The sequence below is a fragment of the Cynocephalus volans genome, chromosome 1 (genome assembly GCF_027409185.1).
Source record: "Cynocephalus volans isolate mCynVol1 chromosome 1, mCynVol1.pri, whole genome shotgun sequence".
Classification (NCBI taxonomy): domain Eukaryota; kingdom Metazoa; phylum Chordata; class Mammalia; order Dermoptera; family Cynocephalidae; genus Cynocephalus; species Cynocephalus volans.
The window spans coordinates 158,034,705-158,178,883 of record NC_084460.1 but is presented as its reverse complement, the minus strand read 5'-3'; positions in this window follow the sequence as shown (position 1 = coordinate 158,178,883).

Below are 144,179 nucleotides of genomic sequence, written 5' to 3'. Positions count from 1 at the left end.
CCTGCCTTTCATCCACTTCTCCCCCTCCTCATAGTGAGTGTACACAAAGGAAACCCAAGTAGCTGCAATTACTCTCCCTTTCCCTCCCTGTCCTAGTACCTGAACATGCGGGGACTCCGTTGCAGGGAATTCAGTCCTTGACAGCCCACAGCATCTCTGTGCTTGCCTCAGGCCAAGGAACCCTGACTGCATTGTGAACCTGGTATGCTGTCTGTACTTCTTTTGTGTTTTCCTTTTGTGCATTAGTGTTGTCTTCCAACATTTTCTTTTTTACTTTCTATTTCATTATTTTGATATTACTTCATCTATTTACCCTCCTGCCGGAGTTATCTTTCTAACACCAAAATCTGACATATTTATTGCTTAAAAACCCTAAGAAATGTTCTACCACTCTGCATTTTCATTGTCTGTTTAGTTGTCAGCCTCTCCTAATGCACTGTGAACTTCCTCAGTCTTTTTATATCCAACACTTAGCATAATGGCAAGTCTTAATTATATGCTTGGTACAGTCATAAATGAATTATTTAAACAATCTGAATCTTGAACATTTTCTTTCTATAAATATGTGCAATAGTGTAGCTCAGTTATGATCTCCCTATGTGGGTGTGTAATACTGAAAAAAGCAATGATGGACAACGTTGTGAAAAATAATTATAGAGACCTAGTTTCTCCAATTTATGTGCTTCTGGAGTTTTAATCTCATTTACTGTTGTAACCCAGAGGCTTAAAGATAAAACTGATTTTCATGTAAGGGCTTACTAAGAATCTATGAAATCATTTTTTTGTTTGTTTCATAGTATAGCTGCTTAGCACTCTAATAAAGCATCATGTTTCCTAGCATAATCATTGAATAGGATTATTTCTTGAAGTCATGCTGAAGGCTGAAGATCTAAATTCTGGAAATAATCTATGACCTCTCCATGACTATCCAAATATATAGATTTAACTTCCAGTAGGTTGGGACAGCAGGACATATTTCACGCAGCAACTACTGAAGGAAATGTGGAAAACTGTGTCTGTGTCCCTCAGTCTAGACAATACCCATATGTTTGATGATGTCTTAAGACAACATCAGCTCTTCATATTACTGATGGACACACACACACACACACAAACAACTGAATAAAAATGAATTTCATAGGGACATTTTAAACTTAAATAGAAGTGTTTTGAAAATATCTTCACTTAACTAACACTATTGGCCTTTTTCCTCCTGTCATAAGCTATCATCAGTGTTATATACCAACATATAATCCAATATGTCCACATATACAAACTTACCACTCATTTATTCTTCAGTAAATATAAATATTAATTAACTTAATTGTTTGCATACAACTAGGAGGCAGATTTTAAAGTAGAAAACTTGTGTGATCATATAATCAGTGTTTTTAATAAACACTTGCTTAGTGCTGCTGCTTTGATGAACTCTCTATGACTGACCCCAAAATATAAGATTACAAATATTCATAACTTGACTGGGACAATACTAGTTCTTCCAGATACATACTTTCACAGTGCTCAGGTTTTTCTTCCATTCTAACACCATATCATGATCTTATAATTATTTGCTTATGTGTCTGACTTTGTCCAAAACTGTGAGATGCTCAGTGAGAAAGATGGTGGCCTGTTTATTGTTGTGTGTATCATAACTAAGGAAAACAGCAGGCAATCAACATGTGTTTACGGAATGAATGTAAAAGTAAATGAATGAATAAATAAATAAGTGAATGGAAGAATGAGCTAGACTTTAACTCATAAAATTATTTCAGGTATTTAATACTTTGAAAAGGGTTTCAAGCTATACATTGCCCTGAAAGTGCACACACTTCCACTTATATACGTGCGTGTGTTCACATGCACATGCACACACACACAGATATGAATTCCTACAAAATGTCAAGTTTATTGAACCTCACTTTGCATATGAGAGAAGTGACCCAGAGAGATTAGAAACTTACTCCTAGTCACTACCGGAAAAATGACTTGCCAGCTATGATTGTGTGATTTCTAGACCTATGATTTTTTATTACAGAATGATGTGAAAGTCTGATATTATCCACTAATATTATACAGTGATTAAAAAAAAAAAAAAACTTTCCCCAAGCCCCATCAGTGATAATTGAATCTGATAAGAGAGGAGACCAAAAAAACAATAGGTCAAAATTCAAGTGTCATAAAAGAGATCTGTAAAAATAGGCAGATAGAATCTTAACTTCTACGAGACTATGAATGTCCAAAAAATAATTAAATATAAATAAATGTGTCTCTATTTTATAATAAGAAGCAACCCTGAAATGATAAATCCTCTCCATAGAGACAATAGAGAAATTATAAAGATAATTGAGGCAGCAGAAAAGTCATTAATTTTTGTAAGGAAAATACAGAACCAAGGACATTGTAATAGCTGTTGAGGAGAAGGAAACGTTCATGCTAGATGTCTTATTTCCGAGTGATATCTGATATTTTGACTTTGGATTAAGGATGAACTGAATTGTATCACTGTGTAGTATCATCAACTATTAGTTGAGCACCTACTATGTAACAAAATTCAGCGGTAAAATAAAAATCAGTGTCCTTGTCCTAACAGGTTTTAGACATTATCATTAAAGACATACATTAAAGAAGTGACTACTCTAACTCATAATGAATAGTCTACTAGGAAATACACATGGTGTTATAGGAAATAAAAGTGGGAGGATAATATACTCTGGAAGATCAGGAAAACTTTCTCAGTGAAGAAAACATTCTAGCTGAATCTTGTATGACCTTCCAAGACTCACTTGTTATTAGATGTCACCCACAAATAACAGAACTGCTATTTACAGAAGTCTGATCTGTATTTCTATCAAAACCTAAAGTTAACCACTTAGGCAGCCTGTGGCATCTGTGCAGCACCAGTTTACTTATCTTCTAAGTGAGGAAGCATGTTCAAAGCAAAAATCACAAAGTAGAGAATTTCACAGTGTAGCCATCTCCCCGCTTGTCTTCTCCCAGTCTGTTTGTTCTTCCCTAGCTAAACTCTGATGGCTTCATTTCCTTTTCCCCATCAGAAAAGCATTGTTTGCTCTGAGCTGTAGAATCTCTCTACCTTTAAAGGAGATTCAACAAAGTTGGCCACTTTTTCTGTGCCCATGTATAAAGCAGAAAGGAGAAACCTTCCTCCTCTCCCATCCTCACAATATTTATGGATATCATCTATCTCTATATATACATGTATCTATATTTGTATCTATATCTTTATCTATACCTATATCTATATGTGTATAAATCCATAGATAAAGGTGGGAGATAGATTTAGTAGGACAGGAGGATGACAAAGAGACATGACAATAGAACATGTATTAGGACATGTATTGCTGAAAAATGGAGACTTGAGTCTCCCCTCAAGCTGCACAGGTATACAGATATGTCTGTTTTTTTCTTTTTAATCTATGACATTGTCTCTTTTTTTGAAACCATCATTGCTATCTACAACATAAATATATCCATCATCTCTAGAAGTTTCCGCGTGCACTCTCTGTCTAATGCTGTCATCTTCTGTGCTGCTTTCCAAGATCCAGTAACATTCTGTTCTATTGTCTACTATATTGCTTATCAAGGCAGGGCACTGTTAAAAGTCTGGATAAGCTTGGTTTATATAAATGTAAATGATTACACTTCTTGATTTCTTTCATTTTAATTCTCAGAGAACAGCCTCCTAAGTGTTCTACCTCAACTTATAAATAATTTTGTGAATCATGCATGTGAATCAAGAATTTAGTCCTTTTAAAAAATGAAATGCTAGGGTCAACACTAGCCATGACATCAGTGTAATGCAGTGATGATAGAAAGATAAGCAGGAAGGTTGTCCTAGGAAGAGAGACATGATCATATCCCAGACCCACATACCACAGATTCAACTTATGTTGTAAGTGCTATACTGTTTCAGACATATGGGTTTTTCTCATTTGCAGATATTGATGATGCAATGAACATCAGATAAACTGTGTTCATTTTAGTATGGTCAAGAGTGTTGATCACTAAATCCATACATCCTGAGGCTGAATACAAGTTATGGATTCCATTATTATAACAGTCCTTTTGTGCTACTCCTTGCTATCACTATTATTTCTCTCTGTATTCTTGACTCCTTGACACTTTTGTTGGTACATATCAGCAACTGGGAATTTTCATCACAACTGCCTTATACCTGGATAGGTATTTCTAATGATAGCACTATTAATTCATGTGAGCAAAACAGAGGAAATAAAGAAGCTGTGATCTCTACAGTGCTATGTTTATCTGAAATGCAGACAGAAAATGTAGACTTTTATCTTGCTTAAAAATTTTTACCATCTTAACACAAAAAATTAAATCTTAGGCAATGGCATTAAAGTTCTCATCCTCTAAATAATTTATGAAAAAACATCCTATGTAGGTACAGCCTTTGAATAAATATGTGGTATGAGAATTAATATATTATTTATTCTTCTTGCAATTCTACCACACAGAAACAAAGGGTATTATATTGGAGAATATACAAAAAAGTAAAAATATGAAAAGAGTAAACAAGTTAAGATAAATGCTCATAAGCTAGCTTGGGGTTCAGTCATTTATTTATGTTGTCATGTCTTAAATTCCGTATCAGGAATTTATCATCACCTCTGGATGGATTCCCATAATTTACTGACAGATAACACTGATTCTGTCTTTTCTCACTTCTGGCTGGAATACAAAGCCTTTTGCTTTCAAAACCACATGGTCCCCATATATGTTGTATATACAGTAGAAAATTAAATACATTGTTAAGTGAGCAAGGCCAAAACATTTATTTCTTTATCCATTTCTCCACATTCAGTGAATAATTATTAGATCACATTGTGTGCTGGACAATGTACAGGACATGGTTTAGGGTTCTAAATTATTTTAGTTTGGACATTAAATTTGTAACCAAATTTGGCTTGTTGATGAGCATTTATCAAAATGGTTCAGTGTGAATGTGAAAAGCTATAACTTTAACTCAGCTCTACTGCTTCTTATACTGAATTCAGTTAATCCATCAAAAAATAACTGCTGTGTATCCAATTCTGTAATTAGCACATATGCTGAACCTGGTTAGAAGGGAGGACAGTTGGACTAGATAGAGGAATTAGAGAAAGAGAGAGAGAGAGAGAGAAAGAAAGAAAGAGAAAGGAGGGAGAGAGGGAGGGAGGGAGGGAGGGAGGGAAGGAAGGAAGGAAGGAAGGAAGGAAGGAAGGAAGGAAACTATCTGGTACATGCCCTCAGATGTTTAAAATCTAGTCAGTTAACTAAGGGTGAAGTAGGCAAATGCTGAATCATATAAGTGAAGGGGTGCATGCAGTTCATCTATATTTCCTAGGTTCCCCACACAGGCTTAATCAATGTGAATTAACAACATAGCCCAGCTGAGGAAGCTCAGAGCAGCTCAGAGGTCGGGAGGAGTCACAGCAGCACTCAAGTACTTACCTACCAACACGTTAGGCAATTCTCCGCTAGGTCTCAGATATGCACTATGATGTTCTAGCATCATATTGCCAAGTCGTCCGAACTACTTCATCTCTTTGATCCTTCTTTATCCCATCAGCAAAACTGAAATCATATTATTTGCTTCTCAGGATTGCTTTGTGAGTTGAATAAAGGAGCATTTATAGCATCCGTGAAAGACCTAGCGCATGCGTGACCTATGGTAGATACTAAAGGAATGGTGGTGGATGATGATAATGGCAATATTGAAGAAGATGAAAATCAATAATAAACATGATGATGGCAGGGATTGAAGATGTTCAATAAACATTACTATACTTTCTTTTGAAAATATCATATTTGAGTTGTGAAGATTATAAAGTGTTACAAGTGGGAGCCATGCCTGAGGTTCATGGCAGAAGCATAATAAATATATTTTGAATTCACACAATGAAATAATACTATGGGGAGAAATATTAACTTTTGGATTTCATTGGAAAGAAATTCCATCCAAGTGGTGGAAAGGGGGGAGAGAGAGAGAGAGAGACAGAGAGAGAGAGAGAGAGAGAGACTCAATAAGTGGCGAAAGAAAGCATAATAAATTAATAAATAGGCAATCATATAAAGAACAGATCTACGTTGATTTGACTAATTCTCTTAGACAAGATTTTACTTTTGGCTTTGCCGCTTTTAAATGAAACAAACAGAAATTTGGGCTGGTCCAAGTGTAGTGGTGTTTACAACTAATTGATCAAGGCCAGGTACAGATTTCTTTGTTCTTTCTCCACTCTCTCAGCTTCGCTTGATTAGCCTTAAAAACAATAAAAAACAGAAATTTGTCTTGTAGAATGGACAGGTATCAATAATCACTCAGTTATACTGAAGAGAGATATACAAAAAATTATAATGATAATTTGATAATATTCAGTGGAATTGTCTTTAAGTGGTCTTGATGACATTTAATGATTTGTAAAATACACTTAAACCACTTAGCATGAATACTCCATAGTGTCTTCAAAAGAAGAATATCTTCATTTTCTGTCTTTATCTTCTAAGCTTTGAGGCTCTTTAAAAAAATGTTAGCTCTCATACCCAAGTTGTCTTTAAGACAGATTTGTTGTACTGTAAGAATAAGTTGCCCTAAAGGAATTGCCACAGGTCACATGCCATGATATTGAACAGCTTATTTCCTGAAAGGCTGGAGAGGGTATATAAGACGTTTGTGCCATTCTCTAAATAAACTAGGAGATGCTTGTTCTAATGCAGAAAATAAGTCTGACCTGCATTTCAGACTTGGGGAATATATTACTGCCACAATTCAATTGACTTCCTTACATTTTTGATATAATGCTGCCGATGCAACAGAATTTTGACTAAGAATTAATACTACTTGAGGGCCCATTGTTTTACCAGATATTGTTCTAGGAATAAAAAAGATAAAGGTTTAGGACATTAAAGTGTTTGTATGCTTAGGAGAAAAGAGAAATATTTCAGTGGATCAATTTTAACAGAACATTGTAAGATGTAATAATTAAACTGTGAATGTTATTCTGTGGGAACTCAAAAATTGTAATTATTTTTTTCTTCGGCATTGTGTTATTGTCAAACTAGGGCTTAGGATTCACAAACCCTTCAAGCCCGTTGTACAGACTGGGTCACAAGCCCTTCATATGCAGGTCCACGAGCAAGGTAATAGGAAAAACATCCTGGGAGCCATTGGTAAAAAATTAATATGCTTTATTCAAAGATAGGAGCAGCTGTCCTAGTGGCCTCCTAGAGCTTTCTGAGGGGGCAGCTTCATGTACCAGAGCTGTTAGTCCTTTATACTTAAGTCCATAACCCGGGACACCAGGGGGTCCATGCTTAATTACATTAGATAATAACCAAGGAACACCTGGGCGTACGTGGATATTTACATAAAATGCTCGGCAAGATTCTGAACATCTGAGGGGCCCTGACCATTTTCCTGTATTTTCCATACAGTTATATATTCTATTTCATAAATCTAAGACCATTTTAATTTTCACCATTTCTATAATATTCAATACTGACTGGTTTCTGATAGATAATCTTGCGTTTTGGAGGTTCTATGTAATTTTGGTGGTGAATGCTGGATTAACTTGAAAATAATTGAAAACTAACAGCGTATGTAACATTTACATTACATATAGTTATTATATTAAAGGGAATATTTTATCTATACATTTGTAAAGATTTATCTTTAAATGACATAAACACATTTAAGCAAAAATGTTACTGTTTTTATAACAGTGAAATCCATTCAAAATGAGAACATTGGAACAAATGGATGGAAATCAAAACACTGCAAATAATCTACAGGGTAAATGATTATGATTAAAATAAGGTAAAAATAATATCAATGTCAATATCTGACACAAAGTTTTAATTCTACTTATTGTTAATTTCTTTCTTTTTTAATTTAAAAAATTTATTTTTATTTTTTAATTGAAATATAATGGATTGTACATATCTGTAGGATATAGCATTGAATATGAATACCTGAGTGCAATATATAATGTTCAAATCAGGATAATTACTATATTCAACATTATACAATGTAATCTTATTTTGTGGCCCTTTCACAATTTCTCACTAACGCCCCTCTCTCTCCCCATTTCTCACCTCTGGTGGCCTCAGTTCTGTTCTCTCCTTTTTAAAATTCAAGGAATTATTCTGATTGGTGTATCTTTCTTTTTAAAAAAAAAAAATATTTATTTATTTTTTTTGTTCTCATTCATGAGTAGGGTATGTGATGCTTCTCTTTCTGTGCATGTCTTATTACACTTAACATAATTTTGTCTAAGTTTATCCATGTTGTTGAGAATGGCAGAATGTCCTTATTATTTATGGCAGAATTGCATTCCATTTTGTACATATACCACTTTTTCCTTATGCAGTCATTCACTGATGGACATTTAGGTTGGTTCCAACTCCTGGCTGTTGTTAATGGAGCTGTGATAAACATGGGAGTGCAGGTATCCCTTCAACATGATGATTTCCATTCCTTTGGGTATATACCTAGCAGTGGGATTGCTGGATTGTATGGCAGTTCTATCTGTAATCATTCGAGAAACCTCCATACTGTTTCCTTTAGTGTGTACACTAATTTACAGTCCCACTAACAGAGTAGAAGACTCCCCCTTTCTCAACATCCTCACCAGCATTTTTTCTTTTATGTCTTTTTGATAATAGCCAGCCTAACTAGTGTGAGATGATATCACAATGTGTTTTTGATTTGCATTTCCTTGATGCTTAGTGATGCTGAACATTGTTCATGTACCTGTTGGCCATTTGTATATCTTCCTTTGCGAAATGCCTATTTAGCTCCTTTCCACATTTTTAAATCAGGTTACTTGTTTTTTTTTAGTCTTAAGCTGTTTGAGTTCATTGTATATTCTGGATATTGATCCCTTGTTGGATGCATAGTGTGCAAATATATTCTTCCTTTCTGTAGGTTGACATTTTGCTCTGTTAATTGTTTCTTTTGCTGTCCAGAAGCTTTTTACTTTGATATAATCCCATTTATTTATTTTTTATTTTGTTGCCTGTGCTCATGGGGTCTTATTCATAAAGTGCTTGCCCGGTACTACTTCCTGAAGTATTTCCCCTGTGTTTTCTTTTAGGAGTTTTATAGATTCATGTCTTATATTTAAGTCTTCAATCCATTTTGAATTGATTTTGTATATAGTGAGAGGTATGGATCTAGTTTCATTCTTCTACATATGGATGTCCAATTTTCCCAGCATCATTTATTGAAAAGGCAGCCTTTCCCCCAATGTATGTTCTTGTTGCCTTTGTCAAGGATCAGTTGGCTATGAATATTGGGGTTGATTTCTGGGTTCTCTATTCTGTTCCACTTGTCCAAGTGTCTATTTTTATGCCAGTACCATGTTGTTTTGGTTACTGTAGCACTGTAGTATAATTTAAAATCAGGTACTGCAATGCTTCTGGCTTTTTTTTTTTTTTTCTCTCAGGATTGCTTTGGCTAATTTGGGGACTTTTGTTATTCTATATGATTTGGACTTTTTTTTTCTATTTCTGTGAAGAATGTCATTGGTATTTTGATGGGAATCGCATTGAATTTGTAGATCACTTTGGGTACTATGGACATTTTCATAGTGTTAATTCTTCCAATTCAAAAGCATGAAATGTCTTTCCATCTTTTCGTGTCCTCTTAAATTTCTTTCTGCAGTGATTTGTAGTTCTCATTGTAAATGTAGAGATCTTTCACCACCTTGGTTTAACTGATACCTAGGTATTTTATTTTTTTGGTGATTACTGTAAACGGGCTTCCTTTCTTGATTTCTTTTTTTGCTAGTTTGTTATTGGGGTATTAAAACACTACTGAGTTTTGTGGATTGATTTTGTATCCTTTAACTTTACTGTAATCATTTATCAGCAATAAGAGCTTTTTAAGTAGAATTTTTAGGTTTTCCTATACATAGGGTCATGTCATGTGCATACAGGGACAGTTTGACTTTGTGTGTTCCAATCTGGATATGCTTTATTTCTTTCTCTGGCCTGATTACTGTGGTAGTACTTCTCATATTTTGTTAAATAGGAGTGGTGGGGGTGGGTATCCTTGTCTTGTTCTGTTTCTGTTTTTAGCTTTTCCTTATTCAGGAGAATATTGTTCTTGGGTTTGTCATATATGACTTTAATTTTCTTGAGATACTTTCCTTCTATACCTAATTTGCCGAGAGTCTTTATCATGAAGTGATGTTGAATTTTGTCATATGCTTTTTCTGTATCAATTGAGATAATCATATAGTTTTTGTCCTTGGTTTTGCTGATGTGTTGTATCACATTTATTGACTTGTGTATGTTGAAATGTCTTTGTATCCCTGGGATGAATCCCACTTGATTATGGTGTATACTTTTTTTTGATGTGTTACTGTATTCTGATTGCTAATATTTTGTTGAGGATTTTATGTCTATGTTCATCAGAGACATTGACCTGTAAATTTCTTTTTTGTTGTTGTTGTATCTTTGTCTGGTTTTGGGTATCATGATGATGCTGGCCTCATTGAATGAGTTGGGATAATTGCTTCTGCTTAATTTTTTGAATTAGTTTGAAGCAAATTGGTATTAATTCCTCTTTAAAGGTTTGGTAACAGTATTTGCGGCAGTGACAGTAGTCCCCAGGGGCAATACTGCTTTCCATCAGGTGGAGGCTGCTTGCAGCTCCTGGTGACGTCCCCCAGCATGCTCATCTCTTTTTTTGAGTGAGGGACTGCTTGCAGGTCCTGCTCTACTGAAGATAGGAGCAGGCAGGGACTTGGGACATAAAGAAAGTCTCTTGCACAGAAAACAATTCCCTCAGCTCTTCTCAATCACCTTCACTCTTTTCACTCTGTCTCTCTGTTTCTCTTGTTAATTTTTGTTTTTGGCATTTTAAGAATTTTTGTCCAAATTTTAATTCAGTAAGCATGAATTTTTGCATTCCAAAATGCAAACTATCATGATAGGCATTGAGTAATATGATGAATAAAATATAACCTTGTCATCAAGGAATTCACAATAGAGTTGTACAGACTGTTAACCCACAGGCATAAGCATAGGATGGAGGAATTTTGGATAGAACAAATCCATTCTCAGTTGAGATCTGAGAGTCAGGACACTTTTCAGATGGAGGAACCATCAAAGATGAGTCCTGCAGGATACATAATAGTTAAGGAAGAAGAGCAGTGTTGGGGAGAGTAATCTATCTGCAGATCCAGAATGAAGGGAAAGTAAGAGATCACACTAGAATTAGATTTGTGTTAAAATTAAACAAAGATTTAAGTAAAGGCCATTTTTTGACATATTTGGAAGTTTATCTTGAAAGGAATGCAAAACCTCTGAAAGATTCCTACAAATAAGTGATAACCAGATTTATGTTTTAGAAAAGTCATCAGCAACAAATATGGTAGGCATTCATATGACATACGACTATTTGTTAGCAGCACTGGATTTCTTTGTTAGGTGTATATATTGCTTGCTAGATTTTTTGGAGGAAAATTGCCTTGAATTGTAGTGTTTTCTACACCCTAGTCAAATATAAGCTTACTGATGATGGAGGACATAACTTTCATCCCACATAGAGTAATTTTACATAATACTATATCAAAGACCATGCTTTGGAATTGATGGACTGCTTTGGCCTTGTTTAGGGATGCTAGATGCATAGCAGATTATGTAGAATATGGTTTCAATAGGAAATAATCTTTTCTTTGTGGATTCTGATACTCTTTTTCTTTAGCACAAATCAGTTTCACCGACTTCTATTTTAGCCTTTTTTTTTAAACTAGACAGATATTTGTTTTAGGCATCTCAATCAGATAACAATATGAATTGACTTTTTCTTCTTCTACATATCAATATCTCAATGGTAAAATAAAGTATTTTTCCCCTGGTCTCTTTTAAAGGGGATTATTTTATAGAAGTCCAATGCTACCAAGAAATTGATAATGTTTCTTGCTTGTCTCTAATGGAAATTACATTTTATGGAGAATTGAGATTGATTACTCTTATCTTGACAAGTGAAGATTGAGGGCATACACTATGGAATATTGTATAGTCTCAACAGGGAAATGTTTAACACTTTAGTTACTAGGTTTTTAAGCCCAAGATTATCAAGGGAGTCTATTTGATGCAATATTTCTAATTTTAAAAAAATTATTAGGATCTGTAAAGTGAATTATTATACTTGTACTAATTTGTTTCCCTAAAGACAACAAAAAGTTCCCACTTTACTGATTAAAAAATCTGATTTGGTCCTGTTATTTATCTATTGAGAAAATAAGAGAAGGAGGACAAACATGGGATGGATTAAGTTATGATTATTATGAGAAACTTAACCGTGTATCTTTCCAACATCACATGTAGGAAAGTAAGGAATTTATAATGATGTTGGTCTCTGTGAATACTTCTCAATCCTCACCTTCGACCCAAATTCCTGAAATTTAGCAATAAAAAAATACATTTTCTAATCATATGAAATATTACATTAGCTATATAGTTTCTATAAAATATACAATTCAGGCCCAATTACATTGTAATTTAGTTGTATCTATCAAGCTACCTATGAACATATTGGGCTACCTAGATGACTTGCCAAATGTGTTGTGTTCATTGGCTTAATGTCAACAACTAAAAAAATGCTTAAAAATTAATCAAAGCTTGAGAATTCTATCTTATTCTGAATTTAGAAGCCAGACTTTAAAAAATTATATAAGATTGCATAAATACATATTTCAGCATTGAGATACAATTGCTGAACTCATTAAATAGCCTCATTTCAATGTCAAGACACCTAAGGATTAAATATAATACTAAAATTGGAGAATATAAATTGGGATAATTTTGAATAGAATGAGTATACAGATCTTGTTATCTAGAGGCACAGAAAAAGGCTCACTTTTCTAAATATATTTTTATACTGTTTTATACTTGATATTTCACAGCTCAAGAGACATTTCTCTGAATTGATATTTGTATTCTAAAAAGTGTTTGTAGCTAGATCATAAATACCCTCAAAAGATGTAACCCCATAATTTCACAACCACTTAATAACTTCATCAATATCATTTAATGATCAACTTTTATTCCAGCTGACAATTAATATCTAAGATATAATAAGTTTTGATACGTGGTAAAGCAGTAAGCTTGAAGCATGAAACATGGCTCAAAGAGGGCCCCCATGGTTAGTCACTGTGCCTCCAAAATGCAGCAGCAAAGAGAGAGCCACCCAGGCGGAATGAAAACAAGGGTCAATGAGGTAGGTCAGGAAAGCTACAGGAGCATGCAAGCGGCACAGCGATTACCTGGACCTATTTCATGATTTTGCCTAAGGCAGGGCTTGACTTCAAGTAGCAGTAAGTATGTTTCCATCCTTGTTGAACTAGAAGTAAGCTATAAAATTCAGTTAATTTGCTTTACCTCCTGAACAAGACTGGTTCCTTAGTTATCATTGTGAACATAATAACTGAATGTATAATACATAGTGTCAGAGCAAACTGAACCTGTGGAAAATCATTTGGCTTAATGGCATTTTATCTAGGAGATCAATGTACAAATGTCTTTGAATTTAAACTATTGACAATCTTTATGTTATTAAATATTTATACATTGTCTGAAAGAAAATATTTTCTGACCATTAATACAATTCAAACTAGAGATAATTTATTATATAGTATGATATACATTAGGTTTTCAGATAGAATTTATGTGAAACGTATTTGTATTTTTGAAATAGAAAAAAATATGTTACCATTTTACTATACAATGGCAGTTTGAAATTTAATTTACTTAAGAATGTGTTACTGAATATATTGACTAATACGAAATTTTCAGTATTGAAAAGGAACAAAAATGAATGCTGTCTTTCACAGAACTTAAAATAGAATTTATCAAATACTATTGTTTTTTTCAATCACAGCTTATAAACAATTTTAAGTTGTAATGTTGATGACATAGTTTTCTATACATTAGCATACTTTAAGAAATGCAGGTGATGTATTTGTATATTGTGATAGGAAGTTGCAAAACTACATTTTGAAAGCAATAGTACATTTTTGAAGTTAACCTAGTACAAATGTGTTATTTCACATGTATAGAATGTACTCAGCAAATATTTGTTGAATGAAAGTATATAAATTACTAGTTAAAATATTTTATCTAGCTGTTGTTTCACATGAATATTAATATTAAATAATAACATTAAAGCAAACTAAAATTTAAATCATAAAATGAAAAGGTAATATGAATTTGACTATTATTGTTAGAATTTATGGAATTAGGCATTTCATCCTTCATTCTAGTTTCCAGCTCGGAGCCTGATAATTCCTTACTTTCATTTTATGAATCTGAATAAATGTAGTACTGACCCTGTAGCTATTGCATATTCGACTTTATCCATCACCACTGCTAATGATTATTTGGCTCTGAGGATTAAGTATATCCCCTTCAGTATGCCCTTTCCTGTGCTTTGTGAATGCATTAGCCCCTTTGACCTTCCCTTAGTGATCAGGGGACACAGTTGTAAGTTGCAGATTGGGAGCAATTCTTTATTTCTTTGATGTTTTCAAAGCGATTGAATAATTTCATGCTGAGTGTAAAGTAACTGGAGGGAGAGAGTGTTTCCAGATAGGAGAACTAAAAGATGTGAGATGGATGGCTAATATTGTTTCTTGTTAACAATGTACCTCTTTAGCTCCTATTTGCAAGTATTTCCATCCTAAGAAATTTTTTCAGTTAAAAGATTTCTGGAATTTTAAATAGAAATCCCAAATAAGATTTGTAATGAAAATTACGTGTTATACTTTGAATCACTATGCATATGCAGTATCAATATAGTGGCTAATCCTTTCTCAAATAGAAAGTTACACTGAAATTAACAATGAAAGGCAGCGTGCAAGATACAGATCCAAGTTCTGCTTTTCTTTTGGTCAGTTTGGGAAGATTATTTAATCTTTAAACTTCAGTGTCTTCCATACAATGAGAACAATCACACAAAAACTCACAAACTGTCATAAGGGTTAAATACCACAATATACACAGTGCCTGGCACATAGTACGTGATTATTGAATGGCTGCTCTCTCCCCCTACCCTTTTTCAATCAATACATACTTAAACCTAGTAAGTCAAAAAATGCTTAGTGTTTCAGAAATGTATCTTTAGATGTATCATTTTGTAGGTTTTCTTTCATTGGGGGACAGAGTATTTACTTTGAAATTAAAGTGAATATGCACTATCTTATTTCTGAGCTTGGATTCAAAAAGATTTCAAAACAAGAACTGCAATATGTGCCTCAGCTGTTGTAATAGATTCAAGAACTGACATTTTAAGAGGATTGTGAGATACTGACTTACAAAACTCAAACTCTATGGTTCCTTTTCTTTTTGCATCTTCCCCCAGATCTTGGGGGCTATAGCCTCAGCCATGGCCCCCCAACATCAGCAACTAGCCCAAAGGAGCTACATAGACATTTGTCAAAATAAGATATACAAATGGCCAACAGGTACATGAAAAAATGCTCAACATCACTAATCATCAGGGAAATGCAAATCAAAACCACATTGTGACATCATCTAACCCCAGTTAGACTGGCTATTTTCAAAAAGGCAGAAAACAGCAAATGCTGACGAGGATGTGGAGAAAGAGAAACCCTCCTACACTGTTGGTGGACCTTTAAATTAGTGCAGCCATTGTGGAAAACAGATTGAGGTTTCTCAAACAACTGTAGACAGAACTGCCATTCAGTCCAGTAATCCCAACTTCTGGGTATATACTCAAAGGAATGGAAATGGTCATATCAAAGGGATACCTTCACTCTCTATTTTATCACACCTCTAGGAGGCAAGAGTTGGAAACAACCTAAATGTCCATCAACAGATGACTGGATAAGGAAAATGTGGTATGTATGCTCAATGGAATACTGCTCTGCCATAAAAAGAATGAACTTCTGCCATTTGCAGCAACATGGATGAACCTAGAGAAAATTATGTTGAATGAAATAAGCCAGGCTCAGTAAGAGAAATATCACGTGACCTCATTTGTAAGTGGGAACTCAGAGAGAGAGAGAGAGAGAGAGAGAGAGAGAAAGAGAGAGAGAGATAAAGAGAAACAAAGAAACAATCAATGAAAGAAAGAAGGAAGGAAAGAGAAAAGATGAGAAAAGGAAGGAAGGAAGGAAGGAAGGAAGGAAGGAAGGAAGGAAGGAAGGAAGGAAGGAAGGAAAGAAAACATATTGAACTTTCTACATAGAAGAGAACAGAACTGTGGTTACTATTGGTGGGCATTGGGAGGGGGAGGGTGGTTAATGAGAAATTGGTTAAGGGTCATAAAAATTGATTATGTTTTGTAAGCATGAGTATACCAATTATCTCGATTTGTTCACCACATATTGTACCCAAGTATTGATATTCAAATCTGTACCTGATAAATATATATAATCAATTATGGTTAAGTAAAAAAACTGTCAAAAATTAAATTTAAAAAAATGATTAGGATAAGTTCGGAGAAATGGGTCTTTAGGTGATTTGGTCATTGTTTGAACATCATAGAGTGTACTCAGACAAACCTAGATGAAATAGCCTGCTACACATCTAGGCTACACAGTATAGCCTATTGCTCCTAGGATACACACATGTACACCATGTTACTTCACTGAATACTGTAGGAAATTTTAACACAATGGTATCTGTATATCTAAATATATCTAAAAATAGGAAAGGCACAGTAAAAATATGGTATAAAAGATAAAAATGGTACACCTGTATAGGGCACTTACCATGAATAGAGCTGGCAGGACTAAAGTTGCTCTGGATGAGTCAATGAGTGAGTGGTGAGTGAATGAAAAGGCTTAGGACATTACTGTGCACTACAGTGACCTTTATAAACACTGTACGCTATGCTACACTAAGTTTACATATATATAAAAAGTAATTGTGCAATCACTTTACTACAGCTATGATGTCACTAGGTTATAGAAATTTTTCAGCTCCATTATGATCTTATGGGACCACTGTCATAAATGGTGTCCATTGTTGACCAAAACATTTTTATATTCATATTTGGAGGTTAGGTGCTTTAGGAAAGAGATGGTGATTCCATGAAAAATGAATTAGAATTGTTAAAAGTATTAAAGGAAGACTTCATAGCCATTTCAAGCAAATAAGAAGATATTTTTTGGTGGCACCTCGAATTGTTTCCTACAGTCCTGAGAATTTAAATCATTTAAAAATAGTAATGATTCACTATCACAAGTTTAGATGAATGCTAATTATTTCATGGGTATTAAAACAATATAATTTAACTATTTTAGTTATATTGTGGATACAGAAAGTAAAATCAAATGTGCCCTCTAAAATAAAGTTTTACCCTTAGCTGTAAGATCAGAGTTTTCTTTCTTCCTTCACACTGGCTACACCATTTCTGCTCTTTAATGTGCACTACTTTCTTACTACTAATTTGCATTTACGTTTTGTAGTGAAATATACCCACTTAACTCCTTAAGAGTAGTTATTCAAGTTTGATTATATTTTATTTCCTAGTCACAATTTAAGTAATATTTCTTTAGAGATCTCCTTTGGTAAGTTTTTAAAATGCTCATGCAGTTTATAAAGTGCTTCTGTCAATGTATCCTCAAAATTTATTTCCCATATACATGTATCATGTGTACATTTATACATATGTCTGATCAAATTTAATTGTTCCAGTTGTACAAGTCAAAAAGAAAATCTGCCTAATTTATTTCTAACAGTACAAACAAACACACCAGATGTGGAAAAACATACTAGTTATAAAAATGAGATGTAGTTCTATAACTAGGTATCTGTTAAAGTTTTATTTCTGGAAGATATTGCCTTCATTTGAATACTTGGTGGCTTGGTCAAAAAGCAAAATCTTAATATCAAAGGAAATATTGTCTCAGAATTAAAAATGTCAAATTATGTCATAAGACTTTATAATTCTCATTTGTTTTATAAGTCTTAGAATTTTCTATATTCTGTCTGTATTTTCAAGCCAGCCTCACATAATAAACCAAACTGTCATTCAAATCTGACAAGTGAAAACTGTTCATTCTATTTTCAAACATAAATAATGCAATCTTTGGATGTGAAATTCATTTTTTATTTTTCCCTTTTTATTCTCAATTTTGAATAGTAGGTAAATTTCTGCACAACAGATGTAAACAATGCATCCTTAGGAGAATACATGGACATTTTAAGTTTTAGCTACAATTATATGTTGCTTACAAATTTACCTTTTGAAGAGTAAACTTGACAGTTTGTTATTCATCTATCTCTCTCTCCATTTATCTAATCTATCTGTCATTTATGGTTGTTAGTGAACCAATAAAAACACAATCTTTACCTCGTATTTTATTTCTGAATTGCAGATACAGCCACCTATTCAGCTGCCTGCCCTCAGAATCATTCTTATTTTTTTCTATCTCCCCAACCACCTACACAAAGCCAGAGGATGGATCCTTAGATATATAAGATACCTTAAAAATATCATCTTCATTCTATGCTTGCTAACATAACTTGGTTCCGACCATCATATATATTTGTCACAGCTATTACTGTAGCCTCCCAAATGCAACCTGTGTTTCTGGTTGCTTCTCATCTCCATATCAGTCTCCAATTTTTAATCAACAACCTTCAAATCTTCTTTAAAAAAAAGCCTATGTTGGACAACATTTGAATACAGGACAATATCTAGAATTCTAAGCACATCATGCAATTTAATTTATCTTCTGATTTTCCATTACTTGATGTAAGTTCTTCTGTCATCACAATATGTGTTTGTCTTTTCCAGCTACACGTTTTGTGTTCCCCTGGTCACACCATTCATCAGAAATGGCAGTATATTTTACTGCATTATATGCATATACAAACATATAACTTATATATATATATATATAATTTTATAATATATATAATTTCATGTTTTTACTTCTGTCTGGATGTTCTTCTAACTTTCTTTTCCTGAAATGTTCAACTAAGATTTTAAATTATGCCTCACATACTACCAGGTTCTATTAAATACTCACAGCCCATCTCACTCAATCTAGGCTAAATAATAATTATTTTGGATTCCCAAGGTGCTTTATACGTATATTATAACAGTTCTAGAATATCTATCAATTTATTTAAAGCTTTTCTCGACTCAACTGAGGTCTTAGCTCATCATTGACATCTTGGGAAGTTTCTTTTATGAAAGTATCTAAGAAATGTTAAATGAATAAATATAAAAGTGGCTAACAAACCGTTATAACCAACAAAATGATTTACAAAATGATAATGATTTTATAAAGAAGACACAAAATCAGTGAGTCATGAATTTTCTTTCTAATTTCCCTTAAGAAATAGCATAGAACAGTACTTACCCTTTAAATAATTAGAGTCAGAGTCAAAACTTCATTAAATAATTACTTAGATTAAAATGAGAAGATAGCCCTAATAGCCCTAAGCTTTTAATTTTGGAGTTCATAAGAGGGTAATTAATTAACTAAGAATATCCCAAGTATGTCTGTGTAATTATGTGTCTCCTAACTATCAAAGTAACAAACTCATAATCCTTGTTAAAATGTGAAAAGTTATAACCATTTGGGAAAGAAATCTTCCATAATTCTGTCACCCACATTTAACAGTTACTATATTTCATTTAGTTGTTTTTCTATGTATTTTAACTTATTTAATATAATTTTAAGCAGTTGCTTTGATTTAAGAAATTATATTAATAAATACACTAAGTGACCAAGGTCATAAAATGTATGTACATGGCAAAGACAACTGTTTAATCAGTAAATCAATTTCCCTCCCCCTGAGCAAAGAGCTAGACCCCGTGAGGTATACTGCTGAATGTCAGTCTGTGGGATGTGGGTAGAAAATGCTGCTTTGCTAGTCCCTGCTGACTGTATTACAGGAGAGAAAGAAAGAAATGTAATGTTCTTTAAGCCCAAGAATTTTGAGAGTCTGTCTGTTAATGAAGCCTAGAAAATCCTAACTAATACAATCAGGTGATTATAGTTACACCAGCAATAATAGTAATCTCTGACATCTAATTCTGCCATTAGCAAAATATTAAGATTTTGCACACAGCATTTTACTTACTCCAATAACACTCTGAGGTAAATATCATTATCTCCAGATGAGAATTAGCATAAAGAACTGGCACAAATCCTTTGCTTAATAAGTGAAATATAAGATTCTAATTCCTAACAGGACTTCTGTCTTCTAAACTTTTTATTGATATAAATACAATAAATATAAATAGTTTTCTACGTATCTCATTACTACTTTAGGATTTAATCTTTGCAATAGAATTACTAGGTCAAGGATAAGGAGGCTTTATAAAGCTTTAGGAATGCATCAAATTAATTTCTAGGAAGGTTATACGAATTTATACTTTTCCAGCAATATTTTAGAATCTATACTTTTTTGCAACAAGCATCATAACACTTAAAAATTTTTACTTATTTAGATAATATGTATGTTAACTTTTACTTATTTATGACTATATCTATACCTATATCTCTCTCTATAGATAGGTAGATATTTTTATTCTTCTCCCACTCCTATTCCAGTTCTAAGTCCTGCTCCTAACAACTCCATTCAACATTGATGGGCAGACAGCTTTGATACGCCAAGCACTGTTTTAAGGATTTAACTTGGATATATCATCTAATTGTAGCACCACATCACTACTTTAGAAAGAAGAAACTGAAAGAGTTCTCTTTAAGTTTGAACATTTTCATGATGTATTTATCCTTTATTTTTTCACTTTGTGCTTGGGTTGAATGTTCCCCCACCCTCTCCAGACTTAATTCTCTCTATAACAGTCCAGGGAGGGAAATCCTATTATTGTAATTGAAAGGTGGGACCTTGCAGAGGTGATTAGATTGTAGGACCATGCCATAGTGAATGGATTAAAAATGGTCATCATACATAGGCGTGGTTTGGAGGGCTTTAAAAAGAGAATGAATGAGGAGGTTAGTCTCTCTCTCTGCTCCACCATTTTGCAGTGTGACACCCTGCTGTCACTGACACCACTACCAAAGCCTTTACCAGGTGTGTTCCCTGGACTTTGGGCTTCCTAGCCTCTGAAAGTGTAAGCAACAAATTTCATTTTCTTTTAAGTCACGCGGTTCTAGGTATTTTGTTATAAGCAACAGAAACAGACTAATACAGAAAATTGGTACTAGAGAGTTGGGCGTTGCTTATAACAAATACTGAAAATGTGGAAGCAACTTTGGAACTGGGTATTAGGCAAAGGTTGGAGAGGTTTGGATGACTCAGAGGAAGACAAAAAGATGAGGGAAAGTTTGGGATGTCTTAGAGACAGTTTACGTGGTGGCAAGCAGAATGCTGATAGAAATATAGACAGTAAAGTCTATTCTGAGAAGATCTCAGATGTAAATAAGAATGAGTTTACTGGAAACTGGGGCAAAGATCACCTTTGTTATGAACTGGCAAGGAATTTGGCTGTCTTCTCTCCATGCCCTAGGACTTCATGGAAGATGGAACTTAAGAATTGTGAAAAAGAGTATTTGGTAGAAGAAATTCTAAGCAGCAAAGCATTAAGGAAGCTACAATGGCTACTTGTAACAGGCTACATTGAGTTATGGCACCAAAGGCATAATGTAAAGCCAGAATTTAAAAGGAAAGCAGATCATAAAGATTTGCAAAATTTGCAGCCTGGCTATGTGGTAGAGAAGCAGAAAGAATTTTCAGAAGAAAAATGCAATGGTACTAAGAAGATTATACAAAAGAAAGGGATTATTAAGAGAAGGGGAAAAAGGCCCTTGAAGGTACTGAAGAAGCCTCTGTGACCAACCCCTCCATTTCAGGCCCAGAGGCCTAGGGAGACAAAATGGTCTTGGGGAACAGGCCTGGGGCACTATCTGTGGGCTTATTGCCCAGGACCACCTCAAGATGCTGCTTCCCACACCAGCACCCCAGCTGCTTTGGCTGCTCCTACTATGGCTAAATTGGCCCCACGTGTGGCTGGACCTGCAGCTTTGGAAAACACAAGCAGGAAAACTTGGCGGCATTGCATAGTGTTAGGTCTGCAGGCTCATAGACTGCCAGAGCTGGGAAGGCTTTGGAGCCACCATCCCGAGTTCAAAGGATGTACGGAGAGTCTGGGTGCCCAGGAAGAGATGTGTCCCAGGAGCAGATTCACCACATACAGCTTCGCTAGAACAATGTGGAGCGGAAACGTGGGGTCGGAGTTGCAGCACAGGAACCCCAGCAGTGCCATGCCGAGAGGAACCATGAGAGCAGGACTGCCATGGAGACCCAGACCGGTGGAGCTACCAGAGTGGAACACCAGCCTGGGACAGCTAAAGTGTGGCCTGACACCAGGAACACCACAGGAACAGAGCTGCCTGAGGATGTGGGGACCCAACCCCCGCACCAGTGTGCAAAGAACATGGAACATGGAGTCAGGGTACATGATTTGCCAGCTGTAAGATTTAGTGCCTGTCCTGCTGGGTTTTGGATTTGTTTGGAACCTAATATACCTTTCTTTTTTTTTTTTTTTTTTTCAAGAGTTTTTTTTTTTTTTTTTTTTTTTAAATTTTATTTTGTCGATATACATTGTAGCTGATTAATGCTCCCCATCACCAAAACCTCCCTCCCTTCTCCCTCCCCCCTCCCCCCCAACAATGTCCTTTCTGTTTGCTTGTTGTATCAACTTCAAATAATTGTTGTTGTTATATCTTCTTCCCCCCCACCCCCCGGTTTGTGTGTGTGTGTGTGTATGTGTGTGTGTGTGAATTTATATATTAATTTTTAGCTCCCTCCAATAAGTGAGAACATGTGGTATTTCTCTTTCTGTGCCTGACTTGTTTCACTTAATATAATTCTCTCAAGGTCCATCCATGTTGTTGCAAATGGCAGTATTTCATTCGTTTTTATAGCTGAGTAGTATTCCATTGTGTAGATGTACCACATTTTCCGTATCCACTCATCTGATGATGGGCATTTGGGCTGGTTCCAACTCTTGGCTATTGTAAAGAGTGCTGCGATGAACATTGGGGAACAGGTATACCTTCGACTTGATGATTTCCATTCCTCTGGGTATATTCCCAGCAGTGGGATGGCTGGGTCGTATGGTAGATCTATTTGCAATTGTTTAAGGAACCTCCATACCATTTTCCATAGAGGCTGCACCATTTTGCAGTCCCACCAACAATGTATGAGAGTTCCTTTTTCTCCGCAGCCTCGCCAGCATTTATCGTTCATAGTCTTTTGGATTTTAGCCATCCTAACTGGGGTTAGATGGTATCTCAATGTGGTTTTTATTTGCATTTCCCGGATGCTGAGTGATGTTGAGCATCTTTTCATATGTCTGTTGGCCATTTGGATATCTTCCTTAGAGAAATGCCTACTTAGCTCTTTTGCCCATTTTTTAATTGGGTTGCTTGTTTTCTTCTTGTAAAGTTGTTTGAGTTCCTTATATATTCTGGATATTAATCCTTTGTCAGATGTATATTTTGCAAATATTTTCTCCCACTCTGTTGGTTGTCTTTTAACTCTTTTAATTGTTTCTTTTGCTGTGCAGAAGCTTTTTAGTTTGATATAATCCCATTTGTTTATTTTTCCTTTGGTTGCCCGTGCTTTTGGGGTCGTATTCATGAAGTCTGTGCCCAGTCCTATTTCCTGAAGTGTTTCCCCTATGTTTTCTTTAAGAAGTTTTATTGTCTCAGGGTGTATATTTAAATCCTTAATCCATTTTGAGTTGATTTTAGTATACGGTGAGAGGTATGGATCTAGTTTCATTCTCCTGCATATCGATATCCAGTTTTCCCAGCACCACTTGCTGAAGAGGCAGTCCCTTCCCCAGTGAATAGGCTTGGTGCCTTTGTCAAAGATCAGATGGCAGTAAGTGTGAGGGTTGATTTCTGGATTCTCTATTCTATTCCATTGGTCAGTGTGTCTGTTTTTATGCCAGTACCATACTGTTTTGGTTATTATAGCTTTGTAGTATAGCTTAAAGTCAGGTAGTGTTATGCCTCCAGCTTTATTTTTTTTGCTGAGCATTGCTTTGGCTATTCGTGGTCTTTTATTGTTCCATATAAATGTCTGAATAGTTTTTTCCATTTCTGAGAAAAATGTCTTTGGAATTTTGATGGGGATTGCATTGAATTTGTATATCACTTTGGGTAGTATGGACATTTTCACTATGTTGATTCTTCCAATCCAAGAGCATGGAATATCTTTCCATCTTCTTGTATCCTCTCTAATTTCTCTCAGCAGTGGTTTGTAGTTCTCATTATAGAGATTTTTCACCTCCTTGGTTAACTCAATTCCTAAGTATTTTATTTTTTTGGTGGCTATTGTAAATGGGCAGGCTTTCTTGATTTCTCCTTCTGCATGTTCACTATTGGAGAAAAGAAATGCTACTGATTTTTGTGTGTTGATTTTGTATCCTGCTACTGTGCTGAAATCATTTATCAATTCCAACAGTTTTTTTGTAGAGGTTTTAGGCTGTTCGATATATAGGATCATGTCATCTGCAAACAGGGACAGTTTGACTTCATCTTTTCCAATCTGGATGCCCTTTATTTCCTTCTCTTCTCTGATTGCTCTGGCTAGTACTTCCAACACTATGTTGAATAGGAGTGGTGAGTTTTCAAGATGGCGGCGGCTGCGGCGGCTGGCGCGGAGTAGCTGAGGTGTAAAACGCGGCCACTGGGCCTCAGGCAGCCGGGAAACTTGTGGACCTTCCTCTCGCCATCTCTTAAGGGAGGACTGCTGCTGCTGACCGGTCGTGGGGGGTGACTGCCACTTTGCCCCCCGGCAGGAGAGGCTGCCTCATCTACAGGCAACAGCTTTGAAGTGTGGAGCAGGAAAAGAACTGTTTCTTAGCTGCAAAAGCGAGTCTCGAAACAGGGAACACGGCGCCAGGGCTGCTGTGGATGCAGCCAGGATCCCGGAGGCCGGGGCCGCGCTGAAGGCGGCCAGCTGCCCTATTCAGGATTCGAGGTTTCAGGCCGGCATTAAAGAAGATTCCTGGGAGTACCCGAGCCGTGCCGCGACTGAACAGCCCGAGGCGGCAGCGGCCGAGAACTGGGAAAGGCGGCAAACCAGAGACAGAGAGCGAGCACCTGACCTGGCACAGCACTGTGAGTGATCCCTGGCATAGCCCTGTTCGGGGGGGTGCATGCCCACGCGGCTCCCGCCTGCACCACCAGGCCACTCACCACCCGGTGCTGCCTCCATTTTCCCAGGTGCGGGCAGCTCCGCCCTGCTCGGCCATCACTGAGCCCTCCCACTTGCTTGGCCTTGCGCCGGGCTTTCCGGAGCCTGCGGACCGGCCTCGGCTCCAACTCCCTCCGCGGTTCTCTGGCAGGGCTGGTGGCAGGGGTGTCCTGGGCCAGTGTCGGGAGGGCAAGGAAGTACCCATCACTCCACCATACCCTGGACTCTGGCCCCAGGTAAACTCCCTGTTACTGGGAGGCAGACACCATCTCTGCGGCCACCAGTTTGGAAAAAAGCCTAACGAATTTCTGGTTGGGAATAGTGTGGTAGGAGAGTTCCCAGGTCCGCTTGAACTGGCCGGAGACCAGGCTGCAGGTGGGCGCTAGACTCGGTTTATACTGGGGTGATACAAAGGTGAACAAGACCCGAGAAAGATCTACATAGTGCTACAAAGGCACCCAGAGAGACCGGTCGTCTGTGCCCAGCAGAAACCTGGTAGACTTCCTGGGCGAGGCGGTGCCGAGCAGGGTCTTGAAGGCCCAGCTGATAGACGAGGGGTGCAGAAGACACGCCCCAGCCCAGCACAGTGTGCACAGAGTGGGGAGACGTGCGGCCAGGGAGGCGGAGACTTGACAGAAACCACACACCGGGTGGGGTCACCACTGCACGATCTAACAGCCTGGGCCAGAGCACACGGAACAGGGAGAAGTCCTGTACGGGAAGTGAAAGCTCAACAGAGATCACACACCCTGTGGTACGTGATCCACCAGCCCAGCAGAGTCCAAGCTGACCAGAAAGGTGGCTCCCCGGAGAAGCCCAAGACCCGAGGCAACCACACACACAAGGCACTAGAGGCCAACTGAGCAGTCACGGAGGGAGCCATACGAAATTGGCAACCACAGCAACATCCTAGTTAGTCACTAGTCTTAAACCGGTGAACTGTGAAACCCCCGGCCACAATGAATAAACACCAAAAAAAAGATACCAGAAATACAAAAAATCAAGAAAGTACACCACCAAAAGTTAATAAATCTCAAACTCTAGATCCTATAGAACAAGAAGCCCTTGAAATGACTGACAAGGAATTTCGAGTGATAATTCTAAGGAAACTGAATGAGATACAAGAAAACTCAGCTAGACATCATGATGAAATGAGGAAAAGTATACAGGATCTGAAAGAGGAAATGTACAAGGAAATCAATGTCCTGAAAAAAAATGTAGCAGAACTTGCTGAACTGAAGAAGTTATTCAACGAAATAAAAAACACAACGGAGAGTTTAACCAGCAGGCTTGTCGAAGTTGAAGAGAGAACCTCTGAACTTGAAGATGGGCTGTTTGAAATAACACAAGCAGACAAAAAGAAAGAAAAAAGAATCAAGGACATTGAAGAAAATCTGAGAGAGATATCAGACAACCATAAGCGATCAAATATCCGAGTCATGGGTATTCCAGAAGGGGAGGAAAATGGAGATTCCATTGAAAACATATTCAACAAAATAGTGGCGGAAAACTTCCCAGGTATAGGAAAAATCACAGATCTTCAGATCCAGGAAGCTCAACGATCTCCAAATGTATTCAACCCAAAAAGACCTTCTCCAAGACATGTCATAGTCAAATTGGCAAAACTCAGAGATAAAGAGAGAATCTTAAAAGCTGCAAGAGAGAAGCATCAAATCACCTATAAGGGAGCCCCAATCAGGTTAACATCAGACTTTTCATCACAAACCCTAAAAGCTAGAAAGGAATGGGATGATATTTTCAAAATACTAAAAGACAAAGATTGCCAGCCAAGAATACTCTACCCTGCAAGGCTATCCTTCCGAAATGAGGGGCAAATAGTATATTTCTCAGACAAACAAAAACTGCGGGAGTTCACTACCACAAGACCACCCTTACAAGAAATCCTCAAGGGAGTACTGGGTTTGGTTCCTGAAAAATAACTACCACTGCCATAAAAACCCAAGAAAAATCTAAACCCGCTAGTACAATAAAAATGGCATTCATGAAGAGAAAACATGCTAACAAAAACACTATCTACAACCTAAGGAACCAACAAACACAGAAAACAAACAGTAAATCAGAAATCAAGGAACAAAAGACACCTAAGACAACCAAACAACCAATAAAATGCTAGGAATAAATCAACACCTTTCAATAACAACTCTTAATGTAAAAGGCTTAAATTCCCCAATTAAAAGACACAGACTGGCTGACTGGATCAAAAAGCAGGACCCAACTATATGCTGCCTACAAGAGACCCACCTCACCCATAAAGATTCACACAGACTAAGAGTGAAAGGATGGAAAAAGATTTACCATGCAAACAGAAAAGAAAAACGAGCTGGAGTGGCTATTCTTATATCTGACAAAATAGACTTTAAACTAAAAACCATAAAAAGAGACAATGAGGGACACTACTTAATGATAAAAGGACTGATCCATCAAGAAGACATAACAATCATAAATATGTATGCACCCAATGTTGGAGCAGCCAGATTTATAAAACAAACTCTATTAGACCTAAAGAAGGAAATAGACACTAATACCATAATAGCAGGGGACCTGAACACCCCACTATCAATATTAGACAGATCATCTAGGCAAAGAATCAGTAGAGAAACACAAGATCTAAACAAGACTCTAGACCAATTGGAATTGGCAGATATCTACAGAACATTCCACCCAACAACCTCAGAATATTCATTCTTCTCAGCAGCACATGGATCATTCTCCAGGATAGATCACATATTAGGTCACAAATCAAGTCTCAATAAATTCAAAAAAATTGCAATTATCCCATGTATCTTCTCAGACCACAATGGATTAAAACTAGAAATTAATAACAAACAAAACTCTGGAAAATATACAAACACATGGAAATTAAATAGCATTCTACTTAATGACATATGGGTCCAAGAAGAAATCAAGCAGGAAATCAAAAAGTTTATTGAAACTAATGAAAACAATGATACATCATACCAAAACCAGTGGGATACTGCAAAAGCAGTATTGAGGGGAAAATTTATCGCATTAAACGCTCACTTCAGAAGAATGGAAAGATGGCAAGTGAACAACCTAACACTTCACCTTAAAGAACTAGAAAAACAAGAACAATCCAAACCTAAAGTTAGCAGACGGAAAGAAATCATTAAGATCAGAGCAGAACTGAATGAAATTGAAAACCAAAAAACAATTCAAAAGATCAACGAATCAAAAAGTTGGTTTTTTGAAAAGATAAATAAAATTGACAAACCATTAGCATGGCTAACAAAAAAAAGAAGAGAGAAGACTCAAATAACAAAAATTAGAAATGAAAAAGGTGATATTACAACTGATTCATCTGAAATACAAGGAATCATTCGAGACTACTATAAACAACTATACGCCAACAAAACTGAAAATCTGGAGGAAATGGATAAATTTCTGGACACACACAAGCTCCCAAAACTGAACCGTGAAGACGTAGAAAATTTGAACAGACCAATAACAATAAAGGAGATTGAAGCTGTTATCAGTAGGCTCCCAACAAAGAAAAGCCCAGGACCAGATGGATTCACAGCAGAATTTTACCAAACATTCAAACAGGAATTGACACCGATTCTTTACAAACTATTCCAAAAGATTGAAACGGACGCAAATCTCCCAAACTCATTCTATGAAGCAAACATCATCCTGATACCAAAACCAGGTAAAGATATAACCAAAAAAGAAAACTACAGGCCAATATCCTTGATGAATATAGATGCAAAAATCCTCACTAAATTACTAGCAAACAGAATACAGCAACACATACGTAAAATTATTCATCACGATCAAGTGGGATTCATCCCAGGGATGATGCAAGGTTGGTTCAACATACGCAAATCAATAAATGTGATACACCATATTAATAAACTCAAACACAAGGACCATATGATCATCTCTATAGATGCTGAAAAAGCATTTGATAAAGTTCAGCACTCATTCATGACAAAATCCCTCTATAAGTTAGGTATAGAGGGAAAGTATCTCAACATAATTAAAGCCATATATGCCAAACCCACAGCCAATATCATCCTGAATGGGGAAAAGCTGAAAGCTTTTCCTTTAAGAACAGGAACTAGACAAGGATGCCCACTCTCACCACTCTTATTCAACATAGTGTTGGAAGTACTAGCCAGAGCAATCAGAGAAGAGAAGGAAATAAAGGGCATCCAGATTGGAAAAGATGAAGTCAAACTGTCCCTGTTTGCAGATGACATGATCCTATATATCGAACAGCCTAAAACCTCTACAAAAAAACTGCTGGAATTGATAAATGATTTCAGCACAGTAGCAGGATACAAAATCAACACACAAAAATCAGTAGCATTTCTTTTCTACAATAGTGAACATGCAGAAAGAGAAGTCAAGAAAGCCTGCCCATTTACAATAGCCACCAAAAAAATAAAATACTTAGGAATTGAGTTAACCAAGGAGGTGAAAAATCTCTATAATGAGAACTACAAACCACTGCTGAGAGAAATTAGAGAGGATACAAGAAGATGGAAAGATATCCCATGCTCTTGGATTGGAAGAATCAACATAGTGAAAATGTCCATACTACCCAAAGTGATATACAAATTCAATGCAATCCCCATCAAAATTCCAAAGACATTTTTCTCAGAAATGGAAAAAACTATCCAGACATTTATATGGAACAATAAAAGACCACGCATAGCCAAAGCAATGCTGAGCAAAAAAAATAAAGCTGGAGGCATAACACTACCTGACTTTAAGCTATACTACAAAGCTATAATAACCAAAACAGTATGGTACTGGCATAAAAACAGACACACTGACCAATGGAATAGAATAGAGAATCCAGAAATCAACCCACACACTTACTGTCAGCTGATCTTTGACAAAGGCACCAAGCCTATTCAGTGGCGATGGGACTGCCTCTTCAGCAAATGGTGCTGGGATAACTGGATATCCATATGCAGGAGAATGAAACTAGATTCATACCTCTCGCCGTATACTAAAATCAACTCAAAATGGATTAAGGATTTAAATATACACCCTGAAACAATAAAACTTCTTAAAGAAAACATAGGAGAAACACTTCAGGAAATAGGACTGGGCACAGACTTCATGAATACGACCCCCAAAGCACGGGCAACCAAAGGAAAAATAAACAAATGGGATTATATCAAACTAAAAAGCTTCTGCACAGCAAAAGAAACAATTAAAAGAGTTAAAAGACAACCAACAGAGTGGGAGAAAATATTTGCAAAATATATATCTGACAAAGGATTAATATCCAGAATATATAAGGAACTCAAACAACTGTACAAGAAGAAAACAAGCAACCCAATTAAAAAATGGGCAAAAGAGCTAAGTAGGCATTTCTCTAAGGAAGATATACAAATGGTCAACAGACATATGAAAAAATGCTCAACATCACTCAGCATCCGGGAAATGCAAATCAAAACCACATTGAGATACCATCTAACCCCAGTTAGGATGGCTAAAATCCAAAAGACTGTGAACGATAAATGCTGACGAGGCTGCGGAGAAAAAGGAACTCTCATACATTGTTGGTGGGACTGCAAAATGGTGCCGCCTCTATGGAAAATGGTATGGAGGTTCCTCAAACAATTGCAGATAGATCTACCATACGACCCAGCTATCCCACTATTGGGTATATACCCAGAGGAATGGAAATCATCAAGTCGAAGGTATACCTGTTTCCCAATGTTTATCGCAGCACTCTTTACAATAGCCAAGAGTTGGAACCAGCCCAAATGCCCATCATTGGATGAGTGGATACGGAAAATGTGTTACATCTACACAATGGAATACTACTCAGCTATAAAAACGAATGAAATACTGCCATTTGCAACAACATGGATGGACCTTGAGAGTATTATATTAAGTGAAACAAGTCAGGCACAGAAAGAGAAATACCACATGTTCTCACTTATTGGTGGGAGCTAAAAATTAATATATAAATTCACACACACACACACACACACACACACACACACACAAACCGCGGGGGGGGGGGAGAAGATATAAGAACCACAATTATTTGAAGTTGATACGACAAGCAAACAGAAAGGACATTGTTGGGGGGGAGGGGGGGAGGGAGAAGGGAGGGAGGTTTTGGTGATGGGGAGCAATAATCAGCCACAATGTATATCGACAAAATAAAATTAAAAAAAAAAAAATTATTCAAAAAAAAAAAAAAAAAAAAAAAAAAAAAAAAAATGAATAGGAGTGGTGAGAGTGGGCATCCTTGTCTAGTGCCTGTTCTTAAAGGAAAAGCTTTCAGCTTTTCCCCATTCAGGATGATATTGGCAGTGGGTTTGGCATATATGGCTTTAATTATGTTGAGATACTTTCCCTCTATACCTAACTTATAGAGGGTCTTTGTCATGAATGAGTGCTGAACTTTATCAAATGCTTTTTCAGCGTCTATAGAGATGATCATATGGTCCTTGTGTTTGAGTTTATTAATATGGTGTATCACATTTATTGATTTGCGTATGTTGAACCAACCTTGCATCCCTGGGATGAATCCCACTTGATCGTGATGAATAATTTTTCGTATGTGTTGCTGTATTCTGTTTGCTAGTATTTTAGTGAGGATTTTTGCATCTATATTCATCAAGGATATCGGCCTGTAGTTTTCTTTTTTGGTTATATCTTTACCTGGTTTTGGTATCAGGATGATGTTTGCTTCATAGAATGAGTTTGGGAGATTTGCGTCCGTTTCAATCTTTTGGAATAGTTTGTAAAGAATCGGTGTCAATTCCTCTTTGAATGTTTGGTAAAATTCTGCTGTGAATCCATCTGGTCCTGGGCTTTTCTTTGTTGGGAGCCTTCTGATAACAGCTTCAATCTCCTTTATTGTTATTGGTCTGTTCAAATTTTCTACGTCTTCACGGTTCAGTTTTGGGAGCTTGTGTGTGTCCAGAAATTTATCCATTTCCTCCAGATTTTCAAATTTGTTGGCGTATAGTTGTTTATAGTAGTCTCGAATGATTCCTTGTATTTCAGATGAATCAGTTGTAATATCGCCTTTTTCATTTCTAATTTTTGTTATTTGAGTCTTCTCTCTTCTTTTTTTTGTTAGCCATGCTAATGGTTTGTCAATTTTATTTATCTTTTCAAAAAACCAACTTTTTGATTCGTTGATCTTTTGAATTGTTTTTTGGTTTTCAATTTCATTCAGTTCTGCTCTGATCTTAATGATTTCTTTCCGTCTGCTAACTTTAGGATTGGATTGTTCTTGTTTTTCTAGTTCTTTAAGGTGAAGTGTTAGGTTGTTCACTTGCCATCTTTCCATTCTTCTGAAGTGAGCATTTAATGCAATAAATTTTCCCCTCAATACTGCTTTTGCAGTATCCCACAGGTTTTGGTATGATGTATCATTGTTTTCATTAGTTTCAATAAACTTTTTGATTTCCTGCTTGATTTCTTCTTGGACCCATATGTCATTAAGTAGAATGCTGTTTAATTTCCATGTGTTTGTATAATTTCCAGAGTTTCGTTTGTTATTAATTTCTAGTTTTAATCCATTGTGGTCTGAGAAGATACATGGGATAATTCCAATTTTTTTGAATTTATTGAGACTTGATTTGTGACCTAATATGTGATCTATCCTGGAGAATGATCCATGTGCTGATGAGAAGAATGAATATTCTGAGGTTGTTGGGTGGAATGTTCTGTAGATATCTGCCAATTCCAATTGGTCTAGAGTCTTGTTTAGATCTTGTGTTTCTCTACTGATTCTTTGCCTAGATGATCTGTCTAATATTGACAGTGGAGTGTTCAGGTCCCCTGCTATTATGGTATTAGTGTCTATTTCCTTCTTTAGGTCTAATAGAGTTTGTTTTATAAATCTGGCTGCTCCAACATTGGGTGCATACATATTTATGATTGTTATGTCTTCTTGATGGATCAGTCCTTTTATCATTAAGTAGTGTCCCTCATTGTCTCTTTTTATGGTTTTTAGTTTAAAGTCTATTTTGTCAGATATAAGAATAGCCACTCCGGCTCGTTTTTCTTTTCTGTTTGCATGGTAAATCTTTTTCCATCCTTTCACTCTTAGTCTGTGTGAATCTTTATGGGTGAGGTGGGTCTCTTGTAGGCAGCATATAGTTGGGTCCTGCTTTTTGATCCAGTCAGCCAGTCTGTGTCTTTTAATTGGGGAATTTAAGCCTTTAACATTAAGAGTTGTTATTGAAAGGTGTTGATTTATTCCTAGCATTTTATTGGTTGTTTGGTTGTCTTAGGTGTCTTTTGTTCCTTGCTTTCTGATTTACTGTTTGGTTTCTTTGTTTGTTGGTTCCTTAGGTTGTAGATAGTGTTTTTGTTAGCTTGTTTTCTCTTCATGAATGCCATTTTTATTGTACTATCGGGTTTTGATTTTTCTTGGGTTTTTATGGCAGTGGTAGTTATTTTTCAGGAACCAAACCCAGTACTCCCTTGAGGATTTCTTGTAAGGGTGGTCTTGTGGTAGTGAACTCCCGCAGTTTTTGTTTGTCTGAGAAATATACTATTTGCCCCTCATTTCGGAAGGATAGCCTTGCAGGGTAGAGTATTCTTGGCTGGCAATCTTTGTCTTTTAGTATTTTGAAAATATCATCCCATTCCTTTCTAGCTTTTAGGGTTTGTGATGAAAAGTCTGATGTTAACCTGATTGGGGCTCCCTTATAGGTGATTTGACGCTTCTCTCTTGCAGCTTTTAAGATTCTCTCTTTGTCTCTGAGTTTTGCCAATTTGACTATGACATGTCTTGGAGAAGGCCTTTTTGGGTTGAATACGTTTGGAGATCGTTGAGCTTCCTGGATCTGAAGATCAGTGATTTTTCCTATACCTGGGAAGTTTTCTGCCACTATTTTGTTGAATATGTTTTCAATGGAATCTCCATTTTCCTCCCCTTCTGGAATACCCATGACTCGGATATTTGAGCGCTTGAGGTTGTCTGATATCTCTCTCAGATTTTCTTCCATGTCCTTGATTCTTTTCTCTTTCTTTTTGTCTGCTTGTGTTATTTCAAACAGCCCATCTTCAAGTTCAGAGGTTCTCTCTTCAACTTCGACAAGCCTGCTGGTTAAACTCTCCGTTGTGTTTTTTATTTCGCTGAATAATTTCTTCAGTTCAGCAAGTTCTGCTACATTTTTTTTCAGGAAATTGATTTCCTTGTATATTTCCTCTTTCAGATCCTGTATACTTTTCCTCATTTCATCATGATGTCTAGCTGAGTTTTCTTGTATCTCATTCAGTTTCCTTAGAATTATCACTCGAAATTCCTTGTCAGTTATTTCAAGGGCTTCTTGTTCTATAGGATCTAGAGTATGAGATTTATTAACTTTTGGTGGTGTACTTTCTTGATTTTTTGTATTTCTGGTGTCTTTTTTTTGGTGTTTATTCATTGTGGCAGGGGGTTTCACAGTCCACCGGTTTAAGACTAATGACTAACTAGGATGTTGCTGTGGTTGCCAATTTGGTATGGCTCCCGCCGTGACTGCTCAGTTGGCCTCTAGTGTCTTGTGTGTGTGGTTGCCTCGGGTCTTGGGCTTCTCCGGGGAGCCACCTTTCTGGTCAGCTTGTACTCTGCTGGGCTGGTGGATCACGTACCACAGGGTGTGTGATCTCTGTTGAGCTTTCACTTTCTGTACAGGACTTCTCCCCGTTCCGTGTGCTCTGGCCCAGGCTGTTAGATCGTGCAGTGGCGACCCCACTGGGTGTGTGGTTCCTGTCGAGTCTCCGCCTCCCTGGCCGCACGTCTCCCCCCTCTGTGCACACTGTGCTGGGCTGGGGCGTGTCTTCTGCACCCCTCGTCTATCAGCTGGGCCTTCAAGACCCTGCTCAGCACCGCCTCGCCCAGGAAGTCTACCAGGTTTCTGCTAGGCACAGACGACCGGTCTCTCTGGGTGCCTTTGTAGCACTGTGTAGATCTTTTTCAGGTCTTGTTCACCTTTGTATCCCCCCGGTATAAACCGAGTCTAGTGCCCGCCTGCAGCCTGCTCTCCGGCAGGTTCAAGCGGGCCTGGGAACTCTCCTACCACACTATTCCCAACCAGAAATTCGTTAGGCTTTTTTCCAAACTGGTGGTCGCAGAGATGGTATCTGCCTCCCAGTAACAGGAAGTTTACCGGGGCGGAGTCCAGGGTGTGGTGGAGTGACAGTCGGCCCGCCCGTACTTCCTAGCCCTCCCAAAACTGGTCGGGACGCCCCACACCCACAGCCCTGCCAGAGAACCGCGGAGGGAGTGGGAGAGGAGGTCGGCCCGCAGGGTCCGGAAAGCCCCGCGCCAGGCCAAGCAAATGGGCTCAGTGATGGCCGAGCAGGGCGGAGCTGCCCGCACCTGGGAAAATGGAGGCAGCACCGGGGCAATGAGTGGCCTGGTGGTGCAGGCGGAAGCCGCGTGGGCATCCACCCCCCCGAACAGAGCTGTGCCAGGGATCACTCACAGTGCTGTGCCAGGTCGGGCGCTCGCTCTGTCTCTGGTTTGTTGCCTTCCGTGTTCTCGGCGCTGCCGCCTCGGGCTGTTCAGTCGCGGCGCCGCTCGGGCGCTCCCAGGAATCTTCTTTAATGCCGGCCTGAAACCTCGAATCCTGAATAGGGCAGCTGGCCGCCTTCTTCAGCGCGGCCCCGGTCTCCGGGATCCTGGCTGCATCCACAGCAGCCCTGGCGCCGTGTTCCCTGTTTCAAGACTCACTTTTGCAGCTAAGAATCAGTTCTTTTCCTGCTCCACACTTCAAAGCTGTTGCCTGTAAATGAGGCAGCCTCTCCTGCCGGGGGCAAAGTGGCGTTGAGCCCCCACGACCGGCCAGCAGCAGCAGTCCTCCCTTAAGAGATGGCCAGGGGAAGGTCCACAAGTTTCCCGGCTGCCTGAGGCCCAGTGGCCACCTTTTCCACCTCAGCTACTCCGCGCCAGCCGCCGCAGCCGCCGCCATCTTGAAACCCCCTAATATACCTTTCTTTTTGCCAATTTCTCCCTTTTGGAACAGCATTATGAACCCTAAGCTTGTCCCACCATTGTATCTTGGCAGTAGATAACTTGCTTTGTTTTAAAATTTACTATATTTACCATTCTCAAGTGTAGATTTCAGTAGTGTTAAGTATATTTACATAGATAAAAATGTGGCATATACGTACACTGACATTATTATTTGTCCTTAAAAAGGAAGGCAATCATGTAACATGCCATGACATAGATTAACCTCTAGGACATCAATTTATTTTTAAATGATTTAACCTTTGGTCTTTTTGTTGATTACAAACACCTTTTTCTTAATTTGGTGATTTGCTTTTAACTTAATTTATGCCATTTTGATGTGCTCATTTTTCAATTTTGTATATTAAATTATATCAGCCTTCCCCGTTATAACACATTTTTCTAAATTTAAGAGCAGAAATACTTCTTCATTCAAATGTTAAATATTTTCTTATTTTATTGCTGTGATTTTATAGTTTGGATTTTTTACATCATGCTGGACAATTTTACCGGAATTTTACTTTGTTGAATTTTTTCACATTATGACTTAAAGGGTTAAACATAGCCACACCTTGTATCTCTAGAAAGATAGAGGCACTATGTATCATCTTCTTTCTCATATGGAAATTTAATGCCAACTCCATTACTGTATATTTCAAAACTATATTATTAACATGTTAGATAATTATGATTACCTATTTTATATTGAATAAATAATTTTTACTGCTTTCCTCATATCTTGATTTAGTTTTCTTGTTACTAGTGTTACATTTTTAACATTATAGTGGAAGAAATGAGAACTACCTGATTTCCTCTTTTTAGGAATAGCTCAATTGGGATGGCTTTGAAAGCTGTAAGGATGTCAGGACCCTCAGAATGATTAATCACCTCATCAATATTAGACCACCTAAAATTCTGGCTCCCACCAGCCTATACTTTAATCATGAATTTGGGCTATTTGTTAACCAGGACTTGGGAAGTTTGACTTCAAGGAGAGAGAGCAAATAGTTCTCTAATATTTATCATAACTATGTTTATGTCTTAGGTGTATATTCATGTGTAAATTTTGAAATATTTAGAGGGATGAAAATTCTGTAAAAGTAGCTATGTAGTTTTATACAAAGGCCATTTTACAAATATTTTTCTCGAGTAACTTCTTAATCAGACCTTCTCCACCTCATCTTTGCCTAGCTCATGAGTTCTGACAGGTAAATAACTCACTATACTATTTTTCTGGCTAATGATATTGGTATGTATAGGTCATTTTGGTTTACAAGTCCGAATGAATTTCAGTTCCCCAATGAATAAGAATCTTTATAAATGATATACTTTCTCAAATATTGTTATTTACACCTTGCTGGAATGAGAAAAAAGACATTGCTATTTTTATGGATTCATTAAACCAGTGAGGGGTTGCTATATTGTTCATATCTTTCTATTAAAATATAGTCTATGTAAAAATTAATTTTTAAAAAAGCTAAAATTCTCTTTATAACTTTATTTAATCAGACATGAAATTGGAAGAAGTTACCCCTCAAGGTCCATGTTATAGCCTAATATTTGCTCCAGAAAGCAGAGCAAAAAAAAACTATCAGAGCAGAACAAAAAATGGGTTAGGGGGTCAGCAATAGATCTGAAAACAAAAAAGAAAAATTTCAATGCTATTACTGAGGACTAGAATTATTTTGTTGCTTATTGTGATTAAGAAAATAATAACTTTAAAGCTCATGTTACATATCTAAAACTGAGAAACATTTAGCAATTATGCTAATTTGTAATAAAGAAGGAAAAAAAAATGACTAGAGGCCAAATGTGACAAATCAAATAATTGTATAATATACAGCAACTTAGAGGGAATAGAGTTAAAGTATGTTCTCCCTTCAAATTTCGATAGTCACGAATATATTTCATCTACAGAGATAAATTTGTTTTTGCCTCTTTAAATTTATTTGAATTAGCTTAACTTATGACAAATTGTAATTTATTATAAATGTGACTTCTCATTTTTCCTCAAAGAATTGATTTCATGTCAGATTACTGATGAAAGTAAAATTATAATGTTCTTCATTCTTAAAAATTTATAAAAGATATTACTCTAAAACAGTAGTAGTTATTTATGGTGAAACACATAATTCAACACATATATATACTAATGCAGAAAGTTTGGAAAATTAGGCCCTTATTTTAATAGTATGAATTTAGCTGAAAAAAATTTTGGACTTGGTGTTAGAGTATGTTTGTTATGAAAAAATGTTGCATTCAAGTTAAGGCACCAAAAAACCTCAAATTGTTTATCAGGATATTTTATGTTACAAATGACACAAAGTTAATGTAAATGGAGTTAATAGCAAGTAAAATCTGCTGGTTCGATCCATGTGTGGTCAGGAGAGCTATCTTCATTTGACCTCTACACAGTGGCTCAAAGGATGTCTGCCTTCTTCTGTTCAGCCTTATTCTCAGGTTCCATGTTACCCAGCTCAGGACTCTCCTGTGTGGTAGCTAAGTGGCTACAGCAGTTTTATACTCCACATTCTTCCATGTCATCAACAAACTGGAGGGAGGAGCTGGGTCTCACTGCAACACGTGTGGAATATAGCTTTCTCTCCTGGCAACTCCACTCACAAATCTTCTCTGTATTTCAATGACCAGAGATATGTGATCTGCTGATTGGCTTAAGCCAGTCATGGCACATTCTTGGAACTGAAAACAGATTTTAACACTAATAATAGGTGAGGATGGGGGAGGGGCAAATCTCCCAAAGAAGAGTCAGGTCATATGGATGGGAGAAGAGGGAAAGGGAGAGAAAAGGAGTACTTGTTCATGACAAATTATATTATAAATATGAGTGGAATTGGTAGATTTGAGCAAGTGTAACTAGTGAGACATAGTAAAAACGCAACTTTAATTTTGTCTCCCATACCCTTCAATTATAGAAACATTTTTCTTTTGCCAGGAAATGACAATTCTTGCAAGCCTCATGATTTTTCTGTCACTTTCAAAGATGGAGTCTCTTTGCTCTAAATTGCACATCTTATTTGTTAAGATGGATTTATGTTGAACAATTTACACTCTTAAATTCTCCTTGGAGGCTGAAGCTATTAGAGGGAAGAGTTTCCTGGAGAGAATATGGGAAATGACTCCTGCCCCACTGCTGAGTGAGTTCAAGGCACATGTGTGGATGGAGAACCCACCCCAGTAGCAACGCACTGCACCCATACTTCTCCATGATACAAAGCTTCGTTTGGTTAGTGATAAAAAAACATAATTGAAAAACTTCATCATAGGAAGTTAAAATTCTAAGTGCATGCCAGCCTTATCATTTGAAAGGGTTCAGTGGCTGGAACTTCACAATGATAAAACATATGTCAAGTAACATGAGTCTTTCTTGTTCTCCTTGCACATGAGTTGCAATTAGGGTCATGTCATGTCAAATTCTGCACACAGTGATTGTTGTACGCTGATGTTGCACTAAGTACCATATCATTCATCCTAGATGACTCCCTTGAAAATTGCTTCTAAAACTTTGTGCCAAAAATGCTTATGAAGTGAACAATTTACTATCCTTTAGCTATTAAAATACTGAAAACTGTCACTTCGGGAAATTGGATACTGTACCCTGTAAAACATGTTCTGAAGCTTTGCTTCAACAATTACTACCTATCATCCGTCAGCTTGTGAGTAAGTATTGTGTTTAGTCAGTTGTTAAATTTAAGACTATAATAACTTTCAAATGTCAGGAAAGAAGTTCTGAAAGCTGAATGCAGTGTTTTGAATCTGAATGAACTGAAGGTGTTCATATCTGTGTTATTACTGTTTGCTTTTTGTGCTTTCCTAATTGAGCTATCCAGAAAGTCAAGTTTCTGAGAACTTGCAGGTTTGTTCTTATATTTTTAATTATAGTTACTTCATTGACTTCAGTAGACACTGTATTGGCCATCACTTGCAGGCAATATCAAGTACTGAGGACTAAGATTTTTATTTCAATTCTTTTCTAACAGCATCAATTGCTATTTATAGAATTACTATGGTATAGGGTTGGCTGGTTGGCTCAGTTGGTCAGAGCACAGTGTTGTAACACCAAGGTCAATGGTTCAGACCCCATACTGGCCAAGAAAAATAATAATATATGTTTTATGATATAAACTTTTAATCTAGAGTGGACTAAATTTGTTTATTTTTAAATGGCAAGAATCTTATAACAAGTAAACTCTCTCTCTCTCTCTCTCTATATATATATCAGTTACAATAATTGTAAGGTTAAATTATAATTCAAATACATGTTCACCTTTCAAATCTCAGTTTAAGCTCCTATTTCAGCATGAAACTGCTCCAGACTTTTTCATTCTGCAGTGATTTCTCTCTTTTCTAAAATCACAGCTTACCCTTCCATCTGTCAATTAATCAGGTGCTGCAACTTGACATCTTTTGAAGTATGATATTGTCACTTAACATGTGTTACTACTTCATATTTTAAACCTCACAGCAATGAACATAATAAACTTATAGTTTGTTCAAACTGTTCTGAAAAATGGAGTTAGAGTGATAAATCCTAGTTCTGGTACTGAATGAGTCACATAAAGTCTTTCTAACTTACAGATTTATTTACTTTTTAAAATTAAGCTATAATTTACCTACAATAAAATACATAAATATTAAGTGTTCAGTGAATTTTGGAAATTTTATACACCTTTGTAGCCATCACTGTGACATTTCCATAATCCAGAGAAGTTTCCTCATATCCCTTTTCAATTCCTACCAACATCCCACCATCTGGGACAAACACTCTCTGATTTATATGACCACAGATTAATTTTTTCTTGACTTTGACTTCATATAAATGGACTCACCCATGATGTATTCCTTCATGCCTGTCTTCTTTTGTTTAACATAACATCTTTGAGATTCATTCATATTGCTTCATGTGTCTATAATCTATTTGTTGTTTGTGCTGGGCGTTGATCCGTTGATATGAATAGAACACAATTTTTTTCATTCCCTGTTCTTGGATGTTGGGGTTGTTTTAAGTTTTTGGCAATTATGGTTCTATGTTTTAACTAAACTTGAGTTACCTAAATAAGTATGTATAATAAGTCTAAACTAAAATGTGTATGCATAATAAGTCTTGAGTAAATCTTCTAAGTTAGTATTAAGAACTACAAATATACTTGTAAATTGTCATTATCGCCTTGCTAAATTACCTTGTTATGATAATTTTCTTGGTAGATTCCTTCAGATTTTCTAAGTAGACAGTCATTTTATGTATTAATAGAGACTGCTATAAATTTTATATTCTAATCTTTATGTAATTAAACTTTGGTTCTTGCATTACTCACTGTCTAGTACTTTTTGTACAATGTTGAACAGGAGTGAGAGAGAGCAAACATCTTTACCTTATGATGATATTGCATCATTAACGATGATATTAGCTGTAGGTTTCTGCAGGTATTTTTTAACTAATTAGGGAAGGTATATTTTGAGTTTGCTCAGTTTTTGTCATGAAAACTGGTGAGTGTTGTCATTCATTTTTTTCTGCATTATTAAGGTGATTTTTATCCTTTATTCTCTTAAAGTGATGAATTTCACAATTGATTTTCAAATAGTAAACTGATCTTGAATTCCTGGGATAAAACCCACTTGGTCATGAGTCAATCTCTCTCCCATCCTCCCACCCCTCCTTGAACCCTGTCCCCATAATATCTTATTTCTCTGTCATTCTGCCATATCAGGGTTCAACCAACCTTCATAAACTCTATGTTTTTTAAAAGCATTTTTCAAGAATTGGTATTATTTCTTTCATAAGTATTTGGGAAATTTTACTGAAGAATCCATCAGGGCTTCAAAATTTTTTTTTTGTGGCAATGATTTTGAATAGGAATTAAATTTCTTCAGTAGTTAGAGATAGTAAATTAAGAAATAGCTAATATTAATATGGCATATTAAAATTAAAATTAAAATTTTCTAGATCTATGTTTGTTAAGTGTGTGCAGCAGGCTATCATTATTGTTTTCCCCAATTCTATTTTCAAAAAAATAAAATTGTATGTTCTCTTTTGTTGTCTCAGACTGAAACAACTTATCTTGAACATAAATATGTTCTTGGTAGTCTTTGCCTGGTAGATTTTAACACAGTCTCAATAAATATCAAAGAATCAGTGTTTTATAAAACACAGTTTGTGACCATAATTCAATTAAGTTATAGAGCAAAAAAAAATTAAATAAAAATTAAACAAACAAATGAAAGTACTTCTGTAGACTTGAAGAACAAATAATAATTGAAAAGAGATAACTGCACCCACATGTTTTCTGCAGCACTATTCACAATAGCCAAAATATGGAATTAACCCAGGTGTTCATCTACAGAGGAATGGATAAAGAAAATGTAGTATATATACATAATGGAATAATATTACTCATCCACAAAATTAATGCAATCCATTTGTGACAACATGGATGAGCCTGGAAGACATTATGTTAAGTGAAATAAGTCAGGCATAGAATGATCAATACCACATGTTCTCACTCACATGGGAGCTAAGAAAAACACTGAGCTTTTAAGCAGAAAGTAGAATTGTAGTTACTAGAGGCTGGGAAGGAGAGGGGTAGTAACAGATAAGGAGAGGTCGCTTAACAAATAGAAACTTATAGCTAGATAGGAAAAATAAGTTCTAGTGGTCTACAGTAGTGCTAGGCATCTATAATTATCAATAAGTTATTGTATGTTCTCAGATGGTTAAAAGAAAGGAGCTCAAATGTTCACATCACAAAGAAATGATTAAATTTTTGTGATGATAAAAATGCTAGTTACCTTGATTCGATCTTCACACATTGTATACATATATTGAAATATAATTGTACCACATAAATATGTACAATCAATATGTGTCAATTAAAAAATAAATAAGTTGAAAAAAATTTTCTTAGAAATAAGTGATGGCTTCTTGTCAAGCTGGTGGAATACATGTTCCCCAGTATCACTCTCTCGCACATATCAACGAGTTTACGACTATGAGAAAGCAATGACAGCCAAACTGAGGCTGCCAGAGCTCAAGGAAGAGGAGAAACATATGGGGTTCATGAGGGCAGGAGAAGACATGATGAGAGAAAGAAAGGATCACTCCCACCATTTTGAGCCCTGGCCGCTTCAAGGCTGGAGCTGGTGAGTACACAGAGCAAGAGCTAGTAAAAGTCACAGCCATGCCCTTCATATGAAGTTACTTGGAGGCTGCAGGGGAAAAGAGGGCCTTGCTGTTCCCCAGGCAAGCAAGATCACTAACAGGGTTCCTGTGAACCTACACAGGAATGAGGGGCCACAGAAAGCTAAAAAAAGGAGCTACTCAGAGGCCAGTGAGTCATCACAAGAGGCATGGCCTGTCCCATGGGAAATGTTTGGAGTGTGGGAGGTGGGGGAGATGGGCCACCAGGGAACATTGGGGCATAGCATGGACAGCCGATCTGCCCTGCAATCAGCACAGAATCACACAATGGAGACTGGTCAGGAATGTAGAACCACAGGGGTGTAGTTTGCTGAAAAGACTCAGGCCAAGACCAGAGTTTCCACATAACCCAGGTGTACTGGAGCTCATGGGACCCAGAAGTATATACAAGGTCAACAATTAAAACCTGAGCTGCACAAAAAACCTTCCCAAGGGAATCAACAGCAAAACAGCAATTTAGATCAACCATAGGGCTCAAGTGCTGTTCCCCACAGGAAGTTCCCCCATTTTAGAAGTAAACAAAGGACAACAAATTAGTTCCAGGGCAGAGTTTAAGTGGTGAGAATAGCAAATAATCCAGCACAGAACTGAAAGAAAAAATATCCACAGATTAGAGACAAAGTTTGATATTAACTAGTAAAGGTCAAACACTACCAAAGAACACCTAGAAGGACTGGAAGACCCCAAGCCAGGGGCTCCCAAGCCAGGGACGGGGAGTGCCACGGGCCTTGGCCATGCCCCCCTGACAACCATATCCATCCCAGCAATGACCACCAGCTGCCACCAGAAGCACCGTGAGGTCCCAAGCCAGAGTGGTAGAGAGCTCATAGCTTCAACCACACCCCCCTGACATCCACAACTATCCCAGCGATAACCACCAAGCCACCACAGTAAGTGCCCCTGGCTTGGGAGCCTGGGCCTATGACCTCAGCCATGGCTCCCCAACATCAGCAACTAGCCCAGCAAGGACCACCAAACCACTGCAGGAAGTACTCTGGGCTCCCAACCTGGTGTGATGGGGGCCGAGGCCCTCAGCCACACCCCCTTGACATCTGTCTCCAGCCCAGCAATGACCAAGCTGATGCTGAAAGCCCCCTGGTCTCCCCTACCAGAATGAGGGGGGTGCCACAGGCCTCAAACATGCCCCCCTTCTTCCACCTCTCACCTTCCCTCCCCTTTCCCTCCTCCTCCTCCCCCAACTGCTTCTCAACAGCATCATAGAATAAAAATAATAATAATAACAATAAATTTAAAATAAAAAATATATAAAAAAGAAATAAGTGACACTAAAACTAACATTTTAGAACTTGTTGAATGCAGACAAAAGGGCTGTTAGATGGAATTTCCTAGTATTTAATGCTCATCTCATCCAGTTCACTTTTTTCAATATTTAGGTACTTTGTTAGAAGCAAGATATTAATTGTGATCAAAACAGTTATGGATTTTGATTTCTAGGAGCTTGGAGTTAATTATATCTTATTTATTCATTAATCATTCACTGATCACTCACACATTTATCCATCAAATTAAGTCCTTAAATGTGAAAGTTGATACAGTGATAAATAGATTATCTGGAACCTATTTCCTAGACACTTGTATCTGATTGGAGAGGACACACCATATATAACTAGACATATTCTATTATATGTATTACTATATAGTCATGCATTACCCAACAGCAGGGATACATTTTGAAAATGCGTCATTAGGCGATTTTGTCCCCTTATGTGAACATCTTAGATTCTTCTTACACACACCTAGATGATATAACCTACCACACACCTGAGCTATATGGTATGGCCTATTGCCCCTACCCCTACATACATATGGTCTATCATTGCCTGATACATTGTGATGCCACCCATGACTGTATATTGAAAATATATAATAAATAATGATAATGAAAATGATGTAATAATTGGTAATAATGAAACGATATGCATAAAACAGATACAGATAGAAGGTATTACATGAGATCAAAGCAGAGAAAATTTGTCCTGTTTGAGTAATTTGCCAGGATGACACAAACTGTAGAGAATTAAAAAGAGAGTATGAAAGAGTGTGTACAGTAGTAATAATTATACTATTTTATTTAGCATGTATAAAATATTTTCAAAATTATTTGTCATTACTTAATGTTGTAAAAAACAAGAACTTTTGGGGGGTTACATTGCATGAGAATAAACTCAGATATGGAATCTGGACAGAGTGATATCTGTTACAGAATCCAAAGTGCTTCTGTCTTCAAGCAGGGAAGGGCTATGGCAAGATGTTTTGAAGGGCCAGGGCAAGGAGTGTTTTTAGGAAGATGAGCTGCCATACATAGACCTCTCAAATTTCTGCATTTCTTGCGAGGAGAAGGACTGATGGCCTTTGTTCTGGACGATCTTTTCAAGGATGTTTGTAGTGCCAGCATTTGGAACAAACACCAGGTATGTTTATTACCCAGTATAAAAAAGATAATGTCTCCCTCCAGGGCATAGGACAAGCAGGCATACATTCCTTATAAAATATTTATTTTCCCTAAGTTTAAGGTTCCATAACAATGACACAAACCCACTCTGTGTACAGCGTCTACCTAAATTCCTCCACATTTGCCAAGGAGACATGTGGATCAAGGGAAACAAACACAAACATGAAGCTTATTGTGCTGTGAATAATAGGTCCTTTGTCTCTGATCCAGGAATGCTGTGTCTTCTAACAGCATTCGCAAACTGTGCCACACTAACTTGTTAGCTGGCAAGTAGAGAAAAATCACAGATACTTCACAAAGTTTAGATCATTGGAGAAAGAGGAAAAGAAACTGAACAAGCTGAATTAGGCAAGAATATTGAATTGACTCAAACAGGAGAAACTGTACTTGCATTGGAGAAGTGTGGTTATGTAGGCTGAAGAAGGTTCCAAACTACTGAGGGGTTGAGGACTCCAGTAACGTTGGGTTTAATCACTGCCTCCAATTTCTTAACATGTGAGGGCTCTAGCTGGGTGGAATACCAGGCATGACTGTTGTATAATGGACTCTTTTGAACATTCTTCAAAACTTGGCGTTCATGCTTGCTCAAGTAATTAGGAGGTTGCTTGTACCACTTTCCTTCCCTTGTGCTAGGGATGGGCATTTTCCTGTTATTAGTTTAAGAAAGAAAGTGGGCATTCTGATCTGGTCATATTAAACTATTGATGTCATTTTGGCTGCACCTAAACTAAATTGTGATGTCATAGAAATGCTCTACCGTGAAATGTGAATTACCTACCATTTGGAAACATGAGTTTTAGCCAAAGATCTGGGAATATAGCAATGTGAGTTTTACAGATGGGTTCCCACTGAAAATACTGTGATAAGACAGTGGATGAAAAATATTGGGTATGCCAATACTGTGGGTTCAAGAATTTGAAAAGTAGTTAAATAGCTATAGAAATGGAAGACAGACAACTGATCAAAAGAGCAGAGGTGGTAAATAAATCTGACAGGCAGCCTTTTTATCCAAATTGCCTTGGGCAGGTAGAAAACTAATGATGTAATCATTGTTGAATGTTAGTAAATAGTACTATTGTGGAGAGCTCAGACCAGTGCCAAGGGAAGAGAAGTTTGAAATTTTAATTGAGTAAAGAAACATGTGACAAGATAGGAATATCTTGGACATTGAACAACACAGGAGTGACATAAAATTGGAAGGAACTTGACTTTGAAGTGGTAATGGGCTGGAATTCCAGACTGCATCACTCCTGTGTCAGACCAATTTTTAATTCTCTAGTTTCCCTAAATGACTTGATATAAATAATTTTATCAAGGGAGGAGAAAGCTGAAGCTATCTGTAAATTAAAAGATGCAAAAAGAACGACCTGGATGGAGACAATAAAGTAACATCTTTTTGAGTGAAGAGAAGTAGACTTCAGGTCAGACTAGAAAAAGCTAGTAAGGAAATGAAATCTAAGACTTATCCTTGGGGTACCTGGGGCTCTTTAGTAAAAGCATCACGTATTTTGATATGTGGAAAGAATTGTGAACTGCATCTTCCTTAAGACGCTCTTCTAAGTGTTAGAAGAGGATGCAAGTGTAGGTGCTGGAGTCTAAGAGGTAGGGAACCGTATTGCTCCTGCTCCCCTCCTGACCTCCCTGATCCCTGGTGAATGTTGTGACCACACTTAACTCCTCTTATTCAGTCACTGCTTCAGATAGCCTTGTGTCCTTATGATGACACTGAAATTTCCAGAGAAATGTGTGGTGTTGTCAGACATAATGGTTACATGTGTTATGTGTCCAGCCTCAGGGAAACAACTGTAACTATTTTCAGTTTTGCATTTGCTGCTTCACCACAATAGAATTACTATTGTTCAACTATTCTTTTCATTTATGTTTGGGTGTGTAAAATATAAACTGGGAAGAGAAGAGAGCTGGATCTGGTAGGCCGCAGCTGACATGTTTCTGAGTTCAGACAGCATTCATTTCACTGATATCCAGCAACCAAGGAAAGGATAAAGGGAGAAGCAAAAGGAAGCCCCCAGGTAGGGAGAATTGTTCCCCCCAGTGGAAGGGAGCTTCATTGTGTGTTAGAACAGTAGCATATTGTAAAGCTAAAGAACAAGGTCGACGAGCCACATGTGCTGTACCACACGGGAGGGCAGCATAGCAGCGAAAAGGAACTAGAGTTCCCTGTTGTGGCACAATAGACAGCAGACAGAGAGTGGGTCTCCCTGTGCAATTGTGCATTCCTGTCAGGTGTGCATCAGATATCACCACTATGCTTAACAATCTATGAAGGGCAGTCAGAGACCTTGATTAGCACTGTAGATGCGGCACACTGCAGCTGTCGTCTACCAAAGGATGCCACCTCACAGCTCCAGAATCTCTACTCACTATAGAGTTCATATGGTGTGAATTAGTGTTATGATTTAAAATGAAGTATTTTTCAGATTTTTCTAGAGCATTGATTCTCAACAGCAAAGATAACACCCCCTCCTTTGGAAATTTGTGGGGATGGTTTTCTTGTCACAGTGACTGGGCAGAGAGGTGTCAGGGGCTACAGGCTTTTAATGAGCAGAGGCTAGGAATGTAAAAGATTCTGATATGTCTGGAATGATCTTTCATAATGAAGAATTACTCTACATTTCACAAAATTTAAAATTTCCCCTCAGCTAATAAATTATGTGAAAGGCCTGTTTAGACCTCATATACAGAAAGGTTTGTATTGAAAAATAAGGTATTTTTTTATGGTTTTTAATATGTACTAAAATTTTCATGGCAGTATATTACAATATACATTGAAAGAAGAACATTTTTTGATGTCGTTTTTCAGAACGACAGATTTAGTGTTAGTTTTGAAAAAAATTACATAATTGATATCAATAACAATCATAGTACCCGAGTTCTCAGCACAACATTCCTGTGTCACCTTCAATTTGTAGCTGGGTTTTATCATGATTATAAATGTGTGTGTTGTAAATAGGTGTGTGTATGTATGGAAATGCATGTGTGTGCCTGTGTGTATGTGTTTGTGTGTGTGCGTGTGTGTGCATCATTCACCAGCTCTTCTAGAAGTCATGCTTGAGCATTTACAATTAAAACTATTTTATTATAAATTACATTATCTTTTTTCTCCCTCATATTAAAGTTAGTATATAATATTTTTATTTATGTGTGCAATAAATAAGATGTTGCTAAATATTTGGTATTAAAAAGGGGGCTTTTGTTCTGAGATACTTGAGACCCGTTTTTCTAGACTATGCATATATTTGGCCAAGCAATATGGTCAACTCTGCTACTATCCTCAATGCTCTCCCCATCACTGTGCGACCCTCCAGAAGAAGCACACACCTGAGTTGCTAGCTGGACTTGGACTACTAAGCCTTCTGGAAGTTGTAGCAAAGACATTCCGTGAGATGTTATTTTAACTCAGCTCATGCTGTTGACAGGCAGGATGATTCTCTGTTTTTCTCAAGCCTGAATATTATCTCTTTCCTCAACCATTCTTCCATATTCTTTTCATTGAATTCTCTAGTTATGTTTTCTAGCTTCTTAATTAATATTGACAACTAACTAAATTCTTTTGTCTTTCATTGATGGTTCACATTTAATTAGAAAATTATTAAATGCCCACTTTCATTTTTGCTAATATTTCATGATTAAATGGAAATTGATAAAATTGATATAAAGACTCAAGTAAAATGAGAAAGTAGATGAAGCCAGCTCTAGAAGAGATATAATAATCCCTGGTTATCATTATCATGTTTAATATTACATGAATTACTTCCTTTAGTGTTTCTGTGGGAAGCTCTGTTTTTATTCCTGACAGAATCAGTAATATATTGCCTCATGCAATAGGTTTATGTAGGACCACAGATGTGTCTGGACCACTTTGTGTAATTTTTAATAGTGGGCTATATAAAAATCTTTTAGATACATGCTCTAAAGATAAGACAGATCTGATAGCATTCTTTTCATCTTTCTCTTTCTTTCTCTCTTTTGTAATTTGAAAGTTGGCCGATTTTAAAACAGTTTTGTTAATGCAACAGTAGTTTCGAAACACTGTATTAAAAGAAACCACTTTAAAGGAGCCACTCAAGAAATCATTAGCAGTTTATATAAAAAGAAAATAGCATATAAGCTACACTTTTATGGCTGAGATCTGATATTCACGACTGAGAGAAAAGGGGAGAGAGTCTTTCTTCATTAGCAGCATGGCCAAAGCACTTAGGGATTTCACTCCTTCACATCCATTATTTCATCTATTGTCCTAATTTAATTTTCCACGATTTTCCTGACAGTGAAGGTTGGCAACTCTTAAGTACAGTACAAAGGGTTTGCAGCACTCATGTTAATAATTACACAAGCTGTTGAAGCTTTTTGCTGAAAGGTGCATTGTCAAAAATATCAAATTTAGACAAAAGCAGAAGCTACAGATGTGAGTGGAACTGGAATCCCTGAGAGCCTTTGTTTTACATCCACAGAAAGAAGCCACCTCATGAGGTCTAAATGTTAATAAAGTATTCATACCATTTGGAGCCTTTGGAAAGATTTAAACAGAAAAACAAGATCTTTGGAGAACTGCCATCAAATTGTTGCTGCTATTGTCTCTGCTGTCACTTACTAGGGTCCTTCTGACAATACAAAAACTATTATTTCTACATTCTTTCTTAGTCAAATCAATTCATTTTCTAACAATATGTACTGGCCAGCTTTAAAACACCTGATCCAAAGATGTGGCTTTTTAATCATGAAAAAATGTAATCTCGAGTCCACCATCCTTCCACCATTTCCTTAAGGAAGCAATTACTTACTTGCTTTTATTTCATCATTTGTTTGTCACAGGAGGACAAATTTTCTACAGCATGAAAATATCTGCATCACCCAGATCTGAACATCGCCAATTTACCTTACCCTAGAACCAAACACTGAGCAAATGTGCTGGCCATGGGTTATTATGAGGACTCACCCAATATCTGTGTTCATCAAATATAGACCATAGACTGAATTAATAACATCTCATTCATAAGACACTTTCAACCATAAGTAGAAGCTTTTGAGAATAATAATATACAAATATATTTAAAAGGGATACCTAATATTAATAGTATTTCAGAGCTATTTGAGTTATAAAACCAATTTTTACACTCATAATACTGCCTTTTCTCCACCCATGAGATAAATGTCATTGTAAGCCTAGTGTAGGCTAGAACTATAAGCAGAGAATTGCTCATCTTCAAATTTTAATTAAAAATTTTTAGGCAATGGAGAAATAATAGGTTTTTTTTTTTCTGAAAAAGGCTGTTTAGGGAGATAAATGTTTTTTTTTTTAAATTTCAAAATCTTCAAGAACAAAGCACTGTGAGTCATTATTTGAAGAATATCAATATAAGGAATATTTTCTCCCCACAGGAAGTTTTTACAGTACCTAAAAAGTAAGCCCAAATGACAGGTTTGGAAGAGATGATACCATTTGGAGATTCTGCCTGAATCCCTTTGAAGGGTCCTATCACCAGCCAATACCCCCACCCCCTGTACCAGCAGCATTCCAGATAAATTGAAGGGGAAAGTCTAAACCACAGAAAGATTTTGTCACACTTACTCTTTGGAGTTCATACAGGATAAGAAGGTAGCTGCATTAGGACAGAAGTGATGGCAAGATATGCTTAGGCAGGAACAGGATCAGAGACAAAGGTCCTATTTCCAAACAGACTGGATGTGGCATGGAATAGACTTGCACATTCTTGTGTCACCTTTAAGTAGCTGAGAATTGAGTGTGTAGTTCTGCTCAGGGTTCAGCTGAAGGCTGGGGAGAAGTGTCCCTGCAACAGAGATACCTGTTTGAGGGCTAGGCAGATCTGAGTCATAGTCAGAGAAAGAACACAGTGATGTCTCTAGTTTTAGCAGCACCAGAGGGTTGTGAAAAAGATCAGAGGGGCACCATAGCAAAGTGTTAACTGCACGGACTCAAGAGAGTGACTGCTTGAGTTTAAATCCACTCGTGACTCTTACTAGCTGTGTGTCTTTGGGCAAGTTACTTAACCTCATTGGACCTCTATTCCATCATCTACGTAAGATTATTAATAGCGCTGTTTTTTAAAGGTTGTTATTGAACTAAATTAATTATAAATTTAACATAGTTAGAACTGGACCTGGTACCTAGGAAGCACTATATGTGTTCTCGTTAAATAAGTAGAGCCACCAGGGATTAATGGCCAAACTCCATCATTGTGTGTTGCTATTTCTGAGAGAACCACAGACATTTTCTCAGTGGATGCATATAGGATAGAGGCCAATGTCCAAAGCAAGGTGGGATGAGAGATTTTGTCACCACTGATTATCAAGGGGAGACAGCAAGTAAGAACATGTAGACCAGGTACCTCTTTAATACCATAAACTTGCATAACTTCTCACTGTAATGACTATAACATGATACCACCCAAGGGGGAGGGGAGAGAAGAAAGCTGTTAGTCATAAATCACTAAAGATTGAGTGAGCATTTATTTTCAAATAATAATAACAACTTTCCCCCCCTTTTTTTACCTCACCGGGGCATTTGTGCCATCAGTTATGAAAAAACAAAACAAAACAAACAAACAAAAAACTTAAAAAAATTTTATACTTTCATTCAATTATATATGGTACACTTGAGTCAGTGGATTAAATTCATACCCCAGAACAACAGCTCTTTGCTTTTCTGACCTTTTTTAAAATCAATGAATATTAAAAGTAAAACTAGCATCATGAATCATATCACTACAAAGATTTTTGGGTTTTATTTTTATTTTTTTATTCTGAGTAAAGCGTGGCTTTGTTTCTTGAGATGTTTGAGAATCACGCTTCGAACCTGTTGCTTTACTGCAGGCCTCACCTCTATCAACAAGTGGACCTAAATCCATTTCATGACTCCTCACTTTAATTTCAAAGTGAATACTGAATCACCAGTAGTTAAAATTTCAGAAGTTGTAAAGAAAATATTTTAGGGAAGAGATGAGATATTGCATAAGTAATAATTAAATTCCATCATGAGTGTTATTTACCTACACTGTTTTTACATTTTCAGATCAATTAGCCAAACTGAAGTCACCTTTGTCCATACTCAGCTCTTTGATAATTTGAATCAATATTTATGAAATAGTTAATATGATACTACATAAGTTTTCCTAGAATATGTTCCACCAATATAAAATGTGGAACATGAGTTTTGATTTTATAATGTCTAGATTCATAATGCTTTAAATAGAAGCTTTAAAATGCTTCTATTTAGAGTAATTTATTAATTAAACATAATTATGAATCTTCAAAAATTATTTCAATGAAATATAGTTTTTGTATCTGCTTAAACAGAGAAATTCATATGAAACTGAAACTTTTAATGTTAGTAAAAACGTAAATTAATTAAACTCATATTTATATTATTGATGATGTCAATCGTGTTTTGTTTTTTTGAAGTTACTTATTCATTACAGTCACTCATGTTAAGAAGAACGGAATATTATTATGAGTTTTAAATCCATAATGTGTCTGAATCTCCACCCATTTCAATAAGCTAAGCAAAAGGACTTACTGAAAACAAGCAAATGAACAATCTTCACAAAAGAGAAGTACCTTCTTTTAAAATTATCTTTGCATAATGTATTATAATTTTCATGGCATTTACACATACATGACTTGCTTTTAGCTGCAACTCTTTGAAATAGGTACTGCAGATAATAAGAGAACATGATTGGTACAGAGTGATTAACTAACTTGTCCAAGGTCATCCAGATAATTAATGATAGACACTAGAATAGAACAAAAATCTTTGGACTAATGTAAAATACATGTAATTAGCTAGAAGACAGTTAAACAAGAAAAATAATGAGAAAGAAAGCAGAGAGCTTTTAACCCCACCTTACGCAGCTGGGGCATTTGATAGTGAATCTCAGGAATGAACCAAAAGGACAAAAGCAGACTGCAAGATCATATTTACCTACTTAAAACAGGTTGATTTTTCCCTCTTTTCATTGCATCAGTAGCAGGCATTCTCAGGAGATAAAGTCTTTTTGTTTAAGAAATTTTGTAGAAAGCATTAGTGGAGAATACTCACATTCAAAGAGAACACCTAGAGAGCTTCACTTCCAACATTTAATGATAGAAAATAGGATAATGAACACCTAGAAAGAAGAAAATGTAGTTTCTGAAGTTTATATAATAATAAGTTCTCTATGCTAAAACACATCATTTAGACCTATTTCAAGATAATTCCACAGTACCAGTGGTCTGCAGGGTTAAGGTATGTGGTCCCGTGGAGATGGCAGCCCTCTTGTAGGCCATGTTCTGAGTATGTGGAATTCCAAAACCTCTACCTATATGGCCCTGAGTCCACTTTCAGGGCTTGTGCTGGCCTCCTTCCCAAAGATGACCAAAAGGGGTATTTTTCTAGGAAGTGGGGCTTAGCTGAAGCTTAGCCGTCCACATGTGAAAGTTTGAGGGCTTTCACCATGTAGAATAGAGTCAAAGGTAGGAAGGGATCTCTTTGAGTTGCAGGTTCCAGCATGGAACTTCAAAGTCTACAAGAATTTCAATTTTAAACCTTATCTTTTAGGTAATTATGAAGAGATATTATCAAGGTAGAAGGCTAGATATATTGTATCCAATGATTTTATACCTTGATTTAAAACTTTAAAATAATTACACATGGGGCATACAGACTTCCCTTTGTACTATCGACTCAGGCTCCATGAATACAGGGGTGGGTAGGTCTTTAGAGTTACAGTTATTGTCCATATAATTACAGATTTATGTCAATTCTTCCTTTATAATATCTCGAAGACTTCTGCTACTATAAATTCCCAATGCCACCGCCTTACTACAAACCCTGATTATTTCCTACTTGGACTATGGCAACTGCTTAGACTGTGATCACCCCATACTCATCTCATCCTTCATTCAACTTAGGCTTCCACTTTGCTGGCTAAGTACATTAATAAAATTAATTAACATAAAATCCAACAGTAGCATTCTGTAACTGAAAATAACAGTATAATTTCCCTTGATTAGAGGGTTACATTTAAACTTTTTAATGTGGCGCAAAAAGGCAAATTTCTAAGTCTCATATTCACCCACTCTCCATGGTCTTTCACCTTCCATAACCTTTGAAGGTATTGCTTCATCTACCTGGAAGCTCTTTGATTTTCTTAGCCTGAGTAACTCCTACTCACTTTCAAGATTCAAGTCATGTCTTATCTCCTCTGTGAAGCTTTCTCTATGTCCCCCAGACTGAGGCAGGTGCCCCTTCTTTGAGCTCCTACTCGTACATACATATAACAGCTCTCACTGCTGTTATTAATTTCCTTGCCTGTCAGCTCCAGAGTGTAACAATTTGAGATTAGTGGTTATGCTATTTCACTCTGTTTGTAAAATCATTCTATAAACATTGATTCAGATCTACTCCAATCCATATACTGTGAAAGATACTAGCCATGTAAGGATAAATACACAGGTCTTGTCATTGAGGATGCAACAATAAAGCATGGTTACAGTCACTAGATACTGTGATGTGGTTTCAGAGGGGGTCAAGTATGGATCAACACAGCAACTCAGAGAAGTCCACCCAATTCCATTTTCCTGGAGGAGAAGGTGTCTAGGCTAAGATCTGTGTAGGATGAATGTCTGGTAAGCCGATGCCTGTCATGTAACATGCACGTAAGATACCCATTGTAACTGGTACATTTGCAACAATCCAAGAACGTGACAAATCTTTTGTGTCCTGGTGTGGACTGCAGAAGTTATAGAAACAAAAATGTTGATCCAGAGAGATGAAAGAAGAGGTTCTGATGAAAATTAGGACAAAACCACTCTCCAGCCACTCTAAACTAGGGAAGTATAGTCAAGAGAGTCAAAGCAGTTTATTGAGAAAACATATAGACCATCTGCCTTAGCATATTATACTCCTCTCTCTCTCTCTCTCTCTATATATATATATATATATATATATATTCTATAGTGTATATTAGACAATTCACAACCCATATTAGTTTTAAAAAAGTAAGATTCATTTCAACATTTTGGTTAATAGGAATGGCAGTTCATCCTTGACTCTAGATTATAATAAAAAATGATGCTAGAAAAGAATACCTTAAAAAGACAGTAATTGCAATTAGCAATGTTGCTTTAATCAGCTACACACTGGAATAAATTAGCAATTCCTAATGTCTATCTACACACACAGATTTATGATAACTGCTTAGGACTATTTAAATTCACTTTAAAACTTAGGTTTTTACAACTATTTCTTGATTATGTTTATACTACCAATTTAAAAATATCAGCTCTTGTTAAGAGATGGATATTTAGTAGTTAAAACTAACATAAATTTGCAGTTAGTTTTTTTTTTTTTTTTTTTTTTTTTTTTTAGGATAAGGAGATCAATAAATATGACCTTTGTACTGAAATAAGCAAAAAATGTGACTATTTCATGTTAAGTGTTAACATGCTTAACGTGGCCTCCTCCTTTCCTGAGAAAACTACTATTTGAAGATTTATAAAACTACCTCCTGGCAAATCCTTGAGCAAATATAATTGGATCTGTAATAAATCATACCACGAGAATAAGGCTTTGTCTACGTGACCACTGCTGATTTCGGTAATGTCATTTCCCAAAGCAATCTTAGTAGTAGTTATATTAGTTGATCATACTGAATACAGGAGATTTAATGAGTTCAAACCAGGCCACATCATGCTACAGAATAGGCCTAAGTCAAACATTTTGCTGATGTAATTTACTAAAGACACCTGGCATAAAGATCATTTTTCAGTCTATTTAATAAACTTTTCTGAGTGCATGCTGTAAGGAAAGAAATCTTAAATTTGTTCCAAAAATAATCTAAAATTCTTGAAATTTTATCAAATATTAATCATATTAAACAAAGTGCACTGAAGATCTCTGCTCAGGGCCGAGCCCGTGGCGCACTCGGGAGAGTGTGGTGCTGGGAGCTCGGCGACGCTCCCGCCGCGGGTTCGGATCCTATATGGGAATGGCTAGTGCACTCACTGGCTGAGTGCCGGTCACGAAAAAGACAAAAAACAAACAAACAAAAAAAGATCTCTGCTCAAATAAGAGTAGACATGCAAAAGTTATGGAAAATGTATGTTTGATTGTTACCTTGTAATCCCTTTATTGTCAGCCTGACTCTCACCAAAAACCTCAAAAATAACAAACTTTTATAGCAAGAAACTTATCTAGAGAGCTTTAGTACATAATAAACTGGACATTTGAATTACACATTTTTTTCTTTAACAAATAAATTGCAATTAAAAACAGAAAGAGATGAAACCAGAATCTTAACATAAAAGAGATAGGAGACATACCAACGAGTCACAAGTGTGATTTTATTTGAATCTTGAATCAAACAAGTAATCTATATGAAATCCAACATCCTTTTCTAATAAAATCTCTCAACAAATTAGGTGTGGAAGGAATGTTTCTTAACATAATAGAGGCCTAATATGACAAGCTCATAGCTAACATCATACTCAGTGATGAAAACTGAAGACTTTTCCTCTAAAATCAGCAGCAAGACAAGTGTGTCCACTCTTACCACTTCTATTCAACATAGCACTGAAAGCACTTTTCAGAGCAACTAGGCAAGAAAAAGAAATAAAAACCATCCAAATCAGAAAGGAAGTTAAATTGTCTCTGTTTTCAGACAACATGGTCTTATATATAGAATACCCTAAAGAATCCACCAAAAAACTTAAAGCTAATAAATCAGTAAAGTTGCACGATACAATATCAACATACAAAAAATGGGTTGTGTTTTTCTACACTAACAATGAAATATCCAAGAAAAAGTCAAGAAAACAATTCCATTTACAATAGCATAAGAAATAATAAAACACCCAGAAATAAATTTAACCAAAGAGATGAAAGATATTTACATTGAAAACTGTGAGACAATGATGAAAAAAAAATGGAAGAAACCACAAATTGATGAAAAGATACTGTACATTCATAAATTAGATGAGTTAATATTATTAAAATGTCCATACTAACCAAAGCAATCTACAGATTCAGTGCAATCAAAATCTCAATGGAATTTTTTACAGAAATAGAAGAAAAAATCTTAAACTTTTTATGGATCTATGAATAGCCAAAGTAATTTTGTGCCAAAAACCAAAAAAATAACAAAAAATAAAAAAACAAAGCTGAAGCCATTAGGCTTCCTGATTTCACACTGTATTACAAAGCTTTAGTAATCAAAACAATATTGTTCTAGCATAAAAACAGACACATAGACCAATAGGACAAAACAGAGAGCACAGATATTCAGTCAGCTAATCTTTGACAAGGACACTGAGAATGCACAGAAAAGGGTAGCCCTTCAGTGAATAGTGTTGAGAAAGCTATATATCCACATGCAAAAGAATGAAGTGAGATCTTTATCTTACCCCGTATACAAAAATTAACTTGAAATAAGTTAGACTTAAATGTAAGAACTGAAACCATAAAACTCCTAGAAGAAAACATAGGGAAAATGCTCCTTGATATTGGCTTTGGCAATGATTTTTTAGATAAGATGCCATAAGTCCAGGCAATAGAAGCAAAAATAAACAAATGAGACTACATCAGACTAAATAGCTGCTGCACTGAAAAAGAAATGATTGACACAGTAAAAAAGGCAGTATAAGGAATGGGAGAAAATATTTGCAAAAAATGTACGGGGTTAAGATCCAAAATGTATAAGGAGCTCATACAACTCAATAGGAAAAAAATCCAAATAACCTGATTAAAAAATGGACAAAGGACCTGAATAGACATTTTTCAAAACGAGATATAGAAATGGCCAAAAGGTATATGAAAAGGTACTCAACATCACTAATCATCAGGGAAATGTAAATTAAAACCCCAATGAGGTATTTCCTACGCATGGTAGGATGGCTATGATAAAAAAGATGAGATAACAAGTGCTGGGAAGGGTGTGGAGAAAAGAGAACTCTGTACACTGTTGGTAGAAATGTAAATTTGTACAGCTGTTATGTAAAACAGTATAGAGGTTCTTCAAAAAATTAAAAACAAAACTACCATATGATCCAGTAATCCCACTACTGGGTATATACTCAAAGGAAATAGAACCAGTATCTCAAAGAGATATTTGCACCCCTTTGTTCCTTGCAGCATTGTTCAAAATAGCCAAAATATGATAGCAACCTAAGTGTCCTTTAACAGATGAATGCATAAAGAAAATGAAATATTATTCATCTGTGTAAAAGAAGGTAATCCTGCCATTTGAGACATCATGGATAAACCCGGAGAAGCTCATGCTAAGTGAAATAAGCTAGATGGTGAAAGACAAATACTGTATAATCTCACTTATATGTAAAATCTAAAAAAGTCAAACTTAGTGAAAGAAAATAGAAGCAAGTTTTCCAGGTACTGGAAATAGATGTCTTTCAGATATCTGAAATTTAAAAAAATGATATTTAAACTAAATATGTTAATATTTAAGCTATTATATGCAATATTTTCTTAAATCTATGTTTCAAATTCTACATATTTTTCTTTCAGTTGAGAAAAATTCTTATTTTTTTGCATGTGGAAGTCTGCATAGTTTGAATTATTGTTTCATTATTTTATGCAATAGGCAAATTGAACTTGGCTTTCTAATTGTGATTTGTACAGCTCTCTGCCATGTGCTCATGCTCAAATTTTATAACTACTCTATTTTACAACCTACTGTGTAAGTCCTAAATTAATGTATTTTCATAGCAATGTTCAAAAAGAGATTTAATATGGGCTCTAAAATATACACAGATATTAACAGTTTAGTGGTATCTTAATGTCTGTGTGTAAATATTAGTTTATTGAAACAATAATAAATTCGTGGTAACATAAATTACTAGAGTTTTTAATGGGAATTGTAAAAATGAAAGTGTCTTGGTCTTTGTTCAGTTGTGACACATTTTACAAGTCCAATGTCTCAAAATTAAAGAATACAGTTTATGAAATGTGTTTTTTTTCAAAATAATTAACCTATCAGAAACAAAAAAGCTGTTAATAAGCATCAAGCTGACCTCTTTAAAATGTTTTAAAAAATAATCCTGTGGTTCAGCAACTGCTCTTGCATATTGCTGTAAATAAGAGTTGTATCTCCAGCATGATTTGAATTGAATTTCTGCTTAGCTCTATAGACATTTTTAAACACACATTTGAATACTTCTTTATTAGCAGCTGCCCTTTTTGTTTTGTACATGGGAAATAAGAGAAAATGATAAGTACATCGATTTTTTATATCTGCGTTTGTTTTGAGTAAAATCATTCCATCAGTTAGTAAGAGTTGTTCATTTAATTCATTTAATTATGTAGATAGGTTGGAAATGAGTCACATAGAGGATTCACACATGTAAAACTTTTCTGGGAAGCCTGAAACTATTTCTTGTATAGCTAACAAAAAAATCCTTCAAGATAAATTTGTTTTCCTTGCATTAATTGTGTTTCTCCACCTAGCCACTCATATTTCATTTTAATATGTTCAATTTAAATATGAGCATATAAAACTTCATTAATAAACAGTATATTATTTAATATAAAACAATGTTTAATTTTTCTTGCATTTCTAAACATTCAGCAATGAGTAATAGATAACCCACGTAACACAGGTTTTACAAACTTAATGAAATGAAGATTAATTTGCATTTCCTAAGTTATCAGACCCAGTGTGATTCCTAGTTACTACAGAGAGTGAGCTCTTGGTAAACACCTGCAGGCTCATTCTTGCCCACAGTATGAAGATATGGAAGTATTAAGTCATCAGGATCATTGAGACAGCCTCTTGCATGAGTCCTGTGCCATCTTCCATTTTATGCCCTGTCGTGCTGCATGATCTCCTATAACATAAATTTGATCATGTCATATTCTGTCTTAATAAATCATTAATTTGGGGTTAACATTCTAAATTTGAGGAGCATACAAAGACAAATTAGTCTGCCAGGTTCCTACTCTGCCCCTTGCCACACGTTTGCGCAGGTCTCTGCTATTTTACACATTATGCTCCCTGTATCTCCATTCTGCTTGGCTCTTGCGCATCCTTCAACACTTGGCTCAGATGTTACTTTGTCTGGGAAGTCTCCCAACCCTCCTCCAGACAGAGTTCTTTGCCCCTTCTCTGTGTGCACAGAAAAACCCGGTGGGGGTTGAGGTGAGAAAATAGTGTGCCAGAGAAATCTTGTTTTGAGAAAATATTCATAAGGTTTCAAGGCTGTCTTTGTATTTTCTGAGCATTTCAATTTCTCAGAATAGCCCTAAAGGAACAATTTTTTCTCATGGGTAAGATCTCTCTCACGTGATTTCAGGGGCTTTGCTTCAATCGGCATCTCATAGAAAACATGATCTAATCTCCAGAGTCATTCTCGCTGTGGCTGATAGAAGAGGTGAGGTTGAATCTGAAGTTAGCCAAGCCAACGAGTCCCTTCATAAATTGGGAATTGGGATACCAACAAAATTTAGGATCAGTGTGCTGTTTTTGTTTGTTTTTATTTTTTAATTTTTTGTTATGAATATTCATGAGATACAAAGCTGATTGTCACCCCTTGTGCCCATGATGTGAGGGCCAGATTCATACTGGCAACATGCCCATTACCACAAATTGCATTTCTACCCTGTTTCTTTTGTTTGTTTCTTTTTTCTCTGGCCTGTTCCTGTAACCTATGAACTCAAGAGATTTTGACTTTTTTTTTAGAGCAAAGTATATATTTATAGAATTTTCTATATTAACTCTATTTACCAAGTCTGGTTGTTTTTATTTTTACTGTGAATTTGAGTGACTATCTATGTCATTTCCTTATTTCAATAGTGTTGATTTCATCAAACTGTGTTGTGTCATTATTGTCAAATATATTACATTTCTATATGTTATAGGCTCAACAATACAATTATATGCATATTGTTTTAAAATAAATTGAAAAAAGAAAGAAAAAATATGGATTTGTACTGTCTTTAATAATTACATAGTTATTTTATTGGTGCTGTTTTTTTTTATGTGCATATGTGAGTTTTTCTGGGGTGACTTGCTTTCAGGTAGAAAAGCTTTAGTATTTCTTATAAGGTAGGTTGGCTAGCAGGACATTCTCTCAGCTTTTGCTTACCTGAGAATGTCTTTATTTTGACTTCACTTTTGAAACAGAGTTTTGATGAGTATAAGATTCTCCAATGACAGTTTCTTTTTTTCTTTCAGAACTTTTAATATACCATCTCTCTGCCTTCTTGCCTCTATTGTTTCTGATAAGAAATCAGCAGATATCTTATTAGGGATTCCTTTCATATGATCAGTTCTTTTTCTCTTGCTACTTTCAAAAGTTTCTATTTGTCTTTTGGCTTTCTGCATTTTTAATATGATGTGTCTGAGTGTTGTGTATCTCTTGTTTACCGTATTGGAGACTGATGTGTTTCTTGGTTGTACAGAAGGTTTTTCATCAAATTTGGATAGCTCTCAGCCATGAATTCTTGAATTGTTTTACCCCTCTCTTTCACTCTTCTCCTTATGATATGCACATTACACACATGTTGTCATGATCAATGATGTCCAACATTTTTCTAAGGATCTGTTCAGTTTTATTATTTTTTCCTCTGTTTTACAGATTGCATAATCTTTAGTAATCTATCTTCAAGTTCACTGGTTTTTCACTTGTGCCAGTTCAAATCTATTGTTGAGACTCTCTAGTGAAATTTTCATTTCAATTAGTGAACTTTTCAACCCCAGAATTATATGGTTCTTTACTATAATTTCTATCTCTCCATTAATATTCCTTGTTTGATGAGAAATTGTCATAGTTTCTTTAAACATCATCTACTTTAGTTCTACATTTATAATAGCTGCTTTGAAATTTTTGTTAAACCCACTGTCTGTGATCTCTCACAGGCAGTTTATGTCGCCTGTTTTATTTTTTCTGTATTTGAGTAGCTCTTTGCTGTTTTTTTCCATGTCTCATACTTTTTTTTTGAAAATTGAACATTTCAGGTAATAAATTATAGCAACTTTGGATAATGATTTTCTTCCCCATTCTCTGTGTCTTGTTTTGTCACTGTTCACTTGTTTATTTGTTTAGTGACTTGGATGGACTATTTAAAGTCAGTTCCCCCTGCAATGTGAAACCTCTGATATCATTGTTAAGGTGGTACAGCCTTGGGCATGCACACACTCACCCTAGGATGACAGTGGTTTTATAAGGCTCCCCCCCCCCCCCGCCATCTACCTTAAGCTCTCTGCTTCCTTAGTATCACCCTGAGCTGTTAAGCTTAATGAATTGCTGGCTAATTCCTTTATCATTTTTAATAATGCACAAGGAAATAAAATGTTCCACAGTCTGATCCAGTGATATTTGAGCAGAAGTAATTTTTGAGCCGGTCTTTGAGGTTTGTTCTGACCTCAGCAGGGCTCTTCTCGGATATCTTTCCAAGTTTTTTTCTGATAAACTATCAGGCTGATGGTTTAATTTGTTGCTCTCATAGAGTTATCAGCTCCTCTTAATTGCTTACTTTCAAAATCTCCATTGTTTTCATAAGTGTCCTTAGGCCTGAACTTCTGTCACTCTATTTCAAATATAGTTAGTTTCTTTGGAAAGAACTTTAGAACTCTCCATTCTTATAAATTCCTCTCACATGGGCATAATCTCTATGTCACTGCTCCTGGTACTGGAGTGGGTAGCCACTGATTTTCTCAGCTTTCCTCTCACAGTGTGGAAGCTTTGCCCTACCAGCTTATTCATTATTAGTGGCCTGCCATGCCTGTGGTAGAGCCTGGGTGGAAAAAGGGAGTCCCTGTCTTCTTGCTTGCACTCCCCAGGAATTTACCCTCTGAAACTTAATGTTGGAATGGATTATACAAGCTGGAGGTCTGCCCCTCCCAATGAAATACCGTATCCTTCGATTGAGAGCTGGGTTAAAGGGGAGAAAGAAACCCATCTTGGCAACACTCACTCAAAGTAGTACTCCTATCAGATTGAGCTGGGGTGAGGAGAAGGAAAGGATGAGTTGTGTCTCAAATGCCCTAGACTCTTGATGTTCTTACTGAGATTTAGTACATTTTCTTGAATAAATGTTTATTTGCTATATGTACTTATGACTACTTTCAGAGATTTTAAATTGTTGTTGTTGTTATCATTTTCACCAAGCATGGCTTTTTCACATAGAAATAGGTTCATGGGTCTTCTCACAAACACAGTCAGGATGTTGACATTTGGCCATTATTGCTTTAATTATGGGTGTGAAAGAAGTAGAAAAGATCTATAAACATAAAAGAGGAGCAGACACATAGAAAGAAGAAAAAATCATAAACAAATACAAACATCTTTCTGGAGTTCCTATGACTTTTCAGTTCCTGGTTTTAGTCTTGGAGACCCAGTTCCATTATTGCTACTGTGTTCTGTGAGGTATTAATACAACCTTAGAACATACCCTCTTTTGCAGGGATTAATGCTATTTGTAGGAAACCAAAGGAATTCTAACCAAGTGTATGAATCAGTGTTCCTCAGAGAAACACATATGTATACTTGAGCCAATTCCTAAAATATTAGAATTGGCTCAAGTAATTACGGAGACCAAGTAGTCCCATGATCTTTCATCTGCAAGCTGGAGAATAAGGAAACATCATAGTTTAATTTAGTCCAAGTTGAAGGCCTGAGAATCAGAGGACTAATTGTATAATTGTATAATTGTATAATTACCAGAAGCACAAATGTCTAATGGCAGGACAAGATGATGTCACAGCTCAAGCAAAGAGAATTCTCCTATACTCTGCCTTTTTGTCCTATTCAAGTTCTAATGAATTGAATGATTCCAACCCAGATTGAGGAGGACAATCTGCTTTACTCAGTTCACCAATTTAAATGCCAATCTTCTCCAGAAACACCATCACAGACATACCCCAAAATAATGCTTTAGCACTTATCTGGGCATCCCTTAGCACAATCAAGTTGACACATGACATTAACCATCACAAGTCCATTTCTTGTCACCTATACCTCCTCAAATCATACTTAATCTCCAAATAAAGTCAATAATAAGGTTATAATTCCACCTACCATTATACAACTATCAAAAATGCACTAATCCCATCCCAAGAAGAGAAGGTATAATCCTTGAGTGATGTTTGTTCTTCTTCTAATATCTTGTGACTCAAATACTATGAAATAAAATTAACAATACATAAATACTAATTTAGAGTCAATATATTTTATGTTACATAGTAAGAGCATATGAGAGGAAATAAAATAAAGACACTTGCTTCATATATGTTTATATACCAGCAAATGCATATGTAACAAAATAAAGAGGGAACAGTTACAGTCCTAGTCACATGATCATAACTGGTATTTATAAGTACCTTCTTCAGCTACCCATTCTGTATCCCTTTTGTCTTCATCAAGAACCTCAGCTATTTGTGGTTCTTTACCTGTTGAGGTGGCCCAAATCTTCATTCCTGAAGGATGTGGACAATTTGTAGTCCTACCTGCATTGATTGTTGTATTTTTCTATTGACCTGATCACAGGGCATGGTAATACTAAGAAATGAATGAAGAGATATCTTGTATTCTATATACTGTCTTTTTTACCTTCATTGTGGAGTAGTCATCCAGTTTCCCCTTGGTAGGCTGGATCAATCATCCTAGCCAACACTTAACTCCCTTCTTTGCCTATTGAGTAAGAAGCGTAAGGAGCCCAAGGTGGTGGGGTGGGAGTCTTAACTTCCAGTTTGATGGAATCATTGTGGCTCCTGGTGGAAGCATTCCTCCCTCCCCCCCAGAACCAAGACATTCAGGCCAGCAAGGCATAAAGTGATAGGAAAGTAAACAAAAGTTTTGCTAGTGGGCCACTAGTGGTAATAGTGAGTGATACCACTCACATTTCCACCCATGAATTCTGGCTATTGAAGAAACATCACTATCTCTTGAGAACTGATTCTGAGCATATACATCCTTCCAGAGAACCTTGCCCCAGCCCTGCAAGGTACTGCCACCAATCTGGAGCAACAAATGAGCCTTCAAACATCCATTCTACTTTTCTATCAAGCCAGCTGCTTCAGGATGGTGAGAAACAGGGAAACACCAGTAAATTCTATGAGCATGGGCTCATTGCCACACTTTTTTTTTTTTTTTTTTTTTACTGTGAAGTGAGCACCTTGATCAGAGGCAATGCTGTATGGAATACCATGATGGTTGGTTAGATATTCTGTAATTCCACAGATGGTAGTTTTGGAAGAAGCATTTTGTGCAGGGAGGGTAAATGCATATCCAGAGTTAGTGTCTATTCCAATAAGGATGAAATGCTGCCCCTTCTATGATGGAAGCAGTTTGATATTATCACCCTGTCATCAGATAGCTGGTTGATCACCCTAGGGGATGGGGGCATATCAGGAGCTCAGTGTTAATCTCTGCTGCTAGCAGTTCCGGCACTTAGCAGTGGTCATAGCCAGGTTGGCCTTTGTGAGTAAAAGTACTCATAGTTCTCTAGTTTCCTCCACTTTCTTTCTGTGTCCTGACTAAAAATCAAAGTGTTTCTTGATCCCTCTGTGACCAAGGTAGCTGCAGGTTTCTCCTAGAAGCCTCAAAACAAAACCAAAGCCTTGAACATTCCCAGGCACTGATAAAGGTATTTATGTTGTTGCCCACAACACTGAAAGAAACTGTCCCTGACCCTGTATCATACCAACTCCATACTCTGACCCCTCACTTCAGACATTCCTAGGTATAGAACATTACTTTTCTCTTGCTGTTTATTGCAAGGATACACTGCAACATGCTGTAAGTTCCCCTAATGAATGCATTGTGTTTAGTGTTTCTTTCTTTGGAATCCCAACTGGCCCCATCCAGATAAACCATTAGCTACAGCCCATGAATCAGTAAAAGATGACATTTCTGGCCGTTTCTCTTTCAAATCAAAGTGCACACCAGGTATGCTTCCTGAACTTCTGGACTACTGGGAAGATTTCCCTTCATGACTGTCCTTCAGGGATGACCTAGAAAGGGGCCATAGTGCTTCAGATTTCCATTTGAGGTTGGTACCTACATATCATGCAGAAACTCCTGTAAACCAGGCTCGAGTCTTCTTTTCCTCTGTCAACTAATTATAGGGAACTCTCCATGAGGCTAAGTTGCAGGCTGGGAGGGAGAAAGCAGTATAGCAAGAATGGGAACCATGAATATTAGGCCCCCTTCTTATATGACATCCCCGTGCCTTTAGGGCCTGCTTGGTATATACCACTTTCATTTGATGGTGGAGTTATTGTCATTCATTCCCAGCTTTATAAGTTAAACCACAGGAGTTTTCAAAGTGAATTAGTAGCCGGTATAGATTTTAGGATGGACTGCCAACAGAAATCTATTTATGAAATTCTCTGTACAACATTATAAACTATCTAGAATTCCAACAGAACTCTGTTAAGAATGGTTGCTCACTAGGTGTATGACTTTGGAGGTCTTCGTGCCTCAATTTTCCTATTTGGAATGTAGATATAATATTACTGCCCACCTCAGGGAGCTGGAGCTATCATGAGGGTGAAAAGAGCTAAGGCATGTAAAGAGCTTATAACAGTGCCTAGACTAGTAAGCACTCAATTTGAGCCTAAAATTCTTTCAGCAAAAATTTTGGGGATGATTTCCTTAGAACTTGGAATAGTTATAATATAAAACAATGTGCAACCGGAATAATACACTGATAATGTATATATACATCTTAAGTTTTTATTTATAGTGATTAAATCGTGATGAATTTAATTCTACTAAACTGGATTCCAGGCAGGGCCTTTATTACCCATTGTGTTTGTTACTAAACACGGGCTCCCATGTAAAATTTTCATGCCAATTGCATTTATCTAAAAAATTGCTACTATTTATTTTCTAATTATAGTAAAATAGAAAAATTGGTTTTTATACCCTTTTAACTATATTGACTCATATTCAGTCATATCATTTCAGTGTTTACTGAAGCATAACTTAAAAAGATACAGCCACATGGGCAAATCACAGTCTATTCTGGCAAAGTGGGACAGTGGTTAAGTTAGCAAGAAAAAATATCATCTTTCTAGATGATACCAGTGCACAGTTATACTGGGGGCAAATTATTGTTATTCTGAACATAGACAGTTATAACATCAGACAAGTTGTGCAGTGACATCAGCGAAGGACATATGGGTTTTATTACTTTCTTGCTAATATGTCTCTTACTGAGTCATAAAAGCAAGAATGTGCTATGTGAATAAAATACAAAAAAGCTGAAGAAATCTTTGTTCTTTATAGTATGGTGTTATATATACAAAAGTATTTTCTATCATAGAAAACTGTAAAATCTTTACCCATAATGGTAAATGTAGAATGAGGGGTTCTTTTGTTGGTTTTTTTTTAGAATTTCTATTAATAAGGTGACAATGCGAAAAGGCTGAAAAGTGCAGCAAAATGCAAATAGTTTCTTTTAGTAATCTTCAGTATTTAATTTATGTTTATCATTGTACTGATTTTCTCTACAATTTTGAAGAGAATTAAAAAATTATTAAAATTAAAAATAATGCTCTTAAATTTTTATCTCATTTTTAACATAAAAGTTATGGAAAAATGTTTAATTCTAGCTCAATGTAAGGTGTAGAATGCATAAAAATATGTTGAGAATAGATAATGCCTTTTTGCTTACCCTACCAGGATGTTATAAATATAGGCATGTATGAAGAGCGTAGATTAAAGACAAAGCACAATGTAAACTTCATGATTTCAGAGATATCAAGTTATCCAAATGAGCATCAAATCCTGACACTTCCATAATGCAAACAAGTCATTTCCCTTAATATTTTTTTGTCTCTATATCATCTATGATCCCCCTCAGAGAACAGAGGAAACAGATTATAAATCAAGCAAGTAACTTTTGCATGATAGATTATGAAAAACATTTGATCTTTTGATTTCATGAAACTACACAGCCCAAATGCTTTTATTTCCTGGCATGAGTCCCAGACTCTAAGTGTCATTCAAAGGAAACATTTCCATGATATAGTGTTTGATATTTTACATTTTTTTTATAAGTCTCTATATTTTTACTATTCCTTTTTTTTTTACAAGCTTTTTTACAAATAGCTTCAGAATTTGTTATCAAAAAGGAAATTATGAACCTAATTAAAACATGATTTATTCTGGATATCTTACTATAAGAATAGCTCAGACATTGTAAAGGGGCGAGGAATAGCAAGAGAGTGAGTAAGAGAGAGAGAGAACTAAAATCAAACATGTAACAAAATCACTCACCTTTACTGATAGCCATGCACAAAGTTTTATGCCCAGTCCCTGAACACAATGCCAGTCCACCATGTCTGTGAACATCATGAATACTCAATAAACCTACAGCAACAAAACCGGAATAAAAACTGTGCTAATGTTTGCACAAGCAGATCTGCCCAAGAATTTTAACTATCCCAGGGCTAAGAAAAGAAAATAGAACATGTTTCCTTTTCTTTATGACTTCTGAAACTTTCATTAACTTTTACCCTCAAAAAATGAAATATTAAAAATATTTTAATTATTGTCAGTTCATTTATTGATATTGTAAATGGCATTTGTTCACACTGTAATGTATAACATGATAAGGATCTTAAGTGGCATATTAGCAACTATGTTAAGCAAGGTTTAATAAGTATATTTCTTCTAGGCACTGGACAAACTTACTTTATAACATTATAAAATGTAAACAGTCAACATGGAGTACTCAGTAAGTATAGTTTGAGCAAGCATGTTAGTTCTTTCATGCATAATATTTGGTATGTTATATTTAAAATATGTGTATAGGGGAATTTTTTACTTATACAATATTACCTGCTTAATTGATACATTACATAAACTTTGCTCACATTAAGTTATAAAACATTCAAACAAAACATTTAAAAAAAGTTTTGGTGAGAAAATCAATTTATAACTTAAATTCTTTTGAATTTTAGAGTAACACACACTAGTTAATTTGCTGTCAGTTAAGATATGTATTTTTCATAGAGAGTTTTATAGAATAAGAACTTGATATATATAAAATCTAGTCCCAATTTTCTATCTACCTAATGGAGTATCAAACTAATTTGCCTCTGCGGTCTCAGTTTCTTTATTGGATAATGTACAAACTGTATGCCTTCTAAAGGGGAGGAGAGAGGGGGAGAGAGAGGGAGGCTGGTGAGGAATCGGTCAATGGGCACAAGAAATGATTGTGTATTGTAATGATGAATAAGCTAAGTATACTGATCTAACCACCACACATTCTACACAATTATTGAAAATCAATGTTGTATCCCACATGTATGTATAATAATAATTTAAAAAAACCTGAATCCTTCTACCTGTATAAGAAAATGCTACCGTAGTCACATCCTCTTGTCAAGTTTAATCTACAGGACTACTTTCTCTGTGAAACCATCATTGTCAAGGGTTATTCTAGACCTCTAGCAATGTTTGAAGCAGTTAAGTTTTATCATAAGATATGATGAGGTAGACAAGCTAAAATTCTGTGACCTAGCTGAGAAAACTGAAAGCTAACGAAGAAGAAAAACTCATAGATTGGTGAATTGTACCTTTTGACTTTTCTGGAATAGGTGTAAAATGCTACTTGCTAGAGAAATTATACTTTGTGAGGAAGGAGTCAATCAATATCTCTCAGTGAGAAGAAATTTTGAGTGTTTTTGCCATTTGTAGGCACCTGGGAAATCAGAAACAGGTCATAGAGCAGAAAGTAAAGAATGCCATGGACACTAAAATTCAGAACAGGAGACTGAGAGGATTCATAGAAATAATTAGTAGATTACACACAGACAGGGTAGAAGAGGTAAGTTATTCAACCAGTTGGCACAGGCATTCAGGGACTATCAGCAGCAGGAAACCACTCATAGGACTGAAGGGGCAAGGAAAGAAAACTGTCACTAGAGGTAGGTGAAAGCCAGATCACAGAAATGGAGTAGTTAGACGGAGCTTTAGCCCAACTAAAATGGATACAACCATTGCTATAACAAACAGGGAGGAAATGGAGAAGGGGAAGCAGGAAGAGAATGGACATGAAATATCTGAACTCTGTCCTTAAACCCTCAGATCTTCTGTCCAAGACCCTGCTTGGTCAAATCCAATTGGAAGCAAAAGGGCAAGAGAGCCTAGGTGGTGCAGTTTGTAGATATCAGCCTTTTAGAGGCACAGAGCAGGGCAGAGATGACAAAGAATGGGAGTGTGTGGGGAAGGATAGGGCAGGGGCAGGATGAGAGGTTGGGGGCATGGGGCCTAAAGGTAAGAGTAAAGGCATTCAGTCCAACTAGAGTAATCTTTTAGAACTATTAAGTACTAGTGCCATTAAACTTCCTAATTAATATATGATGAACAGTGTTATACTGACTTCCATTATGCTGCTTTAAAATTTAGCAAAATTCTAAAAAGTTTAGAATTAAATGTAAATTTTACTGTAAGTATGATATGTATTATTCGTATATAATATCTTAAGAATTAAATGTATATGAGGGTAATTCCAATAGTTCATGGAAAGATTCTTATTATCTTTTAATTCTGTTTTTCCATGAACTTTTTGTAGTACCCTTATATATATCCCAATTTAACTATTGGTTTATAATGTATATTTATATGAAATATATTTATATTCTCTATATAATATCCCTTAAATTAAATTTTCTCAAATCTATATGTGTGTATATATAAATATATGATTTTTGTTTAAACTATAAAATTCTAGTGACTACTGTCTTCATCATATTCCATTCCCTGTGCAAGTCTCTTAGAAAAAATAGACTTCATTGAAATTGACTTCTCATGTCAAATGTCTTTGAATCTTGTATAAGGTCAAATGTGTTATCTAATGTAAGCATTAACACAGGACCAAGAGAGCATCTATTAGTAGATGAAATGGTTTCAAAGTGTCCAAAAGGTGGGATCAAGGACTAGTGATTCATTCTGCTGAAGATTGACGATGTTTGTAAAGCAAAATAAATTTATTGACTTACTTATTGATTTGATTTATTGGTTTGGAATGATTTCTTACCCAAGAAGCATTCGTGAATGTGCCACAAACACAATCAAAGAAAATGCAGCGTCTGCATCTTGGTGGAGAGTGAAGCTCAGCAGGCAGCTGCAAGGGAAGATGATTTAACGAAGAAGAATGATTTTTTGCAGCAGAGATATTACACAGCACAGCACTGTTCTTAGTCAATAATGATGACTAACCAAGATGAGATGAGAATTCGAGTAGCTAACAATGTCTGTGGAGTGAATATTACAAGAGAGAATAAAAGACACACTGTAATTATACCTGCTTTATTTTTTATTTTCCTTCTAACTATGAGTATTATGGAATAAAAATTGGTGAATAGAAAGCAAAATTAATAATGCATTTCAATTTGAATAAATATCCAGATAACATATTCTTACATTATAAATGAATAAAGCAAAGTAAGTTAAAATTGATATAAAATGTTTAGGCCCCAACTGATGACTCAGAGTTTATTGTAAGAATTCATAGTAGCAAAGAAAAGAAACTCATTCTATATAATTGATCCTAGAAAAGAAATTCATGAGAAAGATATTGGGTAGCTCCTAGGATCTCCAGAGATCCAGAGAACCAGATTTGGAAGCCACACAGCCAGATGCAATGCCCAGATCATGCTGCATCTAATAGGTCATCTGGTCAACCAAAGACACAGCTTCCTCTGGCAACCAGTTGATGCCTGTTTGTACCATGGAAACTGCTGAGTCTGTGTCATAGAAACTTCCTCTACTAATGTAGCCACTGCTGATACTGGCCTCTAGATTTAACTACAGTCACTGTAGCCACCTGACACTAAATAGAAAGCATCTTGTTATGTCCCTTCTTCAGGTCACTAGTTTCAAAGTCAGTGTGTAATCCACAGACGCTTAGTCATGTGTTTGTGCTTTAGCTGTAAGGAGCTAGGAAAGTCGGGTTCCAGTACATTTGGCTTCTAAGAAGGAGACCAGGTATACCTCATTATTTGGGGGATTCTTCAAACACAGAATGGAGATTCAGATGCTAGGTAGACAAAAAAGAATGTCAAATGGCCTTTTAAGCAAATAAATAAAAGGAACTAAAGTACCCTGAGACATGACTATTCTTTATGCAACAGGTTTTATAAGTGAAGAAGCTCTGTGTTATGAAAATCACCAGTATTCTATGGCTCTCCTTGTCATCGAATGTATATAACTAAATATAATTACTATTGCAATCTCAATATTTTAAGCAGATTAAACCTGGATTAATGGCCTCGTAAGTGACCTAATCAACCATAATTTTTAAAACATGTATTAAGTAGAGTAAATAATCAACAATAATTTTTTAGACATGTATTAATTAAAGTGTAATGACAGTTGTTGCATTACTTATTACCTGATTTGTTTATTCTGGTCAAGTCATATTCTATTCAAAATAAAAGCCACATCAGCTAATTTTTGCAATTTACAATTGCATTTTTAATTCTTGCTCTCCCATGGTTACTTTTTTTCTGATCACAAGTTCATATCCATCTTGTAACTTCATAATTCTTCCTACAACCTCGAGCTACCATTGTACAACGCTCTAGTCAATAAATTTTTTAAATGTGTGTGTACTGTTTGTCTCTGTTTCTTGTCATTCAACTAGATAACTTCTGAACACCTTGGAAGTTGGCTTTTTCTCTTCTCACTTTGAATATGCTTTCAAGGTGGGTGTAACTAATGACTGTCGTGATTGTGAATCCACTGGCCTTCTCTCAGTCTTCAACCTCCGTGGTTGTAGTTGTGCTTGTTTATGTTGTTTCTTCCCTTGGCTTCTGTGTTACCTCATATTGTTTCTCTTCTTACCTCTGTGGCCACTAATTCTTGGGTCTCTTTCCTCTGCTCACCCTCTAATGTTTGCAAATATCTTTCCAAATTTTAAGTTTTTCCTCTTCTTCATGTCACACAGCCACCTTTGGTTACTCATTCTGTAGAGTTTGTAGAGTCAGTAACAGTCCTATCTAAGAGAGTGATTGCCCCATATACTTTTTTATTCTCAATCCCTCTTCCCAAATCCTCTTCCAGTTACATAAGTGTTGCAAGCTAAGTATTTTCAAGGCTAGTTCATCATATTTTCTCCCCAGCTTCTACCCCTGTGGACTTACTATCAGATATACCTTAAGGCTTGAGAGAAAGCTAGTTGCAAATCATGTGGTCCAATTACCTGTCTATTGAATCTCAATCTCACAGGCCAGAGCCAAGGAATGTGGATTTGCGTAAGCACTGTATTTAATTGTTATGTATATTAGATTTTCCATGGATGCTAACTCTTCAAATGCCTGGAAGAGGACGCAGAATAATAACAATCTGAGAAATGGAAGGGCTATTAGGCCCATTATCTATCATCAAAACCACAGCATTTTATGTTTTATATTTATTTACAAAATATATATTTATATATTAAAACTATAATCTACATGGTCCTTTTAATGAGCTTTTCCATGAACCAAGTAGTAAAATTGGTACTCTCTCTTTAAAGTAATTGCAGTTATAAAAATTGAAAGTTTCCAAATGCAAATGTCACATCCAAGAGAGTTTTTCTTGCTGGTTAGTGTTTTACAGTAGTCTATTCTGATTCTAGTAAAATCCCCTGATGTTCCCCTAGTGACAGTTTCTCTTCATCCTGTGTTTATCTGCACCTGCTCACTCACATGCACACACAAACACTGCTGCCTTAGGCTTTTTTGCTGAACACTATAATTTTGTTTGTTTTCTGACCAAAGAACTGAGCATAATACTCTATATGCATTAATTCTACCAAGTGATTTGCAATCCTAGACATCTACAATATTTTAGAGGATTTTATAGGTTAAATTAACTAAAGTATAACATTTCACATATGACATAAATTTTTTAAAGCTAGAGCTGTCTAAAATAAGCAAAAGCTAGTGTTCAAGCCCAAGTTTAATTAAGATGCTGATCAAGTTCTGTTTTAATAATTACATAAACCAATAAATAAGATTCAAATATTTTATTTTTTAAACTTCTGGGATTTTTTAAACTTCTCACTAACTACTCTCTCAAAGCCCAGTACTGAGATGAAACATTAAAAATGGTAATTTGTGAAAATGAATAATGTGTCATTTTATTCCCACTTGTATGATAAATTTTAGATAGGCAAAGATTGTAAAGTGTATTTTCTTAACAATGAATATGAGAACAATGTCATTGTTGCTAATATTTCAAAGCTGAGATTGTCAGTTACTGATTAATAGTCATGTATAATTTATTAGACAAAAAGATTGCTGACACACATGCACAAGAATAAGTGTTATGTGTTAGATCAATTCTGTTAGATTTTTACGTTGAGAAGGTCATATGCCTCTAACAGCTAAAACATAGGATCTCCAGTGGGATCTGAATCCTAGTTGAAGATAAAAAACTCATTCAGCAGGAAGATGATCTAATGAATATGTTTTCATTTCTTTTCTATTTAGTTTCCTTGGCATAAAAAAAGAATCATTGGGTTCTGGGTAGATTTATTTTTTTCCTTGCAAGAGAAATTCAGTTTTGTACATTTAAACTTATGAGTAGGAAGCAGTGCCATTGGAAAAAAACTTGAAGAGGTTATTTTTCTCTTATTTTATTACTTATTTTTTGCTATGAAGAATAAAATTACTTTTAACATTAATGTAAAAGTGTTTGTTAGCCATATGCATACATTGATTATGGTTTTTAGAATCTTAATAATACAAAAGGCATAAAATACACAATAAATGTTCATGCTCCATCCAACTCAATTTCCACCCTGCTCCCTGCCACATATACTAAAGTGACTTTACACGTTTCTATTTTTAGGCCTTCTGTAGTCATTTCATAATTTCAGAGAATGGCATACAACTCTCTATTTAGGTATATTATCTAAAATATTGACTCTCCTCTGTAAAATATTGGGAATTTACACTCATATTATTCCCAACTACTCATCCAGTTCTTCCTCCAAATTTCACAAATTTTATTTTCCTTTAAGCTTTTCTATTGCATAGTTTATGACTTTAAATATAATTACACCTTCATTTCTTCATCCAGGAACTTTAAACAGAACCTCTAGTTAAGGAGGAACAAACTAGAATGCAAAATTTCTTCTAACTCTTTTCCCATCCATCTATCATTGTTTCTGGAACCTTGGGTATATTACCTTATATGACAAGAGTGGATATTACCTTACACAGCAAAAGATGTGATTAAGAAAGAATCTTGAGAGAAGTTTATACTGGATTATCTGGGTGGGTTTAAATGAAATCATATGTATCCTTTAAAAAAAAAAAGTAATATGTATGTATCCTCATAAAAGAGATCCAGAGGGAGATTAGGCAGACACTCACAGAGGAAATCGCTATGTGAAGATGGAAGAAGAGAGCGCAGTGATAGAGCCATAAGCCAAGGAAGCTGGAGAGGGCAAGGAAGAATTCTCCCCTGGAGCCTGCGACAGGGAGTGTGGCTCTGTCAGCATCTTGATTTTAGACTCCTGACTCCCGTCACTGTAACATAATACATGTTTTGTTTTAAGTCATCAAGTTAATGATAATTTGTTACAAGCAACCAGAGGAAATTTACGTAGTGAGCCATACTTTTGCTTCTGCACTGTCAAGGCTAATGGTATCCTGCTCTTAAGAGTAACGAAGGCCTTTTTGTTTGTTTTGCTAGTTTCCATAAGTTAAACTTATAAATATAAATTAGAGAGCATTTCAAGTATTATCTACATAAAGATGATATACAAGAGAGCCAATACTGTGACCAGACTCATAAAAAGAAAAAAAAAAACCCAGTAAATTTAGGGCACTTGAAAAAATGTTTGAAAAATAGATTTTTTTTTTCGTATACTCCACCAATTACTCAAAATCACTTTATATTTTGATTTGTCTTATATTTGGGCCACAACTTTATTGTATAGCTATATCCTAGTCTCCTTTTAGATCATTTTTCTCTCTTTCCATTCACTAAGTAAGCACTGCCTTTAACACATTAATCATACAATTTGGGTAATAAAATACATTTTACTGTCTTTTTTTTTTTTTTTGAGAGCAATTTTTTATTTATTTTTATTTTTTTTAAATTTTATTTTGTCGATATACATTGTGGCTGATTATTGCTCCCCATCACCAAAACCTCCCTCCCTTCTCCCTCCCCCACTCTCCCCTAACAATGTCCTTTCTGTTTGCTTGTCGTATCAACTTCAAGTAATTGTGGTTATTATATCTTCTTCCCCCCCTCCACCGGTTTTTGTGTGTGTGTGTGTGTGTGTGTGTGTGTGTGTGTGTGTGTGTGTGAATTTATATATTAATTTTTAGCTCCCACCAATAAGTGAGAACATGTGGTATTTCTCTTTCTGTGCCTGACTTGTTTCACTTAATATAATTCTCTCAAGGTCCATCCATGTTGTTGCAAATGGCAGTATTTCATTCGTTTTTATAGCTGAGTAGTATTCCATTGTGTAGATGTACCACATTTTCCGTATCCACTCATCTGATGATGGACATTTGGGCTGGTTCCAACTCTTGGCTATTGTAAAGAGTGCTGCGATGAACATTGGGGAACAGGTGTACCTTCGACTTGATGATTTCCATTCCTCTGGGTATATTCCCAACAGTGGGATAGCTGGGTCGTATGGTAGGTCTATCTGCAATTGTTTAAGGAACCTCCATACCATTTTCCATAGAGGCTGCACCATTTTGCAGTCCCACCAACAATGTATGAGAGTTCCTTTTTCTCCGCAGCCTCGCCAGCATTTATCGTTCATAGTCTTTTGGATTTTAGCCATCCTAACTGGGGTGAGATGGTATCTCAATGTGGTTTTGATTTGCATTTCCCGGATGCTGAGTGATGTTGAGCATTTTTTCATATGTCTGTTGGCCATTTGGATATCTTCCTTAGAGAAATGCCTACTTAGCTCTTTTGCCCATTTTTTAATTGGGTTGCTTGTTTTCTTCTTGTAAAGTTGTTTGAGTTCCTTATATATTCTGGATATTAATCCTTTGTCAGATGTATATTTTGCAAATATTTTCTCCCACTCTGTTGGTTGTCTTTTAACTCTGTTAATTGTTTCTTTTGCTGTGCAGAAGCTTTTTAGTTTGATATAATCCCATTTGTTTATTTTTCCTTTGGTTGCCCGTGCTTTTGGGGTCGTATTCATGAAGTCTGTGCCCAGTCCTATTTCCTGAAGTGTTTCTCCTATGTTTTCTTTAAGAAGTTTTATTGTTTCAGGGTGTATATTTAAATCCTTAATCCATTTTGAGTTGATTTTAGTATACGGTGAGAGGTATGGATCTAGTTTCATTCTCCTGCATATGAATATCCAGTTATCCCATCACCATTTGCTGAAGAGGCAGTCCCTTCCCCAGTGAATAGGCTTGGTGCCTTTGTCAAAGATCAGATGGAAGTAAGTGTGTGGGTTGATTTCTGGATTCTCTATTCTATTCCATTGGTCAGTGTGTCTGTTTTTATGCCAGTACCATACTGTTTTGGTTATTATAGCTTTGTAGTATAGCTTAAAGTCAGGTAGTGTTATGCCTCCAGCTTTATGTTTTTTGCTCAGCATTGCTTTGGCTTAACCACACAAATTATAAATACGCATCAGAGGGCTTACTGTTGAGCTACAGTGTCTGAGACTCCCAGCTGATTTTGAAAAAATGACTTCTTTATTATCTGGAGTTTCTAATAAAAATAGTTTAGAATGTATCTAATCAATATTGAATTCAGTAATATATTGCAAAAGTAAATGTTTTGGGATTCTTGATGGAGCAGAAATATCAATCTGGAATTCATATTTGTTTTTTTCTTCAAACTCTTACTGTTTAAAATAACTCTTTGGGTTGCCTGCATTTGTTAAACATCATTTATTTAGAATTTGAGATATTCCTAAAGAGGCTTTACTTTTCTCTGACCATAGAAACATCATTTTAGTTTAGAGCTAAAAAAATTTTAAGTAAGAAATAACTCTGACCTTACCCTTAAAATAAGAAAGTGTTATGATGTCCTGGGTTTCAAAATGTAGTCAAATCCATGCTTTTGCCTTTAGGCATTGCAGAGGGTAGCATTTCTAACACATTAAACAACTCATTGTTCTTGTAGAATAATAATGTTTAAAAATTATTAAAACTAAAGCAAAAATTGTGAAAATATTGTTATTTTCTTAATCCCTCTATAATTTCTATCAGTGTAGTCACTCATTATTATACTTACATTTATAGTGCATTGCCTTCTTTTTACACTTTTTGATGGGTATGAAAATCTTTAATATAAAAATTCACTTAAGCAAACAAACACAGAAAACAGAGAACTGCTTCTAGCCTGGCTAATTTAGTCTAATAAATGACTGAAGAAAAATTACTGGAGGAAAAGTTATTTCTTAACAGTGCTTTGACATCCTGTGAGTATAAACCAAGTGGAGGAGATTGAAAAAACAAGACTAGAAAAAAGCTTTTATCTCTCATTATTATTCTTTACCAAAAGTTAGAGTTACAGTAATATTAATATTACTGTATTACTCAGAAAACGTACTTCACAGGAATTTACTTGAGATTTTTTTGAGTGCCTATATTTGGCAAAGACTGAAAAATGACAGAATATGGGGAGAGTGATACTAACCTAAAATTTAAAACAGAATTTAATTTTCAGGTAACAGTTCATTAAATATAAATTGTAGGTCATGTTGTTCTTTAAGTGAGGGGTCAGTAGAAAAACTGAATAGTGTGTTTTGCCAAATAAAATAAAAGTATAAATAAAAAATTCATGAAATTTCTATAAAACTTATTCAGTGCTTATCAATTGCTTGAGAAATAGATATTGCCTATTGTTTTAGCAGTAAAAATCACAAATTTTCTAAATATGGGTTTATTTTAAAGTTAAATTAACTTTAAGATTTATGTATACCTTTTGAAATGACATCATCATGACACATAGGTTGAAAAAGACTATACTGCTCAGAGAGTGTTTTCTCTTTTAATACTCTTTTACATCTTTTAGATTTGCTTCTTTATGATTAAGTGTTTTCCACCTAAGAACATATTTTAAAGGAAATGGTATTTGTGATTCAAATAAAAAGTTATATAAAGTATTTACTATAAACACCTTTTTTTCACTATAAAATTGTTTTTATTGTATGGGAGGTATTGACTGAAATTTTTCCAAACAGGGAAAGTGTCAGATTTTGCAACAAAGTACACCAATGTATACATATTTTCTAAGACTAAAACTATAAGTTATTGAAATAGTAGCTTACTATATTTGCTTTATGTGTCTGCCTCTTATGTAATTCAAAATACAGGAAGATTTAAATATATTTTAGATATTCCACTTCATAAGATTTAGGAATAATATGTTTTTACCCTTGTTAGCATTTCTATTTTGATGGGTCCATTGAACAACTGTTTGGTAAAGTCCATGACGTGGAGGATGCTGTGCTAGTCCTGAAGAAGGATTTTAAAATGACTTAGACATAGAGTCTGCATTCAGAGAGCTTAATGTTTACATGCTAGCTTAGCCTGATTAAATTTGTAGCTTAATTCTTTAGTACTAATAAAGCCAGAGTAAACACAAAGTATAATACCTTCTTCATGGTGCTAAGCATATGCTCGAAGCTTTGAACAGTGGCCAGAATGCTAATATTTTATAATAATATTTTCTATAGTTATGGTATTTTAAGCAATGATATTCAATTAGTATGAACTATCACATGGTTAGGGAAGCGTTTCTTCAATCTGTCAATATTTTAACGAAAATTTATTTACTCAGGTGATGTGTTAATTTCCTGGGCCTGCTGTAACAAAGAACCACAAAATGGATGGCTTAAAACAACAAACATTTATTGTTTCACAGTTCCAGAGCCTAGAAGTCCAAACTCAAGTTGTTGTCAGGGTTCCTTCCTTCTTAGAGCTGTGAGAGGAAATCTGTTCTATACCTGGCTCTTAGCTTGTGGTGATTTTCTGGCAATCTTGCCATTCCTTGGCTTATGCAGGTATCCCTCCAATGTCTGCTTTCATTTTTATATAGGATTCTTTCCCTGCCTCTTCACATACTCTTTCCTCTCTGCATGTCTATCTCTGCACAAAATTTCTCTTTTTATAAGGACACCAGTCATATCAGCTAACGGCCCACCCTAAACTTTATTATCTCTGTAAAGATACTATTTCCAAATAAGGTCGAATTCGGACAACTGTGGTTTAAGACTGAAATATTTCTCTTTTGAAGGACATGACTTAACTAAGAACGACTTATTCAAAATGACAACCATATTTGCAGCTCCTAAATTCAAGTAGAAAATTAAATCGAATTATTCACTTCACCTAGAAGTTACATTTGTTATGGCATTATGGCATTTTTAAACTCACAGAAAACTCTATGTTCTATATATTTTTTAAAAGATTCCTCTGTTTTTGAAGATTTCCTGTTTTCTTTAACTCACGATTTTTGCACATTTGATTTTTCTAATTATGCATTAAAACTAAAGTAATTTAAAAATCTGTGTCTTTCATCTGCCTCAGTGTATTACATATTAATTTTAAACAGCTTATCACCTCAATAATTTTGGTTCTAAAAAGAAATAAAGATACATATCCTGTTGGAATCTATATTTTTTCTTAATTCCTTTTTATATTCCTTAATTTCCTTTTGAATATTCTATCAGATTTTTAAAATTCTCTGTAATACCTATACACATGTATTTTTGTAGGATATATATATTTTTTTATTTAATATGAGAGGTTTTGTTTTTTATAAGGCAGTGGTTCACAGCTTTGGCTGCACTTTAAGATCACTTGGAGAAAAAAAAATATTGAGAGATTTGGCCAAAAGTCTCTTTTTTTAAATGAATTGTTTAATCACTATCAGGAAGTAAATAGCCCAAAGTTGCTTGTACTATTAGTTTTATGCACCATTTTTTTTCCAGATATCTTGTGATGCTTTGACACTGAAGTTACTTTAGAATGATTTGGTCATTCGGGCGGAGCCCGTGGGGCACTCGGGAGAGTGCGGCGCTGGGAGCGCTGCGACGCTCCCACCGCGGGTTCGGATCCTGTATAGGAATGACCAGTGCACGCATGGGCTGAAAGATAGCTTTTATATGAATTATTCAAATAATTATTTTAATTTTTTCTTGAAAAAATTGACATTCTGGATAGATTCTTATTCAGCATATCAAATTTTCTTTGTTCCACTTCAGGAATACCATCAAGCCTTTTGGATTTTAGAAGTCTTTTCTTTTAACATTATCTACCATAACAAGTTAAAATTTTATTTTGTCCTATCAGAACCACTTCCATATTTCCCTAAATGGGCTAACCACAAATACTCTGAAACATATTGTAAAAGTGTTTCTTATTGAAACCAGATTGATTATTTTAAAATACAAATCTGGTAGTATTACCAATCTGCTTTGAAATTATAAATGGTGTTCCATTTGTCCAAACATAAAAATGAGATTTATAGTATGGCAGGCAAGGGCTCCCATGTTTACAATCCATGTTAGGCAAATTTTTGAAGATTTTAATAGTTCCTCTTTTATCATTTCCTTTCTTCCCAGGACAAATCTCTGGAAATGCCTTTGTTTCTCACACTCCAACTATTTACATTGTTGCTCAATGTATTAACTCCCTACTCCATGTTGTTATGCTCTCTTTTAACTCCTTGGTCTAGCTTGAAATGTAAAATAATTAATAATAGTAGTATTTTGATTTTTCACATATTAGGTATATTTTCAAAAATTTCCATATGGCACTGACATTACTTAGGTCAAAATGACAAATTCCTGTTATGGAATTATACCTTCTGGAACATTTCAGTGGTGGGAATTTGTTGTGTTCATGGGATTCTCTTTGCAACACAATGATTTGCCATGTATGCAATCACCTACTGTCATATGAAATTTCTTACCTTAAAATAGTGAAGAAAATGTTGGAAAAATATTTCTTGATCTGATGACATACTGAATAGCAGTAAAAGATTATAGACTACTAAAATGCTTGTTGGAAATTCAAATATTCTAGGTGTCAAGAAACACCTTAAAAGTAAATATCAAAAATGACTTTCTTGAAAATTAAATCAGATTTTATTTTTCTCTTTATATACTTAATAACAGTCTTCTTTTATGTTATGAAGTTTTCATTTATAATATTAATTTTTAAAAATTTTGTTGAATGTGTCTGACCATATATTCTTGAATGTGTTTGAAAATTAGATGATCTTATTTCAGAGTTAAAGCATATAGAGCAACTTAAAAGTAATAAATAGGAATAAAGGTTTATAAAGAAATGTGAAGTTATGGATTCATACTCAGAAAACCAGCATATCCATAAGTAAATCTGACATCTAATTTTAATATACTTCAGGAAATTCTTCCTAAAAGACAAGGAATGAATGCTCTCCAGTTTGTAATCAGGTTAGAAACAAAATTTCTCAAAAGGGTGAAAATAGAAGGTTTTCTCTGGATTCCTTTCAACGCTGTGCACATTATTGCTTTCATTTAAAAACAAATAAGTTAATTAAAAGGGGAATATATATCAGAGCATATAATTAGGGCACCAGGATTCTGGTCTTCATTTTGTCATCAAGAGTCTAGTCTCTTTTAGTCACTTAATCTCTCTAAAGAAACAAATGAGAGGTTTGGGAAAAACAGGTATATTTGTTGAGAGTTGAGAGTTTTGGAATGTTACAGATTGTGTAAAGTTGGTGCTACGATTTGAATGTTCTCTACAAAACTCATGTTGAAATTTAATAGCAATTGTAACAGTATTAAGAAGTGAGACACCTAAGAAGTGATTAGGCCATGAAGGCTCCACCCTCATGGATGGGATTGGTGCCATTTTAAAAGGGCGAGTTTGACCTACTCTTGTTCTCTCTTTCTCTTTCACCTTCTGCCATGGGATACAAAGCATGAAGATCCTCACCCGATGCCGGCCTCTTGATCTTGGACTTCCAGCCTCCAGAACTATAGCCAATAAATGTCTGCTTATAAATTACCCTGTCTCAGATATTTTGCAGTAACAGCACAAAATGGACTAAGACAGTTGGGTAATTGTTACATGGAGAGTATGGGATTGAGTTGATGAAAAGCTGGGTCAGAGGCTGAATAAAAGATTTGTATCCTAAACCGAGGAGTGTGTTATTTTATTCTGTAAGCTAATGGTACTCAAACTTTGCTCTACATAAGAATAAATAAAAATATTTTTACAAAATAAACATTCTCAGATTCTGATTCTTCCTTTAGATATTCTTATTCAATAAATGTAAGAGTGAAAAATCAATTGTTTTTAATAAGCATTCCAGGTGATTCTGATTATAGTTTACTTTCAGAAACACTAGTCTAGACCCTGAGGAGTTAATATGTGTTTTAAAAATTAGGTGTTAGTAACAGATTTACATATTGGCTTTTAATTCTAGGGGCAACATAAATGGTGTCTTAGCATATGTATGTTTAAAAGTTGTTACATTAAATTTTATTAAAAAATCAAGTGTTTCCAGATATAGAAATATTATACTTAAAAGTGCACTGCTGAGGTAATATACAAAATCTATGCCTATTTATACAAATAAATTTGCATTGTTTGAATGATACATGACAAATTAGTGACACTAAGTATTCTAAAAAAAATTGTGCCATTGTTTCAGTCTCTCGAAGTGATGAGTTTTTAACAGAGTGCATTTTACCTAATATCTTCTGTCTAAAGCATTTGCATTTATAATAGTTATATAAATGTTCATGAAATCTATAACATTTATAAAGCTTGGAAAAAGTTTTATGAAGAAAAAGAAATTTTATGAATACTTCTGTAAAAATAAATTGCACTAAAAAGTGACACATTTTATAACTGTTCATAATGGTGATCTCTTACTGCTATAAAACAGTTAACAATATATAAAATTTTGATGATAAAAAGATTCATCACACTTTATTGCATTCCAGAAAGCTATAGTGTTCATTACTATTTTTATTAATGTATTTCCCATCTTTGTGTTTTTATTCTAATATAAAAGTAATTGTGTATACTTAAAATATGTATTAAATTATTAACCTTGAGGTTTTCCTACTTTTAACAGAAGGTAAATATCAAAATGTGGATTCCTATCAGTCTCACTGAAGGTTTATTATCTTCATTATGTTTACTAATATAAAATGTCTGAAATTTGTAAAATAATCATAAAGTATAAATTTCTACAATATTATATTATTATTTTTTAGATAGAAATTTCGTGAAAATTAATTTTACATTCAATATTTTTTTGTTATGTTTCCAAATTATTTTTAGGTACTGTAGTGAATTGAATTATGTCCCCCCAAAACTCATTGAAGCTTGAATTGTGTCCCCCAAGTATTAGAAACTTGGCTACCACTGTCATGGTTAAGAGGGTGAGAAATCCTATTATGGTAATTGAAAGGTGGAGCCTTGAGGAGGTGATTAGATTGTAGGACTGTGCTGTAGTGAATGGATTAAAAATGGTGGTCAGGGGCGTGGTTCTGAGGGCTTTAAAAGAAGAGGGGAGTCTGTGTCTCTCTCTGCTTCCACCATCTTTCAATGTGAGACCCCTGTGTTGCTGTTGCCACAACCAGATGGACTTTGGCCTTCCCAGCCTCAGAAACTTTAAGCAATAAATTTTGTTTTCTTACAAAGTACCCAGTTTCAGGTATTTTGTTATAAACAACAGAAACAGACTAATACAGGCACCAACAGATATATTAAAATTTAGAAGTGGTTACTGCAAATTTGATTGAGATATGCTCAGAAGACATTTAATAGACTTACTTACAAATTCCTGTTCTCATAAATGAATATTATTCACATCAAACACCTCAAATCTGAATTTGCAATACATACTCTATTATACTCCAACATACAAAAGAGAAACTGACAATTCTGGCCACATCCCTTCTGCTCAGTATAAACAATTACTTTATTTAGAGTAACATGGTTAACTTCTCTCTCTGTCCTTTAACTTTTTTACATGTAAACAATATGTCTCTCCTCTGCTTAAAACTCTTGAGTAATTTCTCATTGTGCTTAGAATATAATTAAAACCCTTTCCTGAGGTCCACAGGCACTTACATGATTTTGTCCTTGCCTGGCTTTTTGGCCAAAATTCATACCATGCTTCTCCTTCATCACTGGCTCCAGCCATCGTGAACTACTTTCTGTTGTGGGAATACACCAGGCCTTTTCCACTTTAGTAAGTTTGCATTTAATCTTTACTCCTAGATCTTCAAATGTTTGATTTTTTTCTTGTAATTCAGGCTTCAACTGATAAATTGCCTCAGGGAAGAGACCACGTCTAGTGCCTTCTCATCCAAGTTAAGCACATACTAATACATACACTACAGTTATTCTTTCCTGCAGCATTCTGCTTTATTTTCTACAGAACTTTTTACTATAGTACCCTTCTCTGTATTTGTTTACTCAAGCTGAGATTTAAAAGTCATAATAATTAAAGATTAATGAGGTGTTTATTTATCTATTTACGTATCTATTTTATTAAGTTTTGGTTGGGGGATAATTAACGGAGCTATGTAAACACAGAATTTGTAATCAGTAATTAAATCATATGTGAGTTACTACACATACTTTCAAGTTACTAGAACATACATAGAAGGCCATGAGTATGAAAATGTGGGTCTGGAGAGGTAAATTAACTTCATATGGACCATAGAGGGCTTTGAATGTCTTGTTAAGAAGTATGTCTCTGACCCCTGGGCAGAAAAGTAATTAAGGGTTTTAAGCTCTGGAATGACATCATCAAATGTATAAGTGGGAAAAATATATATACTGAGCATAGTTAGGTAAGAGATTTGAAATGATACCATTTTACTGATTTTTATTCCAGCTACTTATTGAGTGCTGTTTCAGACAGTGGTGAACAAAGTAGAATTCTCACCCTTATGGAGCTTCCATTCCAGGTGTCAGCATAGAAAATAGATAAAAAATACACATAAATTTGAATGTAAATATATAATTTTGAGTTGTGATAAATGCTCTAATGAAAAATAAAACAAGGTCAATGAGATGTAATATGAAGATGTTATTTCCAAAAGCCTCTCTTAATAGGAATATTTTGGACAGAACTGTAAATTTACTGTAGGAGAGAGCCAAAATAATATATTGCAGAATGTGTACACATCTCACGTCACATTTCTCAAACATATTCATCTCAGGAACTCTTTACACTATTAAAATTAAGAGCTACAAAGAAATTTTGTTTATGTGAGTCATCTTTACATAAATCTATACCCATATTCATAAATCTATATCTGATCTCTCTATAAATCCTAATTAAAATTGATATTCTAAAATATTAATTTATTTTAAAATAACAAAAAATCATAATATGTGAACATGAATAACATATTTCATAAAAAGTAACTGTATTTTCCAAAACCAAAAATTTTAATGAGAAGAATGTTTTGCATTTTTTGCAATTTTCTTTAATTTCAGGATAAATGGAAGCTATCTGGATTTTCAAATTTATTTCTACATTCAGTATATTGCAATGTGTGGTTTGGGTAAAAGAAAATGAGGAACATATGGTGTCAGGTATAATGTGTGTAATTGGAAAGGAGAATATTATTTTAACAGTACTTTGTGATTATTATGGAAATTCTTCTTGGTGATTGATACTACACCAAAGCTTGATAAAGAGAAGTTGATTAAAGTTTTATTTCAATGTGGAATGTGAACGACGTCAATGAATTTTTTATGCTCACTCAATTCCACTAAAATCCATTGGTATATTTTATAGTTTGAATGTATATTTTATCCATATGTGATTTTGTAACATCTTGTTTTAGTTATTTGGAAAATATTGATTCACTAGGTTATAGTGTTGACACATTTCATTATAATATATGAAATAAAATTACACCCCCAGTCTCATAGAAAAAGTCTTTGCACAATGGGAAGCTGTCAACATCATGGTGGTCAACAAAAAATTTCCAAAATTCTTATACTGCCAGTTATTTTCCTTAAAGTGAGAGGCTTGCTCACTTTCTTCATTTTTAAGAAAGTAGCTGTCAAGTACCCAAGTTCAAATATCCATAGTTAAACAGTTGTTTTCTCAAGTAAAATGGTGCTTCATGAAAACAAAAACAAAAACAAAAAAACAGCCAGTATGCAAGAGAAATGCTCTATGTATGTTTTCCATTTTACCACACAGAGTATGAAAAAGATGGTTACTTAAAAGTCAAGGTGTAAATAATTTAGACAACTTCATCAAAAACGTTTTTAAGTGGAACTGGAATTTTTTAAAACTCTGTGTGTGTGTGTGTGTGTGTGTGTGTGTGTGTGTGTGTGTGTGTGTGAGTGTGTGTGTGTGTTGGTGAAGAACTCAGTGACTGTAAGTACATTGGTGCTTCTGCTTTGATTCCTGCTGAGGTGCCCACACTTTTACTGATTGCATTTGCATCATCAATGCAAATAGCAACTAATAATAAAGCAAATAACATCTTAGCATTGTTATAAAAATAATTTTGTACAAACTCATTTCTTGAAGATTTTTTGGGTTTGCCCAGAAATCACATAGTTCTTGAGAACAATTGACACACAATTGGATTGTGCACTGGGGCCAAGTTGATACAACCCCTTCCTTACCAACAACACACTTTAATATTACATTTTCCAGAAAGAAGGTGCATTTTGATATTAGAACAGACGGCTTGCGCACAGTTTTACATTTTGCTATTCTATTGTGTGCAGTTTCATTTCATAAAGGGGTTATTCCATTAAAAGCTCTGGGTATGGTAGCCATTTCAGCTAATATCTTTCTCCAGGTACCTGCATATCACACACAATGCAGGATATTAAGTGAGAATAGCTATAATGCAGTTAAGATATATGTGTGTGTGTGTGTGTGTGTGTGTGTGTGTGTGTGTGTGTATGTACGTATGTATGAAAGCCTCATATTTCTGACAGTTTTTTTTTTTTTTTGAAAAGCCCTAGTAATGTTATTCTTGCATTTAGAGGTCTAACCACCAAACAAAGATCATTTTAATAGTTATTGCTTTGTCTCCTCATGCATCACATTCCTTTACCTCTTGTGGGAACATGAATGGGCAGGAATCAGATTCTTCTCTTGGAAGCATTTAGAAGTCATTGAAGTGGCCATATAAGCTCTATATGTTCCTGCTATAAGTCATAATCAATATATACCCACTTATGCACTCCAGCATGTACTGTAAATTGACGTTCTACATTGTTTGCAGCAGTTCCCTATGAAACAATCTCTAGAAAAATTTCCTGTAGATCAAACGAAATGCCCTCTGCAGTTAATAGCAAATGCTTCTACTGCTGTGTGGTCATCAATAATCTCATATTGTTTTCATACACATCAATGCATAGGCTAGTTGCAGACAGAAAACAAAATTGAAAAATGATAAGTGTACCCACAAACTTCTCCGAAAGGACCAACTCTGTTCTTAATATTAGATATTTTTTCTTCTCTTCATATCTATGTGTTTAGCTGAAAAAGAAGTCCGGGACTCAAGAGTTCTGCATACAATAAGTAGAATATTCTGCCATCTCTACATGTTCTCCATGTGAATTAAACATCTCCTGTCATTATCTGTGTTATTTTTTTAGTTAATCGTAATTTGAACTTAGTTAACCTGTCCTAGGTTCAGTGTGGAAGCTTGTGAAACATGGCTGAAATAAAAGTTAAATTTAGCCAAACTTTCTAGATCAAATTCACTAAAAGCCATGACCTCAGCCATAAGACTATTAATAAAATTCTATGCCCTCGACTTCCCCACGAAGATAATTTTATCCACTTTATAAAATTGCTTTTGAGATTAAATATATTAAATAAAGGATATAAAACAGTACCTGTACCATAATACCTACTTAAAAATATTGTTTTATTACTATTCTATACTGGAGCTTATGTGTTTAATCTTCTCTTAAATAGTTAATTAGGCAAATATAATTTAACATGCCTACATTTATACTTTAATTTTGCTTGTTAACTAATAATGAATATTAATTATCTGTAATATACAAGTCATGGGGTTTTTGCTTGTTAACTAATAATGAATATTAATTATCTATGACATACAAGTCAGGAGTTATTTTCTTGCTAATTTAGCTTATTCTTGCAAAAGTTAATTTAGCTTTGGTTTCAAAGCCTGTGGCAAAATTTGTCCTACTGCAGTTTCAGAATCTATAGAACTCAAAGTATCCTCCTCAGTTTTAGAGAAAAACATTTTATAGCCTAGCCAAACATTATAAATCTCCTTTCAAGACTATCATTGGCTAGAGAGATTGCTTTTGGCAAATAATTAACTCAAGTTTTGGAGGTGTGTTGTTTAATCTATTTTACAAAAGAATACAAAACAAAGCCAAACCAAATAAAACCTTGCAATCATTCTTTGAATTTATCAAATTAGGGCTGAAAATCATGTGAAACAAGAATAATTGCTGAGAAGTATGTATACAGTTCATTATTTTTTTAAAATATGCAACTATAATTGAATAAGGATGAAAGAAGATTGTAATAAAACCCTGGTAATTCTTGGAGTTTAAAGATAAAGGCTATCACCTCTCTTGTGCATTGAACAGACATGTGTTCTGGCAACCACCTTGAATTCCTGCCCAGGCCCTATTACAGCCATCCTTATCTACATTTCATACAGAGAAATAGAAAAGAAAGCAAAATCCCAGTCAGCTGAGGCAGGAGTAAATGCACTGTGCATCTGATATCGTTCATTTATTCCACTGAAAAAAAATTCTGGCCGTTCACCAGTTTGCAGTGAAAAAAAGATTTCCTTTCAGTGGTGAAATTAATTTCTACTAAAATTGCAAGACTCTTTCCACGAGCAGTCTGTATTTTGTTAAGATAAATAGCACAACCAAAAAGAGAGAGAAAAAAAGAAAGACTAAGAGAAAAAGGAAGAATTAAAAATATAATATATTTTTAATATATTATATATATTAAATATATATTATTTAAAAATATAATATATATCCTCAGCAACATTTTTTTTTGCAGAAGATGAATGTTTTTTATGGAAGAGATCATTTTGACTAATTTGAAGAGCTTGGCAGAAGGAAAGTGAGAATATTTAAAACATTTCAAAAAAGTTTATTTAGAGGTGAAAAGGGAGTAAGAAGTTAAGCCACAAGAATGTCTTTAAAGTATATACTGTCTCATGTATACAAACACACACACACAGAGATATGCACACATATATGAAGGTACTTCAAAAAGTTCATGGATAAATAGAATTAAAAGATAATAAGACTTTTTCTATGAAATTTTTGAAGACCCCTTGTAATATACACATATATAAATATAAATAGCATATATAATGTGTATATATAACATAAATATTCTTTTCTTAATTTATTACATGTTTTGGCAGAATATTGAACTTTTCATTAGAATAGAAGACGACTTTGTCCAGAAAAAACTTTTAGTTCCAAAGTAACTTTAAATTTCATTATTGATTAAAGATTGATGAAGACTGTGATAAAGACAATGCAATTCTTTCTAGTGATAAGAGTCAGGAGAAAGTTTGCAATTACATAGCAGTTCTCAATTAAAATGCTTGATTCCTATAGCAGTACTCAAAAAGATTTCCCTTATATTTTCATTCAGCTATGGAGCATTCTCAGTGTGACAGAATGCTAAAAACATCTAAAGAAGATTGGAAGCAGAACTAGGATTAGTAGAACCCTTATCCTAATAAGAGAAAACAAACAGAAGAAGTCTTTAAGATAGTAATCGATTAAAACACACACACACACGCGCACACACACACACACACACACACACACACACACAGAGAGAGAGAGAGAGAGAGAGAGAGTGAGAGAGAGAGAGAGAGAGAGAGAGAGAGAGAGAGAGAGAGAGAGAGAGAGACACTTCCGTGTGTATGAACTAGCTTGGTTTCCCTTTATAAGGGTCAAAACATTATTAGTCTTGAGTGATTTTTTTTTTTTTTTTGGTGCTTAAATTCTAACTGGCAGCAGTCTTTATTTAAACTACTAAAAGTATGTCTTTCCTTTCTCGAAAAACATGCATAATGGCCAGATTATTCAGATTCATTTGTAGACAAGTATTATTTTCTTAAGAAAATATTTTGTTAAGAAATTTAGAAATTTTTTGTCAGAAAATTAGAATTTTCTACCAAAATTGTGTTAGGAAATTTAGGATCTTCTAGCAAAGTCATTTGTATATATGCCAGCTAATTAAAATGTATACATAAAATTAATTTAATAGAGTGTATGGCTTCCTATTTAGAGAATTTAAAAACTTTATCACATTAATTTAAAAAGGTAAAAAGATTTTTCTTTATAAATCATCTTTTACAGTGATGTAAATGAGTTAAGTGTGATTATCTGATAAAAGAGTTAAGTCAGATAAAATATTTCTACATGAGACAACTCCTTTCCATTACTCTACCATCACCGAAATGCTAATTACTATAACAATTATTCATTCATTTATTCAGCATACATTTATTATGTTGCTTGCTAAGTACTAGTCACTATGCTGGGTCCAGCGGGGAAACTGATTAAGTTCTTTCCTCTGCCTTCAAAACATTCACTGTTTAGAAAATAATCTGTGAATTACCAGTTCCTTTTTTAAAGTTCTGTACATATCTTTCCTCTGCCTTTAGCTACTCACTCTCCTGATGGTCAGTCCTTTCTCTCTGAAGAGACAGAGTGAGAGATGAGTGTTGATGTGTCAGGATATGAAACACCTAAGTTATATCAGATGTTACTTGTTATGTCACTTCCTGTGAGATGAACACGTGTGAATGGAAATAGTATCTTATATTTATCTATGTATCTCTACTAAATGTTGAGAAAGAGACAGTGGGTGGGAAAGGAGAAAGAATTTACCACATAAAGTAAAACAACTTGTTCTAGTTTAAAGCAAAAGAAAAACAAAAGTAACAATAAAAACAAAAACAAAAGTGCCTTTTCATGTACCTGTTGGCTATTTGTATATCTTCCTTTGAGACTGCCTATTCAGCTCCTTTGCCCATTTTTTCATTGAATTATTTGTTTTTTACTGTTAAGTTGTTTAAGTTCCTTGTATATTCTGGATATTAATCCCCTGTCTAATATATAGTTTGCAAATATTTTCTCCAATTCCATAGGTTGTCTTTCACTCTGTTGATTGTTCTCTTTACTGTGCAGAAGATTTTTTTCCCATTTGTTTATTTTTTCTTTCTTTGCTTGTGCTTTTGGAGTCCTATTCATAGTGTCTTTGCCCAGTCCTACACCCTGAAGTGTTTCCCCCATTTTCTTCTAGGAGTTTTATAGTTTCAAGTCTCACACTTAAACTCTTTAATCCATTTTGAGTTGATTTTGGTATATGGCGAGGTGTGTGGGTCCTTTCTCATTCTTCCACACATGGATATCCAGTTTTCCCAGCACCATTTACTGAAGAAGCTGTCCTTTCCCTAATGTATGTTCTTGGTGCCTTTGTCGTAAAGAGTAATTACAATTTGTAATGATGAACATGATAATAATAACAAGGATTGGATCATCACATATTGTACACAAACATTGATAGTCAACTCTGTACCACACAAATATGTATCATCAATTATGTTTCAATTAAAAATAAGTTAAAAGAAGTGCTAAAACAGAAAAGAAGGAATTGATTTTAATGAAAGAATGTGTGCACCTTCCAGCAACTTGTTTTTATAGACAAAATGTCTATAGGTTAGATTATTTTGACTAATTTGAAGGGCTTGGGGAATGGAAAATGAGATATTAAAAGGATTTCCGAAATGTTAGTGTACTTGTATGCTTATGTGTAAAATGAAGATGCAATTATTGTACTCTTTAGGCAGAACATGGAGCAAACACTAAATAGATTTTTTGGTTTAAAGATTTTGGCTATACATATACTTTTATTTTTCTGTTAAATGACATTTTGTTTTATGATTCAATTTTTATCATCTCCTAATCTTAATTTTCCCTCTAGATTGACCACTGTTGCTGCATGTTATATATTCCATTTGAAATCTGAATTTGTTCATTACGAAATGATTATTAACAAGTAAAAATACATCCTTCAAAGGTATGACTTAGATATATGTCTTCAAATTCACTTTCTTTATAAAATATTAAAGTATTTGTTTCATTTTTTATAGTGTATTTTTGAAAATTTTACGTACCACAATTTGGTCAATGTAATTCATTTGCAAATGTAATGGTAATAATTCTCCCTCACATATGCTCTTGATGAGAACAAGTTTCATTAGTGAGTTAAGAAGGCAGATTAATGAGATATAAATGATAACGTGAACAAGGAACCTCTACTAATTCTCAATGAAAGCCATTTAATTACTTTTGGTAATACATTGATAAAGATATGCCACATTACAGATAAAATATCTAATTTTCCTACATTGCAATTTGGCCGATCCACTTAGCTGCTCTCCAAGGCACTCAGCTAGATTGTATTTCCCAGCTTTTTGAGCATTTAGTTGTGGCTTTGTGCCTAGTTCTCATCAATAGAACGTGGCCAACTGTAATATGGAGCACTTCCAAGACAATGCTTTTGAGAAGTGTGTTATGCTATCATCTTTACTCACTTCTGGCAAGAGGTTGCCAGATGATGAGGACTTGGTGGGAGCAGAATCAAGAATGAAGTTGCCTGGATCCATTGACACTTAGGTGTGGAAAGCTGCCCACAAACCAAGAACAGCTATGCTGTATGCACTGTAAGAAAGAACGTATTTCTATTGTAATGTAGTCATTATAAACACAGGGTTTATTGGAGACAATAGTTAATGTAAGTCTAACATGATAAGGCTACAATCTTGTGGTTTGGCTATTAGTCATTTTTTGAAAATTAACATAACAAGAAATCAAAAAAACAAATCAAACACATTCTGATTTTAATATAATTCATATGTTGGAATGTGTCTCTACCACATAGTCTGACAAAAACAATGTAACTTATATTAAGTTGAAATATATGAAATGGCCATTTTTTGTAGATCAACTTTGTTGGTTATAGATCATTTCAAATGACCCAAACTTATATTTAATGTCATGTAAAGTGCATTTTAAATTTCAATGTAAACTTTTCAAATTGTAGAATACAAACAAATATCAATTGGACTTTCAACAGTTTTCATTCCTGAAGCCCTAACATAGAATTTCTTTTTCTTAAACAATTTACTGTTGTTTCCAACTAGAGAATTACTGTTTAACTGTACAAAAATGTGTTTATGGAACCCATGAAAAATAGTATTGCCCAACCTAATCAGTAGTATCACTCCCAGTCAAAACGGAATTTTCCATCGATTATAACATCATATATATTGCAGTACTGATGGATTTTTTTTTTTTTTCCTCATCACTGGAACACTACCCTCATCTGATGTCTTTTCCCCAACTTTCCATCGATATCTAAACAATTATAAAGAAAATACGGTCACTTTCATATAGATTGCATTCACTCTTTGCTTCATTCAAGCTTAATTTGAAGCCTACATGTTCCAATTTTATTCTATTTTTTTCTCTTATTTGGAAACCCTGCTTCTTCTAATGCATACTTACTTTTGCCTACATAAAGTACTTATAATTATTTTATTCTTAAAAAATACCTGGATATATTTATTGATTATCACTCTGCCTTTTATAAATGTAGATAAGTAGTGTGAACGAAGCACACCTAAAACTTAAAAGTGTCCCAAGGGAAGGCTGTGTAGTGCACTGGTTAAAAGTTCAATATAAAGGCAGATGAGTGACCTCGAATTCTGGTTATATCAGTTTTTTTTCTGTGAGACTTTAGGCAGTAGTTTAGCCTTATCAATAAAATAAAAATTATACTAGTACTTAAAGGAGCTAATTCCTACATAACCCTTAAAATAGTGCTTTCCAGATAGCAAATACTTAATAAGTGTAAGTGATTTTATCATTATCATACCAGTAGGTATGTTGCGGGCAGTTAAATACTGATAATTTGTAGAGCTATTGGTCTCTCTCTTTTTAAAAAATTCTCATTAAATAAAACAATATTTGCTTCAATTGATCCAAACATAACCTTTAACTTAAATAAAGAGAAGTGTTTAGTTAAGAATATCTTTTTTTAGGATCTAAGTAGATTGACTCAACAATTTAGTAGCCCTGTATTCTCAGAAGAGAAAATATTTAAACTCCAGTAAGGGAGACTTAGGTTTGATAGTTTTGTGACCTGAAGAAACTCTGCTTACTTATTCCATTAAGCCTTGCTAAAGTCAGCTGTCAGTCACTAAAAGGATTTTTAAACATCCTGAGTAACATCCCTCCCCTTCATCTCACCGCCCCACCCCCATTATCATTCCATCCTCAATTCACTTTTGTTTACATAAATGTGCCTGTAAATGCATTTTTATAGAAGTGGTGCTTTTTTATTCACCAATCTATTTAATCTACAGTGGCTTTTGCAAATTCACCCAGAGTTTAGGATGGCAGCTCTGAAAAGAAATCCTCAATGTATTTTGAAGACTGATTATTGACTTTAAAATGTTTTACTTTTTTTCTTCTTTATAGTAATTGTTTCATATTAGGAAGGTTTTATGCATGAACATCATGGTACATAAAAATATATACTGTAAAAAGAAGCATAGAATTTTTTAATGCTAACAAATTTGTGTTTTGGATTGGTTTAATTTTTATTAAAAATGTATATTCTTTTGCTCTTTACATTATTAGTGTATATTAGTGATTGAATATTGTACACTCTTTATAAAAACATTCATTACAGAATTGCATTTAAAGAAGACATAATCTTCATAAAACCAAAATGATATTAAATCATCTTGAAGAAAAAAACAGAGGTATGGCTAAGTGTTCTATTACATAACTAAAAGTTTATGGGTTGAATACCAAAATTCCCACTATAAGTCTTTGGCAGGTTTACTCAACTGTAAATTTGAGACGATAATATTAACCTTTTTGGCTTGTTATATAGATTGCATGTGATAAATTGGCTTAAAATGATACTACTAATATTGTGACTGTATTTGAAGAAGAGATATTGCACATAACTGGCATTAGGAATGTACCATGCTCAGTTTAGCATTTTGGTTTGTTTTTTGGTGAGTTGGTCAACTGTCATATTGGCATGAGGGCTGTTTTCTTTTCCCCATTAAGACAGAGCTCCTACCTTTTATATCAGGGCATCCCACTGTGACTAAGTCATTATTTGGTTAAATAGTTTGAAAATTATTAGCATGTAAGATTTTGGGCTAGCACATTTTGCTTTAGCCATTAAGAGTGGTTTATTGATGCTAATGTACAGCACACTGTGGTGATTTTTTTTTTTTTCCTCCTTACTAACTTTGACTTTCTCTCTTGTAACATTTCACATTCGGAGCTAGGATGATTAATATTTCATGCAGTTGTTCTTATGTGCAGCATGATACAGTGGATTCCATTCAACTCTCCAGTAGCTCTGCTGACACTGAAAGGTAACTAATAGCTTGAGCTGGGCCTCTCATGGCTCTGGGAGGTCTCCTGCGAAAAAGAAACAGACAATATCTTGTCACATCATAAATTTATAAGGAGTTAATTAAAGGCTTTCTCTTGCATCTTAAACACATTCAGAATCCCATATCACAAGAAATGATTCCTGTTTAATTACCAATAGCTTGTAAAAATTTGCTGCTCAAAGTGTATTTTAATGTCAGGCAAATTATCAGTGCAAATGGAAAACTGTACCTGAAAAATGTCCAAAGAATATAAACTTGTACAACACTGTGTTCATATATTTTTCTCTTAATTATTTGTGGAGAGAGACATAATTAATTTGAAATTTTTGAAACTGTCACCGTAAGTATTTATAACTTTTTAAAACATAATAAACTATAAAACTGAATATTGATTTATTATACTATCTGTATTTTCCAGCCAGTATAGTCTACTAGTTGCTGTTTCCTGTTTTTTCAGATTATTTAAAACAAACAAACAAACAAACAAACAAAAACCATGTAGTGCAATTACACTGCTAAGAGGCTTGTTGATCAATTTTGCACACTTCAAGAAATGCTGTGTATGTTTTAATTCTGACATGGAATATTGTCAATTATTATATATTTTAGGAGGAAAACATGATAAAAATCAAATTCTAAAATGGTTGAGGGGGTTAATGAGTTTAAGAAATCGGTTTAGATTAATCTGGAAGAAATTTACCTGGAAGGACTCTTTGATTATTCCTGTTGGATAACCCATTTGGGCTCATGTATAATAGATAATCCATTCAAGTGCTCTTATCAGAAGCCCTGAAGCTGTTTTCAGTGATCTCAATAGATTACAGATCTTTCACTGAAAAGTAAATAATCAAAATTATAAGTAACTAGTAGGTGTGGTGGTCATTAGATGACTCGACTCGAAGGGATTTTGTTTTCAGCACCTTACCATTGATTATTCAGATGCATGTATGTGTTTATTTGAGCAGGCCTGTATTGGCAGAATATAATTTACACAGTACTGTATAGAGTAAATTATAGCTCTACCTGCATTTTGATTTTATTACTCAATTTTTCCTGGGGACAAAATATAGGTAGGATTATTAAGGGTAATACATTTTCTTGTTTGTTTGTTTTTCTTTCTTAATCCCCTTAAACATAATGTGTAATACTCTCCACTTCCTATACAGTTGCATTAATTATAGGAGAGTATTTTTTTTTTTTCCTATACTTCAGGCTCCCTTTAAGCTCATTGAGCAAAATACCAGCCTATATTTGGAGATGGCAAATCTAGAACAACTCCCCATTTCGAAGTGTGCTCCTTTTTATTTATGCATTTCTACTCTATTTCAATCCTTTTTGTGTGGCTCAGACATAGGCTTGTGACTTAGGCTGTAATGGTTCCATGCTGGACTGTTTTTCAGAAGAATAAAGCAATAAGCAGATGGTGTGTCGACTTTGTCTCCTGGCAGTGTTGGGGAACGCATGCACTTTTAGAAGCACTGGCAGTGTCCAAGCATCCAGGGAGACAAATGGCATCTGTGTTAAGAAACATGAGTGGTGGTGACTTAGTGACAGTCATTATAGGTGTGGTTGGGACATTGATCCAAGCTGTGTAAGGTCCAAGTGTATTAGTCCATTTCTGTTGATTATAACAGAATATCTGAAACTGCATAATTTATAAAGAAATGAAAATTATCTTGTACGGTTTTGGAGGCTGGGCAGTCCAAGGTCCAGGGAATACATCTGGTGAGGGCCTTCTTCCACAGTGATGCAGGATGTCACATGGGGAGAGTGGCCTGAACAAGAGTGCTAACTAACTCACTTGTTCGCTCTTAAAAATCATGGATCAACACGTTCAAGAGAGCATGGCCTTACAATCTAATCACTTCTTAAGGGCCCAACCTGTCAATTACCATAATTGGATTTCCCACCCTCTTAGCACTGTAACAATGGGGTCAAGCTTCAATGAATTTTGTGGAGGCAATCAATCCACAGCACTATGCTTGACTCTATATCTCCAAGAAATTTAGTAAGAAACCAAATATTCTTTTTTAAAAAATTTTATTTTACTTTATCAATATACAATGTGATTGATTTTGGGGTCCCTTTACTGATCCCTCCCTCCCTCCTCCCTCTCCCTCTTCCCTCCCACCAACCTCATATCTTTTTGCTTGTCTTGACAACTTCAAAGAATTGTGGTTGTTGTGTCTTCTTCTTAGCCCTCACCCATTTGTTTGTGTATTTACTTATTTATTTTTAGCACCCACAGATAAATGAGAACATGTGGTATTTCTCTTTCTGTGCCTGACTTGATTCAATTAATATAATTTTCTCTAAGTCCATCCATGTTGCTGTGAATGGGAGAATTTCATTCTTTTTTATAGCAGAGTAGTATTCCATTGTGTAGATATACCACAGTTTCCTTATCCACTCATCTGATGATGGATATTTGGGCTGGTTCCAACTCTTGGCTATTGTAAATAGTGCTGCAATGAACATTGGAGTACAGGTATCCCTTCGACATGATTATTTCCATTCCTCTGTGTATATTCCCAGCAATGGAATAGCTGGGTCATATGGTAGCTCTATCTGCAATTGTTTGAGAAATCTCCATACCATTTTCCATAAGGACTGCACCATTTTCCAGTCCAACCAACGGTGTATGAGAGTTCATTTTTTTTCACAACCTCGCCAGCATTTATCATTCACAGTTTTTTGGATATTAGCCATCCTAACTGGAGTGAGATGGTATCTCAGTGTGGTTTTGATTTGCATTTCTGAAATGCTGAGTGAAATTGAGCATTTTTTCATATGTCTTTTGGCCATTCTTGTATCTTCCTTTGAGAAATGCCTATTTAGCTCCTTTGCCCATTTTTTAATTGGGTTACTTGGTTTTTTTGTTGTTGTTGTAAAGTCGTTTCAGTTCTTTGTATATTGTGGAAATTAATCCTTTGTCAGATGTATATTTTGCAAATATTTTCTCCCACTCTGTTGGTTGTCTTTTCACTCTGTTAATTATTTCTTTTGCTGTGCATAAGCTTTTTAGTTTGATACAATCCATTTGTTTATTTTTCCTTTGCTTGCCCTTGCTTCGGTGTCATATTCATGAAGTCTGTACCCAGTCCTACTTCCTGGAGTGTTTCCCCTATGTTTTCTCTAAGAAGTTTTATTGTTTCAGGGTGTATATTTAATTATTTAAATCATTTTGAGTTGATTTTGGTATATGGTGGGAGATATGGGTCTAGTTTCATTCTCCTGCATATGGATATCCAGTTATCCCAGCACCATTTGCTGAAGAGGCCATCTCTTCCCCACTGTATAGACTTGGTGCCTTTGTCAAAGATCAGATGGTTGCAGGTGTATGGGTTGATTTCTGGATTCTCTGTTCTATTCCATTGATCTGTGTGTCTGTCTTTAAGCTAGTACCATGCTGTTTGGTTATTATAGGTTTGTTGTATGGTTTGAAGTTAGGTAGTGTTATACCTACAGCTTTATTTTTTTTTTGGCTCAGAATTTCTTTGGCTATGTGTGTTTTTTTTCTTATTTCATAAACATGTTAAGATAGTTTTTTCCATTTCCAAGAGAAATGTCATTGGAATTTTGATGAGGATTGCATTAGGTCTGCAGATCATTTTGGGTAGTGTGGACATTTTCACAATGTCGATTCTTCCAATCCAAGAGCATGGGATATCTTTCCATCTTATTGTATCCTCTTTAATTTCTCTCAACAGTGGTTTGTAGTTCTCATTGTAGAGATTTATCACATCCTTGGTTTACTTTATTCCTACATATTTTATATTTTTGTTTGCTATTGTAAATGGACTAGCTTTCTTCATTACTTTTTCTGCATGTTCACTGCTGGAATATAGAAATGCTACTGATTTTTGTGTGTTGATTTTGTATCCTGCAACTTTGTTGATATCATTTATCAATTCCAAGAGCTTTTTTGTAGAGGCTTTAGGTTGTTCGATATATAGGATCATGTCATCTGCGAACAAGGACAATTTGACTTCATATTTTCCAATTCAGATGCCCTTTATTTCTTTCTCTTCTGTGATTGCTCTGACTAGTACTTCCAAAACTATGTTTAATAGGAGTGGTGAGAGTGGGCATTCTTGTCTAGTTCCTGTTCTTAATGGAAAAGCTTTCAGCTTTTCCCTGTTCAGGATGATATAGGCAGTGGGCTTATCATATATGGTTTTAATTATGTTGAGGTAACTTGTAGAGAGTCTTTATCATGAACAAATGTTGAATTTTGTCAAGTGCTTTTTCAGCATCTATAGAGATGATCATATCGTCTTTGTATTTGATTTTATTGATACAGTGTCTCACATTTATTGATTTGCATATGTTGAACCAACCTTGCATCGCATCCCTGGGGTGAATCCCACTTGATCATGATGTATAATTTTGCATATGTGTTCCTGTATTCTGTTAGCTAATATTTTATTGAGGATTTTTGCATCTGTGTTCATCAAGGATATTGGCCTGTAGTTTTCTATTTTTGATGTATCTTTCTCTGGTTTTGGTATCAGGGTGATGTTTGCCTCATAGAATGAGTTTGGGAGAATGGTCTCCGTTTCAATCTTTTGGAATAGTTTGTAGAGAATTTGTATTTATTCTTCTTTGAAGGTTTGGTAGAACTCTGAAGTGAACCTATCTGGTCCTTGGCTTTTCTTTGTTGGGAGCCTTATGATAACAGCTTCAGTCTCTTGTATTGTTATCAATCTGTTCAGATTTTCTACAGTTTCTTGGCTCAGTTTTGGTAGCTTGTGTGTGTCCATAAATGTATCCATTTCCTCCAGATTTTCAAATTTGTTGACATATAGTTGTTTATAGTAGTTACTAATGATTTCTTGTATTTCTGAGGTATCAGTTGTAATATCACTGTTTTCATTTCTAATTTTTGTGTTTTGGGTCTTCCCTCTTCTGTTTTTAGTTAGCCTTGCTAATGGTTTGTCACTTTCATTTATCTTTTCAAAAAACCAACTTTTTGATTCATTGATCTTTTGTATTGTTTTTTGAGTTTCTATTTCATTAAGTTCTGCTCTGATCTTAAGGATTTCTTTCCATCTGCTAACTTTGGGTTTGAATTGTTCTTGTTTTTCTAGTTCTTTAACGTGAAATATTAGGTTGTTTACTTGCCATTTTTCCATTCTTTTGAAGTAAGTATTTAATGCAATAAATTTCCCCCTTAGTACTGCTTTTGCAGTATCCCACAGGTTTGGTATTATATATTATTGTTTTCATTAGTTTCAATAATTTTTTTGATTTCCTGTTTAATTTCTTCTTGGACCCATATGTCATTAAGTAGAAGGCTGTTTAATTTTCATGTTTTAGTATAGTTTCCAGAATTTCATTTGCTATTGATTTCTAATTTTAATCCATTGTGATCTGAAAAAAACACATGGGATAATTCCAATTTTTTTGAATTTGTTGAGACTTGATTTGTGACCTAACATGTGATCTATCCTGGAGACTGTCCCATGTGCTGATGAGAAGAATGAATATTCTGAGGTTGTTGGATGGAATGTTCTGTAGATATCTGCCAAGTCCAATTGGTTTAAAGTGTTGTTTAGATCTTGTGCTTCTCTATTAATTCTTTGCCTAGATGATCTGTCCAATATTGATAGTGGAGTGTTCAGGTCCCCTGCTATTATGGTATTAGTGTCTATCTCTTTCTTTAGGTCTAATAGTGTTTTCTTTTTAAGTCTGGCTGCTCCAACATTGGGTGCATATATATTTATGATTGTTATGTCTTCCTGATGGATAAATCCTTTTATCATTATATTGTTTCTTTATCTCTTTTTATGGTTTTTGGTTTAAATTCTATTTTATCAGATATAAGAATAGCTCCTCTGGCTCATTTTTCATTTCTATTTGCATGGTATATCTTTTTCCATCCTTTCACTCTTAGTCGATGTGTGTCTTTACAGGTGAGGTGAATCTCTTGAAGGCAGCATATAGTTGAGTCCGCCTTTTAAATCCAGTCAGTCAGTCTATATCTTTTGAGTGGGGAATTTAATTCTTTTACATTAAGGGTTGTTATTGAAAAGTGTTGATTTACTCCTAGCATTTTATTGATTTTTGTTTGGATGTCTTAAGTGTCTTTTGTTCCTTTCTTTCTGATTTACTGTTTGTCTCCTGTATTTGTTGGTTTCTTGGTGGGGTAGATAAACTTTTTCTTTTTCTTTTTTCTCTCTATTGTTAGCATTTTAATTTTACTACTGGGTTTTGGTTTTTCTTGAGTTTTTATGGCAGTGGTGGTTATTTTTCAGGTACCAAACCCAGTATTCCCTTGAGAATTTCTTGTAAGGGTGGTCGTGTGGTAGTGAATTCCCACAGTTTTTGTTTGTCTGTTAAATATACTATTTGCACTTCATTTTGGAAGGATAGCCTTGCTGGGTAATATATTCTTGGCTGGCAATCTCTGTCTTTTAGTATTTTGAATATATCATCCCATTTCTTTCTGGCTTTTAGGGTTTGTGATGAAAAGTCTGATGTTAGTATGATTGGGGCTCCCTTATAGGTGACCTGACACTTCTCTCTTGCAGCATTTATGATTCTCTCTTTGTCTTTGAGTTTTGCCAATTTGACTATAACATGTCTTGGAGAAGACCTTTTTGGGTTGAATACATTTGGGGATTGTTGAGCTTCCTGAATCTGAAGATCTGTGTCTTTCCGTATACCTCATAAGTTTTCTGCCACTATTTTGTTGCATATGTTTTCAGTGCAATTTCCTTTTTCCTCGCCTTCTGAAATACCCATGATTCAGATATTTGAGCACTAAGGTTGTCTGTTTTCTCTCTTAGATTTTCCTCAATGTTTTTAACTAGAAACCAATTATTCTTTAATAAATTATTTTTTTCTTAAACTGACAAATTAGGCTCTGTTGAAAACCAAGAAGTTTGTATGAAAACTAACATTATGTGTAAAGGTGGACAGTTAGCCATATGGTGTAACTATTATAGTTGATGTAGAAGGGCACCATCCTTGAAAGCATTATGGCACTGGTTAGTAACTGAAGTGCTTTCATTATATATGCATTCTTCACAGTTTCCAGATTGCTCTATACAAATCCTCTTAGGTAAGCTTATGACAAATTGTACTGCTACACCTTAGTATGGATTTATTGTGACTGGTCGGGATTTAGTTTCATAGATCAATTTAGAGAGGCCCTGAGAGCTGAGAGAACATGATGAAAGGTGGATTTACTGAATTAAGGCACTGGAGGCTTATTTTACTTTCTTCACATTTTTGCTCAAGGCTTTTCTTGATCATCCATTTGCCATATACTAGGGTAATTCAAAAGGTTTTTGGAAAGATTTGTATATCTTTCACTTCTACTTTTCCACGAACTTTTGATGTGTCCTTATACTTTCTTGTTCTTGGATGCACTTACCTATTTTAGTAATTGTGTCTGTGTCTGTTTTATATAGCTGTTAGAACTCACTTTTACAGAAAATTGAATATGTTCAAAATGCAATAATGTATACTAACAAATATTAATCATTTAATCAATATAACAATCTGTATTAGTCTGTTTCTTTTGCTTATAACAAAATACCTGAAACTGGGTAATTGATAAAGAAATGGAATTTAATTCTTAGATAGATCTGGAACTGGGAAGCCCACAGTCCAGGGAGCGCATCTGGTGAAGGCCTTCTTTGTGGTGTCCCTACAGTGGTATCACATGGCAAGTGGCTAAGCAAGAGAGAACTAACCTGCTCACTCTTTGTCCTTATAAATCCATCAGAATTGTGCCCAGGACCACTTATTAAACCATCAATGGATTAATCCATTCATAAGGATACAATTTTCAACAATCTAATCATCTCCCAAAGGCCCCACCTTTCAATTACCATAATACGATTTCCCACCTTCTTAATACTGTTGCAATGTAAAATAAGTTCCCAATAGACAAACCTTAGGGGACACATTTAACCCATAGCACAATCTCATGAGATATGGGTAATAATTTGAAAGGAAAGGAACTCAGAGTATTTGGTTACATGTAAAGGTGAGAAGGCTGATAAATCCTGTAGTCTAGATTCAAACCCAGGCCTGCTTGCCCCCAAGTCCATATTATTTTCCCACTATTTCCTCTACTGCAATGGTATATATCATGATTTTATTATTTAATTTATCAACAAAAGAGTTTTCCAAATCTATTACTGATAAATTCCTAAGGATCCCAAGATTTTGTGTTTCCAAATGACTGTCTAAAGAATCCAATTCACCTAGGTACTGACTTAGGTATAAAACCAACATACATGATATTGTGCTAAAATTAATCCAATCAAGTAAGGCATAAACTAAAGGCATGAACTAAATCTGGAAACCTATCACTGCTCCTTGTCTTAGTTTGGCACTCAGTTTAAGTATAAACTATATCAGAAATAAATGTTGAGATTCAATTTTGCTTCATTGTAATACTTGGAAGAGGAGAAATGCTCATAACTCCTAAATTGACATCTCAAGTCCTGAACTCTCCCTTGAATTTTAGATCTAAATTCCTATTGCACAAATTGAGGTGGGTTAAATGGTAGATTTCCCAAAAGATATGTCCACCTTCTAAAACACAGAACCTATGAATATGACCTTATTTAGAAAAAGGGTTTTGGAGATGTTATTAAGGATTTCAAGATGAGATTTATTTTGGTTTATACAGATAGGCTGTAAATCCAATATCAAATTTCCTTATAAGAGTTGTGCAGAAGAGAGACACATGGAAGAGAAGGCCAAGAGGAGATGAAGGCAAAGTTTGAAGTTTTTTAGTCACAATCCAAGGAGAATCTACAGCCACCAGAAATGGAAAGGGCAAAGACAGTTTCTCCCCTATGCTCTCTGGAGGGAGCACACCCTGCTGACAACTTGATTTAGGACTTCAGACATGTAGAACTGTGAGAAAATAAATCTGTGTTGTTTTAAATCAGTAAGCTTGTGGCAATTTGTTATGGCAGCCCTCAGAAACTAATATATATACATATATATATATATGTAATATATACTAATATATAAATATATATATATCTTTTTGCACTTTTTGTCATATTCTCAAATCTAATATACTTGAATGTTGTTTATTAATTTTGCTTTGATACTTCTTTCTTTTTTTATCTTTTAATCTGTAAAGCCCAAAGGCCTAAAACTCTAGAGACATTTTGACTCTTCCATTATTTCATTACTAGTTTTATCTTCCATCCATCTTTACTTGCTTCCTTTTGCAAATTTTTTTTTTTACTTTCCATTGTACACCAGTCATTGTAATAGGGGATGGGAGCACAGTATTCAGAGAAACAAATATGATCTCAGGCTTCATAGAATGTTCAATCTAATAAGAACACTCATCCAATAATTCCATAAGCAGATAAATCCTGATATTTTGAATCTTAGCAACATTTTTCCATCTCCTCATCTACATGATATTTATGCCCTGCCTGTTACACTGTAGGGAGGGAGAGTTGAAGGAAAAGTATGTGGAGAAGAGAGTAGGTTTAAAAGTGAATGAAGGAAAAATAAAGTGGTACAGATATCTAGGATAGATAACTTCCTTAAGGAATTGGTAAATAAAGGAAAACAAGAGGGAAATACAATTGAAGTTGTGAAACTAAGTCCTATTTCGTGTAAGACATTCACCAAAGAGAGAAAGTTATGGGATTTCCTAGGACTAGTTAATTAACACATTGTGTGTGTGTCAAACTGTTTTGGTGGGAAAACTTGCCTGATCTATATGTATTTATGCTTTATGTTTATGTATGCATGTGCATGTGTGTTACATACTACTTAGAGGGATTATACATTTTACTGCATAAATGTAATGTATTTTTATTAGCAGGTAGTCCTAAGACTGTATTGGTGGTGTTATAAATATATGATGTAAGCATGCTTTGTCTTTTTTTTTAATTGAAAATTTATAAATTCCAAACCCATTTGGACCTGTATTTACTTAAAAAAAGAAAGTGCAATTTGAGACATTTCTATTTTGAAATATTTGATAAGATAAAGCTCATAGAAAACACTAAACAGCAGTTTGAGAGCAGGGCTTTAATACATCTTGGTGATCCTCCAAGAGGACCATGGACACAGTAGAAAATTGTACATTTGGGTCAATCTGTGAAAACTAGCATGCTTTCCACTCTCAGCCTGAAATGATAGAAAAGGCAGCAACACTGAGATTCTGGGCCTCTCTGATGAAGTGGATTCCTTACTACCTGATGACTGCTTAGACCACCAGACATCTTGAGTTATAAAGGACGCAATGGAGGGTACATTTGATAACTTGAATTCTGAATTGTGAAGACATTTTCTAAAGTCTCTAAATACAAGGATGACCAAACTGTTAGTCCAGGGCAGTTAGTTAACTAACATTGTTTCTGTGTAATTACTATTTTGATTTTTTATTTTATCATTATACAATGTAATCATTATATGGCCCTTTAACAATTTCTCCCTAATGCTTCCTCCCTCTCCCCTTTTCCCACTTCTGGTGGCTTCAGTTCTGTTCTCTACTTTCGAAAGTTCAAGGAATTGCTGCGATTGCTGTGTCTCTTTCTTTCTTTTTTTTTTTTTTTGTATTTTTTTTAAACTCCCACTTATGAGTGAGGACATGTGGTGTTTCTTTTTCTGTACTTGGATTAACATAATTTTCTCTAAGTTCATCCATGTTGCTGTGAATGGCAGAATCTCGTTTCTTTTTCTGGCAGAGCAGTATGCCATTGAGTACATATACCATATTTTGCTTATCCAGTCATCCATCAATGAACTTTTAAGGTTGGTTCTAACTCTCAGCTATTGTAAATAGAGCTGTAATAAACATGGGAGTGCAGGTATCCATTTGACATAATGATTTTCATTCCTTTGGGTATACACGCAGCAATGGTACTGCTGGATTGTAGGGCAGTTATATTTCTCATTGTTTGAGAAAACTCCATACTGTTTTCCATAACAGCTGTACTAATTACAGTTCCACCAACAGCGTAGAATCATTTCTCTTTCTCTGCATCCTCATCAGCATTTGTTATTATCTGTCTTTTTTATAATAGCCAGTCTAAGTGATGTGAGATGATATCTAAATATTGTTTCAGTGTGCATTTTCCTGGTACTTAGGGATGCTGAGTATTTTTTCATGTATCTGTTAGTCACTTGTATGTCTTTCTTTGAGCATGCCTATTTAGTTCTTTTGCCCATTTTTTAATCAGGTTACTTGATTTTTTTACTGTTAAATTGTTTGGGTTTCTTGTATTTTCTGGATATTCATTCCTTGTTGGATGGATACTTTGTGAATATTTTTTCCCATTCTGTAGGTTGTCTTTTTGCTCTGTTAACTTTTTCTTTTGGTATACAGAAACTTTTCAGTTTGATATAGTACCATTTGTTTATTTCTTCTTTTGTTGACTGTTTTTGGGGTTTTTTTCATAAAGTCTTAGCCCAGTCTTACTTTTGATGTGTTTCCTCTATGTTTTCTTTTAGTAGTTTTATAGTTTTGGGTCTTATATATAAACATTTATTACATTTTGAGTTGATTTTGTTATATGGCAAGAGGTACACATCTAGTTTTGTTCTTCTACATATGGATATCCAGTTATCCCAGCACCATTAAGTGAAGAGACAGTCCTTTCCCCAATGTATGTTCTTGGCAGCCTTGTCAAAGATCAGTTGGCTGTAAGTACCTGAGTTGATTTCTGGGTTCTCTATTCCATTCCATTGGCCCGTGTGTCTGTTTTTATGCAAATACCATGCTGTTTGGGTTGCTGTAGCTTTGTAGTATAATTTGAAATTAGGGAGTGTGATGCCTCCAGCTTTATTTTATTTTCCTCAGGATTGCTTTGGCTATTAGGGGTTTTTCTGTTATTCCATATGTATATTAGTTAGGATTATTTTTTCTATTTCTGTGAAGAATGTCATTGGTCTTTTGAAGGGATTTCATTGAATCTGTGGATCACTTTGTGTAGTATGGATATTTTCACAATGTTAATTCTTCCAATCCAAGAACATTGAATTTATTTCCACCTTTTTGTGTCCTCTTCAATTTCTTTTAGCAGTGATTTGTAGTTCTCATTGTAGAGATCTTTCACCTCCTTGGTAAATTGATTCCTAGGTATTTTACTTTTTGGGGTGAGTATTTTAAATGGGCCTACTTTCCTGGTTTCTTTAACTGTTAATTCATTGTTGAAGTATAAAAACATTACTTATTTTTGCATGTTGATTTTGTTTCCTGCAACTTCACTGAAATTGTTTATCAACTCTAAGATTTTTTTGGTAGAGTCTTTAGGTTTTTCTTGGTTTAGGATCATGTCATCTGCAAACAACGGCAGTTTGAGTTCATCTTTTCCAATCCGTGTAATTATTAATAGTTCTTCCTTCATTCTGTAAAGCACCTTTGTTTATATAATAATTTATAAGTTTTTGTGGGATTGCAGGCTGTATCAACTCCATCTTTGGACCCTTTGTCTTACTCGTCCTTTCTATGACCCCCCCTCCCCTGCCCCGTAGCTTTTCACTAGAACATTATACATTAATATGAACAAGGCAAGACTGTTTGAGACAATGACTAAAAAACTAGTCTAACATAAGATAAAGATAAAGGCTTTCCTGTTGATGGACATGATGTTCTTAAGTTAAATGCTCACTTATCACAAGACTTCAGAAATAGTTACAAGACATCTGGAGGTTGACTACACTAGCATATTTTTTAGACATGTTTCCTTTTGGCCCTCTTCTATTATTTTTTGTCCTCAAGTACCTTTATAATCCATTGCTACACTCCAGACTATGTGGAGAGCAGCTGTGTAAATGCATGTATTGCTACCCATCCTATCCTTCCTGTATGTAAGTTACCCATTAATAAACTCTTTGTTAATACGTGTGGAGTATCCTTTTTTGTTTCTCGAACTCAAAGTTCCTTCTCCATTTGGAGGCTATTTCTTCTTGCCTCCACCTTTAGACAGTGTTGTTTTGCTGAATTGTGCTCCTTCAAAATTTATATTTTGAAGCCCTAACTCTCAGTACTTCAGAATGTGACTGTATTTGGATTCAGGGCCTTTAAATGGGTGACTAAATTAAAATGAGGCCATTAGGCTGGACCCCAATCCAATCCAACTGTTGCCTTTTGAAGAATAGAAAGTTTGGACACACAAAGATATACCAGGGATGCTTGAACAGTGAGGAAAGAACATGTGAGTATACAGTGAGAAGATAGCCATCAGAAAGCCATGGAGAGAAGCCTCATAAGAAGTCAACCCTGCTGATATCATGATCTTGAACTTCTATCCTCCAGATCTGAGAAATTATAAATTTTTGTTTTCTAAGCCACTTAGTCTGTGATTTTTTTTACAGCAGCCTTAGCAAACTAATACCTACTTATTACTCTCTCTCTCTCTCTCTCTTCTCTCTCCCTCTCCTCCTGTCTGTCTCTCCCTCTGTATACATATACAAGAATACTAGAAAAATGTCATGGAAAAGTGGAATTGAAAGATATTGTAAATTTTACCATTAACTTTTTGAAGACCCCTCATGTATGTGTGTGTACATATGTTTGTACATATGTAATATATAGTTAATCAAGTTGAGAAATTAATGAGAAGAGACAAAGCTAATATTTAGAAGCATCAAAGCCAAGACAATAACCACTGAGATGTAGCAGCTACTATTTTCAGCATTTTTAAAGACTGACAGAATAATATTAGATCTGTCTGAACTACTGATCATGGTATTTGTAGGACTTAATAATTCTCCCTCTGTAGGTAATGAAATCCCAGAAATATGTTGACATATCAAATTTGTACTAAGACACTGTGGGTGGAGAAGAGGCTGGGTGCTACATATTTCTCATTTTACCTTTAAATAAATAAAATAATATTGTTTAATAAAATGGTTCAATGAAGAATTTTTGTAACTTAGGCAAACCAGAACTGGCAAATGACCTCACACAATCTATTTACACTGGCTTTTGCCCTGAACATAGTTAAAATAATTTCAAAGGCAAAAGATCATACAACTTCATATTGTTTCAAGAAATGCACTAAGAACCTTTCTAAGGAAACAGATGCAGTCTAAGGAGAGGTCATTTGAATATTTTGCCAAAATTTTGACAGCTGTTTAATGAGGGAATATAATTTAAATTCCTTTGAGAAACTTTAAGCCATATTTCAATGCTCCTTTAAAGATTTAACTCTCTAATGATTAAAATAGTGTATTTATCAGAAATTTGGTAAAATCCATTATTTTTACCTTGTTCATGGCTTTTCTGTAATTTAGACCAGAATAGAAAGTAGAAAGAAAACATATTCTTAAGAAAAGCAGACAGATACAAACACCCTTTGGTATGATTAGGTCTAGGAAGGGTTATTACCATTGTCTTTGTCCTAACAACATTTCTGGATAGAGTGTCCCCCCAAAACTTGACCCCCACTGTGACTGTTAAGAAGGTGAGAAATCGTATCATGGCAATTGAAAGGCGGGGCCTTGAAGAGGTGATTAGATTGTAGGACTATGATGTAATGAATTGATTAAAAATGGTGGTCAGGGGCATGGTTCTGAGGGAATTAAAAGGAGAGTGAATGAGGTTAGCTTTCTCTGCTCCTCTGTCTTCTGCCATGTGAGATCCTGTGATACTGTCACCACCAAGGCTTTCACTAGCTGTGTTCCTTAAACTTTGGATTTCCCAGCCACAGAAACTAAATTTCTTTTTCTTATAAATCACCCAATTTCAGGTGTTTTAAGCAAGAGAAATAGACTAATACATTATCAGAAACCCTAATTCCTGCTCTTGGAGCAGAGATTTTAAACTAGGTTTGAGTCATGGGCCTTTGATAAGGTCTGATGAAAGTTATGAAACTTTGTCTCAGACATATTTTATACAAATACAGAAACACTTCTATGAAAGAATGCCAATAGTCCTAAAGATCTGCCTTAGAAATTTAACCTATGGAGTCTTAAAGACTTTCCCTACAGAGTAACTCATTATTATATAATATATGTAACCATGTGAGAAATAAGCATTACAGGCCATTGGAGTTTTATAACATAACAGGGAATAAGTGATATTCAAAAGAGCAAAACTAAAGTAAAACAGGAAATAGTCCCAGGCAATATACAGGAAAAACCAAAATAGCAAGTATATAGTACTAAAGACATTTTGATTTCTACATTTTTCTAAGGTGAGTCTGGAATTTGAGTTCTAATATTTTTTTGTACCTCAGAAATATACATTCTGTTCTAGAGAAAAGATATAGAATGAAAAACTCATGTTCTATTATATTCCTATTTCTGCATCTTTCTATCTATCTATGTACATAGATTTATACATAGACATAAATAGGATATATATATAATTTATTCCATTTCTATGTATTTGTTTCTACACAGAGAAATATAGAAATAGAGATAGACATATAGAAAGAGACATACAGAGGCAGAAATATATAATAAGGTTTTTAGAAGATAAATGTTAATGCATTAAAAATTTTAGCTCTTTAGGGTCATATGTTTGCATATGACAATAAAAGTTACAAATCACTTACGCATTTTTAAATCCACTTTTTAAATTTGATGCAGAAAATATGGTCACTATGTAGGATATGTTTGATTTAAGAAATAACCATCATCTGAAACATTAAGGGTTAGTATTTTATATTGTTATTAGAACAATGTGTTCTTTCAAAATACAAAGTAATGGGAAATGCAAATCAAACCACTTTGAGATATCATCTCACCCCAGTCAGATTAGCTATTATAAAAAAGACAGAGAATAACAAATGCTGGTGAGGATGTGGAGAAAGAGGAACCCTTCTTCACTGTTGGTGGGACAGTGCATTAGTACAGCTATTATGGAAAACAGTATAGAGGTTCCTCAGACAACTACAGATAGAACTATCATATGATCCAGCAATCCCACTACTGGAGATATATCCAGAGGATTGGAAATCATCATGTTGAATGGATTCCCACACTCCCATGTTTACTGCAGCACTATTTACAATAGTGAGGTGATGGAAGCAACCTAAATGTCCATTGATGGATGACTGGATAAGGAAATTGTGGTATATATAAACAATGGAACATACTCAGCCATAAAAAAGAATGAAATTCTACCATTTGCAGCAGTGTGGATGAACCTGGAGAAAATTATCCTAAGTGAAACAACCCAGGTACAGAAAGAGAAATACTGTATGTTCTCACTCACAACCAGGAGCTGAATCCATAATTAAACAAATAAAAAATAAAGAGAGACAGAGAGAAAGAGAAAGAAAGAAACAACAATCACAGTAATACATTGAACTTTTAGAGAGAGAGAAAAGAACAGGACTTACTAGAGGTTGAAAAGTGGAAGAGAGGGGGAGAGAGACGGGTGCTAATGAGGAATTGGTCAACAGACACAAAGAATGATTGTGTATTGTAATGATGAATAAGCTAACTACACTGATCTAACCACTACACATTGGACACAATTATTGAAAATCAACACTGTACCCCACATGTATGTATAATAAATTATCTTAAAAAATAAAAAGTAAATAAAAATACAGAGTGTAGCATACTCATACTCATGAAGAGTAAAGATTTTTATCTGCCAGTTTTCTTTTGTTTACAAGTTCTAGAAAATCCAGTTCAAAGTAGTTGAAACAAAAATAGTATTGGTTATATATCTGAAAAATCAAGGAATAATTTGGCTTCAGGCTTGATTTGATTCAGGGACTGATATGCTGATAAATGGATTTGATTTCTCTTGTATTTTGACTCTATTTTCTTAATGTTGGCTTTATTGATAGACTATAAGCAATGACACGAGCGCTCATGTCTAGTGTACACAGGCTGCCATAAAAAAATTCCATAGACTGAATGGCTTAAATGACAGAGATTTATTTTCTTACAATTCTGCAAGCTGGAAGATCAAGTCCAAGATCAAGGTGTCCCCATGGCAAGATTCTAGTGAGGGCTCTCTTACTGGCTTGAAGACAGCCACCTTCTTCCTGTGTCCTCATATAGTGGAGAGCAAGAACTCTGTGGTGCCTTCCTCTTCTTAAAAGAACACCAGCCCTACCTGATTAAGGTGCTGCTCTTATGACCTCATTTAACCTTCATTACCTCCTCATAGGAGATGTCACATTTTTTGTTCTATTCATGCTCTCAACTGACTGGATGAGGCCCACTCATATTAGGAAGGACAATCTGCTTTATGCAGTCTACTGAATTAGATGTTAATCTCATCCAGAATCATGCTCACAGACACACATAGAATAATTCACAGCCAAGTGTCTGGATACCCTGTAGTCCAGTCATGCTGACACATAAAATTAGCCATCACAGCTACTAGAAGGGTGTTTTCCTGATTACTTAAAACATATCCCATGATTCACTCATTTAGGCCAACTTGTCTTATGTTTCCATTCCTAAACCAATCATTGCGGATGGGTAGATAGATTTACACAGAGTGATTGGCAAATGTGTGCTTTGTTTCTTCCTCAAATCAATCACAGTTGTCCAGGTGACTCATTTTGCTTCTTGACGGAGACTTTTGAGCAGATGATAGTGGAGTCACTCCAAAATTGATGGTGATATTTTCCCAATGGATATTCAGAATTTGGGCCACTTTTTAAAAAGGAAGGATAAATGGAAGGCAGATAACACAAATTGTTTTTCTGATTGAAAGCTGATTATTAGAAAAATGTATTGAAATTGGTGTATTAACTCATACAATCCATAAGTTGTGCTGTACTATATATTCTAGAGGGATTTCAATTGGCACTAATCAGTTTTATCTCAGGTCACCTATGAGCAAAGGGCTTCTTGAGTTAAAAAAGCATTATAATGGTTCTTTGAGGCCATGTCTCATCTCTGTCATTTAAAGAAGAATACCACAAATAACTTCTACAATTTTGAATTTATATATAAGAAAATATCTCTGTAGGTCAGAAGTTCTATATCTTTTCTCTGCCTCAACACTCATTAGATATGGCCTACCCTCCTTGGTAAAAGTGGCTCAGCACTGCACTGTCTTGTCTGTGTATGCAGGAATATGACAGCGAAGATTTCCTCCTACCCTAAATCACTAACTCATTCAAACATGTCCCAAATGTTCTAAGTTCAAAAACAAGGATATTGGTAACCATATAGATTTTACTGTTTTTATCACCCATTCATACATGCAGTTTTTTAAAAAAAATTTATTAAAAAGTTGAAGTTGACTTTTTCTGCCATATATCATTTCCATATTGATTATTTGTGCATTGATAAGTCAATTCATTTACTGAATTTTCCTGAGAGATTTTCCCCTGAAAAGAATAAAAGTTCTGATGGGGTGGAAATGATATTTATGTGAATAACTGTCTGCACAGATGCGGTTGGGGCCTTATCTGTGTAGCCTCAGGTCTTAGTGCTCTGAAGACTTCCAGCTGCCAACATCTGCAGTTCTTTGCCATGGAACTTTCCTCAGTGGTAGGAATCCTCTCTGCTTTGAACATGGCCAGCAGGTCCTGCTTCCTCATCCTCAACCCTAGTGATCTCCTTCTCCCTCATCTCCACCAGCCTCAACCAATTACTGACAGAAGTCAGTGTCTTCCTTTTGAGGTGTAGAGTACAACTCCAAGGCTCCACTTCTCCACTGGTTTCCGACTGGGACTGAGTTCCAGTTGCCTACTAGTGTAGCTTGCTTAATAGCATACACTTAATTGGCTACATTTTTATAGTGGATTGAATAGTGTCACCCCCAAATTCATGGCCCACCCAGAAACTCAGAATGTGACTTTATTTGTAAATAGAGTTTTGAGAAGCAATTAGATAAGTACCTAGAGATTAGATCATATTGGCTTAGAGTGGGCCCTAAATCCACTGAGAATGCTCTTACAAGAGTAGAAAAAAAAAAAAAAAAGGGAGAGTGACAGAGGGAAGAACGCCTTGGGAAGAAGAGACTGAAGTTATATTGCCACAAATCAAGGAATGGAGAAAGCAACCAGAACCTGAAAGAGGCAAGGAAGAATTTTCTTCTAGAGCCCTTGAAATGAGCATGACTTTACCAATGCTTGAAACTCCAAACTTCTGGCCTTCAGAAAAAAATTTTTGAGAAAAATTTTATGAGAGAAATTTTTGCTGATTAAAGTGCCAAGTCTGGGGCACTTTATTACAGCAGCCCTAGAAAATTAATACACTTCTTTCTCATCCCTGCCTCACTTTCCTAATTTCTTATGGAAGTTTCCTGGAATCACCTACAAAATAAACTATTTGCACTCACATCATTGAGTCAGAGTCTGGCTTTGGGGTCACCCAAATTAAGACATTGATCAAACTCTTTCATAAATACTGATTTTCTGAGTTTCAGTCTGTCCTCCTCAGATTTACAGGGAATGAGATACAGAGCAGTGGTTGTGTACCTTTTACACATCTGCACTCACTTTCTGGCACCTGCATGTTGGCCGGATGAGCTACAATGTTGTCATCTACAAAGGCATGTTCAAGAGATTTTTTAAACAGCTCTTTCCATAATTTTTTCATATTTCTGAAAGCCAGGCAGAATGACAGAGATGGCAGTTATGCCTCAGTTTTTTGGCTTTAGCACAATCTGCCTGAGCCAAGCTTGCTGCTCTCAGAGTTTGTTTTAGAATAATAATTATTGTTGACTTGACATAGATCCAGGAGAGGGATCCATAGACTGTCATCCATGGATGGGCATGAAAGAGAAATTTCTTTTTAGTTTGTGCTGTGAAACATACTCTCCCAAATGAGGGGTAATTTCATTTTTTTAATGTCTCTCCATTTTATAAGTACTTATATAATATGTTAAAGTTTTCAATTAGGATACAATTTTTAACAATTTGTTTTCTTCTCTTTTGGTTGTTTATATGCATTAAAGTAAATGCTTATTCACTACAGTCATTCAAGTATTTCCCTAGCTCCAAGGTTTTATTGCTTTGTTACTATGTTTTAGTAACAGATTAATAAAAATTTCTACTGAAAGTTTAAGATGCACCAGAAATGTAGTATTTATTTATGGCTTTTTAAAAAATTAAAATATGGATGATTATATTTAAATAGTATTTGGGTTTCAGAGTCTGATATTTCATGAAAATTTTATCATTGAATCTCAGGTATTTTCATTTAATTCTGAATGCTGCCATCAAATATTAACCATTTTAGTTGCTAACAATTGGTCCTCATTCAGTATCCATTTGGCTACTAAGGAGAAAAAGATAGTAAAAAGGGGTTAACTGGCTCACAGACACCTTTTCATGTAGTTCTAATTTTGGACAAAACCCTGGCTTCCTAAGATGGGAAGAATTAACTTCTAAGACTAGTAATTACAACACTTCATGACGCAGGTCCAGCTTTCTGGAAAACTCATATTCTCTTTGTTCCCTTGAAAATGATCACTTTTCTAAACCATCCACTGAAGTTTCCCACGGCCTATGGAGTCATGTTTTTTTCATGCTCTCATCGCTTAAACATGGAATGTTCTATTTTTAAATTTTAGACCATGTGCTTTATCAGTTTTAAGAAACACTGTAGTTCTATAAACAAACAAACAAAAATTATGTGTTTACAGAACTGTAGCTTACCTTATCGATCATCTGTCTATTGCCTATCATCTATCTATCTATCCATCTGCTGTGGATCGATTGAATTGTGTCCCCCAGAGTTCGTATATTAGAAGCTTTATTCCCACTGTAACTGTTGAGGGTGGGAAATCCTATTATGGTAATTGAAAGGTGGAGCCTTGAAGAGGTGATTAGATTGTAGGACCATGCAGTAGTGAATGGATTAATTATGCTGGTCAGGGGCATGGTTCTGAGAGCTTTAAAAGGGGAACATGAAGAGTCTGTCTCTCTCTCTGCTCCACCATTTTCTGCCATGTGAGACCACTGAGTTACTGCTTGCCATCACCAAGACCCTCACCAGATTTGTTCCCTGGACTTCGGACTTCCAGCCTCCAAAACTGTAAGCAATAATTCCATTTTCTTACAAATTACCCAGTTAAGTGTGTGTTGATATAAGCATCAGAAACAGACCAACACACCATCCATCACTTACACACACACACACACACACACACACATACACACACACACTATTTTCACCAATTTTAATGGGAAATGGTTTGGTCTCTGCGTCTAATGTAGTGTTCTTAAAAATTTGTGAAAGAATGGCAAGAAAGACTCAAAATGCATCTTTTTAAATATAAGGTAACCCTATTTTGATGATATTGAATTAATGTAAATCATATGGCACATATAAAAGGATTAAGTCCCCATGTGACTAATTGATGTCATTTATCAAACTGGAAATTTTGCAGTATATGACATATTTTATGGTTGACTATATTTCCTTTTTATCTTCTCTTTCCTAATTATTCATTTTTTTAATGATAAAAGGTAAAAAAAAAAATCCATAGGAATAAATGCTTAAGATATAGATAGGTAGGTCGATTAGTGGAAAATCTCAACTAGGCATTGATTATTCTTACATATTTTATATACAGAAAGCTGAATGGAAAATTGAGCCTTCGTTAAAATGTTAGAGAATTTCTTCTTATAGCCCTTCAAGATATTTGAAAGTTTTAGGTATTAATATTTAGATCTAACTGTTAGTCATTAGAATTAAACCATGTTTTCATTTGTCTTGTTAGATTAATACTCTTCATAAGAATCTCTATTTAAAAGTTCAAGTAGGGTTTTTAATAAGAGTTAAATTAAGTGAGAGGATAGGTATCTCTGTTTTTATTTTTGAATGTCACACACAGTTGTACTGATCTAAATCTGCAGTATATAGCACACATTTTTTACTTTCATTTTTCTTTAATAATTATATTTTGTCCCCTCATTCACTAATTGATAGGCTAAACCCCTCCTCCACTTGAGCCTTGAAGGTACTCATTTTAAAACATTTTACATACATGATATTGTGCTACGTAGATTCATGTGCTTCTTCCTTATTGTTATTCACTGAATATTCTATATTTGAGATCCGCCCATGAGGAGATATATATATATATATATATATATATATATATATATATATATATATATAGAGAGAGAGAGAGAGAGAGAGAGAGAGAGAGAGAGAGAGAGAGAGAGACAGGGAAATTTATGTCATTCTTTTTGACTGTTTATTCTACCATTTGCTTATGCCACATTTTATTTTGCTATTTTTCAGTTGAAAGAAACTTAAGGTGTTTCAGTTTTTTACTATTTCAATCAATGCTGCAATGAATACCCCTGTATATGTCTCTTTATACCATTTGTAAAGTTTTTCTAAGGAATGCATCAAAAATGAAATCATCGGATCATTTAAAATACTTCCTGAATGTGGTGCACAATGGCTGTGCAAAATTATGTTTCTATCAGCAGTGAATAAAGACAAGTTTCTTTATAATCTCGTTTTCATTTATTCCATTTAACTGAGATTCTTGCCTTTCTGGTGGATATAAAATCAGTTTTTAGTGTTGTGTTAACAGGTAGTCCTCTAATTACTAATGTGTTGGAACATCTCTTAAATGTTATTAGCCATTTGTTTTTTCTTTCATGAATTGCCTACCAAGTTATGTTTATTTGCACAGATTTAAAAATATATGTTAGATTTAATCCTATATCATTTTGCTATGTTGCAACTATTTTCTCCAAATCTCTCCATTATTTATCTGATTAATGTGTCCTTCATGGAGAAATAGCCATTACATTTGTGTATCAATATGATTTAAACTAATTATTTTTTCTTTTGCTGTTGCATATTTTTGCCTTGTAAGTAAGAACAACTTTCTCCATCTTAATCTTATGTGTGTGTTTTTTAAAAATTACGTCTTCAAATTCTGTAAATTTGTTTTTCTCACCTATGTTTTATTTTTGTGAGATAATCTTGTAATTTAATGTATTATTCTGCAAGTGGTGAGCTAATCATCCCAACTTCAATAAATAATACATTCTGCCCTAACTGGTTCTGCTACATCTGTCATTTTTTACAAGTTCCTGTAATATACATGGGTCTCTTTCTCTGCTTTCTTCCATTTGTGTATTTGTTTGTAAATATCTTAGTGCCATCAGTTTTATTAATGATGAATTTGCAACATCTGTTAGTACCTGTTAGTGCAAGTCTCTCCTTTGCTCTCTTTATTGCTTTCAAAATTTCTAAGTTTTATATGAACCTTTGTCTTTCATAGAAATTTTAAAATAATTTTGTGCATTTCCCCCACAAAATCCTGCTGGGATTATAATTGAATTTATATTAAAGTCATAGTCCAGATTAACGGTAATTGATATCTTTACAATGTTGACTCTCTCTATTTTATTTTATATTTTGTATACTTAAATGTTTTCATAATTTTTTGTGCACTTTTAGTATGCTGCTTAATTTATATTTTTTGTAGATGTGGTAAATATAATTTTATTTTCTGTTCAACAAAAATAGGGAATATTGGTGCTAATTTCTTGCTTTGATTATATTTCTGAATATCCTGTTGAACTCAGTATTTCTAATAAGTTATGAATTGTATTAGGTTTTCTAGGCAAAATTATACTGTATAAATTTTTTTTTTGTCTTATTGCATTAGTTAAGTTCTCAACACTTTGTAGCAAACTGGTAATCAACTGATATACTCCATTGTGACTGTATTGCATCACATCTCATTATTTGATATTGATTCTGATGCGTTTTCAAATTTACTCCTGAAGAGTGTAGATTGTTATTTTGTTCCTAACTGTAAGTAGAATGTTTCTAAGCATTTTTCATTATGTACTATTTTATATTTTGTAATTTTTATTTAGATACATTTATCAGATTGAGAAAATGTCTTATTTCTTTTTTTAAAAAAGACCTTTCATGATAAATAGTTGTTGAACAATATCAAATGCTTTGTATCAATATGGCTTTCTGTTTTTGTTTGTGTGACATCTTACAAAAATAGATTTTCTAATCATAAACTATCCATTTATTCCTGGGATAAACCCTTTTTGTTATGATTTATTACCTTAATATAGCATTGGAAACATTAGCAAATAGTTTAATAACATATTTGGCTCAGCTGCATAGGTAAATTGACCCGTATTTTTAAATTCTTGCTCTATCTTTATCAGTTTGGGACCAAGATTATACAACTTTCACATAATCAATTACTAGTAATAATACTAATAGAAATAATTATTATGCACATTAGGCATTGATCTTGTAGTAGGCATTTTCTATGCACTTTATCTGTATAAATTAAGAAGTTATAGCATAACCCAATGCATTTTAAATGAGACCATAGAATTCCCGGGGTTCTCACCCCGCTTTTTTTAGCCAATTATCTCGTTATCCAGTGCCTTGTTAAAATTACTGTCATTGTCTTTTAACACAGAAGACATGATACCAGCTAACATTTGCTGTACACCTGAAGTCTAAGTTTCATACATTTATCAACTTATTTACTCCTTACAACAACACTAAGGATTAGATAGCATTATTGTTCTCAGTTTATACAAGGAAACTAATGGATCTGTTCAAGGGCACATAGCTATTAATAAGTGGCACCAGCGTTTGAACCCAGGTAGTCCCTAACCAATATGATACACTGTGCCTCAAATGATGATTTCTACAGCTTATAAGCCAAAGAAATTTTCTGCTCTGAGACAGTTTGATAAAACTCCATTATAATTATATTGGTATTGCCTTTTTCAAAAAGGAACATTATTACCAGTTTAATTTTAATGATAATTAGCCTAATCAAATATTGCTATAATAATGTCGACATTATCATGTTAAGGAGCAGTTAGGATTTTGTCAAAATAGCTAAATAGATTATTAACAGAAGCAATCCAAATAGCATATTTTAGGCACTATATTTTAGAAAAATTATTTCTAGGTAAAACATGAGTCATAAATTGAAACTATAAAGAATGACATAGATCTATGCACTTTTATTTATAACTAATACTCCTAATGTTTTCTTTATTTTTTTTTTACTTTTTATTTTTTTTACAAATTGAGGGAAAACCTTTTATCATAATACTCCCAGTCCTTTAGTAATAGTATCACGCTGTTAAGAATTATTTTGGTTATTATTTTTAGTGTTGTTTTAATTTTTTTATTATTGTGAAAGACTTTCTCTCACTGGCCATTTATAGAATAACTTGGTCTTATAATTCATATCAATAGGGTCTAATAAGGTAATTTTCAATAAAGATATAGTATTTAAATCCTGGTTCAGTGTTCATATAAATAAGAACAAGTCTGTTCTTTTGAATAATGTTACTCTGCAAGTTTGATCAAGCTGATTCATTAAACAACACTGAGGAAGTGCATAGTGGGGTTACGACAGTGAAAAATTATTTGAAGTGTTTCTGTCTTATCAATTTCCATAACCATTAGCTCCTGCTGAGTTATAAGATTCTTGGTATCAGGCAAATGTTTATTGACAACACTTTGGCAATGTGCTTTTTTATTTTTTAACTAGAACTAAAATATCTGCATTTACTGGAAAGGTGAGGGTAGGAAAGAATGAAGCAGGGCTTTGCAGAAAAAGTAAAGTGATAAATTTTCCCTTTTTCTCTTGACTTGAGATGGCAATAGAGAAAAAAAGAAAAGAACAGGGGGTGATTTCTATTCTACTCACATACCTTTTAGTAGTAATTAATGATTAAAATTTATGATCTATATAGTTTTAATTAAAATGCTGTTAAGTCTTCTGATGTCAGAAACACAAATTAACTCTAAATGCTAATGTAAAGAAATAGAGCTCTCTCACATGTGCAGTCTCAAGAGTGTGCACTTTTTTCTTCGTACCAGGTAACTATCAATTTATCTAATTGATATTTTTGTCTTTTACATGTATGTTTAAAAAAATTTAGAAAAAAATACAATTGTGTAACCCCGGTACCCATGAATGTGAACTTATTTGGTAATAGGGTCTTTGAAAATGTAACAATGTTAATATGAGGTGATGCTAGATTATAAAGAGTCCTAAATTCAATGATTGGTGTCTGTATTAGTTCATTATTCTCTGTAGCTTATAACAGAACATCTAAAACTGGGTAATTTATAAAGAAATGAAATTTATTTCTTACAGTCTTGGAGACTGAGAAGTCCAAAGTCCATGGTGAGGCCCTTTTTGGTGGGAGCTCTACAGGATCCCATAGTGACGAGCTTTTTAACATGCTCATTTGCTTTCCTTATAAAGCTACCAGTGCCCCTCCTCACATAATAACCTACTAAGCCATTAACCCATTACTCCATGAATGGATTCATCCTTTTATGAGGGCACAGTTCTCATGATTTAATCACCTCTTAAAGGCCCTACCTTTAATATCATAATCAGATTTCTCACCCTCTTAACACTGTTACAATGGGAATCAAACTTCAATGAATTTGGGGGAAACATTCAACCTCCACAGTGTCCTTATAAAGAGAGAGAAATTCAGATGCATACAGACATACAAAAGGAAGAAGGCCATGTAATGAAGAATGCAGAGATTGGAGTGTTATAACTACAAGCTGAGGAATCCAAGGCATTCCATAAGAAACTCTTTCAAACTCATCTCTCTCTATCTTTATTTTTTTAATAATGCCTTTCTTGGCTTAAAACACAACAGGTCTATATTCGATCAGTTCATGGTGCTGCTAGAAGCAAAGAGCTCTCCTCTCTAATCCCTCCCCTAAAAGTAACCTATGCTTCTTCTCTAGAAAAGTATTGTTTACCAACATGCTGTAATATTATTTTCCTGTAATATCTGCTTTCTCTATTGAGATTCCTTTTCCCATTCTTATTCCAACTCCTCTATTCTAGAGCTAAGCCTCTTTTGAATCCCTCGAAATGAAATAAGCATTTTATTTGCTTCTTTTTTTACGTAGACCAGAAACATCATTAAAACATAAGCCGATCAAGGACTCAGAAAACAAGTTTTTTATTTTGTATACCAGGGCTCGGCACAAAATGATTTTTGGCACAGTCAATAATTTTTTGAATGAGAAAACAGAGGACACTATTTTTGAGGTGCCATCTTTAGTATGAATATTAGTTAAAAATTACTAAAAAGAATTCCATGATGTTTAATAGATCATCTTTATTCTAAAATAACATAATTAAATATATGTTCATAAAAATAATTGTTAGTATAAAGGAAGTATTTGGCTATCTACCTACTAAGCAGTATATATTTAGTGCTGTCAGCATTATGGCATTCTTTCAACCTGATGCTACACTTGGACAATATAAACCCATACTTACCATACTCTCTATCACAACCTAGCAAGGTAAATCCAATGGCCTCCATGTCAATCTTTTCGTGTTACTTTTCTTTGAATCCTCAGCGTCTTCAAGAGTTGTTGGCACACAAGAAGAGCTCAAAATATGTTATATGAATATATGAATAGGTAAAAAATAATTTATAAATTTTTATCAAAAGCCACCAATGAAATGTATTCTTGGAAAATCTTATGTTCAAGTATATTTGGAATTTTGGAAATATATTGACTTCAGAGCTCTGTGTCAGTTTTCATTTTATGTGGCCTTACAAGGCTCTTTTCCAAATGTGTCTAGTACTCAGTAGCCCTTCAGTAAATTAATAATTATTTTGTAAAAGCTCATGGTTGCATTCTTCTCTCTGCCATCTACATCTCTGCCATTCTTTCTAATTTGTCTACATTCAGGAGAAGCCAAGTTGAACTTATTCAGTAAAGAAAGAAAGCTCTTTTCAAACCATGTCATAGGGTTAAATTAAAAAGTTTTCCTTTGGCAGAGCTGAGATATTTTCTGATAAATTAAATTATACAGTTCATTAGAATAGAAAATATATATCATGCCACCATTATTCAACATATGGAACATGTATTAGGCCTTAGGACTGAATTATATCTTCAGTAGTTGTTTTGGTTTACTTCCATAAAAAATATTAATGTACGTCCAAGACTCAGAATGATACTACCTATTTATTTGTTTGTGAAATGGACATTTATTAAACATAAACTGTGTGGAAATAATTTCGTAGATAAGCTCATACTCTACTAGAGAATGATTTTAAAAATAATAAAAACTTGTGATAAATCTTACATGATAGTTTACAATGTGTGTAAAACGCTATGGGTGTGTGAAAGATGGGGAAAATAATTTCTTGTTGGTATCTTGCCATGAATAACCTAGATGACCCTTCAAGTCCTTGTCTTCAGTTGTACTTAGTAGAGGAATGGACAAAGAATATGTTATACTGTTTCCCATTCTTAGTGCTCTTTCTTGTTAAAGCTATATACAGCATCAGTATCCTTCCAAATATGACAATCAAGTTAGATAATACCAATTAATTAGAACTGGCTAGGCCTCAAGATAAAGCCTTTTTGTCATCTTTGCCGCTGTAGATCAAACTCTGATGAAAGTTGTTAGAACCTTATTAAAGAGTAACCTGCCAAGAGTATTCAGCACAGTGACCTTGAGAAGGATGTTCAGTGAGAAAGTCACATTTACTTGCCAATATGACTTATATTCAACCATGTCGACATACACAGAAAATAAATTACGTGTGTGTGTATATACATGAGAATGTGTATTTGTTTATACTATTCTAGGATTTTTAATGCCTTTGTACTATAAAAATATATTTGGTAAATGCATTATATTAGTAGGAATATCAATTTTTATTTTCTATCTACTTTGAATTATTAGATATAATATGATTATAATAAACATTTGCTGAGGACCCATAGGACATGTATCTAAAACTAACATCGACTTCTAAAACAAATGACATATATTAAAAATATTTAATCAGATTAAAATTTTATAAAAATATAAAGTTTATTTTACAGTATAACTGAAATATGAAACATATGCATATTCATAATGAAGACAAAATTAGCATAAGAGGTAGAGATGTGTACCACCTTTTGTTAACACAACAGAATTTTGTATTTAAATTGTTCATTGTAATGAAATTTTATTTATCTGTATAACTCAATAAATATGATCATTACACATAAATCTGAGGAAAACAGCAGAACGTCTTTATTTAAATAACTTCTTTGAGACCTGTTACTTGTCGTCTATGCTGGGTTGTACTTTATAAATCCATAGCAATTTTTTTTTTCTCACAATGAGTTACATTTCATTGGTATTGCTATTATATCATTTTTGATTAGCATTAGTGGTTTAACTCACCATGTGGACTGTGAAACTGTTGTTCATAAGATAAATATTAACATAATTTATTTTCCATGACATTTTTACATGAGAAGCAGTGCTGCTAATATAATTACAAGACGGTCTGGAGCTGTTAATTCCACGAAGTTCATTTGTGATTCCATTGGAATTCTGTGGATTATGATGGTTACCAATTAATTCATGCAATGTAATAAGTGCTGCATTTCATTCACCAGGAGTTAAAAAAGATGTCCGCATTATAGCTTTGTGGTTTTACAAAGACTCAGTTATCCTTTATTCTTTTATACAAGACGGTGAAATTGGACTCTAAATAATGTCTTTTTATTTTCTTTACAGATAACGTAACTTGAAAGAAACTGCTGTCATAAAAATGTTCTAATGCAAAATATCATGACATGTTATGTTCATCTATTGCTATATGTAAACTAGTATTTTTTCTGATAAAAGTGTCATAACGATTTTATCATGTGTCTTTATATATTTTATGTCCATATTTTCTCTAACATATTAACCGGCACACCATAAAATACTAATATTTTCCTCTTAGTGAATCTCTCTATATACTTATAACTATCTTCAAAATGATATTAAAGAACTCGTATAGTATAATAAAATTTCTTTGTAATTTTTGACAAATTTTTGTGTTTTTTCTTCACTAATGCAGTATCTCTTCTTGTTTTTTGAATCTAAGTCACAAACCATTAGCATAAACTAACAGTAAAATCAAATAACTTTGGTTTTAATTCCATGCATTTTTTAAACTTGGAAAGTTTCATAAAACGTTCAATGAATTTGTAAAGCTTTCTGTAGAGCTCAAATTATAATCTTTCAGTGTCAAAATATTTTATTTTGGTTATAGATTGTGTGTACCTGAAAAATAGCAGATAATTGTTTGTGCGTGCAATTTATCTTACATTTAACAGTATCTTATGTTTAACAATATATCAATTTTTTTTTTTTACAAAGAGACCCATAACATGCTTTCTGATATGTGTGGATATTATATATTCCCAAATGCAATATTATAGATTGATTTTTGTTCTTCTTGCCCCACTTTCTTTTTTCCAGAATATTTTTTCTAATTCTTGTGTATTGTTTTCTTTTATTATCAAGGGCTGTTCAATAGCCTGCTCATGTAATTCCCATTGGAAGTCAAAATAAAGAGGATTGTTTGAAAGTAAATTACAATTATTGCCTGGATCCTTATTTATTTATTTATTTATTTACTTATTTATTTACTTATTTACTTACTTATTGATTTTATTGATTATGAATATCCATGGTGTAAAAAACTGTCACCACTCATGACCAAGATGTGATGGCCAGATGAATACTGGCAGCATGCCTATTACCACAAATTGCATTTGTACCTCATGTCCCCCATGCAATTATCCCTGACCTCCCTTCCCCTTCCGCTTTCCTCACTCTACTTTGTATCCCTAGGAATGTTCTCTCCCTCTGCAAGTCCAACACACTACTGTGGTCTTTCTTTCCTTCCTTCTTTCTCTCTTAGCTCCCACTTATGTGTGAGTATATGTGTTATTTATCCCTCTGTGCCTGGGTCCCTTTACCTTAAAACTATTGGTGAAGATTACCTCCTTGACTGACCTTTGGTTAGGCTTCTCTCACCCTTCTTTTTGAGTAGGCCTCATTCATGGGCCCTGTCTTCGGCCTTCCTAGTCTAGTGATAACAAGAATCCAGTTAAGTCAGTTTAACAAGTATCTCCCCCCATCCCCTGATAGCTGATCACCCTCAATATTTGATCAAATTCCTCATCCTGCACCCTGGATAGCTGATCATCTTGGCCTGACTTCAGCAGAATTCTGTTAGGTCAGTTAGCAAAGAATCTCTTTACCCTTGATGTCTCCTTTTAGTAATTTTCTATCCACTGAGCCCCTCACCATGCTCCTCAGCTGTAAATTCTGACTTGTCCTTATTTTTTTCAGCGTTGAGCCCATTCTCTCTGCCCTATAACAATATTCCTATCACTAAAGTCCTGAGTAAAGTCTTCCTTACCATTTTAATGAGTGTCAGAATAGTTTTTTCTTTTTCATGTATATAGGCTTGTGTTTAAATCTATTTCTTTATTAGAAAAACTTTAACAAATCTCTCACCCTTGAGACCTTCAAATAATGAATACCATTAAAAGTTCAATCATATAGGGTCTAAAAGCATATTGATTACTAAACTAAATTAAAAGAAAAATGACAACTAAGAAAGAAATAATCGTAACCTATATATCTGACAGGAATCTTAATACCTGAATACAGAAAGGGCTCTTAAAAACCAATACAATGAAAAACATAAATATGTTATTAACATAAATATGAATTACACAGAAAAAATGATGTAACAATAGTTTTTAAACACAGGAAAATATGTTCAAACTTAAAGACATTAATAAAAGCCATTCATTTATTTTCTTGAGTAAAAAATAAAATAAACCTGGTTTGTAATTGCCTCCCTTATGCTGTGTGTTGCTGTGTAGCGAAACATCTCAAAATGACAGGTAAGTATATTTGTTGGGGAGATGTCCAGGAAGTTTCCTTAGAGAGAAGGGCACTTCTCTCAGCATCCCACTTTCTTTCTCTTTTTTTCCTTTTTTGAACACCCTTGTGATAGTTGAAACTCCAGCAGTTGTTTGGCAGATAAGTTTGAGGTGAGAGACCTGAACCTGGATCACAGGCAACTTTGTGGTGCAGCCATTTCAACCCCAGGTTCCTCTCTTCTCAACTTCAGTTTTATTTTTAACGGTAGATAAATGTAACATTGTGTAGTTTAAGCTCCCATTACTTTGGATTTTTTTTATTCTATGCACACAAACCGTATTCTCTATGACACAAATTCATGCATAAATAAAAATATGCTTAAGATATGACTCAGTAATCAAAATAGCAAAGGTGAAAAAGATCGAGATTTCCGTGAGGGTGTGCAAAAACTGGCACTCATACATTGTCAATGGTGTGGTGAATGTAAGTTGGTGGAAATTGTTTGAAAACCATTTGGTTAGATTTGTCAAAATTTTAAAATTGTGTATCTCTTGTCTCTATAGTTAGACATCTATGAATTTAGAATTCTCTTATAAGAAGACATTTCAGATGTCTCTCCAACATTTCTTTTATGTATTATTCTCCAGACCTTTAGTAAAATGGCTACACATAGCTGTTAAGTATGATTGCAGCAGTACTTATTATAGAAGAAAATTTAAGATAAGTATAAAGCTCAACAGTAGGGTTCTGGTACAAAATAAAAAGAAATGAAACATATATTTAGTAGTAGATTTTTTGCATTTACCAGGATGAGGAAGATTTTTGGATACTGGCGTCGGAGGATATATGAGAAAGACTGAGTAAAAGCAGATCTGTAAGATTCTTCTTTCCTTGGAATGCGTTAGGCAGTTTTGACTTCACCTGCTTTCTTCCCATATATACTGATGGAATTTTCCAGCTGGAAGGTAATCTCAAGCCTGTTAGAATATTCTCAGTATTTATCAGTGAATTCTTTTAGCAAGGTATACATGGTATACCCAGAAAATAAGCCACTTTATTAGACTAATTCGTACCACAGACAGAGTTTGATTCTCATTCTGGAATAAAAATGTCTCTCAGTGTGAAAAGGAAACATAAAGGAAGCTGAATCTGATGGTTTGAGGCTTCCCAGGTTCAGATACTGTGTTGGCAACATTGCTCCTTTCTTGTATTCTCTACTAGTTATTAGTCAAGGTAACATTGAGTAAGATCTACAAATCGTGTGAGTCTATTTGACAGTTCAGCCTTTATTGGTGGTTCAGTATCTAAGACATGTTGGTACAAGTAAAGCAAATTAGAAATAAATTGCCTGTATAAAAGACAACATGTCTCCATCTTCTTGTACAGATATGAAGAGTACATTTCTGGATGGATAAACAATAAGTTGTTAGCAGTGAGGGATAAGCCTAAAGACCATGATTTATGCAACTATTTTTTTATATTCAATATTACTTGCACTGAAATTGATAGAAGGAAGTGAACATAGCTATTTGGGGGGTTTCCCCCCTAATTCTAAGTAAATATGACTGTCCATACTAATACTATTTATATCCAAGTCTGTGAAGGCTTAGTCATTGAATTAAATATTACAAGGTTGGTAAGGAAATTCAATTTCTAAGTCCTAGCTTACTCAATGAAAATATAAGCATCATTGTATCAATGCTGAGGACTGCATTAGAATAAACCAATTAGTTTAAGGAGAAATTCATAGGAAAGTTTTCCTGGAAAGTTAATCATGAATTAATCGTGATAATCATGAAAATGACAAAGTGAGATTTATTTAATCTTATTTAAATACACTTGGGGCTTATATATTTTAAGTTTTCACAGTGTTATTGTATATAAAGTTGTATTGTTTGGAAAGAATTGGAGGAAGAGGTCTTTTCAAAATATATCCTTCTGTATTGCTTTTATTATGTTCAAAAAGTTATTTTTTTAATATTTATAAAAGAAGTTAAAACATATATTTATGGCATTAAATTACCATTATAAATGAATTCTGACAAAACTGTTCAAATGAACAGCATATCTTCCTTTCTTTTTTTCTTTTTTCATTTCTCAATTTCAAGAATATAGGAGAATATACTATTGTGGGGAAAGGTTATAAGGTACTAGATCTCTGAAAATCACCTTGAGGTGAATAAATTAGTTTAAATTATAGGTAAATTTTATTCTGTGTACAGCTACTAAAAATAATCATCAAAAAGCAGAATTCTGTAATTCAACAAAGAACTGGAATAAAAGTAATAGATTGCATAAAACCTTCATATTCAGATTCTTGCTCGATCTGTACCTTTTTCAGTGCGACTTTGTGGGTAAAAAACCTAATGCTTAAATTCTCACTATTCACCTTTAAAATAAGAACAATGCTGATGACAAGCTAGAAAAAAGATTGGGAGCAATGATAGATGACAATACAGTTCTTTATACATTAAGTTTATAAATCTGAATGATAAGGATAAAGGACAGTGAAAGATTAAGGCAACTATTAATGGATAATTAAAAGCCCAGCAATTGTGATAATCATCTTTTCATGGTTACCTAATTTACAGCAGGTAATTCTTTTATGAAAATAAAAATTAATTACATCATAAGTTATAAAAAATATTTTAACACTTATCCTTTTTTAAAACAATGATTCTTCATCTAGAGCTGGAAAAAAGAATTTCTCTCTGGTCTGTGGCAAAGAGTAACGGCTTAACAAACATATGTCCTATATATTCTTCTCAGATTTGAATTTAGTCTTAAAGAGTGGGATTATTTAAAACAATCAGTGGAAGGAAATAGGAAGTATAATTTTCCAGCCTGTAATATTCCATTTCATGGCATCTATGTCCATCGGCCAACATATATTGAGTGCATGCCCCTTCATAAACTCATAACCAGAATTTACCACACATTAGTTATATGCAAAGCCCTATAAGTACTTCAGAATATTACAAAATTGAGTGCTCTCAAATCAGTCCTGTGGTATAGGTATTATAATTTCCCCCATTTTGCAGGCAAATAAACTGGAACCCAGACAGTTTAAGTGTCTTTTCCAGAAACCACAGTCAGATTTGAGTAAAAGTAGGTCTAGCCTTTTTTATAAGTACAGTCTATTCTCTTCAAATAAATAACTATATTTGACACTTAGAAAATGAATATTTTTAAGGCATTACCTTTAGCTTTGGTGCACCTGGAATTTGATATTGTAAACAAAATAAGAAACCACAATACTGAAATTATATGCAAAAATGTGTATTACATTACAATTCATACAAACATTATTTTAATTATTTCCCCCCGAAAATTTATATAAAACTTTTAGAAAGTGCACTGGCCACTTGGATCCATGTGCTCATTCCTCAGGGAGCTTGGAGCCCAGCCTGACTCAGTGCCCCTCTGCCAGTTAACTGGATCCATGCCCTTCTTCCTGGGAGGTCTGAGGTGTGCCAGTTGCAGTGAGCCTGCCGACACCAGTGGAGAGTATGTGGGAAGTGTGCAAGCCACCTATATCCATGCTTTCCTTCTCAGGGAGTCCAGAGTCCTACCTGACATAGCAGCCTACCCACACTAGTGAAGAATGTGTGTGGAGCAAGCTGGCACTTACTACCATACTCACCCAAAACCAAACCTACAATACCCAATCAAACTATCAATGTACAACACTTTTACAGTAAGAGTCTCTCCCCTTAAAAAACACTCCAAAAATAAAAAGAAATGACTATACCACCAGATGCCCAGACATTGATGCAGAGACATGGAAGCATTAAAAAACAGGGAAACATGACTTCCCCCCCAAAATATTGAATTATAATTCTTCAAATCAGACCCCAAACAACAGGAAACTGTTGGGAGAAAAAAACAAATAATGATACTTATTTCAATAATTTTTACATGTGAATAATTCTATCTCCTTAATCAATGTCAAATTTTTTTTTTGGCACACATATACTTATGCATCTGCTGAAAAATTAGAATAGAGAACACAGAAATCAACCCACATACAGCCAATGATCTTCAATAAAGGCACCAAAAACATACATTTGGGAAAGGACAGACTCTTCAACAAACGGTGCTGGGAAGACTGGATATCCATGTGTAGAAGAATGAAACCAGACTTGTACTACTTGCCATACACCAAAATCAACTCAGAATGGATTAAAGACTTAAATACAAGTCCTGAAACTATAAAACTTCTAGAAGAAAACATAGGGAAACACTTCAGGTCGTAGGACTGGTCCAAGACTTTATATAGCACCTCAAAAGCACAGACAGCAAAAGAAAAAATAAACAAGTGGACTGATATCAAACTAAAAACTTCTGCAGAGCAAAGTATACAATAGACAGAATGAAAAAACCTTAAGAACAGGAGAAAATATCTGTGAACTATACATCTGACAAAAAATTAATATTCAGAATATACTAGGAACTCAAACAACTTAATGGGAAAAAAACAAGTATGTGATTAAAAATTATCAAATGGGCTGAATAAACATTTCTCAAAGGAAGACAAACAAATGGCCAATGAGAAAATGCTCAACAGAACTGATCACTAGGGAAAGGCAAATTAAAACCATACTGAGATATCATTTCACTCCAGTTTGACTTTTATCAAAAAGGCAGAAAACAACAAATGCTGGCAAGGATGCAGAGAGAGGGGAACCCCATACATTGTTGGTGGGATTGTAAATTAATGTAGACATTATAGAAAACAGTATGGAGTTTTCTCAAACAACTACAGATAGAACTACCATACAATCTAGCAATCCCACTACTGGGTATATACCCAAATGAATGGAAATCGTCATGTTGAAGGGAAACCTGTACTCCCATGTTCATTGCAGCTATATTTACAGTAGCCAAGATATAGAACCAACCCAAATGTCCATCGAGGGATGACTGGATAATGAAAATGTGGTAAAAATACACAGTGAAATACTATTCAGCCACAAAAAGTAATGAAATTCTGCCACTTCCAGTAGTAAGGATGAGCTTGGAGAATATTATGTTAAGCGAAATAAGCCAGGTACAGAGAGAGAAATACCACATGACCTCACTCATAAGTGTGAGCTAAAAAATAAATAAACAAATACACAAGCAAAAAAGAGAAACAATAGTCACAATAAGAGGTTGAACTTAAGAAAGAGAGAACAGAATTGTAATTTGTAGGGTTGGAAAAGGGGGAGGAGGTGGAGGATTAGCAAGAAATTGGTTAATAGGCACAAAGAATGATTATGTTTTGCAATGATAAATAGGCTTATTATCCTGATTTGATCATCACACATTGTACACAGGTATTGACATTCACCTCTGTACCCAGCAAATCTGTATAGTCAATTGTTTCAATAAAAAAGGGGAAAAGAACTTATAGCAGTTCCTATCATTTTCAAGAGCTCTTTACTGAATTGGAATGAGATTAAAAATAAATAATGCTATTTATTTCCATATTTTTTACATGTGATTAATTCTATCTCCTTAATCAATGTCAAATATTAATTTTTTGGTTACACATATACTTATGCATCTGCTGACAAATTAGAATCATGTGAAAAAAATTCTAAATATTTTTGTGAGAATTATAATATTAAATAAGCATGATAATATCTAATTTTAAATGACCCTATATGAGTAAAATGTATTAAAATTAATACAATTCATCTTATTTACATTGACTTGAATTGTAACTATAAAAATTATTTTAATTTCTGCCTTAACATTTTATAAAGTTGATTGTCAATTATAATATTCTTTTTGGTTACGGTCAATCTATATTGTTTTGCTTATTATAATAATTATATTAGTTTTAAAATTTTGATACCATATGTTTGTCCTGTTGTTCTTATGGGTGTTTCCTTTCAATGAAAATGAGAGTGCACATATATAATTAAATGATTAGTAAATCCATCTCTTAATGTTTTTTAATTTTTTTTTTTTTTGCCTTTTTTTTTTCGTGACCAGCACTCAGCCAGTGAGTACACCAGCCATTCCTATATAGGATCTGAACCTGCGGCGGGAGTGTCGCTGCACTCCCAGCCGCACACTCTCCCGAGTGCGCCACGGGCTTGGCCCAATGTTTTTAAAATTTTAACTCAATAAATAATCTGCTATAATCACTGACAAATTAGGATTTGATTAATTTGATTAATCATTTTTTGGAGAAATATGCTTTACACATTATTTCAGCTATACAAAGGTACCTCAAAATGTTCATGAAAAATATAATTGTAAAATAACATGAAGTTTTTGAAGTATCCTGTATGTCATATAGGAATTGAAAACTCCAGGTTAATATAAATATTTTTTGGAAACACAACTATAAATCAAAAAGGAAAGAAAGCATAATCCTTTAATTATCTTTTATTGTGTTCTATATGGTAACAAAATTTTCAAGGATGCTTAATGTAAGTTCTCTTTCATTCTCCCAGCACCCTGCAACAACCATGTGAATATAAATTTATTGTGCAGGGCCTGACAATCTTCATCAAGACATTATTTTTTGGTAAATTAATATGCTATAACAAATTGTGGAATATCAAAATATTCTATTATTTGTCAGAGACTAGAAAAATATTTGCATGGAACTGTGATTTTTTTCCTTGAGAGTCTTCTTCCGAGTATTTAAAAGCTGTAATTCAACAGACCAACTTTTTATTTTGCTATCATTTTATTATTTTTCTTAACTATTTCATTAGCATATTGTTTTTCAATTTTATGCTTTAATTTTTTTCCTGTTGTGGTTCTTATGTATTTTTCAATCATCTTGGCTCTTTTATTGCTGTCATTTATTTATTCTTTTCAATTTCACATATTCTTTCTGATGGGTCTGTTTGCCAGTATCTGTTTCTTGTCTGCATTCTTAAGTCTCTCAGAAATGTATATTTACTCATGTTCTACTAGACAGTAACAGTAAAGAACCTAAGAGACATCATGAAACATAATTTTAGAGGAAATTCTTTCAAGGTTAATTTCCTGTGCTTATTTATATATGTCATTATCCAAGGCTTGCACTTGATTATAAGACTGTTTTTATTACTTCCCAATTTCTAGGGCAAGATTGAATCGATACCATTTTATCCTGTTGAAAGTCAATACTTAGTTAATTCAAGACATACAATCAAACAAATTTTTCTTGGAGGCTTTCCACAGGTGTGCATTAACAATCTGTTAGTTCAGTTAGTCTATGTTGTTCCTACAAAAATATTCCGGTTTTTCATTTCTTAAACTGAAATGTCACAGGGCTATTACAAGGACTGTATGAAATAATTTATGTAAAATATAAAAGAGATTGGCATAGTTAATGCTCAGTAAATGCTTCCACTTCCAAATCAATTTTCTTCATTTATAAAGAAAACATCCAGTCATTCAGTTGTACCAAGTATTAATAGGTGATTATTTACTCAATAGAAAACTGTCCCCCAAAAGTCTTTCTCAAAGAATCATCTACCTTGAATTTAATAAAGAAGAAATATATTTTTGTTTCATTTTAAGTATTTTTTTAATTCTTCCTGAAATCCAACTATTTCATATGCATTGAATCCAACTGGTAAAACACATAAAATTGTAAAGATGTAAATTACACTAATTGTGACAGCCACAGAGGTGCCACTCAGATCTGCTGTGAGAGGTATAGTCAGCTGACTGCTGCATCACCACCTACTGCATCTTCTGATTTCCCTGAGATATTTATGCCTAGACCAAGCTTTCTCCTGGCTGCTCTCATTCAAGGTGTGAACAGAGTAGGGACACTAGACCTGAGCCATTTATGCTTCATATGGGGGTACCTGTAAGAGATAATCTTTGTTATGGAGTTTCAAGGAGCCTGAGACTTTCTCAGAGCTGTATTGGAGTGTGAGGTTTCTCCTATGCCTTCCTCTTCCCTAACCTCTCTCCTATCACAAGTGTCAAACATGGTCCCTACCTTTCCCGTTTCATTGTCCTCTTAGTCCCTTTGTGCTGCTATAACAAACATACTTTGACTGGGCAGGTCATTTGTAAATAATAGAAATTTATCTCTCTTGGTTTTGGAGGCTGGGAAGTCCAAGATCAAGACACTTGCAGGTTAAATGTGCGGTGAGAGCTGCTCTCGGATTCCAACATGGTGCTTTGTTGCTGAATCCTCCGGATGGCACTAACACTGTTCTCAAATGGCAGAAAGTAAGAAAGGGCAAAAGAGACAAATAACTCCATCCTACGTCTTTTATAAGTTCACTAATCCATTCATGAAAGGTCTGCCCTCATGACATAATCTCCTCCTAAAGACCCCACCTCTTAATACTATCAAATTGTCAATTAAGTTTCAATATATGAATTCAAGGAGATGCATTTAGACCACATCATTTATAAGCATTTTACTTTATTATTTTCTCTTTTAATTCTGTCTTGATATCTGCTTCCTAGAGGACCAGACCTAACACAGTACTGAACTGAGATTTTTCTTTAATGCGTATTAAGGAATGTTCTCTCTATTAATAGCCAAGACTGGGTTAAAAAGAAATAAAATTATGTACACAAAAATATCACATATAGTATTATTTAAAATGTCCATGCCATTTAGTAAGAGTATAAGAAATCGCCATATCTATCATGGAATAAGGCATTCATTGTTGTATTTTTCCCAAGAATATTATATCTTTACATTCTCTGATATAACAGTGATCAATTTGAAAAAAAAAATGGTTATCAGAATAATCAGAAAAAGCTGTGGTAAATTTGGATGTAAATTTTACAAAATCATGGACTTTTTAATATACCTTTTTTGTTTTAGAGTACTTTTTCGATAATGAGGGGTATATCATCATATCATTTTATATAACATAGAAAGACAAATTTTAAAAAAAATCTTCATGGGACCTTCAAATTATCCTGTATAGTCTTCTCATTTTACTAAAGAGCAAGTTGAGATTTTGACCAACTAAAGTCACCATTACTTCCAGAGCCAGAATTAAAATCCCCATCCTTTTAATGCCGTCTTTTCATCAAAAAAAGTGTAGTACTTTTAATATGGCTTTTGATCAGAAAAACAGCTTAAGGTGTTTCACGTGAAGTTCTTCCTCCTACTTCAATCATTTCTCTATCAGACTTTCAAATGTTAGTCTCTCTTAGGGCACAAAAGGCTGAAAGCTACATAAAGTAAATCCACATGTATTAGAATTTCAGATAAAAAGAACTGGAGATTAGGAAAGATTTGCTAGTTATTGCAGAACTCGAGGTCTCAATTCTAAATGCAATGAAGGATTATTAATGGATGCAAAATGCCCTCCTTCAGTTCAAAGAAGAATCCTTCACGTGCTTTAAGAATATACCAGTGCCAATCACCATTAAATTTGACTTAAGTGCTAAAATGCAATTTACTTCCATTCCTACTTAAAATCACTATGTCATCACGCTAATTCAGTTATTATATATCATTAAGACATTATTTTCTTAAATACATAGTGTAGTTCTTTTAAAAATTACTAATAAAATTATGAGATTAATGACTTTTATTTAATTAATATCCACTCATGCCTCAACATCTTGTTTTTTCAGAGTTTATGCTAATACACACCAATCTCCTTTTAATCCTACAGAAAGCTACAATTGTGAATTGGCGGCGGGGGGGAAGCAAATCCTGTGTGCTTAAAATATGTTAATGCCAGAGGGCTATAAAATGATCATACTATTCTGTATGTAAATTTTATAAGGGCATGCAGAAAACTCTGCTAAAATCTGCTTCAAATGAGAAGGATTTTCATTAATGATGAGAAAACATGCATCATAGTCTCTGGGGATGTGCAGAAGAATTTACAATAGTAATCTCAAAGAGCAAAGCCTATTAGGCAGATGGTATCATTGAAGAAAATAAAAAGCGGGGGGGGGGGGGGAGCAGGGAGGGGCTCAAGCTGAGAAGAAGGAAAAGTCCAGATCCTCTTAGAATGATAAATAGAATGGAAAGATAGGAAATACATGTTAATAAAGGAAAAGTCATATAGTGTGTTTGAATCATGGAAAAACCAAAGGAAGAAAACAGAATAAAGGTTAAAAGTCCTAAGAGGTAAGCATATTGGTCAAGTCCTGTGCATTTGAACACTTAATTCAATAGAGCTCCATAACTGGAATTTTTGATCAGCATTTAATTTTTATTGTTTGACTTTGTTCTAATGTAAGAATTGCCAGATCGTGATTTTTAATAGTATACAGCACCTTCGGATATAAAGTACATTTTATTAAAATGTTTATCTAATCATGTAATTTTTACCCCTAGCTTCTACCCATATTTTCTAAATAAACAGTATAGCTATAGCATCCAAGATTTCCTAAACTCATAATTTACTCACAAGTAATGCTGTTGATGTAAAACATTGCTGGTTTTCTAAAGTTAAAATTGCTTTATTATTTATTTTTCAGTTTTTAAAAAACCTGTCTATCTTAAAATTATCAAATACTAACACATATTCAGACATAAATATTATTAGAGTTTTGGGGAAAACCTTTCAGACATCACTTTATGTTATACACGTATATAAGCAGATGATTTTTTTTAAAAAAAGAAAAAATGTTTGCTCCTTTGTGAATGTTTTGTGTGTAAACAATAGTCTATGACATCCTTCTCCTCAATAAACGTCTATCTCTCATATAAAGTGTTACCATTTAGTGACCACTTGCTATGTGCCTAAGTTATTTAGTTAATTCTCTACCTATAAAAATGTTTTGTAGAGAATGTCTTATCATCAAATTATGATTGATTTTTTGTATTTACATTTGTATTTATCTATTCAGAATAAATCCTTAGAACACACATTTTTAATTCAAAAAGAACGCAGTATTTAGATTTTGAGATATATTGACAAAGCACTATCCAAATACAATTTATCAAATCACAATTATACTATTGTCACTAGTGAAAGGTATAATAAATATTTTTAACTTCTTTCAAACTAATAAAAAGATAATTCATTTTTAATATAATTTTACATATATGATCATAGGCTATTTTTGTTATTCTATTACAAAATTTTTGTTCATTAATTTTCACCATTTTTCTATTGGGGTATTGACCTTTTTATTGATTTATTAGTACATATATTGGAGATACTCAATTGTAAAATATGAGTAAATAGTTTTGCATTGCCTTATTTGCAACATTTTAATAAGAACTTTAGTATGCTGATACTTATATCTTTATTTTGTTCAAATGTTATCAACCATGTAAAAAAATTATCAAATATTTTAACATGAAACATGATTCATAATTGATTTGGAAGGAAACTGATAGAAAAAACATGACTAAAAAATGAACAGTGGATGTGGATGGATGTGAATAAATTTACTCATAAGAAGTAAATTGTACTCAAAAGAAGGAGTACAAATGGCCAACAAGTATATGAAAAGTATATGCTCAACTTCATTGATCATCAGGAAAATGCAAATCAACACCACAAAGAGAATTCACTTCACTCCTGTCAGGATGGCTATTATCAAAAAAACCCAAGAGATAAGTGTCACTAAGTGTGTGGAGAAAAGGAATTTCTTGTACACCATTGGAGAGAATGTAAATTGGTACAGACTTTATGAAAAACAGTATGGCTATTCCTCAAAAAATTACAAACAGAACTACCTTATAACTCAGCAACTTAACTAGTAGGCACATAGCCACAGGAAATGGAATCAGTATCTCAAAGAAATATTTGCATTCCCATGTTGACTTCAGCATTACCAACAATAGTTGAGATATGAAAACAACTTAAATGTTCATTAACAGATGAATGGGTAAAGGAAATATGATCTGTATAGATACATAGATATACAGTCATGCATTGCTTAACAATGGGGATGTTATGAGAAATGTGTCCTTAGGTAATTTTGTCAATGTACAAACGTCATAGAGTGTACTTGCACCAACCTAAATGGTGTAGCCTACTATGCACCTAGGCTATAAACATGTACATCATGTTACAGTACAGAATACTGTAGTCAACTGTAGCACAATGGTAAGTATTTGTGCATCTAAACATACCTAAACAAAGAAAAGTCACAGTTAAAAATATGGCATTATAATTTTATGGGACCACCATTATATACAGTGTGCCAACCCAAATATCTTTATGCCATGCATGATTGTACATATATATGTGTATTTATATATAATGGAATATTATTCAGCCTTAAGAAAGAAGGAAATCATGTGGTTAGTGACAATCTGGATGAATCTGGGGGACATTATGCTAAGTAAAATAAACCAGATACAGAAAAAAAAAATACTGCATGATTTCACTTACGTATGAAACCTAAAAATGTCAAATTTGTAGAAACAAAGAACATAAATATGATAATCATGGGCTGGAAGAAGGAGGATATGGAGAGATGTTGGCCAAGGGCATAAGTTTCAGTTACGCAAGGTGAATAAATTTGGGAGATATAATGTACAACAAAATGATTAATTAACAACATACAATTTTTAATTTTTAAAAATGCCAGTACCATACTGTTTTGGTCATTATAGTCTTGTAGTATACTTTGAAGTCAGGTAGTGTAATGCTTCCAAATTTTTTTTTTTTTCCTGAGGATTGCTTTGGCTATTCTGGGTCTATTGTTCTATATGAATGTTAGGATTGTTTTTTTCTATTTCTATGAAGAATGTCAGTGGTATTTTGATGGGAATTGCTTTGAATTTGTAGATCGCTTTGGGTAGTATGGACATTTTCACAATGCTAATTCTTCCAATCCACAGACATAGAATTTCCATCTTTTCAACATTTTCAAACATTCCACATTTTGGTGTTCTCTTTAATTTCTTTCAGCAGTGTTTTGTAGTTCTCATTCTAGAAATCTTTCACCTCTTTGGTTAAACATATTCCTAGGTATTTTAACAATATTATATTGTATAATGTTGTATAATATAATATTGTTAATATTATATTGTATACTTAAAGTTTGCTAAGAGGTTAGAGTTTACATGTTCTCACCACACGCACAAAATTGGTAACTATGTGAGGTGATGATTGTGTTACCTAGCCTTACTGTGGTGAATATTTCACAATATGTATATAGAGAAAATTGTTATGTTCAACATCTTAAATACATACAGTTTTCAATTGTCAGCTATACCTCAATAAAGTTGGGGAAAAAAAGAAACCCATGTGAATTATCTACTAATCACTTTTTGTACTTACTTTTTAATTTAACTTCATTGTTGATAGAGAGATTCTCCACATTATTTCATTATTATGAAATTTGTTATGACTTGCTTTAAGAACCAGTAAATTATTACTTTTGACAACTCTTCTGTGTGCACTTAAAAAGAATATTTGTTCTGCAGTTGTTGAGCCCCAGGACTACGATTTTAACTTCTAAGGGACAGAATGAAAAACCAAAACAAACAAAAAGTTGTGAAAAAATAACCCGGGGGTATAGCTCTAACCAAGATAGTGTGGTATCTTTTTAGCTAAGTAAAGAAAGCCTACCAAGAATGTGAATGGGGCTATCTGTGTTACAAGCTGCTGACATGAGAATCAAGTGATTACCACTGAATTTGTCATCATGAAGTCATCAGTAACCTTGACAGTAGAAGTTTTAGGAAAGTCGTAATAAAAGCACCATCTGAAATGCCCTAATACTGAATGGAAAAGAAATGAGGGGGAAGAGATGTCTATGTTTAATCTCTTTATGACTATGTGAAGGAAAATTCATGTTTCTATTATTTTATTGTTCTTCCCATGTCTTGAGTTCTGAAAGAATCAGAAGTTTTTTTGTTTAGAAATAAAACTTTCATAGAATCTTAGTCCCGGGGTGGACTGAATTAAGTGTATCAGACATAAATTTATTGATTGTAGTTGCATTTCTGAGTGATTACTATTACTGTAACAGTAATCTAAAACAGCTTTATATAATAATATAGTTCCCTGATTAAAATAGAATAACTTCTCCTCAATCTTTGACAAAATATATCAGCAAACAGTTTTTTTTTTCCTTCTCTTTTGCTACTTAGTTACTTATTATTTGGATACCACCCAATTGTTTCAGAGAATCATATTCTTAGATAATTCCATAAAGCAAGGTTCAAGGTAAGAAATGGCTCAAAGAGAGAAAACACAACAACAAAAGAAACAAACAAGCAAAAAAGTAATCTCTCTTAACCCATCTCACATGTAAGAGCAAATTACCACTTATGTTCAGAGAATAATATTCCAGCCATGTAAGTTCTTATCTCTTTATACTGATGAGACATATTTTAACTTGAGGAATATAAAACAATAAATAAGTAGATATATTTTCAGTTTATAATTACTGAAATAGAATAGGCAATTGTCCTTTAGGTATGGAGTGCCTTCAGAGAAAATTAAAGGAACATGATGTATCCCATAGAATGAGACTGCATATGACAATTTGCACTAGGGATCTGCATGGAAGATGTGCAAGATACAATCATTAAAAACACTATTTTTTCACAAACATTTTTTATGTTTACCTCATTCTAGTGTACTATTTTTTTTTTTTTGAAAATTCAAAAGATTTTTTTTTAAATTTAGGTGGTCACTATTTAGTCGTTTGAAGTAGTGGCTACAGCCAGCTTTACAAAAAATAACAAAAGCCAATTGTGTGGATCACACTACAGTGGAAGTACTGTAAAAAATTCTTTCACACACAAAAATCTTCCCAACTCTGTGATTATATGCTATTAGTAAAATTCCTTTTAAGTGGATTCATCATTTTATCTATTAACCTGTGTCATTTAAAATTATATTTAACATTGATAAAACATTGTGTCATTAATCTCTCAATACTAAAAATAAATCACTCTATTTTAAGTTTTGTTATCTGTAAAATGGGTATAAAAACTAAATCTCTTCCCTAGGATTGTTATAAAGATTTTTTAAAAAAATATTGTAACATATTGATCATAAATATTTACGGGGTACAGAGACTTTACATATAGATATTGAGATATAAATATATATATCTCAATACATGTATATAATGTGTGATGATCCACTCAAGGAAATCAACATATTCATTCTTGCAAAACCTTTTTTTGTGATATACACATTTTATCTCCTCTCTTCTAGTCATTTGGTAACATGTAGTAAATCATTGTTAATTATAGATTCTGGGATCAAGTGTACACTGACAGGATTTACTCTTTCTGTCTATCTGTAATTTTGTCTCCATTAACCATTCTCTCACCATCCCTCCTCCCCCTACCCACTTTTTCCTCTGGTAACTACAGTTCTTCCCTCTCCATTCAACAGTTCAACTTACTATTATAATTAATTATTTGTTTTTGTTTCATTTTGTTTTCTTTTTGTCTCTTACATG